The sequence below is a fragment of the Enhydra lutris genome, unplaced genomic scaffold (genome assembly GCF_002288905.1).
Source record: "Enhydra lutris kenyoni isolate GAN:26980312 unplaced genomic scaffold, ASM228890v2 scaffoldscaffold22, whole genome shotgun sequence".
NCBI lineage: Eukaryota > Metazoa > Chordata > Mammalia > Carnivora > Mustelidae > Enhydra > Enhydra lutris.
In genome coordinates, this window is record NW_019154106.1 from 7,509,926 (window position 1) to 7,648,094 (window position 138,169).

The following is a 138,169-nucleotide window of genomic DNA, read 5'->3' on the forward strand; positions in this document are numbered from 1 at the left end:
TCATGATCATGTAACCTTCCACACATGCGTGTGCACACACCTGTCCTGGGTACCTTTAGGAACTGACCCAGGTACCTCCTGCTGACTCACAAGGCTGCCCTTGGAAACCATCTGTTCCCTCTGCATCACTGGGGTGTGCCCACCCAGGTTGGTGTCTCCCAGCTGTGCACAGCTCAGGGATGGGCGTTGGGGTGAGCTCAGTGCTCCCACTGTCTGCCCCCAGGCTCCTAGGCACCCGTGCCCCAGCCCCCACTTTGCCGAGTCATTCCAACAGACCTTGGCCCCCAGCCCACCCAATTTCTCAGCCCCACACCTGACAACAGCCTCGTTGTATGTGCCTTGAGCTGCCGCCTCTTATGCCCAGCCCCCAGCATGCTTCTCTCCACGTGCACAGAGACCCACTCAGGGGGCCGCCATGTGTATGACATTCACTTCTAGTGGTGCCGCTATGGGACTCCCTCTGATCTTTAGACCTTGTCCCACCTTCCTAGGCAGGAAGAGGTGCCCAACAGAATTGGGGAGGGCCCAGGGAGCAAAATTTGAGTCCCAACTTTGCCACCTCCAAACTCTGTGACCTTGGGGGGTCCCTTTCCCTCTTTGAGTATGTTTCCCCATCTGCAAAAGGGGGCAGTGAGAAGCCCTGCTTTGATTGCTTCCCTCACTGGGCCTGGTGGAATCAAAGGAAACACGAGACATGTGGAGTTTTGCAAATTGCAAGATGCTGAGATGAGGAGATTTAAATGTAATCATTAACACAACACATTCAGGCTATACCAGGCACTGTCATGAAGTGCTTTACATATATTAACTCTTAATTTGGACAACGCCAGTCTTACTGTTATTTTACACGTAAGGAAACTGAGGCCCAGAGGGGCTAAGTAATTTGCCCAAAGTCACACAGCCTGTAGGGGTGGTATTTGAACCCAGGCTCCGGGGTGAGTGCCTCTGATCACTGCTTTGTTCCTGCCGGCTGCTAAGGTGAGGCCAGATGCCAACACACTCTAGGTCTCCCCAAAAAAGTCATCAGGGCTGGAAGGAGGGAGCGGAGGAGGGAGATCAGAACTGTTTGTGGCCCACCAAGCCTGCCTGCGGTTTTAGGGAGGAGAAGGGATCCTCCAAAAAACACATTGGGACTGAAAGGGACCTTAGGGCTCAAGTAGTGTGATGGCCCCTCCCATAGGATCCCAGGGCCCCCTCCTGAGCCGCTCTGAGCAATAGTCATTCTGCTCCGCTCGCACACCTCCACAGAAAGGGAACTCACCACCACCCCCCCGGAGGCAGCCTACTCCACTGTTGGAGGTTCTAAATTGCCAGCAAGCCTCTCTTTAGCTCGAGCCAAAATCTCCCTCCCCCTAACACGCACTTCTCCCACCTGTCCACGGGCTGCCTTCTGGGGCCACCAGAATGTGTGCAAACCCAGCTTTTCCTCCCTGGCGCCTGGGGGAGGCCCCTGCTGTCACACTCCCAGCTGGCATGAGAGGGAGCTGGCGTGAGGCGAAGAGAGCCAGAGGGAGGCTGGCATTCCCATGGCTGGAGGTGTGTGTGCGTGCGCACGCGTGCGTGTGGTATCGAGGTGGCCCGAGATGGGGTGGGTGGGTGTGGGGAGAAGGCCCCTGGCCAGGGGCTCTGCCAGAGTGAGCACGGACTCTCTGTCCTCCTGGAATTTGCCTCTATTCTCTCAGCTTGCCCTGATGGTCATGGGGAGATGGGGGGCGGGGAGGGAGCTGAGGCTTTTGGTCAGGCGGAAGGCCCACGTCTGGAACAGTGGGTACAGTGGGAAGCATCTAGAATGGAAGGCCAGGGACCTTCGTTTTAGTCTTGCTCAGCTGGGTGGCCCCGGGTGAGTCATTGCCCCTCTCTGGGACTCAGTTTCCACCTCAGAGAAAGCAAGAGGGTTGAACTCCAGGAGCTCTGAGTTCTGCAGTTCTCATTCCCGGGGGCAGGCTCAGTCTGGGTTTTCTGGAGAGGGTAATGGCCCCTGTGAAGTCCCCATCAGAGAAAGGGGGACTCCGAGCTCAACACTTCCTTCCCTGTGGCCTGTGGAGTGGACCAGGTGGCAGGAAGGCCATAGGCGTTGGAGACAGCCCACCCCTTACCTGCACTGGCACTTGGGCGAATGGATTTATCTTGCTAAGCTCTGGAAGCCTGGGGTGATGAGGTGGCCCATCAAACTCCCGAAACTGAGGGTGAGATGAGACAGTGTGTGTGGTTGTCCAGCCAGGCGCTGGGCGCAACTGGAGAGCCCAGAAGTTACAGCTCACGTGACACCGGCCTGGCCGTGGGAGATGAGAAGGCAGCTGTCAGCCTAGAAAGGCCTAGACAGAGTCTGTGGGAGGGGGCTCAGTGGGTGAGAGAGTAGGCCTCTCAGAGGAGCCTAGTCACCCCACACCCCCTGCCCCCACGGCTCCCCTCCCCACTGGCTCCAGGCTCCAGGGGCCATCTGTGGGTAGGAGGTGCGAGGAGGCTGACTGGGTGCAGAGTCCCAGGGAACATGGGAGAGGTCAGGTCCCCAGAGGAACAGTGGCCCCGGGCCAGCCGTGGCTGGCAGTGTGCACTGCGCTGACGTCAGTCAGCCGAGAGGATATCCCGAGGCTGCTCTGGCCTCTGTCCCTGCACGGACAGTAGGCATTGGAGAAGAAAAGTGGGTCTTGGGGAGCAGTGCCTGGATGGTGGAGGCAGGGGGCTCCCAGTGGGGGAGGGGCCGTTGCTCTGTACAACTCCAGGGGAACCATTTACTTGATGTAGTTGTGCAAGGAGATCTGAGGCCAGAGAGCCGTGTGCCAAGAGTAGAGGAAGGTTAGTGGGTCCTAGGCTTGCAGGAAACCCCTGCATCCTGGGAGGAAGGCGGGGTTGGAGGCTGGGTCAGCAGAAGCTTCATCCAGGGGAGGGGAGGGAGGGAGCAGCAGGTTTCCCAGGGAAGTGTGGGGTGGGGTGGGGTGGAAGGGACCCAAGTGTCCGCTTAGCATATCCTCCTTCTGGGACCATCTCTGTCTCCCGAGCCTGCAGCTGCCCCAAGGGTTTCTGGGTCCCTGCAGAGAGGACCCGGGGAGGACTGGGGCTTCCTCCTGGCCAGGCCGGCAGCCCCTGTGCCCGGCACTGAGCCAGCCTGGCCTGGGCTGTGGAGCTGTGGGCTGTGGGGAGAATGAGTAATGAGTTTTGAGGGGCCCTGGTTCCCAGACCCTGCCCTCACCCCTCCCTGGAGACACCGTCCAGGCCCAGTCTCTGCCCCGACAGCTGCCTCTCAGCACAGTACCCGCTCCCTACTCACACTCTCCCTCCACAGCCTGGCACACGCGCCCCGCGGAGTCATCCCCTCCCGGACTCTCATGCATTTTACCTCCCCTCACCCCCACTGGCCTCCAGGGACAGTCCTGCTGGCTCCTAGGACCCAGGTGTCTACCGCCCAGCCTCTGGGGGCCTCCTCACCAACCTCCACTCTATCAGTGCTCTGCCAGCCTCCCGAACAAGGAAGACCCAGCCCCCAGCCCCGGAGGCATTTTCAGTAAGAAGCCCTCTGCCAGCTCCCTGGAGGGTGGGGGATGTGAGTATGACAGAGGGACTGGGTTTCGGGGTGGGGCAGGGGAGCTAATCCCCTCCCTTTCCTGAGCTGAGGGGCGAGTGGACAGCAGCACGAAATCCTATTCCCTCTGCTAGTGGAAATCGATAGCTAATTAATTCCCTCCCAAAATGTGTCCAGAGGTGGGGGTGGGGGTTGGGAGAGAGGCAGAGAGAGGCTGGGCCAGTCAGAGACTGAGACCCCAGCACGGGGAGGGAGAGAGGAAGGACAAGTCACTTTTCTGGTCTTCTGGCCTGTGCCTCCGCTGGGGGTCTCCCTGCCCCCTCTGGAGAAGAGGGGGTTTGGCCTTTCCCTCCCCCAAGCCTGAGGGTCCCCTTCCCTGCCCTGGGCCAGGGTGGGGGAGCATGTGTGTGTGTGGGGGTAAGGGTGTCAATCAGCCTGGGAGCAGGTGCTGTATTTAATTTGATTGGCTAATTAGCCCGCGCATGTTAATTATCTCCATTACCCAATGAGGAGAGGCAGTGACAAAGCTATATATAGCCCGGACAGTGTTCACAGGGAGAGGGGCTGTCTGCCTGCTCTGTCCCCTGCTTGGGAAGGAGCAGCCCTTGGCGGGGGCAGTGAGGCAAGACACTTGAGTCCCCACTGATGCCGGTGGGTCTGGCTGGGGAGTGGTAGTGATGGGGGGGGGGCAACAGTCAGAAGAAGCCAGAAGGAAGGACCTGAGAACGGGGATTTGAGGGTCTCTTGGGGATGGCTCCCCAGACTCTCCCGCTGTTCTCCTAGGCTTTCTATGCCCCTTCTTCCTTTGGCAAACATGTCACTCCAACCATCCCTGCCCTCCTGTGACTCTCTCCTCACTCCTCTGCTATGGTTTTTTTAGGGGGCCCCTAGCTTTCTCCCATGGAGAAGGGAATTGCACCCACCCGAACTTCTGCCTTACCCCTCTTCTCTTGTTCGGGTTCCCGCTGCCCTGAGCTACACCCGAGGCTGCCCCACACTTTGTGTCCTTTGTGGGGAGACTGGAGTCTGACACATGAGGATCTAAGTCCCAGTTCTCTGCTGACCGAGCTGTGTGACCTTGGGCTAGTCTCTAGTCTTTCTATGAGGGCTTCCCCAGTGGTTAGTGGGAACAGCAGGGCTTCTGAGAGTGATTAGTAAAATGCCATTTGTAAAAAGGCCCGATATCCAGGGCCTTGACAAATGCTGTTAGGATTAATTTTCTCTACGGTCTCTTTCCTCTTCTCCCCATCAGGCCACCTTTCTCCTCCATTACTCTTCTGTCTCTGTCGCTCTTCCTGTGATTTCCACCCCTCAAACTTCAGCCTTTCCCTGTCTCTTCCTAAACTTTGGCCCTTCCCTGCTTCTCTCCCAGGCTTCTCCCCACCTCCTTCCCTTCCTCCCTCCCCAAAATAAAATCAATGCAATATTCAGGAGGGTTGTTGGATATAAATAATTACGACTCGGAGTTTAACGAGATGCAAATTCCCCTCCCCGGTGTGGGGTATAAATTGCTCTCTGACAGCCCGTTACAAGGGTAATCATTTCAGAAAGGCAATTTTATGTAAATAAGGCTGCCTGCCTCCTGGTGGCTCCCCCAGCCCTGAATGGGGAGGAGGTGGAACTGAGGGGTGAAGAGAACCTAGGTACAGGGCCGGGCCTGAGGCTGAGGACTGGGAACTGGAGGTTGAGTGTAACAGACGTTTAGGTTTTGGAAGGATCTGGGCTGGTGAGCAGTGGGGTTGGGGCCCAGGAAGAGGTGAGTGTTGTTTGGGGGCATTTGGAGACATGTGTCTTTGCATGGTTGGAGAGGGTTTGGGGCCTGGATGCCTGGGTCCTAGCTGGCTTCTCTCCCTTGCCCCCTTCTCAGCCAGGTTACCCAATGATCCCATTGACGAATTGGCATTTAATTGATCCCAATGAATTATTTAGCAACTTCATTATCCAGCATCAGGAGCTGATGAGAGAGCCCCGGACTGGCTGGCTGGTGGTGGGAGCGTCACCCAGGCGTTGGGTGTTTCAGAGAGAAAGGGGCGGGGCGGGGCGGGGGAGTGGTCGCCACCTGGTGGAGCGTCTCCAGGCCTCACCCACAGGAACTGGCCCTGGTCCTGACGGGAGGCGAGGGTGAAGGCGTCCGACTTGGGCTCCTACCGGACTACCCACCCGCCCACATCTCAAATTAATAATTACCTTAATGAGCGCCATAACTCTGCAAGGGCTGGGCCCCCAGTCCTACGGTCGTCGGTGGTGGTGTCTCTTGCTCTGGGACCCTCTCCGGGTAGGGCCGGCTCCTCGAGTCCTAAAGGGAAACAATTGGGTGCTTGCTGGTGTGATGGGGGAGTCAGCACCGATGATCCCCTCCTTAACCCTCTCCCCTCCTCCGAACCCCTCATTAACCCTTTCCTCTCTGTTTCCCCCCCGCAGGCATCCCTCCCCCATCCTTCGTTGGAGCCCGCAGCGGGGGAGGGGCGCCGCCGCCGCCACCGCCGCCCCGGGAAGCCGGTACCTGGGCCTCTGCGCCTCGCCCCGCGGCCGGGCCCATGGCACTGTGAGCCAGCGAGGGAGCCCCGCTCGGCGCGGGGGGCGCCCGGCCCCCTCCCCGCCCCATGCGCCCGCGGCTCTGAAGCCTGAGCGGGGCCGGGGGCCGGGCGGGGCCGGGGCCGCCGGAAGCATGGCGGCCGGGAGCCGGTGGCGGCCGCGGTCCCCGCGGTTGCTGCTGCTGCTGCTGTTGGTGCTGGCGGCGGGCGCCGGCGGCCTGGAGTTCGGCGGCGGCCCCGGGCAGTGGGCTCGCTACGCACGCTGGGCGGGCGCGGCGAGCAGCGGCGAGCTCAGCTTCAGCCTGCGCACCAACGCCACGCGCGCGCTGCTGCTCTACCTGGACGACGGTGGTGACTGCGACTTCCTGGAGCTGCTGCTGGTGGACGGGCGCCTGCGGCTACGCTTCACGCTCTCGTGCGCCGAGCCTGCCACGCTGCAGCTGGACACGCCAGTGGCCGACGACCGCTGGCACATGGTGCTGCTGACCCGCGATGCGCGCCGCACGGCGCTGGCGGTGGACGGCGAGGCCCGCGCGGCGGAGGTGCGCTCCAAGAGGCGTGAGATGCAGGTGGCCAGCGACCTGTTCGTGGGCGGCATCCCGCCCGACGTGCGCCTCTCGGCGCTCACGCTCAGCACCGTCAAGTACGAGCCGCCCTTCCGCGGCCTCCTGGCCAACCTGAAGCTGGGCGAGCGGCCCCCTGCGCTCCTGGGCAGCCAGGGCCTGCGCGGCGCTGCCGCCGACCCCCTGTGCGCGCCCGCGCGCAACCCCTGTGCCAACGGCGGCCTCTGCACGGTGCTGGCCCCTGGCGAGGTGGGCTGTGACTGCAGCCACACAGGCTTCGGCGGCAAGTTCTGCAGCGAAGGTGAGCCCGGGGGAGCCGCTGCTGGGCGCCTGGGCTCTGGAGCCAGGGCTTGCCGGCGCCGGGTCCCAGGGTCATTCATGGCCTGGAGGGTTGCCGGCGGCCAAGGACGTGTGAGAGCGCGCGCCAGCCAGCGGGGTCGCGAGGCGTGTCCTTGCGAGGGGTGGGGTGAGGACGCCCGTCCTGAGGAGAGGGGGCGCGTGGCTAGCCAGTGACCTGTGTGGACGTGGCCTGTGCAGGGCGGCCTGTGGGTAGTACTGTGCCGTCTGGTCCTGTAAGGGGCTGGCCGGAGCCCGAGGGTCCGAGCGCTTGAGGGTCTGTGGGTCGTGTGTGGGGGGGTGTGTGAGGGAGTGTGCCGACAGGATGGGTGCCGCCGGTCTTTTGTGGGCGGGGACTATGGGGCTGTGAGATCTACTGTGGGTGCAACCTGGAAGGCTAGGCGGTGTGCAGGTCGGGAGGGTGAGGGGTCTGCCCAGGGGGGTGGGGGGGGGGGGGGGGGGGGCGTGAAGGGCTGCGGGTGGGGCCGGTATGGGCGGGGCCTACGGAGGCGGGGGCGTGGCGGGCCCAGGCCAGCGGAACAGGTGCTGCCTGCTGGGGCCATCGGAGAATTTCTGAGAGTGAAGCCTGGGGAGTATGGCTGGTGAGGCAGGGGCCAGACGGGAGGAAGAGGACCTGGGCATGGGGAGGAGGGCACGCAGCGGGGGCAGGTGAGGGACAGCGGGGACGGCCAGGTTGTGCCCGGAAAGGGAAGTTTCAGGGAGGGATAGCCTCCACCAGCTCCCCGGCTTCGAGGGGAGGAGCTGAGTGAGATGAGGGGACAGGTCGTGGGGGTGGCGCCAGGCCTGGTCCCTGAGGGCTGTGGTTCAGGGGGACAGGGAAGGAGGACTTGAAGGCACCTGTTGTACCTTGGTCTGGTGGGGCGGTGGAGGAGATGTTCCCCATCAGTTTGGGGACTAGGATGGGCATCTCCTTTGACCCCGGTCCGTGGTGGCAGGCATGCTTTCCTCTGCCCCAGACCCCTAGAAGCTGTTGGCCACCTAGCCACTGTGTGTGTGTGTGTCTGCCCCCTCCCTGGAGAGGTAGAGACTTTTGGAGAATGTGTGTGTGTGTGTGTGTGTGTCCTCAAACTAGTGCGACAGTGGGACTGTTTTGGGGATGGGTGTCCTCCTGGCTGTCAGCATGTGCGCAGCCATGGGAGGAGCTGAGGCTGCCCGTGTGGCCCTGGGTTTGGGATGCGCTGTATTTTGACAGTGTATCCATGGTTGTGGTAGAGGAATCCTTAAGGAAAGTGTTTGGATTGCTTTTGTGGGGTTATTTGCATAAGGTTGTGGACTGTATCTTCAGGAACTGTGTGTATTAAGTTAACCTGACACCTTCTCACCTTTTCTCCAAGGAATGCAGGTGCTCTCTAAACTGTGAAAGTGTGTGTCTGTGTGTGTTCGGCTGCACACAGAGGCTGGGAGTCTGGCATTGTGTATTACGTGTGAATGGTCTGCTTGGCTAGAGTGGGGTTTACAGACAGGAGCTGTGGGGCCCAGGAGAGTAACCAGTATACAAGTGAGTACCCGCCTGCATGTATCTTAATGGGAGACCTCAGTAAGAGCCTGGAACTCCATAAGAAATCTTTCTTTCCATGACTTTGAATTTGATTCTCTGATCTCCATGACCTTTCCCCTCCAAGTCTTTCTAAGAAAACAGGATGAAGGGGTGCCTGGGTGGCTCAGTGGGTTAAGCCTCTGCCTTCAGCTCAGGTCATGATCTCAGGGTCCTGGGATCGAGCCCCGCATCCGGCTCTCTGCTCAGCAGGGAGCCTGCTTCCCTGTCTCTCTCTGCCTGCCTCTCTGCCTACTTGTGATCTCTTTCTGTCAAATAAATAAATAAAATCTTAAAACAAAACCAAACAAACCAGGATGAACCACCCATCTAACTTGACGGAAAGGGAATTTGAGCTATGGAGAGGTTGTAGTAGCCGGTCCTTGGGCTCACTGGCAGAATAGGGCCTGAGTGTATGAAAAATACAGCCAGAGGCGCATTGGTCAGTCAGACCCTTGTGTCCAGTCCCCAAAAGGATTTACTGGCCAGAGGCTCCCAGTGAGCCAAATAAGGTGTGTGCTTCTGAATACGGGTTGTGTGGTTGTGTGTCTGAGGTGTGTTGGGGTACCTGTGTGTGGGAGGGACAGTGTGTGTATCATATGTGTGTGCTGGGTGTGAATGAGATGAATGTTTGTGTTAACTGTGTTGGAGCTGGGAGAGACAGCTGCCTATTTGACCCATTGTGTATGTGCGCGCGCGTGTGTGTGTGATGAGAGTCATGAAGAAGAGGGAAAGGGGACATTAGGTGGGTGTCAGACAGCTGGTCAGGGCAGGGTTGTCTCTGAGTGTATGTGTGTGTGTGTGTGTTGGGAGCTCTTGAGGGAGGGGCGGCACTTTGTGATAAAGGGGCGGGGATATGCCTCTCCGTATTCCTTGTACCTAATACGGTACCAGGCACTTAGTGGGTGTTTGATAAAAAATTTGCAGGATGAATTAAGAGATATTAATAAGTATTGGGGAAAATAAAGGCTTGGGTGAGGCTGAATGGGTATCTGAAAATGCGTATTTTTCAGATATGTGCTGTGGGTGGGTGCGGGGTGGTAAACACTGACGGTGTCTGGAGGTGACAGGCACAGTGACGGCCCTGCTGATTTGCATCCCTCTCCCCACCCCATGACCTTATTCCCTCTCCTTATATTTGTTCCTATTTCCTGGGCAGCTTTTGTAATATCTTGTGCTCCTTACACTTCTGGTACATTCTCATCCAGCCGAGGAGGAGAGGAATGCAAACTCCCACCCTTGGGCTTGGGGGTTGAGGAGAAAGACTTTAAGGGGAACAGGCCTGGCTCCTCATCCCTGAGACAGAGCTGAGAGACCCAGAGTCCCCACATCTCCCTCTGAAGTTACTGTCATTTGGTGATTATCTTCTTTGAGGGAGGCTCAGCTTGTTTGACATTGTGGGCATTTAAAAATGTCAGTAATTCATAATACCCTTTCCAAATAGGAGTTATTTTTATATCTGTCCGTTGTGAAAAGGGACGACTCAAAGCTACTATGAATTCAGGAAAGCTTTTAGATGACTTTGATGTTATATTTGCCATTGTGGTTAATCAAAGATACATTAGAAAAAAGTTTTTTAGCCTTACAGGCAAGACATATCAATCTGCCTTCAGTATCTGGTGTGCATATGGATTTGTGGGTGCTCTGGAATCACCCCCCCAACCCAGGCCTTCCTGGGTCTGGGCCTACCCATTGACTGAGAACCTCCCTGTTAGGAAATGTGCTTCTTTTTTCCTCTGGGGCAGGGGGAGGGAGAGTTGTCTGGCCACAGGTGATTGAAGAGAGAGCCAAGTTCGAGCGACGACTGAGCGTGTGGACCCAGTGCTGATAATCTGTCAAAGCCAGGCTGAAGTGGCACCGGGCAGGGATTTGCATGGGAATTCCTCCCGTCCCTCCCACCCTCAAGTGGAATGGGGGCACAGGCATGTGGGATGGAGTGGCAGGGGTACACGTAACTTGGGAGAGAAGTGTGAAGCCAGGAGACAGGGAGGTAGATGCCCCTTTATTTATGTGTGTCTTTCTTATGGTGGTTGCTGACTGAATTCAGTAAGTAGTTATCAAGGCCTCCTTTGTGTGAGGCCTCGTGTTGAGGGCTAAGGGGGAGGGTCAGAAATGAATAAGATTCTGCTCTGGGTGGTGACTGTTTAATTGGGGAAGCCGATAAAAAAGCAGTCCAGTGCATGGGAAAGAGCATGGATTATGCAGCCCTGCCTGGGCCAGTGACCTTGGACTTTAGCTCTCTCTGCCCTGGTTTCCTTTTCTGGAAAATGGGGACCATAATAGTGTCTATCTTACAGAGTTATGGGAGCTAAATCAGCTAATTCATGTCAAGAGCTTAGAATAGTGTCTGGCACATAGAAAATGCTCAATAAACACCAGCAAAAGAACAAGGCACAAAATCGTGTGGTATCAGGATGCCTGGGCGGCTCAGTCGGTTAAGTGCCTGCCCTTAGCCTAGGTCACGGTCCCAGGGTCCTGGGATGGGGCCCCACGTTGGGCTCCTTGTTCAACGGGGAGCCTGCTTCTCCCTCTGCCCAATGTTTCCTCTGCTTGTGCTTGCTTCCCCCGTCCCTGACAAATTAATAAATAAAATCTTCAAAAAAAAAAAAATAGCGTGGTATACGCCCAAAGAGATACACCAAGACGGTGCAGCTCAGTGATCAAAGCACGGACTCCTGAGTGTCAGGTCTGCATTTCAACCTGACCTTCTGCCCTCACCAGGCTCAAGCCATCAGGTGAGTGCCTAACCTTCAGACGAATTTTTCCTTACCTGCAGATGGAGATGAGCAGGCTTGTCTCGCAGGTCTGTCGTGGGAATTGAATGAATGTCTGATATATAAAAAGTGGTGAGTAGATGGTAGTTACTATTACCAGCAGGGTGCTACCGGTGTTGCAAGGAAGGGGATAACTTTACAAGTTAGCGGGAATTGGTAATAAAAGGCATGCTTTTGAGGATTGACCTTGACCATGGATGAGTAAGCTTGGTTTGAGGGCGCCACTCCATGCACAGGCACTGGTAGGAGCAAAGGCATGGGAGGGAGGGACATGTACGGCCCGTCCGTAGAGGGGACTCCAAGAATATAAGGAAACAAGAGCGACCTAACACAGGAGAAGCAGGCTGAAGCCAGGTCTTGGAGTTTTGACTTAAATCATTCAATCAACATTTGTTGGATGCTGTGTCCCAAGTATTGGCAAATGCATCCACTAAGCCTCCACAGTTTTTTTTTTTTAATATTTTATTTATTTATTTGACAGACAGAGATCATAAGTAGGCAGAGAGGCAGAACGGGAGGAGGAGGAGGCAGGGTCCCCGCTGAGCAGAGAGCCTGATGAGGGGCTCAATCCCAGGACCCTGAGACCATGACCTGAGCCGAAGGCAGAGGCTTAACCTACTGAGCCACCCAGGCGCCCCAAGGGTCCACAGTTTTGAGCAGATAGATGAATAAAAGCTATATATCAGAAGCTGGGAGTCTACTGTAGAAGGATTATGGGTGGCAGAGTTATGCAGTGGAGAAGTCAGTTGGGAGACAGTTCAGGAGAGAGATCTGGGGCCCCCGCATTTTGCTGGGCTTGGGGAGTGGCGAGGAAGGGTGGTGGCCTTTGTGACAGCAGGAGGAGCACGTGCTTGGGAGCTGTTGCTGGGATGGAAGCTCTGGGACTCAGAGAGGAGGCAGAGGGGATGTGGTTTCAGGTTTGATTGGAAGGACGGTGGTGGCGGCGGGCTGGGCCGTGGCAGCGGAGGGGTGAAAGGAAAAGGGGGGGCGGTGGGAGGGGAGCAGCCTTGGGCCCCATATCGTGCACGTGTTGAATTGCGGTGTCCCTTGGTGTTCTTAGACAGAGACACCCAGGCTGTTGGAAAAGTGAGACCAGAGCTTTGCGTTGAAGGCGGGGCTGTGGATGGAGACCTGGGTGCCACGGGGGCGTGCGAGGAGAGAGAGAATATTTGTAGTTCTGGAATCAGAGGAGGTGGCCAAGGAGAAGGTGAGGAGACGTCATAGGAGCCCACAGGTGGAGAGGAGTGGCTGCAGACATTACGAAGGAGCAGTTAGAACAAAAAGAGACCAGATCACACAGTCAAGCCTGGGAGAGCCTGGGACCTCACAGCTAGTGAGCGTTTGCTGTGCCTTGAATGTTTTTTCTCATTTTATCCTCATGCCACTGCCTGGATCTGAACCCCAACGTGACTCAGGGGCCAGTTGTCCCCCACCGTTGTCCATGCTGCTTCCCAAAGCTCAGGCAATAGGTCAGCTGTGTCGCGCATTACTCGCGTGTGGGCTTTTTTTTTTTTTTGCATGTGGTTTATTGGGGGTCATCAGGGAAGGTGTTTCAACAGAAGCCAGTAACCATTCCCAGTTCTTCAGGTCACAGCTTTTCCCTCAAGTTGGGACGTGATGAGGGTGTTCCCGTGTCTGCCAGTAGCTGTCCCAGCGCCAAGAGAGTGCAGTGGAAATCGATCAGTAAAATCTCAGTCTTCCGGGGCCCTGGGGGAGAAACTCACCCTGGAAAGTGGAGGATTATCCCATTAAAATCCACAACTCACCAACACTGAAAGCATTTCAGACGGAAATCTTCCCGAGATATGTCGCACACCTCTCTGCCTCCCCGAGCATAATATTTGGAAAGTGATTTAACCTTTTCCGGATGACTCAGGATGTCGTGATTCCCCTTAGGTGTTGGACTGTCATACTGTGGTTCCTTCACTGAGGTTTGTCCCTGCCTGAAATGATGCCTGACTGCTGTATTTGGATAGTTCTTAGATTAGCTTTTCCCGAGTTTTTCCACCTCCGTCCTTAGGAAGGGTTGTCATGAGGTAGCCCACATCTCCTTGCATTCGTGAACTTGGAAATCAGCATTCCCAAGTGTGTTGGGGTTGTGGGTCACCACCGGTAAGTGGGTTCTGGGTAAGGTCTGAGAGGTTCTCCTACGAGGATATAATAGTTTTTTTTTTTTTTTCCTTCAAAGGGTTTATTTATTTATTTGACAGATAGAGATCACAGGTAGGCAGAGAGGCAGGCAGAGAGAGGGGAAGGGAATCAGGCTCCCTGCCGAGCAGAGAGCCCAATGCGGGGCTGGATCCCAGGACCCTGGGATCATGACCTGAGCCGAAGGCAGAGGCTTTAACCCACTGAGCCACCCAGGCGCCCCTATATAATAGTTTTTAATGCATCACCATCAGTGACGTTCATTGTGGCCGCTCAGAACTTTTTCTTTTCTTTTGTTCTGGTCTTTCTCACTGTCCTTGATAATGAGTCTAGTCTGCTGGAATCCCGAGTTCATGTTAGGCAAGACAATACCATCTCCGCCCACTGGTGGGGCGGATAAGACTTCTGTGTGTGAAAGTTGAGTAAATGAGGTCACGTATGTGGAACCACTATGTCAGCTGTTAATATCCGATGCCTGTGGGCCTGACAGTTTCTGCTGCGAGAGAGATGGCTCCGGGCTCAAGAGAGTGGTTCAGGGAGTGGCTGGCGTGAGAACCCAGAGATGAGACAGATACTCACAAGGAAAGCCTCAAATGGCGGAGTGGTTAAGAGCAAGGGGGGCCCGGGGTCTAATCTAAGTTTTCTACTTGCTGTGTGTGTCAGCTTGGGTAATTTACTTAATCACTTTGTTCTTCAATGTCCTGCTCTGTAACATGGAGGTTATGATGTCGATGCAAGGACACAATGAGCTGTATGGAAATCCTTTACAATGGGCCAGGCACTGTTCTAAATGATCCATAAAGGCGACTCTGATTATCAACCCTAGTGGTTAGAGAAGTCTGCAAGAAGGAGGTGGGACTTGGCTAGATATTGAACGAGGACTGAGTGAGATTTGTGGAGGTGGAAAGGTACGGGCAGGGCTTTCCCTCCAGGAAAACAGCCTAAACGCGAGGTCTAGGAGATGGGAGTTGGGTGTGTTGGGGTGCGTGTGAGGAGACCAAGATGGTTGTACTTTGGGGGAGATAAGATCAGAACTGTAGAGTCAGGTCAGCTTCTAAAAGTCTTGACTTCCAGCCAAGAATGTGGGTCATGGGAAGTTTTAAAGCCAGACAGATTTGGGTTCAGATTTTGACTCTTTCCCCTCACTGGCGTTGTGACACGGGACAAGTTTCTCCTGCTTTACGAGGCTCAGTTTCCCCGTCTCTGCGAGAGAGTGATGGCAGCATCCCTTGACAAGGCAGTAGTGGCGAGAGATGGGAACAGTGCATGGAAAGAGCCCGGCACCCTTGAAGTACTCAGTATGTAAGAAGTGTTTTTGATTATTCATTCAACAAACATAAGCATGCCTTTTTCTGAGCCAGGAACTGTGCAAGCAGCTGGAGGTAGAGATGAATGAGACATTGTCCTTGCTTTTGGATATCACACAGTCCAGCCAGGAAGCAGAGATGGAAACGCAATTCGCCTTGGAGATACAATAAAGTGAAATAATGATACAATGTACATATTGAGAGCAGGCACAGAGGAGGGGTGGTTAGCCCTGCCTGTGAGGCCAGTTGGGAACACAGAGGTATACTGACCTGGTCTTAAAACAAGAACTAGCTTTCTCAGGGAGCTAAGGGTGGGAGGAGTGGGACTAGGGAAGGGTCTTTCAAGCCAAGGGAACAGTATGTGCAGAAATGTGGGACATTAGGGAAACGGACAGCCATTGGGTGTGGCTAGAACCTGGATTGTCACAGGAAAGGAGTTTGGAGGGAGGCATGGGTGAATTTCCAATGGACTCGCTTGAGAAGATCAGACTGTATCCTGGAGGAGTGTCCTAGGAAGTCTTGAAAGGTTTTAAGCAGGGTTGTGACTTGGTTGGACCACTTTAGTGGTGTGTGGACTAAGAATTGCAGGGGAAAAAACTGGTGTGGGGGGAGATCATCGAAGAGGCTTATTAGTGTTCTGGGGAGAGGATCTGAGGAGGGTCTGGCTTTGGGGCCATGGTGGGGGAGGGATGGAAGGATGAAAAACATTTCTAGGAGTTTTGTTTAGTTTTTAGGGGTTTAGAAGGTGGAACTGACAGGACCTGGTGATTGGTATGAAAAAAAAGAACAAGGCTGATTTCTGGATGCCTACATTGACCAGGGAGAGCAGGTGGGAGGAGAGGGAAGGGTTAGGAGGTCCATCTTGGGCATGTTGGAGGTGAGAAGCCCAGGTAGAACTCTTCTGAAGACAGGTGGGGACATAGGTTGAGAACAGAGAAGAGGGCTTTGAGCCACTGAAAAGTTCCGAGTGTGTGTGCAGGTGCACATGTGCCTGTGTGTGTGTGTGTGTGTGTGTGTGTGCATGTGTGTTGATCACAGCAGTATTTCATCAGGTGTATCTGGCCCCTGGGCCAAGAGAGCCTAGTTGGGGATGGGCAGGGAGACCAACCAGCAGGAGGCTCTTGGAGGAAACCAGAGGGGAAGGGTGGGGCTAGGATGACCTAGGAGCACAGTGGTCAAAGTCAGAGGTGATTTTGTGCCGTTGGACAAGTTTCCTTCCCTGCCCCCAGGAAGTAGGTAACACCACCAATCTCCTGAGGTTGCTGGGAGGGTAATGCGTGAGCCCCCTGCTGAGGGCCGGTAGGGTGTCAGCCACTTGGCTAATTAGCGACATCTCGAGCTTGGCTGAGTGGGGGGCACCTCACGGGGGCTTGAGAAGCATTGGTTGAATGCAATGCCTTTGCCAAATGCAGGTGCAATGGGCCTTTGGTTGCAGGGGTGGAGAGAAGCGCGGCTTTCGTGGTGGACTTTGGGTGTCAGGGAGCTGTCCGAGTAATCGCTGCGCAGGCAGACAGGGACCCACAACTGGTACCCAGGGGAGAAGCCCAGTCTACAAACACAGGCTGGGGAGTCCTTAAGCCACGGAAGTGAGCTATCGCCAAGGAGGGCAGGGAGAAGGAAGGAGTGTGGAAGGCATAGGACCCAGCCTGGAAGGGTCTGTGATGGCAGGTGAATCAGCAGAAAGCAAAGAGCCTCACAGAAGGAGAGGTCAGTGAATCTCCAGGAGCTGTGTCCCGGAAGCTGGGAGAGGCAAGTCTCACGAAGCCCACAAACCTAGCTGGCTCGTTGCGTCTTCGTGGGTATAGCGCGGCCCACGTTTGTGGCAGGTGGGAATACTTTTTGAAAGACCAGCCATGTTGGATTTTCTAGAACATCACCCTGCCTCTTTGTTTGTACAGGTGCTGGAGAGATGATGGCGCTGACTGCCTGGGGCGTTTGCACAAAACGGGGCCAAAGAGGTCCGGACGTGGGGCTCCTCGTGAGAGCCCAGGGATTTTCCTGGGGGATCCTTTCTAGCCCGCATAGCAAACCCTGCCCTCAAAGCAATGCAATCCAGTTTATTTAAGAACACTGTGTAGACACAGTTTTGGGGGGGGTGCAGCTGGCCGGTGGAAGCAGTTCTGTGTGTATAACACGCGCAGATAGGTAAAGGCTTGTGCGAAATGCAGATAGACGGTGGACGGACAGACAGAAAGGGGACTGTGTTCATCGCGGAGTCCTCAGCCGGCGGAGGGAGAGCAGGGCGTGGTGGCGGTGTGCGCATCTAATATTAGCTCTTAGATCACCGTGTGGGTATTGATTCTGCATTCAGCCTCTGTGTGTGTATTAAGGAGGTGGGATAAGGTCTGATAAATGACAGTGTATGTGTTTCTGAGAGACCTAACCCCCTAAGAGCCACTGAACAAGTGACACAAAATGACGCCAGAGGCAGGTGACGGCGCACGCCTGCGGGAGTGAGTGTGCACCCTACAGCTGTGTGTGTGTGTCCCGTGGCCTGCAGGCCCATGTGCGCGTGCATCGTGTGCGTGTGTGCGTGTTTCTGCATCGGGTCTGTGCGTTTGTAGGCTGCGCTTTTTCTCTGCCACCTGTTGCTTCCTCCGAAGTCTCCTAGGAGGTGGGCGCGTGAGAAATGTTCAGGGAAGGGGGTGACCCCGCCTCACCCAGGGCAGACCAGAGCCCGGCCTTCTTGGGCTGTTGTCGCTTCTTCGAAGGAACTGTCTCCAACCTCTCTTGATCCACTGGGGTCAAGACCCAGGCCCAGGCAGAGCCCCTAGGTGAGGGCTGGCGACCCAGAGGCTGCAGTGGGACTTAGGGACGGGTCCAGTGTGGCCCACTGTGTTCTGATCACCTCCCCCAGCTGCTCGCCCCTAGAATCACAGAACTGCAGCCAGAGGGGCCTTGGAAGGATTCGAGTCCGCCCGCCTCATTTTTACAGAGGAGGGACAGGTGGCTCAGAGAGGTCCAGTGACTGGGATGGGATGGGAGTCACGCGGCACTTTGAGGCAGAACTGGGCTTTCTGACCTTCTGACTGTGTGTGGATGACTTTTCTCCCCTGGGGGTGGGGTGTTGTGGGGGGGTGGGTGGTGGCATCCGTGTGTGCAAAGGCTTCAAGTGTGGGTTGCGTGAGAGATGACACATGTCTCTGGATCGCTGAGCGCCTATGTGTGTCAGTGTGTCACCGAGTGTGAGTGTGTCTCGGGTAAGCCCTGTGTGAGCGTGTCCCCATCTGTCTCCGAGGCACCGTGGAATGAAGGGGAGGAGCGTGCTCGGGAGAGGCAAGCCTGCCTGCCTGCCACTCCAGGCTCTGCCTCCCGAGTATCTGTGTGACCTTGAGGGTCACTTCCCTGCCCTGGGCCTCAGTCTCCTGAAATGTAACATGAGATGTAGGGCCTCCTGGACTGAGTGACCCTGTGTGTGAGGCCTTGACTCAGATGGCCGCTCCGTGTCTGTCCCCTTTCAGCCTTGGTGGGGCTCAGGGACCTTGAACTCCTCACCCCCCCGGGGAGCCCTGTCCTTGGTACCCCCACTAACCAGCTGTCCTTTCTTCTCTCTCTCTGCCTTGCCCTTTCCTGAACCTCGCCGGCCTACAGAGGAGCACCCCATGGAAGGTGAGTAATGCTTTCTCGTCTTTGGGGCGGTGGTCAATCACCGCGGGGTCCTCTGTGAGGGGATGTCGTTGGCCCCTGGAGGGCTCCCTCTCCTGCCCATGTTTGGGGAACCCCTAGGGGAAGGATGTCTGGGGGTCCTCGGGCTGCCTCGGCCCTACTTCTCACCTGTTCCTTCTTTATTGGTTTGCTGGGGAGAACTGCCGGACAGAGAGCAGGCCTTTCCAAGGGCCAGTGTGCCGCCTGGCATGTCCTCTTTAGGAAGGAGATGGGAGCGAGGACGAAGGGATAGGGCTGGAGGAGCTTAAGTGCCCAGAGGGAGTGAGGAGACACTCTTGGCCAGCCCAGTGGGGGGAGTGTATGAGGGCCATGCAGCTGGGGTCTTGGGGCTGCTTGGGTGGGGTCCGCTCTGAGTCTGGAGGAGGCAGGCAGAGGGTGGGGGGCCGTGTCCCCGGGTGCGTGGGTGTAGGTGGGTAGCAGCTTCTCCGCTCTGACACCTGGGCTGGACGGCAGGGGTGGTCTGCTTCTTCTCTGGGCCCCGGCCGAGGGCCAGCACTAGGCCCGGAGGCTGCCCCTCTTTGGAGTCCCTCTGTCCATTCCTTCCCTGTCCTCTGTTTCGTCTGCCTTTCTTTTCTCTCTCTCGCTCTCTCTCTCTCTCTCTCTGGTTTCTGTCTTAACCTTTCTTTTCTCCAGGGCTCCATCTCTGGATCTCTTCCTCTGTCTCTGTCTTTCCCCAGGCTCTCTCTGGGCTCCTGTCAGTCTCTGAACTGTCCCCTCTTGCGTCGGTGTGCCCTGCTCCTTGTCCTCTTCTGGGGTGCACGGGAGACGGGAAGACTCGGTGGGCTGGTCAGGTGTGGAGGCTGGGTGGCAGGGGAGCTCACACAGCCACCAGGAAGAAGGCAGGCAGCAAGGTGGGCGGGAGGTGGGATCCGGTCCCCAAACCTGTCCCATGTTCTTTTCCTGGAGAAGCAGGAAGAGGGCGGGAGAGTGGGAGGGATACCGCGACTCTACGTAGGCCGGAAGCTCCCTGGGCCTGGGCCCTGGCAGGGGAAGGGTAGGAGGACAGCACTCAGGATGGGGGAGTCCCAGCTGGGAAAGAAGGGGAGGGCTTTTGGCCGGAGTGTGGGCTGGAATCTATTTTTCCTTGTGGAGTCCATGGTTTGGCTTGTCTCTTACTGATGTCTCTTTTCCCTGAGTGGCTTCGTTTCCCCTGGTCATGGCAGGCAGGCACCCACCTGTGTGTGTGTGTGTGTGTGTGTGTGTGTGTGTGTGTGTGTGTGTATGTGTGTGTGCGAGAGAGAGAGGGAGTGAGAGAGAGACTGTGTGTAGCTGTGTGCACATGTGCTCCTTGGGCTCGGCTGCCTGGTTGTGCCCGTGTGCCTTTGTGCACGTCTGTCCCTCTATGCTCTTGTGCTCGTGCCTGAGTGTGTGTGTAGGTGCGTGCACGCCTGTCCTCGTGCCTTCTGTGGCGTGGTCCGCATCTCTGTGTGTCTCTGTAGGCGTGTCTGCGTCTGTGTCTGCCTCTCTGTGTGTCAGTGTTTACCTCCGTGTGCGTGAGAGAGGGAGTCTGTGTGTCGTGTGGACGCAGCCGTCTGAGGGCTGGAGATAAGATTTAGGGCTGATGTGACTTTTACTTGCTCTTGATGTCATGTCTCCTCCGGAACAAAGGGAGAGATGGAAGGAGAGAGAGGGGACGGGAACGAGCCTGAAGGGGGAGGCTTGTGGGGAGGAAGACAGGGGCAGAGAGGTGGCAGGAAAGAGGGGGGTAAGTAGAGGCCGGAAGAAGAAGTGGAGGGAGGGACAGAGAGGAGAGAACTCAGGGAGGGGAAACAGCCAGGCCAAAGAAGAAAGCAGGAGGGCGCTGGAGAGAGGTGACTGAGCCAGGAGGGACAGGAGAGGGACCGTCAGTTCTTCTCCAAGCAAGCAGGATAGACAGGAACAAGAAGGGAAGCTGGGCTTGGGGACAAGTGGAGAATGAGCCCCTTTGGATGCCACTGACCCATTTCTTGGGGGCGGCATGCTGGCCTGCTGGTTTGGAAGAGGCAGTGTGTGTGTCTGCGTGTCAGTGTGTGTGTGTGTGTAACACACCCAGGGGGTGACGAATCTGTGTGTCTATCTGTGACGTGTCTGCTTGTGTGTCTCTCAATCTTGTTCCCCGTCGCCATCTTTCTTCTTGGGTCATCTTGGGCTTCTGGTACAAGGGCAGGGAGTGAGACTAGGGGTGATTTTGGGGGGCTGGGGTGGGCTGGGGCCTCCTCTGGGGCGCAGTGCTCTGGACTCGGCCGCTGAGATCTTAGAGACCTCTGTGCCGCCTTCACCCTCTTTCCCCGTCCCTCAATGCTGTGCCCTCATCCTGGCCTTCTCCCAGGAACCCAGCCAACCAGCTCCCCAGCCCCTGACAGCCCCTCCTCTGTCCTCCCCAGCCTCTGGTAACAGGGAGAGAAGACCCAGAAGCAGCCAGATAAAGTGTCCTAGGAAAGGGCCCTTGGTAATGCCATCCATCACTGCCGGCCTCTTCTCCAGGGGGTGGGAGGAGGGGCCAATGCCACAGGTGGACGTGGGGAGGGCTCACCCCGGCCTGCTGGGCACGAGGAAGGAGCGGAGATTTCAGGCCTGGGGGACGGGGGCGGGGACTGAGGAGACGGAGGCTTTGAGGGGGTGCACCCGCAGGCCAGGCTGGCTGGAGCCAGGGGGTAGACAGGGCAGGGAACAGGCCTCCCCTTCCCCAAGATGGCTGGTGCTGTCACGCCTGAGGGAGCTGAGCAGCTGGTTGCCGTGGCGACGGAGGGAAAGTGCCGCATGCTAATGAGGCTGCCTGGGAGCTGGGCAGTGGAAGGGTCTGCGAGGGGAGAGACTTGGCTCCGTCCCCACCCCACCCCACCCCACGCAGCGGCGCAGGCCTGCAGGGGGGACAGAGGGCCCGTCCTAGGGCCTCTAGCCCCTGCGCCTGGATTTCCAAGAATGGGAGGCCACAGGCAAGGCTATTTCTGCCTGGAAGAGTTGGGAGAAGGTTTAGGGCTCTGGGTCTGGCTCTTGGGTTTAGGGGGTTTGGAAGAAAATGCTGGGAGACCTTGGGGAAAGTTCGTGGGGGGCACTCAGAGCCAAGAATAAGACTCAGTCCAAATGCTTGGTCCTCCCCACTTTTGTGGCTAAAACCTTCGTCTTCCCAAGAGCTGTTCTCTTCTGATGCAGCCCTTTCGATGCAGGAGGGATGGTCCCCTCCCCCAGTTGGCCTGAGCTGCAGAGGTAGGGGGAGACCCATGCCTTTCCCCAGAGAGAGGAGAAGGGGGCGACGTGAACCTCTGCCCACATTTTCCACAGGGTCCAGGCCTTTGGCCCCTGGCCACTCCCTTCCTGGCCCCTGGAGATCTTTACCTTGATAATCCCACTCTGGCCTGACTTTTTGTCCCGAGGGCCACCCTCTCATTGCCAAAGCACTGGGATGGTTTCCAGGTATCCAAGGACTCTTCCTTCCCCGCCCTTTTGGCTAGAGACCTGGGATGCAGGGTCCCGGGAGAGGGAGGGCCTGGCTGGTCATGTCAAGGAAGCCTGGGGCTTCGGCTTCGCTGTGGACCTGGGGCTGCCAGCCTCAGTTCGGGGAGGGCTTTCCGTGGCTGGTGTCTTCCCAGGACTAGGGTGCTGGTCCACTTGGCCAGACTCTTTCCCACCTAAGGTTTAGGAAGTCCTGGGTCAGGGCTGATGAGGGTTTTCCAAGGGGCTGAGGTAACGGTGGAAAAAAGTCCCAGCCCATCTTGCCTTGAGTCTTGGAGCTAGGACTTCTGTTTTCCATTTTCAAAATTCAGCTTCTGGCTCATCTCAGGGAGGTCTGGGCCAGAGAAAGGGGGTCCATAGAGTAATTCTGACCTCTCAGAGAGCCAGACCTCCTGCCCACAGGCCTTGGCTGTCCCAGAGTGTGGGCCCCAGTCTCCTAGCTCTGCTTGTGGAAGGATCCAAGCTCAAGCCCTCTGCTCCAGCTTTTCCCATCCTCCGATCTGCTTCTGCTCTAACGTTGTCCTCCTGGGCCTCGCTTTCCTTGTAGAGTCCAGGAGCACAGCGATCAGTGTGGAGGTTGTTGGGGAGGTGGGCATCTGGGAGGACTGGGGCTGGACAGAAGCCTTTGCAAAGCCCACTTTGGTGGGAGAGTCCTTCTAGGCCCAGGCCCCACACGCCCCCCCTCCCCCTTCTGTGCCAGACTCACAGGGGTGAGGTCGTGGGGTGGAGGTAGGGTGGGGTTGGAGGTCGCCCCTGTCCACTTAATCCCGCGCTAACAGGACACTCTCTCTCTCTCCAGGTGGCTTTGATTTTTGTGTCGTGTCTTATTTTCTCTTCCATCCGAATCGTTTTTTCTCGTTGACTGTTTTTTTTTCTCTCCGCCTCCCGGAAGAAAAAAAAAAAGAAAAAAAGAAAAAGGAAAAAGCAGCCCTCCCAGCCTCATGCTTCTCCTCCTTTTCCTTTTTTTTTTCCGGCAAGAAGAAAAAAAAGAAACCAAATTCTCTCCCCCCTTGCAGTGACTCCCTGCCCCGACCCTTCCTCTGGTTCTGCCTGTACCCCCTCACCCCCTCTGGAGCCCCCTCTCTCACTCGCTTTCTGTCTCTCTCTGTCCCCCCCCTCATGCCCTCCACCCTGTTTCCGGCATCGGGGCCCCTCTCCTCAGCTTCCGGGGCTGGGGGCTTTCCCCTCGATGCCTGTCACAAGTTAAAAAGGGTTTTTAAATTGTGGCAGCAAGAGCTTTTTTCTCCCCTCTCTCTGGCTGATTTTGATGACTCGTGTTTTCTTTGTTTCTTTCCCCTTTTCTTTCTTTTTTCTCCTTTTTTTTTTTTTTTTCCTTTCTTTCTTTCTCCCCTTCCCCTTTCCAAGGTCCGGCTCACCTGACGTTAAACAGCGAAGGTATGGTTTGAAGTTCTGGTTTGGATTGGATTGGATTGGATTGCCCCCAACCTGCGACTGGATTTTCTGTTCCTCTCCCTGCCCCCCTCTCCCAGGCTCCACCTGTCCCACCACCTTCCTGCCTTTCCCGCCCTTCCCGCCCGCTGCCTCTGTCCTCTCTGTGTTCCGTGACTGGGGCGCTGGGGTGGGGGCGGGGCTGACCCCCGGCTGTGCTCTCCCCCCCCCCGCCCTCCCTGCCGCACTCCATCCGCCCTCATCTCACCTTGGTTTCTGACATCAAGAGATGTTAAAACTCCTGCCGCTGTCTCCAGTCACCCTTTTGCGTTTTCCTGGTACTGTATCTTCTTTTTCCCTCCTCATGATGGTGTTTTATTTCCTTCCACTCATTCTGATCATTCTTTCTTTTCTGTGGACCCAAGTACAAGGAGAAAAGCAGGGGCCTGAGGCAGAGGCTTCTAGGCAGCCTCGCTGCCCCCCCCCCCGCTGCTGCATGGTGTCCCCTCTGTCCACAGTGGCTGCGAAGCGGGGAGAGGCAGGGGGCTGGAGGTGTGGGACCCCCTCTTGGCACAGCTGTCCTGCCATCTGCCCTCACCAGCATCTCTTGACCCTGTTTGACAGAGGAGGACAGTCAGGCACAGAGGGATGTGGCGATTTGTTAGTGATTAGACGGCCTTTAGTTGGTGGTAACATTGGGGCTGCTTCTCTATTTTTAGCCTCCCCTCCCTACCAAGTCCCTACCATCTTTAAAAGCCCGGGGCATTGAGCAAACCTGACTCTGATCCCCGCCGCCCCCCCTCAGCGCTGAGCTCTCCAGGGTCTCCCGGTCCCTGATTCTTGAGCTCAGGTGTTCCAGACCCTTAATCATTGCTCCCCATGCCCAGGGGGATCCTCTGCCAGGGCTCCTCTCCCATAGAGGGGGGCTTTTTAGCCTGTAGGCAGGAGAGGCCTAGGGGACGAAGACTGGACTGTGGGGAGAGGCTCTGCTCTGGAATTTGGGATGGATTTAGGTCTGGGAAGGTAGGGGTCTGGGATTCTTGCAGGGATGCGAAATTTTGGCAAAAACGGTGGGACAAGGGGACATCCCGCGGGAGTAGTCGGGACCGGGGAGTTTCACTCACATCCTTCTTGCCTCTCATTGCCTGTTCTGGGTCTGTTGGTGTCCAGAGAGGGTGCACCTTGTCATAGATGAAGCCCAAAGGAACCAGTGCCCCGCTCCCCTGCCCCCCGCTCCTCTGTCCCCCTCCCCTGACAGGTCCACAACCCAGGTGGGATTCCAGCTTTGCTTGTGGGGATTTGGGGTTGAGATGGAATAAGGGCCCAGACACAGACTTTTAAACTCCATTCTCCAGCCCTCCCAATGGCTCTGGCAGTAGCTGTGGGGGTCCGAGAGCCAGGCGTTGAGTGCCCGAGTGCCTGGCAGGGTTGGGTGGGGAGCTCAAGCCAGCCTGGAACCCAGATGTGATAACATGTGTCTGCGGGGGCTTTGGAGAGGAGGCCTGGTGGTTTGATGGGCCGCGTGGGAGGAAGTGGGAAGTCAGCCCTGAGAAAGGCCTTCCCTACATACGTGATAAACTCCGGCCAGGCAGAGCCTCTCTTGGTGTGCCTAGCCCTGCAGAAGACCATGACAGCAACCATGGCCCTGGCCCTGGGAAGCCCCGTGATCTAATTGGCAAAGCAGGGGACAGAGGGGACATCAGGAACGCTCACCACTAAGTGAACCAGGTGTAGATGGAGAACCAGATTTGCCTCGAGGACAGGCCAAGAACATGAGAGGCCTTTGGTGCATGAATCAGGACGGTCTGGGAGGAGGGCGCCTGTGTCAGGCTTTTGGAGGAGTGAGAAGCATGAACTCCCGCCTAGCAGAGAAGGTTCCAGAAGAAGCAGAGTGGGGAGGCGAGTGAGCAGGCATCTGGAAGTGGAGGCTTAGGGTCCCGAGGGCTGGCCTGTGTGCATGTTCTTGGGAAGAAGGAGCTTCTGAACCATCAGGGCCCCTTCTCCTGCAGTCTCCCCAGCCCTGGGCCAAGGGCAGAAGTTGGTGGCTGTGATTCTCATGGGCTCTGCGGGCCTGTTGGATTTGTCATCTGGCCCTGAAGGTAGTGAGTCCCCAGAACAGCACCCCCTGCCCCACCTGTACCTCCAAGCAGGACCTTGACCCTGGAGAGGGCCTTCTGTCACCTCAAGGCTGGGGTGGGACTGGCTGGGTAGCCCCCTGTGCCTGATTCCCCAATTCTGCTTCTCCAGTAGGGTCCTTACTGTTCTCCGAGGGGGGGGCCGGGAGAGGAGGAGCCAGCGATGTGCACCAGCCAACGAAAGGTCAGTGACTCCACAGTCCCCAGAGAGCCCAGCCCCCTTGCAGGCTAACTGCACTTCTTGGGGGGACAGATGAGTCAGCAAAGGTGTATCCCTTTGTCCCCCCTCTGAGGTCCCTGGCGATGGCTGGGCCTGCGTCCCTGGGACCTGTCCTTGTGTGAAGGGCCACAAATCCCAGTTGTCCTAATGACCTTTTTCTAGAACACGCATGTCTTTTGGTGACAGATGTTCAAGCCCATCCCTAGAAAGTATCTGGGAAGTAGGGTAAAGAAGCAGGGCACCTCCCCCATTGAACCACCAAATTCTGGAAGCCTGCTAGATGCCAGCAGCCCAGGGGGATTCTGGTTAGGAGACGCGGCCTCTGTAGTATGTGTGTATCCCCTAAATGAGCCTTCACTTCCCTTTGTGGATGGCCTTGCCACCCTGGGCTTACAGATGCGAAACGTGACGCTTGCCCGAGCCCCTGCAGCCGGCTCGTGGCCTCTCAGTCCGTCTTGGGGCTGTCCAGGTTCTCAATGACTTTTTCTGCTCTGAGGCTGCCTCCCGTAAGAGGTCCTCTTTCCTAAGGAATTTGGGGTGGGGGCAGTCTAGCAGCCCACAAGGAGCTCGCTGGGTGCCAAGCCCCGGGCCTATCAGGTCCCGATCCTGGATCCGTCTGTGCTCCTTTGTATGCGCCGTGAGTGCTGTTGGCTTGGCTTTCTGCCCCCCCTGCCTTCTTCCCGACTATTCAGTATCTCTCTGATACTGAATCTTTTTGAAAAAGTGGCCGGGCCCTCCACCCCAGCGGTCTCCCCTGAACTCTGCAAGCAAATCCACACGCTGCTCGGTGCCTCCATTTTATCTTCCTTGTTTCCCCTGTTAGCCTCCCCTTCTCCCCAGACTGAGCCCCTGCCCACCCACCCCCAGGGCAGGGCTGGGGTGTTTTCACCTGTACACCCCCAAGGCTTCACACAGCTCCTAGCATGAGCTCCGTGACTTTATTTGAAATGGGTAAACGGTCTCTGTTCTCCAGGGGCTCATTGACATTCTAACAAGTAACTACAAAAAAGTGTAGTCCATGCAAAGTGTCTGAAAAGTGCAGACTTTGTCCAAGAGGAGTTAACGTATTCGTTCATCTAGAGAGAGGCACCATGCGTGCGCGCGCGCGTGCACACTCACACACACACAAAGTTACACATCAGTGCAAGCGTCATTTATTAGTGGAATAGGTCACAGTTTACGAAGCTTCATCCCAGCTGTTCTCCTTCTAGATGCCACAGCAGCCTGTGAGGCAGGCCGATGGTCAGCCCCTTTGCCCAGAGGAGGAAGCTGGGGCTTAGAGATTGGCCTCTTGGTCAAGGTCACCAAGCTGGTGGGAGAGCCAGCATGAGTGCCCAGGTCTTCTTTTTCACATCACACTTCCTCTCGAGGGAGCAGTATAAGAGGTTACTAGGCAGTAAGTGCCAAATGAGCAGAACAGACAGCTGTAGCGCTGGAGAGGAGGGAGGGGCGAAGGAGGGCTGGAGACCTTCCCAGAGGAGGGCCTCGAGCTGGGCCTGGAAGGGAGGCAGGTGCTCTGTCTCTCACGGCCCTTAGAACTCCAGGAGCCTAACGATGGGTCTCTAGCTGCCTTGTGTAGTGTAACTGGAGACACTTGTGGGGCTCCCCACTCCCTGACCATGGGAGGTGAACACAGATCAGCCCTGGTCCCTCTTCTGGAGCCAGGGTGGGGGTGGGACATCAGGAGCTGCCAATGTTTCTTCAAGGCCCCTGGGAGCTGTAGCCTCCCCCCACCCAGGGTCTGAGGGTGGTGGTGGGGAAGAGTACCCCCTGGCGCTTTGGGTCTGGCTCCTCCCAGGTCCAGTTTGCAGCCCCCTGAGCACCCTGGGCACCCTTACAGCCACAGAGACCCCCCGTCAATCCCTTAGGTGCTGCTGGCCTCCTCCCCATTCCGGGTCTGCTCTGTCCTTCCCGCCAACCTTGGGCTCTCTGGTTCACATTCGCTCACCTCCTTTCTCCCTCTTTTCCAATTCTTTCCCACTCTCTCTGGTGGCTCCAAGCCTCTGTCCATCTCTGGGCTTAATCGGAGAACACGGAGACTCCTCCGACTCCATGGCTGGCTTTGCCTCCTCTCCTAGGAGATCCGAGGCAGAGCCCAGAGGAATCGAGGAATGGCCTTGTTTCTTCGTTTCGCCTTGGCAGCCGTGGTCCAGCCCCGGGGCCTCCTCTCCGTTCTCTTTTGTTCTGCCCCCATCACTTCTTCACGTGATGGCTTTCTTCTTTCTTTCTGTTTGCTGTCCCTTTAATGATAGTTCCTTTGACTGCAGTGAAGGTGAGGGAACGGGAGGGGAGGGCTTCTGGGATGGACTGGTGCGTGTGGCAAACCCAAGGTCACACACATCCCCTTCTCCAGTCCTTGAGCCCCCTGGCTCTGCCCAGACTTGGGCAGCAGGCCTGGTTGCTATGGAAACACCCAGGCCCTGAGAAAGCCTTGGCTTCCATTCCCTAGAGGCCCCTGTCCCCCTTTCCTTGCTGGTCCCACTCCGTCCCCCTCACCTGTCCCCCCCTCGGCTTGCGGCTCGTCTTTAACCAGGCTGCTTTGCTCTGTCACCTCTTGCTGCGTCCTCGCTCTGAGCTGGCTCCATGTCCCTTCTGCCCCCTGTGGCCATCTCTCCCCCTCTCTGTGGTTCCCCTCTGCGTCGCCCTTCTTCCCCATGTCCCCTTCCTGTCTCTGCCTGGCTCTCCTTCATTTCCTGGCCCTTCTCGCTGGAGCCCGGAGGTAGGCAGAGCGGGGTTCCGACTGTCCCCGTGTTGCTCCTGCCCCCACCAGCTCCACGGCCCCGTGGCCTCAGGAAACCGGGCCTTGCCAGCTGCAACGAGCGCAGTGCCAGGCTCTGGGGCAGCAGCTGGTGCCTTGGCATCCGGAGGCAGTGAGGACGGAGTCTCCAGGCACTGCGCCCGGAGGGAGAGAAGCGGGGCTGTTGTGTGCGGGGGAGGGGCGACGGCGGAAAGCGCACCCGGGTCACGGCCGCTCCCACACGTGGTGCTGCTACTGTGGCCGGGCTCACAGGGGCGCAGGTGTCCTCTGAGGGCTGTTCGTGCGCCTGGCATTGTGCCCTGCTCCTTCCTGGGCCTGGCAGCCTGGGTTGAGGACCCTGCTCTCCATGAGGGCCTGAGGCCGGCCATCCCCACCCCAACCCATACTGGGAGGTGAGCCAGATGAGCTCTGCAGTGCCCAGTGTTGGCAGAAGCGAGTCCCTGTCTTCGTTCGGGTCCTCTGCTTTGCCCTGACTCCACCTCCCCTCCTCTTCCTCCTCCACAAGCTCTAGCTTGTGGCGGTGTGGGGCTGGGACCCTCAACATCTCTCCACACGGCTGTCGTCCTATCACTTGTCACCCACTTACAGATGCTACAAATCCCTAAGGTCTCCCAAGTGTTATTTTGCTTCTGCTTGAAAAGTGCCTTTGGAGGGAGCCCTGCGCAGGGTGCTTACACACGCACACATGCAAACGCACGCACATGTGCCCAAGACCCAGAACCATCTGCTGGCACTCAGGAGTCCTACCCCTGCCCTCTGGGGCCCCTCAGAGGCTCTCGGCCTAGGGCCCATCTGCACTGTCCTCTCAGGTTGGAGTGGCCAGGGGCTGGCCTGGTGGCCGGCCTGTGGTCACCTGTGTAAGCCCCACCTGGTGGCCCTCAGCGCCCTCGTGCCTATCGCCGTCACCTGCATTGTCCTCCCGTGTGTCTTCCCTCCGTCTTACCCCACCCCACCGTTCCCCAGCCTCCTCTTCTGCTCCCTGCTGCCCACCAGGCCTGCTGGGCCAATCCCCACCACGTGAGGCCCGAAACTGCCCCGGGCCCTGAGAATGACCATCAGCAGAGAAGAGGCAGGGGCGGGAGGAGGCGGGCTGCCATCAGGAGACCCTCAGCGCCCCAGTCTTAAGGGAGACGCTCCAGCATCCCTTGGTTCAGGGAAGTGGCCGAAGGAGGACTGGCTGGGGATGGGGATGGGTGCGGGGAGAGTGCAAACGTCTGCTTTGCCCAGGCTTGTGGCAGCTAAATTGTCAGCTGTCCGTGTGAGCGCCGCTTAGCAGCCTCCCGCTTTGGCCATGGACACAGGCGAAGGCGACTTCTGACAGTCAAAACGTCCGTGTCCAGAGGGAGGGTGGACGGGCGGAGGGTGGGGACGGAAGAGGGCCTGACACTTGCAGAGGGAGCTGCCGGGCTCCCTCTGGTGCCCAGGACCTGTGCCCCTGGCTGCTGGAGGGGCAGCGGCAGGTCCCGCTCAGCCTCTCCCGTTTCCCCACGCCGCGGCATCCAGGCAAGGAGGAGTTTGTGGCGACCTTCAAAGGCAACGAGTTCTTCTGCTACGACCTGTCGCACAACCCGATCCAGAGCAGCACCGACGAGATCACGCTGGCCTTCCGCACCCTGCAGCGCAACGGGCTGATGCTGCACACCGGCAAGTCGGCCGACTACGTCAACCTGTCCCTCAAGTCTGGGGCTGTCTGGCTGGTCATCAACCTGGGCTCAGGAGCCTTCGAGGCCCTCGTGGAACCCGTCAACGGCAAGTTCAACGACAACGCCTGGCACGACGTCCGGGTCACCCGAAACCTGCGCCAGGTAGGGGGAGCGAGAAGGAGGCGGGGGTGGGGGGGTGGCAGCTGTGCTGGGGTGGACCGGAGTGCAACGCAGGGGGGCGGCCTGCGTGGAGGGGCGTGGAGGGGCGTGGAGGGGGGTGGGGTGGGGTGGTAAGGCATCAAGGCCCCGCCCAAGAGGTGTGGTTCGGGAGAAGTTCCAGGCTTCTGGTGCGAGGGCAGCGGCGGGGGCGGCGGGCAGGTTGCGAGCCCAGGAAGGGGAGCGTAGAGGAGGCTGCAGAGCTGCCTGGGGTGGGGCCCGAGGGAAGGGGAGGGGCCTGGCTCTCAATGGTGTCCGATGCTAGGCTTTTAAGGGCCCCCAGGGTTAAAAAGTCAGGTGACCTGGCAGGAGAACAATTTCAGGGAGGGCGTAGAGCCTGGGTGGGTGGGCCCTGGGAGCCCGTGGAAAGGTTCTGGCCTGGTAGCTGTGGGTTCCCTGACTCTAGGGCAGAAGGGCACCGATGTAAGTGTGGGAACAGAGTGTGGCCTGCCCACTGGCGGGGCCTTTCCAGGGCAAGGCAGGGATGGGGTCTGGGCAGGGTAAAGGTGCGGCAGGTGTGAGGGAGAGCAGGACTGCTGGGCGTGCTTGGCCTCGCCTCTCCTCCAGGGCTGCACACTTATTTCTCCTTGTCCCTCCTGGGAAGGCCCAGCAGCCCGTGGTGGCCTTTCCGTGGTCTCCAGGCCCCTTGCAGGAACCCAGAGGAGACCCCGCAGGAAGGACCAGATTCTTCTCTGCAGCTGCTCCCAGATGGTCCGCCAGCAGGGGCAGCAGCTCTAGAGTCCTCCAGGTGGCCTCTGTGCCACTGACTTCTAAGGCCCAGGATGGCCACGGTGGGTCAGGCCATCTCTCTGGCCGGGCTTCTGCTTGACCCCCACTCCCCTCATCCTCCGTTTGCTTCCGGCCCTGGCAACTTCTTGCCTTAAGCAGCCTCCCATCCAGACCCCTCTTCCTCTGCCAGCGCAGCCACCGTGCCTCCAGCGACACCCGTCTATACCTCCTGACTCTTCTCTCTGTGCACTTGGGCAGAGGCCGGGGGCCCGGGCTTCTGCTGGTCCTCTTCTCTCAGACCCACCGCTTTCTCTCGCAGCGAGTGGCGGGGAAGCTCTTCCAGCTGTTTCCAGCAGGCTGAGGGCCACCAGGGACATGGACGTCTCTGTCCCAGGAGGTGCTTCACCGCTGCTGGGTTAGGCCTCCTCTTGCTAGGTATCGTCTCTGTCCTTCCTAGTTCCAACCTCGAGGCCACTCGCCTTCCGCCGCCTCTCCTGATGGTCCTCCCCATGCTCCTTCTCCCCGCTGTCTCCCGGACAGGATCCTCCACAGGCATGGGAATCCCGGCTGACCTCGTGCTCTTCCTACCTGTTCTTCGCCACCGCTGGGGGATGACCGCATGGGGGCTCCTCCTTTGGCATCTTCCCCCTTGCTGGGAGGTCTCTGTGACTAATCCTGGGGCTCTTTCTCCAGCCTGCTGCTCCCCGTGGCTGCGGGGCTCCTACCCATGTGCCTCTTCTTCATGCTCCCTGTGCTCTGAGGGGTACCAAGCTTGGGGGGACCCTCCTCAGGGCAGTGCCTTGTTTCATGTCACCTTGTTCTCTGACCCCGTTGGAGGGCGGTCTTATGTTGTCACTATTGTCTGAGCACACCTGAGTGTGTCCTGTGCATTTGTCCTACTCGTAGGTGCCATATGTGTGGCACCTGCAGGGTGGAAGGGGCGTTGCTTTAGTGCTTCTCGATGACTCTCCCTTCGAGGGACCAGGACTGTCACCTGGTACTGACCTCTGGGAACATGCTGCAAGCCCAGGGTCCCTATCCACATGTCGCTGGTCAACAAACACATCATGCATCCACGGTGGGTGCAGAGGGGAAAAAGGCAGTCTGTGCCCTGCCAGCCCTCTGGCTCCTGGGGACACAGGATGAATCTGTTGAAAGTGACAGAGCAAAGCTATGCCCATGCCAGGGAGCAGCAGGGACCTTAAAAGTTCTGGAAACTTGGAGTCACTGAGAGGAGGCTGGGGGAGGCGGGGGAGGCCTGGCCCCAGCAGCACCGAGCGGAGACAGTGACCCATGGTGGCCTCTTTTTGGGGCTCCCAGAGTTGGGGGTTCAAGCTGCTAACTGCTAGAAATCACTTCCCCGGCTTTTTCTCTTTCTTTTCTTCTTCTTCTTCTTCTTCTTCTTTTTTTTTTTAAGATTTATTTATTTTTTTTGAGAGTGAGAGAGCAAGCCTGGGTGGGAGGAGGGGCAGAGGGAGAAGGGGAGAGAGAATCTCAAGCAGATTCCCGGCTGAGCACGGAGCCCAACATGGGGCTTGATCTCAGGATCCTGAGATCATGACCTGAACTGAAATCAAGACTCGGACGCTTAACTGACTGAGGCCCCCAGGTGCCCCTTCCCCTGGTCTCTTTTATGACGAGTCCGAGCAGAGTCCGGTTGTGGTGACCCAAGCCCAGGCCTTCAGGGCCAAAGAAGGTGTCTGGTAAAGATCTGGATTGAGGTGTTCTTTAGGAAGGGTTTCTGGAAGGATCCACATGCTTACATTCGAGGTGCAGTCCCGTTTCGGTCATTGTGACGGTTCCTGAGTAGGTCAGCCTCGGGCTTGTGCTCTGGACTCACTGTCCCCACTGTCCCCACTCAAGACCCAGCCTATGGCCAAGTCCATCCTTACCAGGCCCTCCGAGTCCCTGCCTGTTTTCTCAGGGCTTCTCAGCCAAGATCCTGGGTCCTGTGAGGCTCTCAACCAAGGACAGTGTGTCCCCTCAGGCCCCCTGGGGAGACACTGCGGATGAGACACTGTGTTCCAGCCCGTCATCATGTTCCTTACGCGTGGTCAATATCTGTGTTAATTTCTTTTCTCTATTGGGGGGGGGGGAGTCTGCTCCTTGAGGGCTTAAAACCAGCAGCTAAAGTGCGTTTGTAGTTGTTTTCCAAGCGGTTTTCCTGGTTTGTCAGGCGCTCTACTGAGGCCGATTTTGGACACGAGGCCCCAGCAGATCTATTTCACATGCCCTGGGAACAACTCCTCTTCCCTTGCACAGTCAGAGGAAAGAGCACTTCTCCCTACACACCTTCAGAATTGTCTCAGGACCGTGTCCCTTCTTACAGTGTTTCTCAGAAGGCACTGGCAATCTCTTTTTTGTTTTGTATCTCGCCTAATTCTCACGAACCATCCTGTGCCGTGGGACATATTCCTGTTTTATCAATGAGCAAATCGAGACTCCGCAGGTTAGAGAACTTGCCCACTTATCCCCTCAGGAAGGGATAGGATTGGAAGTCTGACCTCGAAGCCGCACCCATTTCCCTACCTCCCTGGGAGAGCCCTGGTTGGTGTCCCTTGGAGGGAAATAAAAAGGCCCCCAGAACTCCTAATTTGTCTCGTGGATCTTCCATTCTTAGATGTTCTCGAGTCTTGTCTCTGCCCCAAGCTGCTCTAGCGTTAGAGCTACAGCCAGAGTTCAAGGTGGAGAGGGGGCTAAGTTGCCCCTGGATATAATGGCTGAGCCCCCGCCCCATGACTTGATGCCTTCCTCCTTCTTCACGCGCTGTCATTCTTGTGCTCTTGGACTCCAGGAGCCCTCTCTGTTCCTAGAGTGGGGAAGAACCTTTACCACTCATGTGCTAGTGGGAAGCCTTAGTATTCTGCATCCTGGCATTCTGGAAGGCACGGGCTGCTGTAGACCCCTCCTTGTGCTGTGTCCCGGGCCGCCAGGAATGGTTTCCAGTGCCCGCTCCACTCGACTTAATTTGGCCACAGTCGCCTTGGGTTTCGGGTTCCGGACCCACCCCTGCTTCAACTACTCCAAACTTGCTGTTTTTCAGAAGAAGCCGGGATGTCCTGACATTAGCGGCAGGCCCTGGCTTTGAACTCACCTCCCTTTCTTCTCAACCCTGTTTCTGAATTTGCCGTTCTACTCGTTAAAAATTCAAGTTGTCTCAGAAAGTTGAAAACTTTTTTTTTTCCTTATTTTAGTCTCCACAACCAGTTCTAGTTCAAAAAGAGTGATAATAGTTGGGTTTTTACCTCTGATCCCCACCCCACCCCTATGCCCTTTTTTCTCCTGTGTTGCTCGACCAGGCAGGGATATCAACAACTCTTACGTTTTGGGCGCCCTTGATTTCGCTGCCCTGAAACTAATTGTCCCTTGTCTGGACTGGTTGGTCTCTTCACTTTGCCACGGTCCCACCAGCTGACAGGACTAATCCTCGGACCCTGGGTTAGCCCCCCGCACTGGTCCCTGCACCTGCGGTTTGACCCCTGCCTTCCTGTTTTGTCAAGTGCTTCGGTATCACTAGGAATTGACACCCATTGTCTGGGACGTCTCCTGGTTGCTCAGTGTTGAATTCTGTTATTTTTCATTATACGAGGCCCTTATTAATTGTCTTTCTGAATTAGTCCCGGGCTCGCTGGTGATAATAATGCTGTAATGATCTGTCCCTAGAATACTTCTTCTTGAAATCACCCTCTCGGGTGTGCCTTTAGTCTTTAATGGACATCCAGCCAGAATGTCCCGCCATCTCTGATCCCCTCAGCGAAGCCACCTTTGTCCCTTTGATTTCTCCTCCACAAACACAAGGGTTATTTGGAAGGTGATGGTTGCCTCTGCCTTTGGCCTTGAGAAGAGAAAATAAACAAGAGCCACGTGGGGGCGGGGACTCTAGAGACTGGGTTAGAAGATGCTGGTTTATGGCTTAGGGAGGAGTAAGGGGTTTTAGAGGTGAATGGGCCTCTGTGTTCCTTTTTATGGTGCGGTGTGTGGGGGATATGGATTTCTGGTGCTGGCTGTGGGGAGTGGAGGCTCTGGGGTCTGTGGCGTGCATGGAAGGAGGCTGGGCTGCTGGGAAAGGCTTCCCAATTCCAGGGCTTGCAGGGGTGGCGGTGGAGGGGGGCGCGTTTCATTCTAGGACGGATAAGCTGCCCAGAGGAGCATAAGAGAATGAGGGTCGGGTGTTTGAAGAAACTGGGGAAGTTTCGGGGGAAAATGGGCTCTGGAAAGTCAAAATTAGGGAGGAAGGAGGGATCAGCCATGAGTGGGAGAGTGGGAGGAGAGGGAAGGGGTTTGGATGAGATATGTGGTGAATGTGAGCCCTCGGCCAGCCCTTGGAGGGCAAGGTTTCCTTTTCCCTGTTCGGGTGGCGACTCTCTCTCTCTTCTTTTCTCAAGGAAGGGAAACAATAAAAGAGGAGTTGCCCCTCCCTTCCATGACTCCCTGGATCGATTTGCCTCTCCTCCATGCCCAGGAAAAGCAGACCCCAATATCCCTTCCCATGCTCCTTGGGGAACCTCTTCCCTTCACCTCTAAATGAAATTGCCTCTCATTCTAGCCAGTCCCGTGACTCTCTGGGGGCATTGGCCACCCTTCTCCCAGCCTGACAGCCAGCTGGGCCACCACCAGCCAGTTAACCCATTAACTTGATATGGTCACTGGTCATCCAGGAGGCTGGTTCTCTAGAAGGCCATCTGGTTGACCAGTTAGCCAACAACTCATTGTCCATTCCCCGAGTCAATAGCCCATCCCTTTCTCGCATCCCTTGTCTCCCCCCTTCCTTCCCCCCAACTCCCTAACATTTCAGCTGAAAGGACTTACTAATACTGCATAAATGGGTCTGCTTCTTAACCCCCTGCCTTCCCTCTCTCACCCTCTGTTGGAAAACCCCGTTGCCAACTCTGTGTGTGTTACTAACACGCTTATAACCCAGGGGACCAAGGGATGGGCAGGGACAGGTGGGATGAGGTATGAGTGAAAAACCGAACTAACCTTTCTGTCTCATTGCGGAATGTCGGCCATCTTTAAGTCTTTGCTTTTCTGGTCCAGTTCTTTTGTTGTTTTCTTCTCTACTAACCAAGGTCTTTAACTGTTCCCCTTCTCTGCAGCTGGCTCTTCCGGGAGGGGTGTGGGGGGCAGAGGAATCCAGGGGAGGGGGTGGGAGGGGGGACTGGGAGAAGAAGGGATTTAATTTTTTGTGTTTTATTTCTCCCTCCCATTATAATTTAATTTTCTTGAAACGAAATGCTTCAGCTGAGCCTACGGTGGGAGGGTCTGAAAAACCAACCAAATACATATGGATATATATATTTTTCCTCTTTCCTTGAGTTTCACAGTTGGTCATTTTATTTTTCTTTTCTTTTCGTTCTGTTCTTTCGTTGTTGTCTTTGTTGTTGTTGTTGTTATTTTTTTTTTGACCGCCCCACCCCTCCCCCATATCTCCGGTGAAGCACGCAGGGATTGGACACGCTATGGTAAACAAACTGCATTATCTGGTAGATATCACTCTAATTGTCTTACCGTTTGGTTTGCCGTGGGTTTTTTTAGCTGTTCGATTCTCCCTCTTTTGTTTCCTTTCCCCGTTTGGTTTTGGTTGTTTTGCTCTTCCGATCGTTTTTTTGGCGTCCTGGACAATCTTCAGATTTTGCTTCTCTCTCTTTTAGTTTTTCCTCTTTCCCTTTTCTTTCTTTTTTTGGCCCAAACTCAAATCCAAAAGACAAGTGGAAACCAAGGAATTTGGCCTGTCTCTGCCTTAACCCTGACTCCTGAATTCAGATTCCTGGCCAGAGAGACCTGGGGGGCAGGCCCCATGTTCATCGGCTCTGGTTAGACCAGCCCCGATGCCAGGCTGCTGATTTCTATTGCTTTATTTTGTTCCTTTTCCCCCACACCCCTTCGCTCCTTCGTTTTTTCTCTTTGATTTAGTTTCTTTCTTGGTCTCCTGAAAATCCATGGAAAACACCATCCCATGACATGCTATGCTCTGCTCACTGTCAGCTCCCGGACAGACCCCCTCCAGTTGGGACCCGGGGGGGGCTGGGGCTGAGCCTCCTGTGGCAGCCAGCTGGGCAGGTTCCTAAGTGGGGGGTGGTGGGGATGGCCCCGGGAGATGCAGAGCGGCCTGGGACCAGCTCATGCTAGTTTGGGCGCAGTCCCATGCTGGCTGCCAGCGAAGAGGTGACATCCCCTCCCTCACGCCTCAGCCTTGAGGGTTCCTGGTTCCGCCCCCCCCCACATTTGCATGGCATGAATGGTCTTTTCCCCCCAGGAGGGATAGTGGCCAGTTCCCCCACCGCTCTGCTGTTCTGACTAACACTCTGTTTCACACTGTCTTCCTTCCCCCCTATCTCCCCCGACCTCCGTCCCCTGCCTGTCCCGCATGGCCTCGGCCGGAGAGGGGGGGTGGTTGCCTTCCCTGGTGAGGGGATGAGAGGAGGAGGAGCAGCAGAGGTGAAGTGGGGCTAGTTGTTGCCAAACCCCTCTGTTTGGGTTGGGCTCAGTCCCCGTGAGTGTCAGTGTGGGTGTGTGTGTCAGCGCAGCTGGTGTGTGTTGGTGTGTGGGTGCGACTGTGTGTAAATGTTGGTGTGACATTTAGGGGGTGTTAGTGGGAGACTGTGCTGTGTGTCTGTGGGCTTCTGCTGGTGACTCCACACGTATAAACGCTGGTGTGAGCTGGGGTCTGTGGGACGGGGTGGAGGTTTGAGCCTGGGAAGGGCTCTGGGTGGAGGCGGGCAGGAGCCGGCCCTCAGGTCTGGGGCCATGATGGGCCGGAACAGGGCAGGAGCAGAGGGCAAGGAGCTGGGACTGTCCCTTTGCTCCTCGCCTTGCCTCGGAGTGTGTGCCTGCCGGCTGTGCCGTGTGCCATCCCCTGGGATTCCCTCGTGCCCGCCCGTCCCGGCTCTGTGGCGGCAGGCTGTTAGTCATCACCTATTAATAATGCAGAGTGATTGAGCACCAGGCTGGGGACCCTGCAGATGGACGTGTCTGTTCCCGTGGGGCCTGCGCTGCTGGGGGCAGCTGCCTGGCCTTCCCAGCCTCCCTGATCTGCGAGGCTGCGTGGCTGGCCATGAGGAAAGCTTGCTAGCTGGGGCTCCCAGTCGTCTCCCTGACCTCCCCAGGGGCTCGAATTGTGAGGCTACGTCGGGCCTGTCCTGATGCTTACATGGGCTGTGTTTCCCTGCACCCACAGTCCCGTGCTGGCCCTGTCCTCTGCCCTGTCCCCAAGGCAGTGCCCACAGCCGCAGTCATCCCAGCCTTCCCGAGCCAGGATCTCATCTGGTCACTCCCAGGCATCCCAGTGTTGTGGCAGAACCAGGTGGTGGTCCCGGCGCCATCCCACCTACAGGCTCCGATCTCCAGCTGCTACTTCGAGAAGTTAGCCTCTGGCCAGGCCAGGACCTGGGCATTTGGAACTCTTTCTTTACGCAGCCTCACTGGACAGCCAACCTGTGACTTTGGGGACAGAAAGGAGGCAAGATAAACTCGTGTGGCGCACCCCAAACACCAGGGCAAAACCATCTGAGACTCGGGACTCCGTAGATCTTCCTTCCAGTCTCAGTTCCGTTAAAAATTGATCACATGGACTTGGGCCAAAGCTCAGTTTCCTCATCGACTGAACAGCTGATAGAATCCATTGCCTCCTTCCTGGGGTCAGCATGAAGATAAAGCAGGGTAATGGAAGCGAAAGTATCCATACTCTGTAAAGGAAATTATGGTTTTATTCATCTTTATGGCATATTAACTGATTATCTATCTCAGTGTTTCCAGGGTGAGGATGTTTTGTAAAGAAGTGATTCCCTTCCCATCGCAAACCCTGGAGAATACAGCATCTTTGGCCCTACGGGAGAGAACATTATTGTCCCTTCTTAGGAATCAGTCTCAAAATAACTTCAGGAGGCCCCAGAATGCCTCCGGAATTGGCCCCGGGCAGGAGGAGGAAAGGTGGAGGAACGTGGTTAAGTTGGTTAAGAGGCAAACGGCCTTGTCTGGGTTCAGCCTTGGCAAGGAACGTTCCTGCTAAATTCCAAGTTTTTAAAGTGCATGGTGTGAGCGCTACTGTTTGATGGTCAGGGCTGGTTGCCTCCTGGTGGCCTGAGGAGCCTCATAGACCCTTGAAAACCTGTCCCCGGGGATCAGCCTTTTCAAGGGGACTGGAGTCAGAGTATGGGGCCCCGAAAGAAATGGGGTTTACCCTGTTCTTACTCCCAGGCATCCCTCTGCCCCAGTTCTAGTTGGCTTTGAATTTATTTTTATATGGTCTCTTTTGTTGTTATCGGTGCGCTTCTCCTCGGGGCAGAGGGTGGATACAGGCCAAAGAGGCTAATCCATTGAGAGGTTTGGGTCAGGTGTGGTAAGGAGGATGGACGTTTCCTTGTAAAAATAATAATAGGTTTGTTTTTTTTTTTTTTTTTGCACACACACTGGGGTCTCTGATTCTTCTAAATAGTTCTCACATCCTGCATATCATTTAAACTTGGCAAATGCCTAGGTGGAGGCATCAGACAGAGACTGTTGTCAGTTAGCCAGTGGGGAAACTGAGGCCCAGAGACAGCGGTGGGGGCCATGTAGCAGTTCTGGAGGGCCGGGTGCCTTCCCTCCTATTATCTCATTCGATCCGTGTTGTCACCCTGAGAGAAGCACGAGTGGTGGAGGTCATTACACCCCCTTGGCAGATGAGAGGCACAGATTGTTGTGGAAAATGGGAAAGGCGGAAGAGGAGCTCGAGTTCTCTGAGCTGAAGTCTTGCCCCTCTCGTCCCAAATGTTATCAAGTCCAGATGTCAGCAGTTGCTGTAGGACTGTGACTGCTAACCGAGTCGATTTCCTGCGAGTCTTTTCAAACTGATTCTCTTTAGCTTCACCCTAACCCCAGACAATGGCTGAACTTGAGCAGGAAGCAGGCCTGCACGACCTCCCTCAGCCATCCTGTCTTTATGCCCGACTCCCACCCCACTTCGTCCTAAGGGGAGGCCTGGGCCTTCTTCCTAAACTAGTTTTTGTTTTTTTTTATTATTTATTTATTTATTTATTTATTTTTTAAAAGTAACTTTTTTTTTTTAAGGATTTTATTATTTATTTGTCAGAGAGAGAGGGAGAGAAAGCGAGCACAGGCAGACAGAAAGGCAGGCAGAGGCAGAGGGAGAAGCAGGCTCCCCGCCGAGCAAGGAGCCCGATGTGGGACTCGATCCCAGGACGCTAGGATCATGACCTGAGCCGAAGGCAGCTGCTTAACCAACTGAGCCACCCAGGCGTCCCTAGTTTTTGTTTTTTTTAAAGATCTTATTTATTTATTTGACAGACAGAGATCATAAGTAGGCAGAGAGACAGTCAGAGAGAGGGGGGAAGCAGGCTCCCCGCTGAGCAGAGATCCTGATGCGGGGCTTGATCCCAGGACCCTGAGATCATGACCTGAGCCTAAGGCAGAGGCTTAACCCACTGAGCCACCCAGGCTCCCTGCTAAACTAGTTCTTAACTATCTTTGGCTTCTAGATCCCTTTGGGAATTTGTTGACAACCATGGACAAATGAGACACTTTTGCATACAATGTCCTGGAAACCCATCTAGCCCCTCCATAAGTCAAAAACGTCTGCCCTCCATCCTATTCTCCCCTGAATAACTCCCCCTCCCAAGGAGGTTGGTGACCCTGTGATCCAAGCAGGCAGCTGGGGAAGGCTCTGGATGATGCCAGAGGGGCTATCCCTCTTCCTCAGCCTTTCTTCCCGGGTCAGGACAGGCATGGAGGGCGCCTGTGGGGACAGTTGTGGCCAGGACCTGGTTTCATATCCCACCAGCTTCCCTAAGAGCGACACACAGAGCTCAGAGCAGATGAGAGGTGGGCCCAGCAGGGAGGGTTGAGACCCCGCCTAGGTCAGTGGGTGCATAGCCACCCTCCGAGCTTCTGGAGCAAGGAGGGAGGCTGGACTCCCGGGTCTTCCATGCCTCACCCCTTCTTCCCTGGCTGCACATGGCTGTTCCAGGGCAGAGCCATGGCTGGTTCCCGCTGGCCTCCTCAGTTCTCACTTGGGGCCCTGCTGGTCCGCGTTGATGGGTTGGTGTGGGTTGGGCGGCGCGTCTGCTGTGTCTCGGGTGCTAGCCGTGGTGCTGATGACCGAAAGGAGGATGCTTGGAGATGAGCCGGTCAGGACTTCCGCCCACTGCCTTCAGCAGGATGTGGTGTGTGAGCTGGTGTGTCTGGGTCATTGATCAGTAGTGAATGGGTGGTGGCAGTGAGTGTCTGAGTCACCCCCTGGTGAGGAAGATCTGAGCCTCGTGTCCCTTCCCTTTCTTTCTCAACCCATAAATGTCTCTGTCCTAGCGGTGGCTCCTCTCTCCTCCTCCGTTGGAAGGAAGCTTCTCCTTCCTGCACCCACGGCTCCCTCGCCTCCATCTCTGCTCTTCCCCATCTCCCCTGGCCCCGCATGCCCTTTCACGTGCGGCTGCCTCTCTCTCTCCTCTCCTGCTGGGCCTGGCTCCCAACCCTGGCCCTCTAACCCGCATGTATCCCAGCTGCAGAGGCTGTTCTCTCGCACGGCCCCCCTGCCCTCCTCCCCCGCCAGCCCCACCCCTTCCAGAAGCTGCGTGGGGAGGGGGGGTTGGGGGGCAGGGGCATCGTGAACCCCTGGGGTGGAGGGGGATGGGGGAATTACTCCCCTGATTCCTGCTTTTACTAACGAACCCATCATTTTTGTGTCTGGACTTTGATTTGTCTGAGGGAACAGTTGGGTTTTACTAATCTCCGTCATCTCCCTCCTTGCCTTCCCCAGAGACTGTCCTCCATTCCCCCTACTCTTGGCTTCCTTTCCACCCAGTGCCCGTCTCCCCCTTTCTCCCTCTACTTCCTCCACCCCCAGGCTGACTCCCCTTCCTCTGTGCACCTCTGTATGTCACCCTTCTCCCACTACCCTCTCCCTCAGCCCCTGTTCTAAAAAATAGTTGTGAATTTGGGGGGACAGATAGGAAGGTGATGAAGGCATCCCTTTTCCAAAATGGTCACCAGATGGCCATGATTTGCATAAAGCCATAGAGGGCAAGGTCAGATTCATGCCCAGTGTGAAGGGGAATCCAGGAGGGTGTTCCCCACAGGTCAGGTCCTTCTAACTCTAGAATGGCAAAGGCAGGTGAGCTCTCTGCATGGACTGGGCCAAAGAGCCCACAGGATGAGGATAATGGCTGTAGCTGCTGGGGCTGGGGGGAGGGAGGACACAGCTGAGTGGCTCAGGGGAGCTGGAAGGCCGAGGAGGCCAGGAAGCCTCTTCCTGAGGACTTTGGGGGCCAGCAGGGGCCTCCCCCATACAGAATCAAGGGCACCTGGTTAGAACAGGCTCGGAGGAGGAAGGCTCTGTCCACTCAAGTCTCCTGAGGTGTTGGGCTTATAGATGGGATACAGGCAGGGAGAACCAGTGTTTCTCTGGGTCACGAGGTGACTTGACATTCACCTTTAATGATCAGGTTGTGTCTGTCCCCTGGATTGTGATGGGATTAACATGGTTATAGGGACATGTCAGGTCAGGTACCTGCCCTTCAGGAGCTGACTGTCTAGCTGAGGTGAACAGATACTACTCAGGAACTAATTAGTGGCCCATTTCCTGGTCTTGGTGTGGCATCAAGAGTGGAGGTGCAGGGTGGGACAGAGCTGAATTTGCCCTAGGGAGACCCCTTCACCAGCCACCCCTCCCTGTCCTATCCCACTCCTTCACCCCAATCCCCTTCTTCCCTTTCCGTAGCCCCCTTCTGCCTATCCTAATCTTGTCTGCATGTTTTTGTGACTAATACTTTGACCCTTCCCTCTTCTACCCCAATCCCTACTTCCCAGCCTTAGGTGGGTGGAGGGAAGAAGAAATAAACAATAATGACCAGCCCTCCCCTCAAAATAAGACTCAAAAGCTTTTGAACTGCCCCCTCCCACAAAGACCTCTGTCCTTGAACCTGGTCCCCCAGCACAAGGTTTGATGGTTCCCAGGAGGGAGCCCTTCAGCCCTCACTCTGCTTAGCTGTGCCCCCAACTCGCTGTGAATGAGGGGGACTCGAGGGCCCTGTGGGGGAAGTCCCCCTTGCCTCTTTCTACCTATGTTCTTTAGGAATCCCTAACATCCTCGTCCCACCCCCAATACAATGGAACCCTGGAGACCAGTCTTGGGAAAATGGCTGGTGGCATGCGCGTACGGGCCGATGTGGGCAGGGACACACAGAATGTGACTGGAAGACCCAAATCTCCAGACTGTGCCTAAAAAGAGGGTCCTGAAGCATGTTTGGGGACTGGGAAGCGGGGGTGAGCTGTGGTCTGTGGAAGCACAGTGTTGGCTTCACTGTGATCCAGCTTCCTGAACACTCCTGTAGGAGCCTGCCTCCTCTTCCCAGGTGACCATCCTGAGCCACAGCTCCTCTCCAGTGGGGCGCTCACGGTCCCAAAGCCCTGGATTCTTCCCCCATGTCTTGCTGGGTTTCTGGAGCCCTTGTAGGCTGCTCCTATGGCTAAACTTTTCAAGGCCAAGTGGGGATTTGTCTGGGGAGGGGTTAGACAGAGAGTTCCTTGCATCTGTCACTTCTCCCCAAGGTCACTTCTGCCTTCCCCAGGCCACTGCTGAGCCCCTGTCCTCTCCTTGGAACATTGGGTACTCCCCTCTCCTTTCCCATGTTGCTTTCTTAGCTGACTTTTCAGCCCAGGGTTAAGATATTATGAGGTTATCTCTGTTCCCCTCTTCCCTAACCTGGCCCTTAGTAATGACGGTGGTGTTAGTAGGGAAGACAAAAAGATAAGACGGCAGGCTAATGAATAGGTAAAGAGCTATACTCTCCTTGGGAGACAAGAGAGCCACCAGTATATGGAGGGACTGGGGAATAAAGAGACAGACTCAGGAAGAAGGCATGGACCAGTGGGAGCCCTTGAAGTTAGGGTGGTGGTGGTGGGAATCAGCCCTGAAGGCGTTATGCGTCCACCAGGAAGTTCCAATGCTCTCCAGTACTATCCCCGTGTTCTGGATGCCCTTGCTGTCTCCCAGTTTCCTGCTGGGCTAAGGTTTCAAGGACTCCTCGGTGTCCCAAAGTGACAGCTGCAGGTGAGGCAAAGCCACCAAGATCCAAGGAGAACTGGTGCTCTCTATGTCCTTTATGAAAAATGCTCTGAAATCACCCGAGGCTCCAGCAAGCACCTGAAGAGGCGGGAAGTGAGGATGCCATTTGCATCCCCACATAATGGGGCCTCGTCCTGCGGTCCCTACTCCTGTTTGGAGCCATTTCCAGGCCCTGCTTCTTGCTGTTCTTCATGGTGAGCTCTCCAAGTACCCTTCAGGCCTCTGCCTGCTGAGTTGGGGGCTGTGGGGCAGGCCTGAGCCCACCCTGAAACCATCAAATCTTGTGCTACCTCCTTTCCTGCCTTCCCCCTCTCCCCCCACTGTTCCTCTTCCAAGACAAGCAGACATAAAAATGGGGGTGTCCCCCTCCCCCACAGCCCCCCGGCCCCTCCCTTGCCCAGCCCGTGGCTTTTCCCAGGGAGTTGATGCCGGTTGTCTCCTTGTCTCTCTCCCTCCCTCCTTGGGCTGGGCAGGTGACCATCTCGGTGGACGGGATCCTGACCACCACAGGCTACACGCAGGAGGATTACACCATGCTGGGCTCGGATGACTTCTTCTACATTGGAGGCAGTCCCAACACGGCTGACCTGCCAGGCTCGCCCGTCAGCAACAACTTTATGGGCTGCCTCAAGGATGTGAGTAGGGCTCGGAAGGGGAAGGGTCTGGACTCAGCCAGGAAACCCTCTGGTCCCTGTCTTCAGTGTGATTTAGTCTGAGCTGGCCAGCTGCCTGCTTCCTCTGTTCTGTCCAAGGTGTGGGGAGACCTCCCCTCATCAAAACCTAAGCCTCATTGATTTTATCAAGAAGCTTCTCCTCTCTCATTTCCTTGAGCCCCCGTCCTCTCAAAGGACTCTCGAGGGCAGCAGTGGTGCAGAGGACGGAATGTTGGATGTGAAGCCTGAAGACCTGTGTTTGGTCTTGTCTCTCCCACCCGCTAGCTCTGTGACCTTGGCCGAGTCTGGCGGCCTGTGTAGTTCTTAGTTTCCTCATCTAAAAAGTGAGTAGTCAGTACCTACTTCTCAAGGTGGATGTGAGGGTGGACAAGAGTGTAAATGAAAATACTCTGTCAGTTGGGAGATGTCTGCTAGATGTGAGCCGTGATTGTCTTGTCATTACTAGGAATCCCAATTCAGCGGGTACTGAGGGCTGCCCTGCTCGGCTGGGCTGGAGGACGGAGCACAGACCATAAGTGGGGCAAGGAGGTGCTTGGTCAGAGCCTCTGTATGTGAAGTTCTAGAACAGAGGTCCAAGCCAATGATCCGGTGCAATGAGCAGCACCCCCCCCCCCCCACAATGGCAGGGTCCCATGGTGGCTGCGGCTGCTATGCCGGAGTGGCCAGCCCTGAGCGGCTTTTGCTTCCTCATCCCTGACCCTATCCCTCCCTGCAGGTGGTCTATAAGAATAATGACTTCAAGCTGGAACTGTCCCGCCTGGCGAAGGAAGGGGACCCCAAGATGAAGCTTCAGGGGGACCTGTCATTCCGCTGTGAGGATGTGGCTGCCCTCGACCCCGTGACCTTTGAGAGTCCTGAGGCTTTCGTGGCCCTGCCCCGCTGGAGTGCCAAACGCACCGGCTCCATCTCCCTCGACTTCCGCACCACTGAGCCCAATGGGCTGCTGCTTTTCAGCCAGGGCCGGAGGGCCGGGGCTGGGGCTGGCGGCCACAGCTCTGCCCAGCGGGCTGACTACTTCGCCATGGAGCTGTTGGATGGCTACCTCTACCTCCTGCTGGACATGGGCTCTGGGGGCATCAAGCTGCGGGCGTCTAGCCGCAAGGTCAACGATGGCGAGTGGTGCCACGTGGATTTCCAAAGGGATGGGCGCAAAGGTCAGATGGCCTGGGGGGTGGGGGGCCCTTTCCACCCTTCCCCTGCCTGACTTCTTTTCCAGACCCCTCCCACTCGCCTCCTGGCCTTTCCCTCACCCTTTCCAGACCCCTCCCACTCTCCCGGCCACTCCCCATCCTTTCCAAGCCCCTCCCACTGCTGTCCTTCCTCTCCTCCCATTCCGGTGGGTCTTGTCTTGGTGCATCACAGGGAAAAGGGTACTGTTTGGAGTCAGCAGAGCTGGGTTCATACCTCAGCTCTCCACTTACCGTGTGTGTGTCTTCAGGCCCTTACTCAGCCCCTTGAAGCCCCAGTTTCATTATCTGTAAAAGGAACCATTACACTGGGGTCCTTAAGAGGAGAAAATAAAAGAGTATCTATAAAAGCACAGTACCTAACACAGAGTAGAAATCCTATTCTCCTTTAAACAAACAAACAAAAATCTTCCCAACCATGCCTTCCTTCTAGCTAGGCCCATGCAACCTTCTTTTATTAACTCACTCACAAGTGCTTAGGGAGCACCTACTGTGTGCCAGGAGCTGTCCCAGGTGCTGGGATGGGAACTGTGGGGAATGAAACTGTCTTTGCTGTCATGGAGCTCAAGCTCTGGGGGCTTGGGGTACAAAGTAGCACCCAACACTCCTACCTGCTGAGGTTTCTAGCACCATAAAGCGGAGGGCAGAGTTGCTCAGGCCAGCGGGTGCTGTTTCTCGAAACTTCTGTTGCTTCCGACCACCCTTTCCTCTACTCTTCCCTTTTGGTCTTCTTTCCCACCCTCTTGCTTTCTGCCCAGTTCTCTCTTCACTCTTCTCCATCTTGTCATCCATGAGAGAAGGAGTTGATATAAAGGAGAATTGACACATTACCCAACGTAAGCACTTACCACATCAGCTAAGCTGATGTTACTGCACCAGGCCTTTGAGACTGGGTGGAGGGGCTTTTCCCCCCACACACAGGGAGGAAGGAGGCCCTATGGCTCCCGGAAACACCAGCCTCTCATGGCTGGCTGTTGCTTCCCTTCTCTTCCTCAGAGATGTCACCTTCCCCAGGCTTTACAGTATGTGGGTTCATCCCCTGGTTTTGTCTCTTTCTCTCTCTTTTTTTTTAAAGATTTTATTTATTTATTTGACACAGAGAGAGAGATCACAAGCAGGCAGGGAGGCAGGCAGAGAGAGGAGGAAGCAGTCTCTCCGCAGAGCAGAGAGCCCGATGCGGGGCTCGATCCCAGGACGCCGGGATCATGACCTGAGCCGAAGGCAGAGGCCTCAACCCACTGAGCCACCCAGGCGCCCCTGGTTTTGTCTCTTGATGGCACCCAGGCTTCTTCTCAGAGCTTGCTGCCTCTCAGGGTTTCCCCATAGTGACTTGTGACTCTCTAGGTTAGAAGTCTGCCCAGGCTTTGCGGAGAACCCCAGGGCCTTCTGCTCCTCTCTCCCTTCATGAGGTGGTCTCCTTAGCATCCCACAGAGCTCTAGAGCCCACACACCAGGACTGATGGGTCCTTGGGCCACTGTTTGACCAGCTCTGGCCATTTCTGATGTCCCATGTTCATTTGTGCACCTAAGCCCAGACTTGGGGCAGCCATCCCAACAAAACTCTCCTTGACCTTTTCCATGACTTTTTTTTTTTTTAATTGTGTTAAATTACACATAACATTACCATTTTAGCCATTTTTTAAAAGTGCACAGTTTGGTGGTATTAAGGAACTTAATGCTGTGGCACAACAATTACCACCATCCACCTCCAGAAAATTTTCATCTTCCCAAACTGAAACTCTGTCCCCACGAGACACTAACTCCCTGTTTCCCCTCCCCCGGCCCTGGCAGCCAAAATCCTTTCTCTTTCAATGAATTGACTACCCTGGGGACCTCCTGTAAATGGAATCATATAATGTCCGTTTTTGTCTGGCTCATTTCACTCAGTGTGATTTCAGCTTTATCCATGATGCAGCACATGTCTCAGCATTTCCTTCCTTTTCATGGCTGAATAGTATTCCATTGCATGTAAATACCACGACCTTTTGTTTGTCCTTTCACCTGCCGATAGACGCTTGGGTTGTTCCATTTCCGTGTTTTGGAGCAAGGATCTTGGAGCAAGGCCTGTACTCACTTTAGTTTCCTTTTGCTGACTCTCCATTATACATTCTTTTCCCAATTCTTCCTTTCCCTCCCTCTTCCTTCTCCCATTTGATTCATTTACTGAGAGTCTAGCTGGGTAGCGCCCATGGCCAGGAGGCCCAACAGCAGGTGGGTAGAGCGGGCCATCTGGGGATCTGCTATCAGCAGAGATGTGGGTGATCAGAGGGCCGTAACTAGGGACCTTCTGGGGGAGTGGGTTTTAGCAGGGAGACCCTGGAGCATCTGACACCTAGTCGGGGGAGACAAACTAGGGCCATGTTATTAAAACGGGATACAGGAGAGTGACTTCTCTGGTTCAATAAAGGTTTTGAGCAGAGGAGAACGTGCTCCAGATTAAGAATCCCAGCCATAGAGGAGGTCCTAATTCTGCTTCCTGAATTTGACACCCCGTATTCATGCTTCGATCTCCTGCTGCACCCCTCACCCTGTCCAGATCGCTGCCCGGTCGGCCTGATGTAGACCAAACCCTCCTTACCTCTCTTTAACTTCATGGACATATGCAGACTTTATTTTATTTTATTTATGAGAGAGAGAAAGTAAGCACACAAGTGGATGGGTTGGGGAGGTAGGAGGGAGGGGCAGAGGGAGAGGGAGAGGGAGAAGCAGACCCCCCGCTGAACAGAGAGCCCAGTGCACCCTCGACCCCAGGACCCTGGGATCATGACCTGAGCCGAAGGCAGACACTTAGCCAATTGAGCCCCCCAGGCACCCAAAGACTTTTTTTTTTTTTAAAGCATTCCTCTTGAGAAAAGACAGAGGAAGGAAAAAGTACAGAAAAAATATAGATAAATAGAGTAGTTTCTAATGTATAATCTTTTACTGCTTAAAGATTTCAGTGAAGGTTTTGGAGCTCCCACGTGATCCCAAATATTTTTTCTAAGATAACCAGCCTTTCCTTCCAAAGAAGCCGTACAACTCGGGAGCTCTGTGCCCAGTCACCCCTCTCCTGGCTATCATCCTGTGTCAGGCCCAGGGAGCGGGTCTGCCTGCCTCTCTCGTCCAGCCAGACAGGGGGTTGGGCCATGCAGGCTCTGGATGTCCGTCTGCCTCTGCTCCTGACCCTCCCTGGTGCTTTGGGCAGCTTCCCCAATCTCCTTAGGCCTCACATGCCGCTTTAGAACGGGATTGTAAAGGGCTCCTTTCCTTGAGACTCTGACATAAGAGAAGTGCTGAGCGTCTGACATGCGGTCATACAAGTTCAATAAGTGTTAGTAGGAAGAAAACACTTTGGAGTCAAAGCTTCCAGCCTCCATAGGTCTCTCTGCCTCTGGTTTCTGGTCTAAGGCACTGGCCAGGGCGATGGTCCAGGCCTTCGGGGGCATGTCCACCTCCTGTGCAGACCCCGAGGACTCACTCGGGTGCAGAGGGAGGTGTGTGGACAGAGGCTCCTCACACCGCAGCTTGGCTGGGGCTGGTTCACCTGAGTTCTTGAACTTGACATCTTTGTCTAGTGGTATCCACAGTAGCAAATAAGGCCAAGCTTCTGGCCCAGGGCTGCTGTAGAGCGTGGAGTGGAAGATCAGGGCTCCCTTTCTGGCCCGTGTTGACTCTCGATCCTGCCTTCGTCACTGAAGCCTGCTCTCCCTTGATCCCTAGGCTCCATCTCTGTGAACAGCCGCAGCACACCGTTCTTGGCTACCGGGGAGAGTGAGATTCTGGACCTGGAGAGCGAGCTGTACCTAGGCGGTCTCCCTGAGGGGGGGCGGGTAGACCTCCCTCTGCCCCCAGAGGTGTGGACAGCGGCGCTCCGGGCTGGCTACGTGGGCTGCGTGCGGGACCTCTTCATAGATGGGCGCAGCCGAGACCTCCGGGGCCTGGCCGAGGCTCAGGGGGCTGTGGGCATCGCCCCCTTCTGTTCCCGGGAGACGCTGAAGCAGTGCGCATCTGCCCCCTGTCGCAATGGGGGCACCTGTCGAGAGGGCTGGAACCGCTTCGTCTGTGACTGCATTGGGACCGGCTTTCTGGGGCGGGTCTGTGAGAGAGGTGAGGCCGGTTTCCATTCCGGGCGTCCCCCTGCCCATCCTTGGGCCCCTTCCTCCGCAGGGTGCCCCTCAGAGACCAGGCCCGGGTTTGTCATCCTTGTAACGATCCTCTCGGTCTTCTTTCTCCCTCCACTGGCTTTCCCCTGTCCCCCGATTCCCTCTTCTCCCACTTCCGGGGCAGAGGCCACGGTCCTGAGCTACGACGGCTCCATGTACATGAAGATCATGCTGCCCAACGCCATGCACACGGAGGCGGAGGACGTGTCCCTGCGCTTCATGTCCCAGCGGGCCTATGGGCTCATGATGGCCACCACCTCCAGGGAGTCCGCCGACACCCTGCGCCTTGAGCTGGATGGGGGCCAGATGAAGCTCACGGTCAACCTCGGTAACCACCCCGCCCTGTGCTCTGGTCTCTTCCCTGTCCCTGCCTCTGACCACACCCCCCTCTGTCTGGAGAAGCTGGTGGTGGCGCCACCAAGGGTGGGGAGTGGGGAGGGGCCAACCCTGGGTCAGTGCCCCCGAGAGCTTCATCCCCAGTGAGGATGCTCAGAGTAGGGGGTGCTGGTGTTTGGCAGCCCTGGGTATGGGGTACCCCCACTATGGCTGTGTCACCCACCCAAGTGTGTCTCGGTGTGACAGCCGTGCTCCAGGAATGCTCCTTTGGGTTTGACGGTGTCTGTCCTGTATCCATATGTGATGACGTAGCTCATTCTTGGTTTAGTCTTTCACTGGCTCATTCATTTGGGAAGGACTTGCAGATGCCTCTTGGGGCTAAGCCTGAGCTGAGCGCAGCTCACCTGGAGATGAGGAGGACCGGGCCCTGTACACAGCTACTCTCACCTGCTCTGCATTTAAAGAGCTGTGCCTGTCTGTGTGCACAGGTGCCCACGTGATGCGGGACGCCTCAGGACATATCTTCCCTTGTCTGCTTTCACGTTTGAGTTCCATAGCTGCCCTGTGAAGCCACAGGGTCACCTGCTGGGCTGTGCTTTGCCTGTTTTATAGATTGTAAAATTCACATGGCGACTCATCCAACATGGCAAAACCAGCATTTGTTGGGGAAGGAGCCCAGATTCAAACCCAGGCCATTTGCCCTAATGTACAGTGTTTTCCCATTGCCTCTAACAGACTGGGAGGTGGAGGGCAACGGGGACCCTTGCCATCTCTGCTCCTGCCCAGAGCAGGCTGAGGCCCCACATCACCGGGCCGTCCCCAAGTCGTCTGTGCAGGTGGGACTGTCAGGTCTGTTGGTACAGAAAGAAGACGGCAGGTGTACTCAGTCAGCTCGTATTTACGGGACACGTCGTAAGCACCAGTGTCTTCTGCCCTGGACTCCAACAGTAGCGAAGACGAGGATCTCACCTCGGTGGGGCTGTCCGTCAGGGGAACACTGGAAGGTGGAGGTCCTGAGCCATCCAGGCTGGGCTCGCTAAGCACATGCAAGTATAGGACCCAAGAGCCTGCCACAAAGGAAGATTCAGGCCACGAGGGTCACTCGTTGCATCCTGGGCAGGAAGAGAAGCAGGATTCTTCTGAGCAAATTAGGGTCCTCAACCGGAGAGAACACAGAGCTTTGAGCTTTTAAATCTCGATCTGGAGTTTCACCCTAACTTTGGTTGCCAGATCATTTGTGGGACAGGCTGTGGCCTTTTGGGGACCTGTTGCCTCATTAATAAATTTATACTATGTCTTTCCCATTCCCCTTTGGCCACTTGATCTTTGCCCTCCCAGGACGAAGATTTGCCAAGCAGGGTGGGGGCTGGAGGCAGGGAGGTGTGTAGGGCCAGGGCCAGAGCCACAGAGTTGGGGGGCCATAAGGGCTCCATGAAGCTCTGCTTTGGGCCATCATCATAGCCCACAAAGTGGGTGCTGGGTGTCAGGGCTGCAGGGCGAAAGTAGGAAGGGAGACACCCTTTGGCCAATGTCCCACAGTCTGTACGACATCCCTGGGCCATCTGAAATGGTCATAGGAGGGAGGCACCAGCCCAGGACCCCATGAGTGGCCCCGTGCTTCCTGGTCTGGGTATCCAGACCTGGTGTGACACACTCCATCATCCTGGCGGAGGGCGGGGGGTGTGTTCTCCGCACAGTAGCACATGGCTCTGTGAGCTGGGTAGTGATGCGGTAGGGAACATCTCTAGCCTCTAGCAGGGAAGGCAGATGCTTCTTCCTGACCTGGGCTATCTTAGGTGCTTGGGGAGGAAGCTTGGGTTCCTTTAGATTAGACAGAAGATGGTATCCTCAGCCAGGAAAATACTCTCTGGGGGTCCTTGGGACAGTTCTTTCTTAGGATCTCCCTTCTCCTTCCCATCAGCATGCTTTTCTGTCTGTGCCTCATAAGTACTAGAAGGCAGAGAACAAGGTGGCCGTCAGGATGCCAGCCAGCAAGACAGGCCTTCCACCTCTCGCCTGTCCCTTCCTCCCACCCCTGGCTGCCCCGAGCCCCATGCGGAGATGCCGTCTCTAATATGGCTCATGATAAGCCATGGCCAAATGCTTGGTGCAGACACATCTGTCCCCAATACCAAGGGACACATGTGCAGGGAGGCGGGTGGCTGCTCCATGGTCCTCCCCCAACTATCAGCCTCAGGCTCTGATGGGACGAACCCTGGTCCTGGGGCTGGGAGATCTGGGTTTCACACCTGGTCACTTTGCTGACCAAGTCATTCCCCTCTGCTGGCCTCTGGGTCATCTGTAAAATGAAGTTAAGGGTCCTCACTCTGTTAACCTGTGGCAGTTTTGAGACTCTGGTGGAAAACGGGAGTGAAGGCATTATACAGAGGCAGGACGTGTGTGGAGACTCACCCAGCCTTCTCGAAGGAAAATATGACCGGGATAGGGTCCTGAGCTTGAGCCAGGCCTGGGGGCTTGCTTCCACGTTGCATGGCCCCGTCTGGTTACCGCTCCCCCATTCTGCTTGTTACCCAGGGCCTGTGGGGCCACACACGCAGGGAGTACCACCAAGGCTCTGGTCCTGGGCTGGACTTACTGCTGGGGGCCAGAGAGAAGCCTGAGAAGTCTTGGTCTCTGGCCTCGAGGTTTCATCCTGTAGGGAAGGAAGGCAGGCAGAGGGGGGCAGCTCTGCAACCTGTTGGATGCTCAGTGGAATGTCGCAGACTTGGTGCTGTGTCCTAGAGAAGAAAGGGAGGCTGCTGGTGGTCACTTGGTGGGACAGCTGGGAGGAGGCCCTCCGTGCCAGCCTCAGGAGGTGGGGCGTTTGCTGGGCCAGAAAGGGCCAACCAGGAGCTGCTACCTCCTTCTGGGCAGAGGATTCTAGAAACACTAGACTGTGCCTCCTGTCCTCCTGTGCCTGCAGACAGTGAGCGGGGTGGTTGATTTCTGTTTCTAGAAAATGCTGGAGTCCCCTGGATTCTTTGCCCTGTTCCACTGTGACCTGTGTTCTTGGGTCCTTTTGCCCTAGATACTGCCTCTTGGGCCATTGCCCAGCCTGTCCTGTCCCTTGTTGCCCTCCACCAGGCATGCCCCTACAGACCCAGGGGTTCATGATGCTGACACGAAGGGCATATTGTCATCAGAGAATCTCCAGGCTGGAGATACCATTAGTGGTTATCTCCTCCGACCAGCACGCCCCGCCCCCCGCCCCTCCCCGCCCCGAAGTGTGAATTACCCACTAGTTCCTCCATCTCTGCTCACAGGCCCATGTCAGGGGCTCCCCACTTCCGACGCCACTCTAATCCCTGGGTCCTTCTTCCTTCTTGTCAACCGCCCCTTCTGAAATTCCCACTTGTGGACCTAGTTCTGCCCTCTCGGGCTGTACACAGTGAGTCTAACTCATTCTTGTCCTAAGCCAGGCTCGATACACAGGGTGCCTCATTCCCACGGGACGGGGCGGCTGCTGTCAGTGGTTCTCAGGCTCCTGCCATAGCCTGGGCTGCTGGGACTATTGCTCTGAACAAGGACTGCATGCTTCTGCTCTTCCATGTCACTTCTGAGATGAGCTTCTGGCCAGTGGGCTCCTGAGGCTCCTTGCATGGGAGTCTTGGACCACCATCTCCAATCTGTGCCATCTGTGGGGTCTGGGTGGGGCAGGGGATCAGGTGGGGCATAGGATGGGAAGCCTGGGTTCTTTACCCTGGTTTCCTTACCATGCAGGTGACCTTTCCCACCTGTTTCTTCACGCACGCATCCCCTCGTGCTGGTCGCTGTGTCCAGCCAGGACTTTGGTGGGTCTGCACAGACCTGTATTTCACTAGCTGAGTGCGGCTCACTAGCTAATGCTGCCTGAGCTGGGCTCCGGGCGGGTGTGTGCATGGAGGGCTGGTGCGCCCTCCCCCACCCGCCACCGTTCTGCCTGCCTCCGGGATGGCGCCGGCTCTTTCCCACAGTGCCCATTCCCACAGTGCCCATTCTCACGGGGTGTTCACTGTCCTCAAACGCCACTGGAGCGGGGCTTCCGAGGGTGGGGTCCTTGCAGGGGGTGGACCTGGAGCTGACACCTCTTCTCTGGACAGATGGACCCCCATTCCTGGCGCCGCCCTGCTGGGGAGGGGAAGAACTGAACTTTTCCCAGCAGGGTTTGGCCTGCCCTTCCTACCCCTTTTTTCTTTTTTGGACCCTTCATTGGTGAAGACTCTGCTGGCCCGAAGAGAGCCTCCGTGACCCAACTCCAGGCCTGGCACCCTCCCGCCCTCACCCTGACATTGTTCCCCTCCCTCTGTCTAGCTTCTCCTTCCCTTGGCTCCCCCTTCCTTCCTCTTTTCTCTCTGCACCCTCTCGACCTTCTTCCTCTCGCCGGGCCTCCAACTTCCCCCTGAATCTGCTCCTTGGCCTTCCTCTCCTTTCTCATCCCTCCCTTGGTGCCAGGCTGTGGCTCAGGGTCCCGGCTGCTCCCCCACTCTTCTGCCGCGGTTGACAACGCGTGTGGAGCTCAGCCGTACTGCCCGAGGGGCCCAGGCCCCCAGAGCCACAGGGGAATCTGTTCACCTCCACTGCAGGAACCTTCAGGGGCCCAAGGGATGCCAGATGCCCCCAGCTGCCTTTGTTTCCACGGTGGTGTTGGGGTGCGGGTAGAGTCTGCCCTGGGAGGAGCCATAGGATATCAGGCTGTTGTCTGAAACTGCCCCTTTGCTGAAAGACAAAGGCCTGCTCGCTGAAGCTCTCTTTCTTGTGCACAGGGAGGAAAGCTGAGGCTCAGAGAATAGAGATTAGGGCCCAGCTCCTCTGCCTCAGAGTGTAGGACTTTCTGCAGCCCTGAGGCTCTCCGGGTCAGATGGCATGGTTCAGGAATCCAGAGGGGCCTAAGCCCCAACTTTCTAGGACCCTAGTGTTTCATTCCCTCCAAAAGGCTGGCCGACTGACACGTCGGTAATGCGTGGGTAATGCGTCCCATCAGAGGCGGGTAGCGGGGGAGAGGTTGGTCCAAGGCCCTGGGGCCCTAGGCTGCAGTTCTGCATAGTGTGCTTTCTGGCCGTGTGGGGCCCGCTGACCCTGGAGTCACAGGATAGCAATGGTGGGGCTGGGGCAGGGGCAGATTTAGCCTACTGTGCCTGACTGTCCCTGACTTGCTTTGTGTCCTCGGTATCTCCATCTGTGAGGCCCTGGCCCCTCCCTAGGAGGACAGATCGAGGCTAGTTGCTCTCCAGGGTGAAAGATCCCTCCAGTCCCGTGGTAGCCTGGCATCCTCCACGTTAGGAAGGGTAGAAGGAAGGTTCCTGGAGGGGTGGTGCTGGCCCCCTGGGACTTTGGGAGGTGGATGGCCACGGGAAGGGAGCCCTGGGGCAGACCCCTCCATTTAGCTCAGAGCCCAGGGGGCATGGGGAGAGACATGTCACCACTTGGGCTCTGAGCAGGGAGTCGTCCCAGAGCAGGGGATGCAGGGATTCCGACCCACCCCAGCCGTCTCCCTCCCAGAGATGCGGAGATGTGGGGGGTTGGTCAAGCCTGCAGCCCCACTATGATCCCCTGTACGACTGGGATTCCCAAGGTGCCCATCTCCCTCAAACACGAGAGGCCTGGGCCCCTCTAAGGGGGACGCAAGCCCTCCTCCCACCACCCGACTGCCCTGCCTCCCAGCTCTAGGGAGGGTTGGAGCCCTCTTGGGGGCAGGAGGGACAGGGGTCCAACTGAGGAAGGGGAGAGGGCACCTGGGCACGCGTGGTCCCCAGAAAGTGGTCCCGGGGGGAACCCCCGCCCGCAGACACCCCTGCCTGTGAAGGATGTAAAAAAAAAAACAAAAAACAAAAAAACTTGTTCTGCCTTTTTGTCTCCCCTCCCCCTCTGCCCGCCCCATGGCCCCCCCAGACTGCCTGCGTGTCGGCTGCGCACCCAGTAAGTGGCTTCCCTCTTCTTCTGCAGAGCCCCCAGGGGCCTGAGATGCTGAACGCTGGGGATCTGGGGAGGGACGGAGGGGGGAGGAGAGCCTTCCTCACTAGCTTGTGTGGGGGTTGGGCCATGGGTGTGGGGAGGGGAGCAGGCATGAGGGTGGGGGCATGGCTGTGGAGGGCAGAACGGGTCCAATGACGATGAACCAGGAAGAGTTGGGGGAGGGCTCTGGGTCAGCATGTTCCCTAGGTCTGAGAAAAGGAAAGCCAGGAAACCTTATCATCTCAAGTCCTCAGGAGGGTGGGGCAAAGATTTGGTGGCACCTGTGGGAGGACGGCCCACCACCCTCTGGCCGGAAGAAGCCAGAGAGGAGCTGGGACATTCCACTGCATCTCCAGAGGTGGCCACAAGGGGGAGGGCGAGGCACGCCAGAAAGAAGATGGGATGGGGAGCAGGGTCCCGGCTTCAAGTTCAGCCCTCCACAGCTCCTGCGGCGGGTGGGGGCTGAGTTTCTGCCAAGTTTGGGGTGCACTCAGAGGGGACAGGGAGGCTCTTGCTGGGGTGAGATGGAGAGCAGGTGCGGACATTTCTGAGCATCCCACCGTCTCCAAGAGTGTTTCTGTGTGGTGTGCCCTGATGTCATGGGAGAGGGCACAGGAGCGCGGCAGATGCTGGCAGAGGGGCCACGGGTGCTCAGCGTGTCTGTGCGTGTGTTTGGTCCCTGTGCACGCATGTGTGGTTAACCCTGTCCCGCTGGCCTGTGCACTGGGGGGCCAGGGGCGATCTGGGCGTGCCGAACGGCGTAGCATCATTCTACAGAAAAATATATTTTGTCTTGGGATCGGATAATCCCAGTCTTGAATAAACGGTCATAATTCCCGAGAAACATTCCCCTCTCTGGCCACGTTGGCCACGTGTGTGGTCGCATGTCCAGGTGTGTGGAGTTAACCAGCTGTGTACAGGAGGGTCCCACGGGTCCCTCCGTGGATGGGGGAGCTGTGTGTCTGTGCGAAGGCTTCGCTGCCAGCAACGGAGCTGTGGGTGCAGACTCACATGGGGGCACGGTAATGCTGTGTATTTTTTGGAAATTATAGGTCTATGCCTATAGGCTGGGAATGTCACTGCTGGCTACACACCTTGACATTGAAGTTCCTTAGAAGACTTGGAAAGAAAATGTTGGTTATAGGTATGAGTGTCTGTGTACAGGGCCTTGGGGCACCAGTCTAGAGGCACCTTTCCCATCACACTCGATTCCAGTGACGTCCTCGGGAGTCGTCCAGAGCGGCAGTACCGTTATCTGGATTTAGGACTGGGTGTGTAACCACCGTGTAGTGTGTGTCCTTGTCCGTGTGGGTGCGTGGCACAGCTGAATGGAAGCCATAGGCTGTCTGTGTGCACCTGCGCGCACCTGTGTGTGCACGGGCGAGACTCTCTGTGCTCCATGCGACACAGGAAGCCCTACGCGGGCACGCAGGAGCACAGGGCTCACTCCCCCCTTGGTGCCGCAGGTAAAGGCCCCGAGACACTCTTCGCGGGCCACAAGCTCAATGACAACGAGTGGCACACAGTGAGGGTGGTACGGCGTGGCAAGAGCTTACAGCTGTCTGTGGACAACGTCACCGTCGAGGGTGAGTGCTCGGAGACCAGGGAGTGAAGCCATCCCTAGCCACCTGTGGATGGCTCTCTTTTCCGTGACAATGGCTTGGGCCTCCCTTCCTGGGGCAGTATTCTGGCAAGCTACTGCTGGCCTCTCTCCTCGAGGGGTGGCATATTAGGGTGGGGGGTTTCCTAGCAGGTGGCACGGGCCTGTGAGTGCTGGACCAGTGAGCCTCCCAGCTCCTCCAGGGCCCAGCTGCCAGCACCCCGCGCCCCGCCCCCCCCCGCCCACCGAAGTTCTTGTGTAGAGTGGAGACTCCTGGGGGACCTGAGGCCCAGCCCTGGAAATGCTCCCCCAGTCTGCCCGCCTCATCTCTGTCTCTGGTCCCGAGCAGGACAGATGGCAGGAGCCCATATGCGGCTGGAATTCCATAACATCGAGACGGGCATCATGACAGAGCGCCGCTTCATCTCTGTGGTGCCCTCCAACTTCATCGGGCACCTTAGCGGGCTGGTGTTCAACGGCCAGCCCTACATGGACCAGTGCAAGGACGGCGACATCACCTACTGCGAGCTCAACGCTCGCTTTGGCCTGCGGGCCATCGTGGCCGATCCCGTCACCTTTAAGAGCCGCAGCAGCTACCTGGCGCTCGCCACGCTCCAAGCCTATGCCTCCATGCACCTCTTCTTCCAGTTCAAGACCACTGCTCCCGACGGGCTTCTCCTGTTCAACTCGGGCAACGGCAATGACTTCATTGTCATCGAGCTGGTCAAGGGGTGAGGTGCTGGGCCCGCACGGCTGGTGAGGAAGGGCTCCCCTTCCCCTGCTGACCACGACCTGGCCCCCAGCTGCTGGCTGAGATATCCAGTCCCCTTGAACCGCAGCTCAAGGTTCAGGTCCCCAGCCACCGGCCGAGATGGAGAAGCAGCACCCCTTCTTCCACTCGGGTGACCCCAGTTACGGCCTCGCCGGGATTCTCCCAGTTATATCTGTTTTCTGTTCACTGTCTGGGCTCAGGCGGGGCCTTCCTACAGGCAGAAGGCAGGGCCTGGCCTCTGAGGCCTCTCTTGCCTGAGAGGACCCCACCCTACAGTAGCTCTGTCCTGCCCCCTGAGGGCCTTGCTGTCCCCACAAACCTGTCCCCCAACCAGCTTCTCTTCTGCACCTGTCATGGGAGTTGGCTGCTCCGTGGCCCTCTATCCCCACGTTCTCCCCATGATGGGAGTCCTCCTGCCATTGGGCTGGGTCCCTCCACTCTGGGGTTTCCCTCTCCATCCCTCCGTCCCCTGGTCCCTGGGACCCCTGTGAGCCACGGCTCCTCCTTACCCTGCCCTCGCAGCGCCGCCCCCGCCTTGACCCGGTGTCTCCTCCCCACCGTGGGACAGGTACGTCCACTACGTGTTTGACCTGGGGAATGGCCCGTCCTTGATGAAGGGGAACTCAGACAAACCAGTCAATGACAACCAGTGGCACAACGTGGTGGTGTCCAGGGACCCGGGCAATGTGCACACGCTCAAGATTGACTCCCGCACAGTCACGCAGCACTCCAATGGCGCCCGCAACCTCGATCTCAAAGGTGGGGCCTGGGGCCTGTGGAGAAGGCCTGGCCCTAACCCAGAACACCCCCTCCCCAACTCCCCTTGGTCGCAGTGAGCTCTCCGCCTGGGCCCTGGGCCCTGGGATCCTCTGTCCCCCTGCTGCCACCGCGGTTTCCGTCCTATTCCCATTCTCTGCTGGGTCTAGCCGGGCATTTCCTGTTCTGCTCTCCCGTGAAACTGATCTCAACACAGAAAGCCTGGCCGCAGGATGGGCCTCATGGGGACCTTGGGGGCCTTGCTCTAGAGCTGGGCCGCTGAAGGCCTCTTGGGCCTCCAAGCTGGAGAAGCTGGCCTTGGCTGTGGGCTGGAAAGAGGCTGGAAAGGGAATGGGGAACTTAGCGTCCTGGCAGGTGCCTTCCCTGGATGGGATGGGAGGGAACAGTTGATAAGGGGAAGAGGGAGTAGCCATGGCGGGGTGGGGGGGGCTTCCTGCCCGCTGCCTTGGTCGTATACACTGGGCATTGGCTAGGTGAGCTTGCGGGGGCTCTTCGGGACCCAGGCTGCCCTGGAGTCTCTGTGTCACACCAGGGTCACGCGTTCCCCAGGGGCCTCGCGTGTCTTCGGAATGGGTGCTTGAGGGCACAGGGAAGGAGGAGGAGCATAAAGCCCAGCCTGGGTGAAGGAACAGGAATGAAGCCAAGGCCTGCAGCTTCTCCAGAGCCCACTGGGGCAACGGAGGCGGCCTCCTCCACCAAGCAGCCCTCAGCCCCCTGGGGACCCTGCGTGTCGTGTCAGTGTGACTCAGACCATCTGGGCTGGGGGAGGTCCTCAGAGACCCTCTTGAATTCACCCCCCTCTGGGAGAGGAGGAAATGGGAGCTTCAGAAGCCGGGAGCAGGAGGCAGAGTTGGAGCTAGAAGCTTGGTCGGTGCCGGCAGTGCCGCCAATCCCCCCAGCTCCCAGAAGGGGGCAATGTGTCACAGATAATCCTCGGCCGGCAACCCCGAGGGGGCTCTGGGCTGGGCTGGCGTTGCTGGGAGCCAGTGGTGGAACTCAGGAACTCAGCGGCCAGGTGCTGCACGACTTCCAGGGAGCGAGGTGTGATGTGGCTGGGCAGTGGTGTGCGGGGTCAGGTGTCCCTGAGGAGAACTGCTTCCTGGAGTCGCACAGAGTCCCCAGACCCAGTCCTAGCTGTTGAGGAAAGGGGAGCTGGGTTGGAGCACCAGGAGGGGTGGGAACGGAGAGCTGGCTGGGAGAGGCCCCCAAAAGCTCTGGGAACGGGGAGAAGGGAGGGAGTAGGAGTGGGGCGGATAGGGCCTCACGGCTCTGAAAGGCCCTGATTACAGGCCGGAACTGGAATCAGATGTGTGGGAGAGAGCATGGAGCTGTTCTTCCAGCTGCTCCCCCCCCACCCCCCACCGCAAGCCCGCCCTGGGCATCTGGGCTTCTCTGGGAGGGGAGCAGACAGATGGCAAAGTGGAGAAGGAAGGAGGAAGAGGTGGGGGTGGGCTGTGGGATCTCTGTATGGAACTGAGCCTGGGAGGGGATGCCGCAGGCTGGGAGGACTGGCCAGCCAGATGCTGGGATCCTGGGAGGGGACCGGGGACCCGGATGCCGAGGATTTGACCCCGCTCCCTCTGCAGGGGAGTTGTACATCGGTGGTCTGAGCAAGAACATGTTCAGCAACCTGCCCAAGCTGGTGGCCTCCCGGGACGGCTTTCAGGGCTGCCTGGCCTCAGTGGACCTCAATGGACGCCTCCCAGACCTCATCGCCGACGCCCTGCACCGCATCGGGCAGGTGGAGAGGGGCTGTGACGGTGAGTGTAGGGAGGAGGAGAGAGGGGTGACTGCAGGCTGCAGGAGGGCCAAGCTGCAGGGGTGCATCTGGGTGGCCAAGTGCCCCCAGAGCTTTGGGGCAGGGGTGTAGGGGGTAAAGGGTCACTTGGCCTTCCCGTTGCCTCCCACCCTGTCCCCTGATCACAGTTCAAGGCCCAGCCTCGTAGTCCCTGAGCACCTGTCTGCCCCACATGCCCCTGGCAGGATTTGGCCCTTCCAGTCTGGCAGGGCTGAGAGCGGGACCTCCTGCCTAGCTCTGCACCTTCCACGCCTCCTGGGGAGGGAGGGGGCTCGGCTGAGTGGGGGGTGTTCCTTCCTCCCGCCTCTTCCAGGCCCCAGCACCACCTGCACCGAAGAGTCCTGTGCCAACCAGGGCGTCTGCCTGCAACAGTGGGACGGCTTCACCTGTGACTGCACCATGACTTCCTACGGAGGCCCTGTCTGCAATGACCGTGAGTGTCCAGGGGAGGGGGCGGTGGGGGGTGGTGGTGGTGGGGGGGCCATCCTGGCCTAGGCCCAGCCGTGGGGACTGAGTGGGAGGAGGGGGGGGTCTCCGAGAGCCATGCTGCCTGTTTCCTTCTTATCCCTTCCTGCCCTGAGAGCCCAAGGGGAGCTGCTGGCTGCTGTCCGCTCTTGGAGTCTTCTCTTTCGGGCCATGCAGGATTGCGACTGCTGGGTCTCTGGGGCAATCTGTTGACAGATGGCCTCTCTTCTCAGTCTGGTTGGACCCTGCTCCCTTCACCTATAACCAAAGGCGTCAGCCTCTGTTTCTCTCCCTGTGAGAAGTGGGTGATGGTCTCCTGTGTTTTATTTGTAGACCCCCCATCCAGGCTATGATGCAAGATGGGGGACAGGCGTTGACCTGCACCCCCTTTTTGCTGGTGCCCTCGGAAGTGCGCAGTGCAAGTCTTTTATTTCCTGCCCAGAGTGGGCCCACTCCCAAGGGGGCAAGCTCAGGAGGTTCCTGGGAGGTGAGGTCCAGCTGGTTTCCCTAGACCCGGCTGTGTGGGTCCTTCGCCCCCCCCCCCCATACCACGGAGAATCTCAGCTGCTGGTTGATCCTTGGAGCCACAAGGACACTCCTTCGTGTCCTTGTCTGGTTCTTCTCCTCCCCGTCTGGGCATCTGTCTGCCAACTTGCACGCTGTTTGAGGTCCCTCCCTGGAGAGGGTACGGTGGACAGCAGTCTCCACTCCCTCGTGGTTGGTGGCCAGCAGCTGGGGAGAGGTGGGGCAGGCAGTGGGGAGAGGTGACCTACCCGAGGGGGGCTGTGGAGTTTCTCTCAGATGATTGGGCTGGGGGCAGTGGCTGGGGAGAGGGCAGCCTTCTCGGGCATCACCTGGATGGTCTTCCTTGGGGTAGCCCTGTTGAGAGACCAGGGATGTGACGAGTCAGAGGCCCGTGGAAAGACACACACACACACATACACACACACACACACACACACACACCCCACGCAGCACCGGGCTTCTTCATTTTCCAAAGATGGAAACTGAAGCCTGGAGGGGTCGGTGGGTTTTTTGGGGGTAGTTAATAGTAGATCTGGGCTTAAAACTGGGGTCAGAGACTTTGCTTCTGTGCCAGGCCTTGGAGCCTTCGTCCTCTGGGCCTGAGTCCTGAGTTTCTTACAGGGTAAATCTGCCTGTTTCAGTGCTTGGGTCCTTGAGCAGGCCTTGGCTTTTTCCTTTTCCTCTGGAAATATGTCCAGCCCGTCTCCCTCAGTGTTGTCCTGGGCCCTCAGGCATGGCCCAGCCTGGAGAACCTCCACATCCCTCTCCTGTCTCCGGGATTCTCTCGTCTGACCTGCTGCTCTCTGTTCTTTCCAAAACCCCCAGATGATGGCCAGCTCAGGGACTCTCGGGCCCGGGCTTGGGGAACAAAGACAGGCCCGGGCCTCTTTCTACCCCACTCACTCGCTGTGCACAGGCATTCTGCAAATGGTGGTAATTTTGCTGCTTAATAGTAGCAGTGCCCACTGACTGTTTCGTGTTTGGCGGCTTACAAGGCCCTTTGAATTTGTTCCTCAGCGAAGGCAGCAGCACGGAGACCAACCGTCCCGTTTAACTGATGAGGACACCGAGGCCGTGTACCCTGAGTCCTAGGACACTGGGGGAAGGGTGCACCCAGACCTAGGCGCCCGTGCCTCTGTGAGCTCCTGCTGCTCTTTTAGGCCCGGGGGTGGTGGTGCTAAGAGTGGGCATCTCTTTCTTGCCTAGGGTGCAAGGGATCAAGGTCAAGAAATGCCGCTGCTCCTTGTCACTATGACACTCCCACGCGCTGGAGCCTTCTGGAAGCGGGCATAGTGATTGATGGGGGTTTAGGGAGTCACGCCATCTTTTAGCAAGGGTGGGAAGAGAGGCCGGAACAGCTTCTCCAGATCCCAGGCAGGTGGGAGGCAGGGGTAATCGGGACTGGGGAGCAGGGGACGTCTTGGGAAGAGTCACCATCCCCGAGCACTGGTCTGTGTGTCTGGCCTGAGCAGAGCCGTGCAGGTAAAAACAAGGTGGGTGCGGCCTGGCGGCTGGCGGGACTCTGACGCTGTTTCTCCAGATGCCAGTCCTGGGGGACCTTCCGAGAAGGGCAGGGCAGGAACCTGGGGGTGGGGGTCTCTGCCATTGCCTCCCGAACCATATTTCCTCTTCTCTGGGGCTGTGCCTCCCAAGTCTGCACGCTCGGCTGTCCTCATTCGTACTGCCTCTCTCTGGCTGATCTTGTCCAGGACCCACTGAGGCACAAGGCCAAGCAGCAACTGGCTGAGAGGCCTGCTCAGTTCACTCTGCCCCTGGGCGCCGAGAAAACCTGTACCTGGAGAAGGGAAGGAGGGTGGGCATGGCCAGGGTGTCCTCAGAGGGTTGGGGTTGTCTCGTGGGGGAGGGACTGGGAAGAGGAGAGGTATGATCTTCACTCAGGATAGCCCTTCCCAACTTGGCCTCAGTTTCTCCATCTGTGACATGGGATGTGAGGGACCTCCGTGTCCCCTTAAAGCTCACTCTGGGAAAGCCCATCTCTGCTGGGAGAGAGAGGAAAGCGGGGAGAGAACGAAAAAGAGAATATGAAGTGAGAGAGGAAGGGAAGAGAGAAGGAGGGACACTCGCTGCCATAAAGCTGGGGTTCGGGACCCAGGCAGTCCCATCAGGTCTGCTGGGGTTCTGTCTTCCAGAGCCTGCCCCTTGCAGGCAGGCTGTGAACTGAGTCTGCCCCTGTCTGTTTCTGGGCTCATCCTCTTGCTCTGTCCCTCTCTACAGCCTCTGTTGATCTCTCGCACACCTTTCTCTTTTGTACCCTCCGCTCCCCCTCACTCCCCAACGTCACCCCCTCCAACTCTCTCCACTTCCCACTCACTGATATTGATTGGCCTCTAGGCGGTTTCCCTTCCTCTTCTCTCACCGCCACCGGCTCCTCTCTCCCTCCCTCTGGGACCATACATTTTCTGCCTGCTCAGAGCTCTGTCAGTCTCTATTCCAGAGCCAGGGACATAAGAATGGGACTGAGAGGGCAGGAGGACAAGGCTTTGGGGGACCCCAGCCCTGCTTTGCAGGCTACCATCTCTCCTCCCTCCTGGAGCCCTGTAGCTCCTTGAAGCCTTCTTTTCTGAGGACCCCTTTCTTCACTTCTGAAGAACCTGGGGCCTAACTGGAGGGGAGGGGGGCCCTGTTGGCTCACCCAGTGGGGGAGGGGGTGCGCCAAAAGAGGAGCTGTCCCAGGTGCTGATTGCATTCGGCGGGGCGCGAAGCACTGTGCCGCTCCTGGTGACAGTTTTTGCTCCAAGATGGAATTCAGAATCAATAATCAGGAGCCAGCCCTCTCCTCCCTGGGTGCCCCCATTCTCTCTCCCCTTTCTCACATCACCTCCCCTTTCCTTTTACCCATTCTTCACCACCTCTCCTCCCCGCTCTACTACATTATTTCTTTGACTCCTTCCAGGTCCATCTCCGCCTCCCTCCCTTTTTCTTTCTCTACCTTCCGGCTCTCCAACTGCCACCCCCCCCGCACCCCCCATCCTTCCCAGAGCCTAGCCCAGCCCAGATTGATGTGAGTACAGAGGTCACATCCAGATGAAAGAAAGGGAGCCTCTCTGCACTTACCTCTTGACAAGTGCTTTCTAGAGGTCCCCAAAACTCTGGGGAGGGGGCTGATCCTAGTGGAGCGGCACCTAGATGAAGCGGCTCCCTCAGCTGAACATAAATGACCCACGAAGGGTTTTTTCCTACGTGAGACACTCAGTGGACAGGTGTCCTGGAAACTCCGTGGAGGGAGAGGTTGAGGCTGGGGGAGGGCCTGCAGGGGTAGTCCAGAGGAAGGATTGGGGGAGTCGTGCAGGGGGTAGGGGAACATCCTTTGGGGGAGGTGGTGAGAAGACTCCATGCATGTGTGACGTGTCTTACTCTTGAGTACCTCTGAGGCTCTGGGTCATTATTTTTGGAGGGTAAGATGAGAGGAGGTGTCTGTGTGTATGTCGGCTGTTCATCACTTGTGGCCAGACATGTATGTGTGGGCGCATGTGTGCCTCTGTGCATGTGTACACTCCGTGCCCCTCCCCTGCGCTGAGTGTGAGTCCGTGGGCCAGTGTCTATGAGCACATGTATGCATGTATGTGTCTGAGTCTATGTGTGCCTGCGCGCTCCCCGGTGCCTGTATGGGCACGTGGGTATCTCCATACCCGTCCACATCCTCGAGAGCACGTGTGTTCGGAGGGGTGCGTGCAGAGGTGGCCGTGGCCACATCACTGCGCGCTGGACCGGAGAGCACTATTGGGGTTCGTCCAGGTGCGGGGGAAGGGAAGGAGGAGGAAGAGAGCTGCCTCTCCTGCTAGTCTCGGTCCTCTTCAATTATTCAGCAGGGCCCCTTCTCAGGAGCGGGCGGGAGGGGAGCGCGCGCCCGGGCGCGGGGGAGGGGCGGGGCGCGCGCAGAGGAGAGGCGAGCGCCTAGCGGGCTAGCCAGGTGCCGTGCGGCGGAGCTGCCCAGCGCCGCCCGCAGATCGGGAGCCGCTCGGGTCCCTCTGCCCTGCCCCCTCCTCCTCCCGCGCTCCCTCTCCCCTCCCCTCTCCACTCCTCTCCTTTCCTCCCTCCCTGTCTCCCTCCTTCCCTCTCCCTTCCAGCCCTCAGCCTCTGCAGCAACACTCCGCTGCCTCCATCTCTCCGCCGGAATCTCGCAGGCTCGCGCCTTTCCTCCGCTCAGCCCCGCTCCCCTCCTCTCCTCTCCCCTCCTCTCCTGCCTTCATTTCCCCCTCACCCGGATTTGCTTCCCTCCTCCCTTCTCCCGCCCCCCACCCCACCTCGGCCGCTCCCTCCTTTCCCCCCGGCCTCCGTCGGGCGGCAGCGGCAGCAGCGGCGCGGCCGGCCCTCCTCTCCGTCGGTCTCCCGCTTCTCCCCTCCAGTCCCCCTCCCCCGGCTCGGTTTTTCCGCAGGATTTCCCCCGCTCTCCCATCTCTGCTTGGCCCCCGCGCCTCCCCTGCCTCTCCACCCGGCACCATGCCCCCTCCCCCGGGCGCTCCCCCGGGTTTCTGACGGCCCTCTGCGCCGCTCCGACCCCGCCGGGATGCGGGCAGACCCTTAGCTCCTCGAGATGGACCCAGGCGTCCTGGACCTTGGCGTTGCCGCTCCGCGGACCTCGGATTCCCCGGCGGGATCCAGTTGATTTCGTTGGCTCCGGACCGAGGCTTGGGCTCTGGTTTTCCTTCTCTTCACCCCCTACCCCCCCTCCCGGGGCTCGGAGCCGGAGGGGGGCTTCGCGGGGCTGCGCAGCCCCGCGTCCCCGCCCCCGGCCATGGGGCTGTGAGGCGGCCGCCCCCGGGCCGAAATGCCCCCCGGGGGGAGCGGGCCGGGGGGGTGCCCGCGCCGCCCCCCCGCCCTGGCCGGGCCCCTGACGCCGCCGCCGCCACCTCTGCTGCCGCTGCTGCCGCTGCTGCTGCTGCTGTTTCTGGGGGCGGCCGAGGGGGCCCGGGTCTCCTCCAGCCTCAGCACCACCCACCACGTCCACCACTTCCACAGCAAGCACGGCACCGTGCCCATCGCCATCAACCGCATGCCCTTCCTCACCCGCGGCGGGCACGGTAAGTGGCGCTGCCGTGGCCGGCCGGGCCCCCCCCCCCCCCCCCCTTCCCGGGCCTCCCTTGCGGGCGGCCCTGGCCCCGCGGGCCGCACCCCGGCTTGTGCGCGCCAAGCCCGGCCCCTCCGCTTTGCGGGCCCCGCGCTCCCTCACCTACCATCTCCGGCTCCCATGTCCTCAGCCCCACCCTTGCTCTCCATCGGCCCCTTCCTTCCTCGCCCTCCGCTCTGCCTCCATCACTCATTTCTTGCCTCACCTTCACCTCCTTCTTCCCATCTCGGGTTTGTCATCACCTTCCTGTTTCCGCTCCCGTCACCTCCCCATCTCTGTCCTTTCATCCTCTGTCCGGCTCTTCCCTACCTGGTCTCTCTTCCTCATGAAGGTAAGACATCTTACCTTCACCGCTGCCTCTCCCTACCTTCCCATGGCTGCTCCAACATCTCTGTACCCAGGTTCTTATCCGTGTCCCCCCATCTGTCCCATCTGTCATCTCTGCCTCTGACATGTCCCATCTCTTCCTCTTTCACCTCTCCATGCCCATCTCTGTTTCGCCTCTGTCCCTCCAGCAACCTTCCCTTCTCCCCCTACCCCACCACTGTCCTTCCATCACCTGCCAAACAGACAGCCCTCCACCACCGTCCCAGCCCTCTCCCAGTCTCCTGTCTCCTTCACAGGCCCCTTTGTCGCTGCCATACCTCCACCTCTGACCCCCAGCATCTCTCCCCTCTGCAGCTCCATTGCTTGGAGCTTACATTCCCCCATCCTGGGCTCCCCATCACCTTCCAACCCAGGCTCCCTGTAATCTCCCAGCCCATCTCCCCATCACCCCTCATCCCAGTCTCTCCCTCACCCCCATTCCAGTCTCCCTATCACCCCATCACCCCCACTCCGGGCTCCCCTTCACCTCCCCGCCTAGTCTCCCCATTGCCCCTCGTAGCTTTCCTCTATCACTTTCCACTGTTTCAACCCCTCATAACCTTCCATCTCAAAACCTACTTCATCCTCCCTCTCAGACCTCATCACCTTCCATTTCCAACCTCTATCACCTCTTGTTTCTGGCCTGGATCACCTCCCATCTCAGGCCCCTCATCCCTTCATAGCTTCAGCCCCAAGGTTCTCTGTATGCCATTTCTGACTCTGTACCTGTCGCCTTCCATCTCTGTCCTCCCTGGTCTCTGTGGCCTATCACTTCCCATCATAACACCCCACACCTTCTGTCTGTGCACTTTCCATCACTTCTGCATCCGGCCGTCTTTCCATGTCACCTTGTTTCCATGCCAGACCCCATCACTTCCCATCTCAGTCCCTGCACATTCCACCTCAGACCCCTGTCACCTCCCATCCCAGAGGCCCCATAACCTCCCATTTTAGTCTACTCATCATTTCCCTTCCCTGTACACTGCCATCACTTTCCATAGGGGACCCCCGTCACTTCCCATCTCTGTATGTCCTTCGCCTCCTAGACCTGCCCCCATCACCTCCCATCTCTATATCTCCTTTGCCTCCTAGACCTGCCCCCCTGTCACCTCCCATCTTGACTCCCATGGTGTCCTGACATCTCCAAGCTCCCATCACCTTTTATCTGGACTCTCCTGGGCTCTCATCACTGTGCTATCACCAGCTCTCACTCTGTACCCTTGTCTCCTCCCATTTCTGTGCTTCCTTCACTTCCCATTTCTGCGCATCCATCACCTCTAGTGTCTTTCTTTTTTCTTTTTTTTTTTTTTACTCCATTTTTGTTCCTCCCTCATTTTCCATGCTTAGATCTTCCTCACTTCCCAGCCATGCCTCTCTGGGCCTACAAGGTCTGTGCTCACGTCTGCCTCCCCAGTCCTGTTCCACATCTGTCCATGCTTGCCTCCCGACCTTTGCCCCCATGTCCCTTCCAATCGTCTCACCCCATTTCTACTCTCCTCTGCTCCCCTACTTTGTCTTAACTCGTTTTTCATGCCTCTATGCTGTCTTTTTCCCCTTCCCAAGTGTGACCCCTTCCCAGCCCCCTCTCCATTGCTTTCTTCTCTCTTCCCCAGCACAGTGTCCCTCCGTTCATCTCTGTCCCTGTCCCAGTGGGGGTCCTGTCTGTAGAGCACTCTCTCTTCTCTCTCTTCCTCCACGTCCCCAGCCCACACCTTCTCTGGCTCTTGACTCTCTTTTTTTCCCCATGAGCTCTCTGGCCCTCTGCCTCCTCTCTCCTCTTCATTGTCCCCTCTGGCTCCCCAGAGGCCCAGTGTTGCTCCCAAAGGGGCCCCAGAGGACATGGTTCTTCTGGGCACTGAGGTGAGGCATGGAGGGGTGAGATACAGAAGGGGAGGCAGGAATACTGGAGGAGAGTGTCTGGGGGGGCAGGGCCGGAGGTGAGAGAGGAAGGGACCAAGAGAGGAGCCCAGGGGAGGTGAGCAGATTGGAAGGAGGGAACTTCCTTGGCACTGAGTGGCACAGGGAGACTCAGTGAGGGAGCTCGAGTCAGGATGCAAAGAGCTGGGAGAACAGGAGAGAAAATGGAGGAGAGAGCATGGGAGGGTGTGTGTGTGTGTGTGGAATGTCGGTGTTGGGGTTGCCTCAGAGATGGCCACCCCCTTGCTGTGTGGAGAAGAAGAGCCCCACGAGGGCTAATGGCTGCCTAGTGCCACACGGCAACAGAGGAAGATGGCTGGAGGGCGCTGAAGGACAGGGATGGAAGGTGGTGGGAGCCTGAAGGGAGGAGCCCAGAAGGGTCAGGCAGGTGAGGGAGGGAAGAGGGTCAAAGGGCAGCTAGAAGAGGTCAGAGAACGCCACCTGTTACGGCTGGCCTCCACCTCCGCTGACCTTAGTCATGAGGAGAGGGGAAGTGACAGGCTTCTCTTGGGGCCCCAGGGTTGGCTAGAGGAAGAGGCCAGCTTGGGAGAGTTTTCTGGCAAGGGAGGGGAGATCCTTCCTCTCTGCCCCAACATCTCCCTAGCTTCCCCCAGTATGAGGGAGCCCCTCTTTCTGCACTCGCTTCTCCATGTCCCTTCTCTTGGCTTCTCCCTTTTGCCTTCCTTCCCTCCTTCTCTTCACTCTTTCCTCCATTTACTTTCCATCCCCCGATGCCTCCTGTTACATAACACCCCCACCGACCTGCCAGACACACCCATTGACAGCCCTGCACCTGATGTCAGTCTGGCCACGAGGAGGGGGGAGACTAGTACACCTGGCTCCTAAAAATGTCCCAAGGGGGTGACATTCTTCTGGTCCTTGACCCCAATTTTGGTTTTGGAGCCTTTCAGCCCCCTCGACCTTCATTTCTGCCTCATTTCTGAGTCAGTGGCTTCCAGGGTTCTGGGTTCATCACTCCAGCTTGCTTCTCAAGGGGGCTGGCATTGATCTTGATTCTGAAAATGGGTGTGTTAACTTGGGTTTCTGACTGGATGGTCATGGCCAAGGATGGGCACAGGAATTGAGGGGAGATTGCTCTGGGATTCTAGATCAAGTGAGCTGAGCCCAGGGCTGTGGATCCATGGGGGTCCCCCTGGGTTGTGGAGATCCATATACAGAGTCAGCATGGGCTATGGACACCCAGGACCATGGCTTTTCTGGATTGTACAGGAGTTTTTGCCTTTCATCCTTCTGGGTCTACCAGAAGGTTTTTGTCATGGCTTCTGATGCTGCGGGGAGGGTCTGCACGTGTAATTTCAACCACAGGGACATCACTTCATGGTGGGTTTTTTGTTTGTTTGTTTGTTTGTTTGTTTTTACATGGAATGAGTTTACTGTTTGGGTCTGTGTTAGCTAACCATTATTAACCATTATGGTGGTGTTCTCTAGAATGCAGGTGTGTGCGAACTCTATGGAACATTCTTGATCATTTAGTGTTTTACTGGGATCCATGAATTTTGGGGTCCAGGAGGCCCAGACGATGTTGGGTGTGGACAGAAGGTGCCAGCGCTGGGCTGTTGGTGGTGGGCACCAGGGCCCAGGGCACCTTGCTTGTGGCCAGAGGCTCTCTTGCCTTGGGCTTCAGGGTTGGGTGACCTCCCTCTTCTCCTCCCCCACTGCCAGGCACTATGTAGCTCACTAGCTACACGGGGAGGTCAAAGACAGTGGGTCTGGGCCATCCTGGAGTAACATTCTGGGCCTTGGCTTAAGCCCCTCTCCCAGAGCCCTTTCTGGAGCCTTTCAGAGGTTCTGGATGCCAGTGTGGTGTCCCAGGCTCCTGGCCCTCACGCCCCAGGGAGTCTGGTGGCCAGGGCCGTGGAGGCCAGCTTGCAGGGGGTGGGGTGGGGGGAGAGGGGCCCCCCCCCAGTCACAGGAGGGACCTGGGCCAGGGGCCCCACCCGCTGCCTGCCGGCTGCCCCCTCCCCCCACACCAGGCAGAAGTGCCCTGCTTGGGGGAGAAATGTCTCCCCAGGGTAATTACTGCTGCCCCAGTCCAATAAGCCATTCAACCTGGTTGGTGCCAGTCGTGTCCCTCCACCCGATTCCCCCACCGTGTGATCACCGCCCTTAGGCTTCACCAGGCCTGCCCCGAGTAATGAAGCGGCCGCGGTGTTAGAACAGCTGGGTAATAAACCCAGGGGGAAGCGGGGCTGAGCCGGGCCGGGCTGGGGACCGGGGTGGGGGGGTGCCCTTTGGCCTTGGGGGCGGGGACGGGTGCCGGTTTGAGGCCAGTCTTTGTGCGCTCTCGCCATGTTTGCCGGCTGCCTCGTGTCTCTGCTGCCTGCCTCCCCACGCCGGGGCTTTGTGTGCGGCTGGGTGTGTCGTCGCCGGTGTGCGGGTGTGGGGTCTGGGACGGGGCTGCTTGGGCGCTGGGTGGGGGCCTCTGTTCCCAGAGGCCTGGCTGCGGCCCCTCTGGGCTCAGGCAGGGTTGTCTCCGCGGTGAGGCGCTGCCTGGGTTCCTGGGGTGGGGAAGGGAGGAGAAAGGGTCTCCTTTCTCTTAGGCCTGGGAGGCTTGGGAGCAGGCCCCACGGACATGGGGTTTGGCGGGTCTGAGGGACCAAGCAGCCCAGTGAGCCCCTCCTGCGCCTGACCTAGGGGGCCCTGGGGCGGATAAGGTGAAGAGGCTGCGGCCTCTGTTCAGGGAGGCAGGGAGGGGGGCTTGGGGGGGGTGGTCCAGCCATCTCCCTTCCCCTGGCCCTCCCCATCCCCCAAATTTGGACTTGCAGCTTGTGAGTGGAGGGGGAAGGGAGGACCCTGGGTATTGCGGTTGCCATGGAAACAGCCGGTTTTCCAGAGTGCTGCAGTGTTGGGAGTGGAGAGGCTGTACCAGTGGAGTCCTACCCTGCTCCTGGCCGGCAGGCCCAGCCCCTTTTCCGGCAAGTCACCTGCCTGGGGGGTGGGTGTGCCTCACTGTGTACCCCACTTCCCGCCAGCTCTCCTTCCTAATCCTGCCCCCCCCCAAGAGCCTCCAGCCCCCCCACACCATAAAGGATACCGGGTCTGGGGGCAGGGGTGGAGCCAAGCTCCCCCTGTCCGGGGGTGGGGGGGGTACTCAGAGTGGTTCTTTCCTGCCTGCTGTGCTCTGCCCTGGGGCCCCGGGCCATCTCTCCTCTCTGGCCGGATCTCAGAAGATGGAGGGCACTGATGACAAGTGCTCTGGAGAACAGCTCCTGCTCCCCCCCACCCCCAGCCCCGAACCCCTGCGGGGCTCTCTGCCTCTCAGGGACCCAGGCAGCAGGCTTTTCTTCCTGCCTCAACTCCGTCCTGGGCCTGCCGGTGATACAGATGCCCCCTCCCTCCAAGGCCCTCGGAGTCTAGTCTCCTTCGGGGGCCCAGGAGCTTCCTCGGGTAGAGCCCCCTCATCCCTGATGGTCCCAACTGCAATGGGACTCCTAGTCCCTGTGGTGAGAGGCCCCCATGGTGCTGGAGAGGCCTGGCCTTAGCGTTAGCAGTGGGATGTCGTCTTGAGGGAGCAGGTTTGCCGGCCTCCGAAGTGTCTCAGGCCTCAGGCCTCAGGCCCTCCTTGGGCTTGGCCTCCCCAGCTCCCAGCTCCCTAACCCTAGGGCCTTCCATCCCACCCTCAGGCCCCACCTGCCTTTGTCTCCGGATAAATCCTCCCTCCGCTGAACCCCTCTCCCCCAAGAAGTGCTTGGAGAGGAGTCTTTAGTGGCTAATTATTTAATTAAGCATTTTATGAATCTCATCTGCTCCATTTATGTTCTAAAGAATGCAAGATTGTTCTCCTCCTTCTCTGAAGGCCCCAGAGTACTAGTCCTCTTGGCTTCCCAGACAAGGCTCCTTTCCTGGAAACTGGGTGACCAGCACCCAACCCCCACCCCAGCCACCCGTCTGCTCCTACCCCCCCACCCCACCCCCAGGGAGCCCAGTCAGCCGCAGGAGGGAACATGGCGACTAATGGGGTTTATTTTGGGGCTGAGATCGTTAGGGACCTCACACCCGCCCCCGGCAGCCGGATGGAGGAGACTGAGAGGGGGAGGGAGGGTGGGGTGGGGGAGGGCAGGGAGAGGGAGCCTTCATCTCTGGCTTCCATTCTCCCACTTTCTCTCACCTACACCCCTCTCCGTCCCTCTCTGTCCATCTGTCTCTCTGCCTCCTTCCTCCTCTGGCTGTCAGTCTCTATTCCATACCACCGCCCTCCCCCAGCCCCAATACCTGTCTCTTTGCTGGGTAAGGCTTCAGGCACCCCGTCTTTTGGGACCCTGAAGCCCCCTAATTGGGAGCAGAAGCAAGGAGTCCTGGGCAAACTGGGACCAGGATTTCCAGAGGGGCTTGGGAGGGAATGGGGGCAGGTGGTGGAAGGGTGCCAAGCTGTGGGGTGTGAGTCAGAGCTGAACACAGCCCCTGCGCCTCCCGCCATCGCCTGGGGCTCCTTTCGCCTTCGTGCTGGCCCAGCTTGGCCCTGCAGAAGGACACACCTCGGATCTGTCACCTCCGCCAGTGCTGGGAGATGTCGAGCTGGTAGAGCCCAGTCCCCCCACCCCCCAGGGCCTACCTGCCCTCCGTACACTTCTTGGTCCCTTTGCAGCCTCTCTCTGGGCTCTCTCTCCGTGTCACTCTCTAGCTTGCCTCCCTGTGTTGCTGTAATTAAAGCTAGAATTCTTGATGAGGCAGCTACATCTGTCTGCGCGCGTGCACCAGCTCTCACCGGGCACCCGCCCGCCAACTGTTCCTGAGGACTGCAGGGCCTGGCGGCTGGTGTGGGCATCACAGCCCTCGCCTGGTGGCCCTGTGCTCTGGTTGCAGCCCCGAAGACCTGCCAAATTCGCTCGCCTGAAGTCACATCTCCCTTTCTCCCTTCTCTCTGCAGCTGGGACCACATACATCTTTGGGAAGGGGGGAGCTCTCATCACCTACACGTGGCCCCCCAATGACCGGCCCAGCACGAGGATGGACCGCCTGGCCGTGGGCTTCAGCACGCACCAGCGCAGTGCGGTGCTGGTGCGGGTGGACAGTGCCTCCGGCCTTGGAGACTACCTGCAACTTCATATCGTAAGGATCCAGGGCCCTGGCCCCCGCCTGCCCCCCGTACCCCTGCCCCCACTCCTGGTCTTCGCACCCCAGATCTACTCGGTCCCCTCATGGTCATGGGATCAGCACCTCGAATCTTCCCTCATGTGTTCCCCAATTTCTGGAGGTCCCTCTGCGTGGCTCTGCCTCTGAGACCCACTCCCTTCCTGTCGTGCTTCCCCAGAACCCCCCTAGCTGGTTGGAAGCTCCCCAGCTCCCCAACCCCTGACTCCAGCTGTGTCTTCTGACCTTCCTGGACGCAGGGCCTCCTTGAGCCTTCTGGGCCATTCTCCTGCAGCCCATGAAGCGTCCCCACATGGTGACTGCTCTGGGCCACTGCCTGCTCACTTCTAGACCACCTGGGGCGGCCCACTGTGTCCTGCCCGGATTTTCACTCAGCTTCTTCATACTTCCGGGCCCCAGCCTGGTCCATGCCTGCTCCTGCACCTTCCTTGGAAATCCAGTGGCTGCCTGTGCTCTGCCCTTAACCTCTGCTCCCATGACATTTACCCTCCCGATGGCCCCTTTACCCCGCCTCCCTAATAACCTCTCTGGCCATGCTCACTCTTCTCTGACCTTTTCGCCCAGTGCCACATCCCCACCCGGAGCTCCTGTCCCACTTGGCTCTGCCCTTTGTTGCCCAGCTCCCCACCTCAACCTCTGCTGCTTTCCCGTGCTTCCTTCTGGGCCTCCCACCAAACCTGCCCCTATCTGCCCTACTCGCCTGGCTCCCCTACACTTCATACCCCCTTTCGCTCTACCTGCCATGCCCACCGTTCTTGCCATACCCCACACCCTCCGTATCCCTACCTGTCATACCCCCCCGCCCACCATACCCCCTCCCTGCCATAACCCCTACCCGCCATACACCCCCACCTGTCATATCCCCCAACCCCTCCATACCCCCTACCTGCCAAACCCCCTACCTGTCTTACCCCCCACCCACCATACCCCTACCCGCCATACCCCACTACCTATCATACCTCCTACCCACCATACACCCCCACTTGTCATATCCCTCAACCCTCCATACCCCTCTACCCGCCATGCTCCCTACCCACCATACACCCCCAACTGTTGTCCCCCCCCCCTCCCCCCTACCTGCCATACCCCCTTACCCAACATAACCCCATCAGCCATACTCCCCCTACCTGCCATACTTCCTTGCTTGGCATACCATACCCCGACCCCCCTTACCATATTCACGGCTCCTCTCAGTTTTCATCCTAACTCTGGCCTCCAGGCAGCTCCTTTTCTTCTTTGACCCTTTCCACATCCCTGGTCCTACCTCACACCCTTCCCAGTGGCCTCTGGCCTTGCTCTGATTCATTTCTATGCTTAGCCTCTCCCTTTTCTCCTTTCCATGGTCTTAACCCCTGGGCCTCTGAGCTCCATCTTCAATTCCACCTGTAAGCCCCCTGCTGCCTGCATCCCCCACGCTGACCCTGGCCAGGACCCTCCTGGGCCAGGGGGCCAAGCAGGGTGGCCAGGCTCTATGTGCTAGAAAGATCTGGGTGGGGGGGCCCTGGGCTTTAGGGGGAACGAGGAAGCATGTTTGGGCTCTTGCCCCTCCCCATCTGACTGGACCGCGGCAACCGGTCCCTCCGAGCACATCGGCTTGTCCAGGGTCCCCCTGCGCAGTCCTCCCCCAACACCAGGGAGCAAAGGAAGGAGGTGTGAGATGTCCCGTGGGCTGAGTGGAGCTGGAGTGGGAGTGACAGCCGCTGGGCGCTGGACGGGGGAAGCTAGGCAGAGCAGTGTGTAGGGAAGGGGTACAGAGGGGCGAGTCGCCTGGAAGGTTCATACCTGTGTGAACAGGACAGTGTCTCCGGTCGAATGTGAGAGACTGTGGCTGTGGACTATGTGTGGTGTGTGGGGCTGGGTGCATACTGATGGTATCAGGAGCGACAGTGAGACCTCGGGGGATGGTGGAAGACAGGCTCACCTCAGATCACGTGTGTCGCTGCTCGCATGCCTTCCCCGGGAGAGTGGTATTTGCTGTTACTCCGGTCTCCTGACCCTGTGGCAGGTGTGGCTGTGTCCATGGCCTTGTCAGTGAGTGAGGGCTGTGTTCTCTCACTGGCCGGGCGTGGCTTCGGAGCTGATGGCCTGGGTTTGAGTCTCAGCTCTGCCAATCTCTTGCTCTGTCCTCGCGCAGTCACCACCCCCCACCCCCGCCCTGAGCCTCAGCATCCTCATCTGCGGAGTGGTCCGGTAACCAGGATGGTGAAAGGACAAGAGGGAGTCTGGGAGGTTCCAGGGAGATTGTGTGTGTCAAGCCCTGGGGACATGGCCCAGCGACAGGAAGCACTCGGGGTCAGCCTGTGCCCGATCATCAGGGACTCCAGATCTGCCCGTGCTCTGGGTCTGCCTCACTGACCACACCTACGTGTCTTTGTGCCTGCGAGGTTAGGAGTTGGGGCTCCCCAGCACCGAGGAGACAGCATAGGGGCTCAAGGTGCAGGGAGAAGGGACCCCTCTTCTCCCCCAGCGGTTCCCCCAGGCCTCACCTGGCTCAATGTTATGGAGGAATGAGGGCTGATGCCTGGTGCTCCAGAGGGCAGGGGTGGGGCGCCCGGTGAGGGCAGGGGCCCTGGAGGAAGTGTGGGAGCCCTGGGAGAGCCTACCTCTGAGGGCGGTGCAGGGCCCAGACCGGGCTGAAGCCTCTGGGGGGCCGCCCCCAGCCCCTCCTCTCCTGGTGACACACCAGCTCCCACCGCCGCGTCATTAACAGCTCTCAGAGAGCGGGGAGGCGGCCGCAAAATAAGAGAAAAGCAATTTGACGTTTCTAATAAAGCGTCGCTCCACTTTGCCAAATTAATTTTGACTCCCATAATTATTTGCTGTAGGAGCGGCCGTGTTCTCCCCACCGCCGCCTAATGAGGTAATTGGGGAATTAGGAATTAATGACTTTAACAGAAGTGACAACTGACTTCACGTCGGGAGCAGCTCTGGGAGCTGCCTCTCCCCCGGAGCGTATGGCTCTGAGCTTGGCTGCCTCCTAGGAAACCCGGGTGTCCTGTCTTCCAGTTGCCCTGGCCAGGCCCCCCAGCACCCCAGCTCCCAGGTGGCCTCTGCTCCTTGACCACTGTCCCCGCCTGGCCTGAGCCTCACGGGGGAGAAACCCTCGGAGGTAGCCAAGGGGCTGCTGCTATTCTAGGCGATGTTAATGCTAAAAATAGTCTGGAGGAGCATCGGCTGTTTCCCTCCTGTGTGTGGGGAGCATGTGATCACCCCATCTCCCTGGGATGTTGTCAGTCTGTGGGTGGTGGGTGCGTGGGGCTTGTGAGTACTCTGTTAGGCGAGCCCAGCCTCAGTTTCCCTGCTTTACTGCACCTGAGGAGAGATGCTGTGTGCGTATATGACTGTGTATGTGTGTGTGTGTGTGTGTGTGTGTGTGTGTGTGTTTGGCTTTCCCAGGTTCTAGGAGGGGGAGGACTGGACCCACGATGGGGGAAGGGATCGGGTCTGGATCTCCAGGCGATCCATAGCTCCCTTGTGCCAGCTCTCTGCAAAACCCCAATCCCTGTGCCATCTGTGAGTCTCCCCATCCCGTCCTCAGTGCCACCAAGCTGCTTGGCTCAATGGGCCCTCCTGCCCAGGCTGGACTGGAGTAGTCTTTCAGGAAGAGCCGAGATGTGTGTGTGTGGATTCTCTGATGACCTGGGTCCTGTGACTGTGTGAGCTTTGGGGGGCCGAAGTGAGCCTGTATGGGTGTCTGTCCTGAGCAGGAGGAGGGGTGTGGGGGTACCCAGGAAGCTGAGTCAAATGCTGCTGGGAAGTGCAGGGGAATGGAATAGGGCCTCAACTTTAGGGCCTCCTGGGCCTTCCCCTGACTTCTTTAGAGGTCTCTGGTCTCTCAGGTGGGTTGGGCTCAGTAGCTGCTCAGATCATGCCCTGCCGTTTGAGTCAGTGTCTCCCTAGACTAGTGGGCAGGAGAGAGCGAGCACTGGCTTTGGAGTCAGGCCAACTGGGGTGCAAACCTGGGGTTCCTTTCCTTGTGATGTGGATTTGGGGTTGCTACTCAACCTCCCCGGACCTCAGTTTTCTCCTTGCTGAATTGGGAATGCCATAGCTTCCCGAGAGGGTCACTGTGGGGATGAAGAGAACGCGTGTGTATGGTCTCCTCAGAGGGCCTGGCACTTTTTAGGGGTTCAGTGAAGCACTCCCTCTCATACCGGTGCCACCAACAGAACTCTTCCGGGGCTGGATCCTGGGTGGCCTCCGCAGGGTTCCCCAGGCCCTGCCCTGTCCAGAGCATGGGATCCTAGGACCCAGGGGTTGCTGAGACTGACTCTTTGCTCCCCTCCTCCAGGCCTGGGTCTCTGACTTTCCTCTCCTTCCCCAACTCCCAGCCCCATTCTCTATCCCTACTCCCACAAGCCCACCTTTCCTTAGTAAGTCTACTGGGTTGACCTCCCTGATCTCTTTCCATACTCATCACTCCCCAAAATCCACAGTTCAGACCCCCGCCTCTGCTTCTGTGATTTCGCACTCAGGCCTGACCAACACGGGGCCTGATGAGCTGCCGGAAGCGTGTTGATGCGCTAGTACAGGGGCCCCTGGGGACCCACTCAGTGCCCAGCGGGCAAGGAAGGGGAGTCTCAAGGCTGGGGGTGGTGGGGAGCAGGGAGGCCAGACTTTCCTCAGGCACGGGGATGGCTTCCATGGACTTCTCTGTTGGTCGTGCCCTAGGGAAGCCCCCACCCTTAGCTCTCGTTGGCCCCCAGCTGGGTCCTGGTCACCTTGTCTGGGGCCTGGGCTCAGTGGCTCTTAGCACAGAATGGGTGCTCTGTGAACATCTGTGAATATTCTGAAGAAACAGAAAGGCAAGAGGCAGGTGCGGTTAGTGGGAGCGCTCCCACTCCAGGCTCTGCACCCCGCCATGGTCCCAGCCTCTCTGAATCTTGGGTCACTCCTTCGCCCACGAGTCAGGGAGAGGCAAGCCCGCCAACCTCTTTGGGCGGGTGAGAGAGTCAAAGCATGACTGGGAGATGTGCGTTGTAAAGCTATAAAGTGCCATAGATCTGGGCCAGTGCGGTCATAGGTGGAGTTCTAGAAAGAATGAATGGTTATTCCCTCCCCGTTGCTGACCTCTACCTCCTTGTCCCCAGGACCAGGGCACCGTGGGGGTGATCTTTAACGTGGGCACGGACGACATTACCATCGACGAGCCCAATGCCATCGTGAGCGACGGCAAATACCACGTGGTGCGCTTCACTCGAAGTGGCGGCAATGCCACCCTGCAGGTGGACAGCTGGCCGGTCAATGAGCGGTACCCGGCAGGTAGGCGGCGCCGGCGCGCGGAGGAGGCGCTGGGGGCGCGGCGGGGGCGGGGGCGGGGCGGGCAAGGCGGCCTCTGATAGGATCGCTGCCTGCACGCCCGGGAGCGATCTCCTGCGGGGCTAAGCGGGAGGTTTCTGGTCGTGCTGGGGCGAGGCCAGCCACGCCAAAGGCGAGGCTAATGGGGACCCCGGGTGGAGGCGTGGCTAAAGCGAAACCTCGGGATTCGCAAGGCAGAGCTAGACCGCGGTGGTGGGAGTCTGTGGGCTGGGAGGGAGAGGGCGGAGCTGAGCTGGGAAGGCTGCAAGGCCGGGGACCAGGTGGGGGTAGGGGAGAAGAGAAGAGGAAGAGGGGTAGAAGTAGGGAGAATCTGACACGATTGAGGAAAGGATGGGTTTAGAATTGAGGGACAGGCAGAAATGAGGAGGCAGATACAGAAACCAAAGAGAGAAGATCCATAAGTAACCCAAAATATATCTTGCCAAGGAGGCAGGGCTGATCCCAAGGACAGAATCAAGGAATGAACCAAGGTCTTTACAAAGAGCAAATCAAAGATCTGTATCAGGAGATACAGGAAGAGAAGTGACCACAGGGGCTCAGAGAAAAGGAACCCCAGGGTCTCAGGGCATAAGGGACACAGTGAAAGGGAGAGAATGTCAAGAGACAAGAGTGCAAGCTCATTCCACAGACCTTCACTGGGAGCCTCCTGGATGTCAGGCTCGGGGGACGCACAGGAGCAGGACACGGCCTCTGTTTGCAGGGGCTCGCAGTCTAGGAGGGGGGAGCATGAGCATGCAACCGGACCCCATTCTATAGTGTCACACAGTGTGATGGCTGTGGCGGCCCAGGACAAACCAAGGTCTGAAGAGTAAGAGGAAGGAGGGGATGAGGACATGGGAGAAATGAGGAGGCAGAGAAAGAGCCTCAGAGTGCGGGGGAGCCAGGGGAGAGGCGATGGAGAGATATGGGAACAGTCACTGGGAGCAGAAACGGAGGCAGCCCCAGAGTGATGCAGAGAGATATATGGAGACGTCGTGGCACAGACCCAGCCAGTGGGAGAAGAGGTGGCCAGAGCCTCAGGAGGAAGAGGAAGAGAGCCTGGTGCGGGAGACCGAGAGGGAGGGGAAGGGAGCCACCGCAGGGGAGAACTGCAGAAGTGCAGACTTGTGGAGGTATAATCTGGCTGAGCGACCGCATAGTCACACACGGGGGCACTGCATAGTCACACACGGGGGCGACTGAGGAGAAAGGAGCATCTGCAGGCTCAGTCCCTCTCCAAGGCCGAAGCGACAGCCGAGGCGGGGGCTGAGAGGCTGCCCCACGCTGGCTGAGAGGGGTGTGGGCAGAAGGACACGGAAAGGTGCAAGTGTACAGACCCTCATGGGCCCACTTACGCCAGCAGAAAGATGCCAGTGTCAATTCCCAGGGCCCCATTGTGCAGGTTTGTGCCCAGCCCTCTCTGGGATTAAAGAGAACCACATCCCCTCCACCCTCTGCCTAAGAAGTACAGAGGCTGATGGACATACAGGCCAACCACAGACACAAAAACAAGTGCAAAGACTTGTAAGGTCAGACTGACATAGGAGAAACGAGAGGCCGCCCGAGGGAGGCCAGCCTACACCCAGGTTCTGGGCCTGTGTGGGATCACTGAGGCACACCAACCCTCCCATGTGAAGTCTTGCAGGTGCCCAGGCAGGTACCATGCGATCATCAGTCTCTCTCTCTCTCAGCCACACACACACACGTGAGGGCAACTTTGGTGGCCGTGAGGACCCCCGCCTGGGCCAAACAAGGTTGTACTGGGAGGACATGAAGGCTTCACCACATCAAGCCATGATGTGGGTCCAGAGCACCTTCCCTTGGGGCCCAGCAGGCTAGAGGCCAGGGCTTGGAGCGTTTATGCCTGTCCTCCTCTGCTCAGGGACCCCTGGGTGGGGGTGGGGAGACTGCTGGGCGCCCCCTCAGCCGCCCAGCAGGGTAACCCAGTGCCGGCCTGGGTGCGGCCTGAGGGCAGGTGACCGACCAAAGCCGAGTGTCCTCCTGAGCTACACTGGCAGGCTGGGCTGGCAGAACGCTTCCACGCAGAGCTTGGGCCTCCAGACTTTTCCGGAGCACAGAGACTCAGCTCTTAGCCTCTGGACCTCCTACTGATAAGTCCGTGGCCTTGGACGGGTCGTCCAGCCTCTGAATCTGTCTCCACCTCTGAAAGAGAGGGATAACAGGCCCCTCCAAGTAATATCTGAGAATCCCACAAGATAACCCAAGGAAAGCCCTAGAGTGGCATGGCAGAGGGGAAGTGCTCAATGAGAAGAATTTTGGTTAGAATTGTTACGTGCTCCAATGAGGCAGGGACACACACAGGGACAGCTACACAGACACCTGCCTTCCTGAGTCTTTGGCTCTGCATATGTGCCCCCGACCCCTTGCCCTGCCAGACTCCCTTCTGGCCCGTCCACCTCTCCTGCAGTGTTTTCACTGGGGTCTCTCACTCCCACCCCCGGGCAGGGATGTCCTGTGCAACCTCCAGCAGAACAAAGAACGTTGCCAGTCACTCGCCAGCCTCCCCTGCTTGTTTGGGGCGTTCGGCGGGTCAGGGCCAGGCCTCTGTCTCTGCATCTCCAGTACCCAGCGCGAGGAACAGAGCAGGCACTCAAGAAATGTTGGTTGAGTGACCAAACGAGTGAACAGTCCATTTTTTACTGAAACAGTGGTGACCCGAATCTGTCAGGAAGGCAAGGTCTTGTTGCGTCAGAAGCACCTAGGGAGGCAGCAGCCGTGCACACACACGGACACGTCGTGTGCTTGCTCAGGGGGGATGTCCAGGGCAGGCCTGGGCCCTGGCTTCACTGGGGGCACGTGCAGCCGTGTGTTGCGAGAGGAACAGGAAAGCTGCCCCCCAACACGTTATTGAACACTGTACGTGGTTTCAATGGGAAGAGTGGCCAGATTCCCAAAGGAAATGATTTCCATTTCCACTGCAACAGCCCATAATCCACAGCCTGTGGGTGCGGGGAGGAGCACACCGAACTCCTAGGCACACTGATAAACCCCTTTCCGTGGTCTGTTTGTCACATACACACACACACACACACACACACACACACACGTACACACAGTATCTTTGCTTCCCATTTCCAGGGCCTGGACAATGGTGAGTGGAGAGAGGGACAGGCAGGGTGGAGAAGGAGTGAGGTTAGGAATTGTGGGGAGGAGCTTGAAGGAAAAAGACTAGTAAGTGACAGCATGTTGGGAGCTGGGCTGGGACCCCCAGTGCAGAGGCAAAAGTGGACCAGAGCAGCGCTGAGTCTGAAGGTCTTGGAATGGGGCTGAGATGGCGGAAGAGAGCCTCCAGACAGAGGTGCCGGGGGAGGGAGGCCCTGTGGGGAGGGAACCAGGGCAGGCTTAGAGGGGTGGAAGGGATGGCTACAGGAGAGGTGGAGAAGGGCAGAGGGGTGGGTGGCGTGGGAGGGCTGTGGGGTGACCTGTAGGGATGGCGGGCTGGTGGCAAGGCTGTGGTGGCGGGCCCTCTGGGGAGGGAGGAATCGGGGTAGAAGCTGGTGGGGTAGGGGTGCGGGGTGAGCTGGCAAAGAGGGCGCCGCAGGGAGCTGAGCTCAGAAGGGAAAGGGAACTGAGTGCCTGGAGAAGTGGTTGAAATGTCACTGTTAAGTATGAGGGCCGGGCCACCCCCTAAATGCCGCATAAACCCCACTTAACCCATCCCTCCCACTTCTAAACCACCCTCTAAACTCAGTAACCAGCTGGGCCACTGAGGCCCCCCACCCCCCAACTTAAACCCGCTAAATGCCCCTCCCTGCCCCCACTGCCCCACTCTGGGATGGGGACGGAAGGTGGGCACCACAGCCTGAACACAGATAAACCTGTTTAACCTCTGACCTTTGACCTTCCAGCGGCCTTTTCTTTTCAGTCCCCTTTCCTTTTCTTCTACATCCCCGTCTTTTTCTTTGGGTCACTCGTGCCCCTCGGGTGGGGCTGGCTCTGGACGGGAGCCTAGGGAGGGGACGGGAGGATGAGGGACCCAGTGCTGCTTCTCCCGCCTTGGGTGGACCTTCCCCCGCTTTCCGGTGGATGTTGCTGCTTTACTCTGAGTCTCCTGAGAAATGCGTAATTACTTTGCTAACTCCTTTGGACTTCGCCGCCTGAGAAACCTACTGTCTTTCTAAACTTTTCCAAGGAAACTTTGATAACGAGCGCCTGGCGATTGCTAGACAGAGAATCCCCTACCGGCTTGGTCGAGTAGTAGATGAGTGGCTGCTCGACAAAGGTAATTAACCAGAATTAATTAATTAATTAATTAACTTTAAAAACACTATCTTAAAGGTGCAGAGCTCTCTCTTTCCCCACCTTGCCTTCCCCATCGCCCGCCCCTTAGCGGAGGCCTGATTAGCCCCCCCCCCCCGGGTGCCCCCCCCCCCCCTCTTCTCTGGGTGCAGATCATCTGTGTCTTTAGAAGTAGAGGGGTGGTTTCAACAGGGCTAGGGTTTTGCTCAGAAGAGGGAGAGTCCTTGAGCTCTTTCCAAAGCCGGGATGGGTTATGGGTTAGGATAATCCGTGAGATTATGGAACTGAGCCCCTCCCCGCCTGCCCCCCTCATCCTGGAACCGCCTGGTAAAGCCAGCTGGTGTGTAGATCAGGAGCGGGGTTTGGTGAAGGGCTGGCTAGAGGGCCGCAGTGCACTGAGAAGCAGAAAGTGCTCATCCTAGGATCCCAAGAGAGGGTGGGAAGTCTTCCCCAGAGTCACCCTAGGAGGAAAGGCAAGTATGGGGGCCTCACATCTTACTGGAAAGACCCCCCCGCACCTGCCACCAAGGGAGTGGCTGTGGGACACTGTCTCTGGAATGGGCCCACCTGGGTCCAGAAGGCCTCTCAGAAGTAAACAGAGGTGGGGGAAGGGGGATTCTAGGAGGTAGGGGCAGGGGTGGCCATCCCCCAGGTCTTTCTGTGCCTGTTAGAGCTGATGAGGAAGACAGAACAGGCCCGCTGAGCAGCTACAGGGAATGGCAAGGCATTGCTGGGTGTGAGGGAGAAGGCCACTTGTCACCAAGGGAAGTTGGGGCCAAGGGCCAAGCCATCCCTTCCCTTCGGAGAGGGGGCGAGCTCTGTACCTCTAAGGCTAAACTCTAGGGGGGAGTAGAACTGTTAAACCCCCACCTAACCAGCTGATAACTGTGCTTTTAAATGTCGCCCAGCTAAACCCCCAAATGTCCCCTGCAGCCCCCCGCACAGCCAGCGGGGACTAAACACGCTGATAACCAGATGTGATAAATCCATAACAGGACAAAAAGTTAAAGGGACTGTAACAGACATCGCTAAAACCTACAGCCCCCAGCCGCACTGGGTTGCTCTCTCCAGCGGGGTGAACTTTAACCCTTTGAGGAGTTCATGGCGGGCGGGGCTGCGGCGGCCAAGTTCACAGACCTTTGTAGCTTCCTCTCCATTACCCACCTCCCACTCCCAGAATCAGAGAGGCCAAGGGAGCAGCTTGGGCTGAGGCTGGGACAACTTGTGACCCCAGGGAGACAGAGCTGGACAGGCCCCCGGGGGGCTTTCCGTTCAGGTGACGATGAACCCCAGAAGTTCCTCCCTAGCTGCGGGGCCATGTCCTCTCTTTAGACCTCTGTTTTCGCTTCTGGAAAGTGAAAGATGGGGCAAAATGCTCTGGTATTTCCCAGAGTGTGGAAGGAGGAACTCGCTTCCCCTATCTCAGGAGGGGTGAGCCCCCCAGCCCCTCAGCCTACCTCCTGGGGGCTGCTGGGAGAATGAGATGAGATGAGGAGCAGGAAGGTATTTAAGAGCAAGATCTGGGCCCTCTTGGAGGGATGATTTTACTGTCAGCTTCCGGCATGGGGTAGGTGCTCAATAAATATTTATCGAATGAGCCAACTTCCAGTTCCAAAACATGTCTGGAGCAGCCTAAGTCCCATGAGAGGCTTCCCAAGAAAGAGATTTGTGGTAAAATGAGCTTGGGAAATGCCGAATCCTGTTTCTTCCTCTCGAAGATACACATGGACGTTGGTTTAATAAAGGCTCTGAGAAGTCCTGCGAGAACAAAAGCTGTCGTTTGTGAAGCGTTCGCTTCCCAAACTCATTGGACCACCATGAGGCTTCTCTTCTTCATTGTCTCCTAACTCTTATGCCTGGGAATTATCTGTGGACGGTAGTCCTCGAGCCCCTCTCCGGGTCTAGTGTTCCGGCTGCTACTGACTAGGGCTCAGCATTTGTGGGTCCCGGCACCCCCATTTGTAAGATGTCGACGCTGGAGTAAGAGCTGGGCAGTGGGAGGGGGCCAGACAGCCCAGCAGAGTCCCCACCAGGGAGGGTCAGACAGATGGCTGGGTGGCCCCAGGGAACCCGTGTTTCTGAAGAGAGTTTGGGTTTCACAAGTTGGACGATCCTCAGCCCAGGTTTTGGGGGCAGGACGTACAGACACCTAACTCTAAACCAGATCTTTAAAGAGGCACTAACCAGAGGCTAACGAGGGCTAAGCCAGGTCTTAAACCCCCCAGTGCCCGCAGCTGAAGGTCCAGGGGAGCAGGGGGGGGCCGTGGAGTCATTCCTCTGTCCCCCTCCTCCCGAAATAAGCAACACCAAAACAAAAGTTAAATCTAAACTTAAAACACAATAAATCTCTTTTCTAAAAACCAAACCAAAGCAACAAACTCAGAGGGTTAAACCGACCCCCAGATTCACTAAAACCAAAAAGAACAGCCGAACCCCACCCGGGGGGGATGCTGAGGTGTCAGCTGCTGAGTGACGAGCGAGATTGGAGCTGGAGCGGGGATTTTTTTGGCTGTCAGCGAGCGAAGCAAGGTCCCTTTAACGTTTTCCATCTCTGTGCTTGCACATCCGGGCAGGGAGGAAGGCCTCTGCTCTCCAGGGCCTGGTCCCCCTCCTGGGCAGGGCAGCGGCTGGGCCTTGGAGGGGGGAGGAGAGAGGGGAGCCTGGCCGGAGGTCAGAGGGCTTGGTGTGGCTGGCAGGGCAGAGCGGGGTCTGCGTGGCTGCTCCCACCCTCACGCACGCCAGCCCTCCTCCTGCGCACCGTCCTCACCTCCGGCACGTCGGTGGGTGGCTGTCGCTCCCTCTGCTTTGACTGACCACTCAGCCCGGCAGTCTCCTTCTCTGTCTCTGCCTTTTTGTCTCCTCTGTCTGCTGCTTCTGAGGGCTTCATGGCTCCGGGCTGGACACTGGGCATGGGACGTGTGGGGAAGCAGGGGGAGAAGATGGGGATCAAATTGAGGGATGGGGAAGAACGGGGTTTGATGACCCTGGAGCAGGAGAGGAGAGGGGGATGGGAAGGTCAGAGGCATGAGCATGGCGGGGAGAGGGGGGAGCTGGGCTCCCTTTCCCAGCCCATGTGTGCCTTGGGGACCCTCCCCCTCCGGGGTCCCCACCTGGCTGGGCTGGGGGCTGTGGCTGACAAGGACTTTCCCTTTGGTGTCTGCCCCCTTCCTCGTTTTTCCAACCCCCACTCCTGCCCCTTGCTGGTTTCCCTCTCCATCCTCTTTCCCTCCCTTGGCTTCCCTCTGTTCTCCCCATCCCTCTCCAATCTCTCCCCGCTGCCTGCCCCTCCCCTGTCCATCGCCCCCACCAACTCCCCCCCGCCCAGGCCGCCAGCTGACCATCTTCAACAGCCAGGCTGCCATCAAGATCGGGGGCCGGGATCAGGGCCGCCCGTTCCAGGGCCAGGTGTCCGGCCTCTACTACAATGGGCTCAAGGTGCTGGCGCTGGCCGCCGAGAGCGACCCCAATGTGCGGACCGAAGGCCACCTGCGCCTGGTGGGGGAGGGGCCGTCCGTGCTGCTCAGCGCGGAGACCACGGCCACCACCCTGCTGGCCGACATGGCGACCACCATCATGGAGACCACCACCACCATGGCTACCACGACCACGCGCCGGGGCCGCTCCCCCACGCTGAGGGACAGCACCACCCAGGTGAGGGCCCTCGGGGCCACCAGCGAGGCCTCGTGAGGCTTTGGGTGGGGGCCGGGGCTGATGTCCGGTTCTAACTCTGGCGCCCAGGGGAGAGTCTGAGGGCTCTGGTGGGATCCTGGAGGCTGCCGTCTCCTCGTCATCATGGCAATGGTACAGGTGAGATGGGAAAGGCCTCCCTTCCCAAAGTGGCCTGGCGACCAGAGATGTTGTCTGTGGGAAGGTGGTCACTGTTTCTAGGGCCCAGGCCCAGTGTTAAGGGGGAGTTTGGTACTCCAGCTAGACCAGGAAAGACCGCCTAAGAGGGGAGAAGTCTGGGCTGGGGTGAGGGTGGGACGGCCCCCTCTGCCTGCCCACACCAGAGGCCAGGCCCAGTGGGGTGCGGGCAGGGAGCGAGTACAACTGGGATGGCGTTGCTCTGGCTGGGCACCTAGGAGTGAGCCCTGGAGGGCCCAGAGGCTCAGCTGGGGGTGACCACCGCTCTCTGGGGGCTGTCGGAGGCCCACAACAGTGTCCCCTGGATTGCTGGTGTCCTCGCAGTGGGACTCCAAGCCCACTGCCTTCTCATGTCCTCTCCTCGGGACCTGGAGCAGGTGTCCCCGCCGGCAGGGTGCCCTGTGCTGGTGTGTCGGAGGGGCTGTTGGTGCCAACGGTTTCCTAGTGCTTTACCCTCCGCGCTGCCCACCCCACCTGCTCAGGCGCTCTCTCCGGATCAGGACAAGCCCAAGTGATTTGAGTTTATCTTCTCTTGTACTCGGAGTGGGGTCGAACCTGGGGAATGAGGCTCTCACGGGGCAGGACAGGCCTGGCTTTCCGGGTGCCAAAAGCAAGCTAAGCATGCATGTGTGACTTACGGCGGCAACTCGGGGGCCCAGCTGAGTTTTCTGATCGTCACCATCAATGACTGTGGCCCCGGGAGGGTTTACTCAGTCACTCAGTCCCCCTCGCCCAAGCTACTTCTGTCCCTCATCACCCATGGCTGCTGACTCTGGAGAGAGCTCTGAGCTCCCAGGATGACGGAGAGGTCTGAGGGCAGCCTGGGGGGGCGGGTGTGTCAGTCCCCGCTCCACCACCAGCCTGTCTTCAGTGTCTATAAATGAGGGCCGGACTCCATGAACTCAAAGTCCCCTCCTCCCTGCCAGTCTGTGCTGTAGGGGGCCTAGCACTGGCTGACCGGCTTATGCAGGGGAAGAGAGAATGCTGGACCCCCGTCCCCTCTGCTTTCACTGCCAAGGAAAGCTAGAGTCTCCAAAGGCCAGGCCTTGTCTCAGGGAGCAAGGAGCCCTGGGGGAAAGCCATGATCTTACCCAAGGTTGGGCACCGACTGTGCCCAGTGCCCAGAGGCAAGAAGGGCGCCCCTGTCTCAGTGGGAGGTCACGGACTGACCATCCAGGTTGAAGAGGGGTTGGGGGCCTTCAGGGTCACAGCTGTGCTGGAGAAGCCCCCACAGGAGAGGCTGGGGCTGGTGGGGGGCAAGGATGCAGAAGGAAAACCAGTTTTCTGAAAATGGGATGGAGTTGAGGGGGTGGGGAGTGGAGAAAAGGCACCATTCGACCCTTTCACAGCTCTCCACCCCAGACTCCTCCCACCCTTGGCTTTTAGGAGCCCTCTCCCCGCTTCCTGCCCTCTCTTGGGCTCCATTCCTGCCTGGATTCCGGGTTTCCCTCCTTGGGTCTCTTCCCTAACACACCCTGAGCACACTGCCCTCCCCGCCCCCTTACATTCACTCATCTTAGGGATTCTCTTTCTTTGCAATCAGGAGGACAGAAAATGCTGACAAAGTCGACTCCCATTGCCATGGCAACCACAGCCCTAATTATTGTGTGCAGCCTGGTTCCGGGCTCTGGGAAGGGGGTTGGGAGAGAGATGATGGGTGGTGGGGTAGTGAGGTTGGAGCCATGAGCCACCCACTACCCCCTACCCCAGGTCCTCCTCTCCTTTTCTGCCTGCGCTGGCTTCCAGAGGCCCCCATGCCTCAACTCCCTGATGTCCTAGGTCCCCTTGCTCCAGCCCTGCACCCCCAGGTCCGGCATCCAGCGTCCAGCCTCCCAGCTTCCTAGAAATGAAAGACAGAGCACGTGCCATCCCACTGATCTCTAGGAGCTGTGGGAGCTGCTGCAGGGTGGGCGCTGGCCAGTCTTTATTTGCACGTGGGGAACGGGGGGCTCTCGGTCACCCAGCCAGCAATGGGAGAACTGGGCAACAGATCAGGGTGTCTGTGTCTTAGCCCAGGACCCGTCTCCTGTGTGGTGCCACACCTCCAGAGGTGGCTTTGGGGCCTACTGACCCACCCCCAAACCCTCTTCCCCACCCCTCCCTCCTGTTGCCCACAGAACACGGATGACCTCTTGGTGGCCTCTGCCGAGTGTCCAAGTGATGACGAGGACCTGGAAGAGTGTGAGCCCAGTACTGGTGAGTGCCTTTCCCCCCTCCCCTGCCCCGGGCCCAGGTGACGCTGATGGGAGGGGGGCGACTGTCCCTGCCACCTTGCCCGAGCCCAAGGGGCCTGCTGCCAGGCCTTACCTTTTCCTGATAGCTTCCTCTGCCTTCCTGCCATTCCCCTCCAGGTCCCTCAAATTGTCCCCCTGGCAAGGCAGTTTCTGGCTCTTCAGTGCCCCAGCCCTCTGAGGTAGTGAGGTCCTTAGCTTGGGATCCTGGGGTTTAGGGCCAAGGAATGCTGGGAAACAAAGAGGGAGACTTTTCCCTAGCAAGATGAGTAACTGCAGCTCCCATGAGTCTTTATCGGGTGGAGGGTGGAGGGGGAGGGTAGGTGGGAGAATGCAGGCCTAGGAACTACAAATCCCATCAGCTCTTGCGTCCAGAACTGCAACTCCCACCAGTCCCTGCGGCTTGATTTTTTCCCTGGGTCAGCAGTAGAGGAGATCTCCGCTGGATCCAGAACCCTCCTCTTTCCTGGTCTCAGGGAGGTGGCCAGACCAAGCTGGGGCCGTCTATCACGCAGCAGCTCTGTGCCCAGCAGTGTGTGGCTGGGAGGTGCCCTTGGCCAGATGTGTGGTCCCCTGGGGAGTTCGGGACCTGAGTTCTGGTCTAGATGTCTAGTGGAGCCGCTGCTGTTGCAGGAGAGCAGGGCCGGGAGGGAAGGCTTCCTGGGGGTGGCGTTCCAGGCCTCTGCTGGATCCTTTCAGTGGGAGAGAAGGGTGCGGCCCCAGAGAGAGACCCTATTGGCAAAGGAAGGGTGGGCCTCCAGCGCCGATGAGAAGGGTGGGGTGTGGAGTGACGCAGTGGGTGCAAGGTTGGGGGTGGCTGAGAGGACCCCGGGGGAGGGAGGGCCTGGGAAGCTGAGGTCCTGGTGCTTACAGCTGGCAACAGGGAGGAAGGAAGGACTGAATGTGGCCAGATTTCCCAGTGAAGAGTTATGGGACTTGGTGGTGGCCTGGATAAGCGTCATCCCTGGCTGGGGTTTCCAGAGACTTCTCCTGGTTCCCTTGCAATGCGTGGCACCTGGGCTGTTGCTACTGAAAGGCTGGAGGCTGGGCAGACTCCTGCGGGGTTGGGGGAGGTGACTGGGCAGGTGAGGTGGGCAGTGTGACCGGGGCAGTGTGAATCTGGCCTGGGGTGGGGGTGGGGGCGATCTGCCAGTCCCAGAGGAGACGCTCCAGCTGAGGATAGGCTGCAACCGTGGAAGGAGTGTGGGGAGAGCAAGAAAAACGGTGGAGCCCTGGGGTAGAGGCTCAGCTTCCAGAGACAAAGGGGAGAGACAGTTCTGGGCCACAGGGCCCCCGACCCTGTCAGCCAGGGCTGAAGACGGTTTTTTGGTGGTCCTGGGCCCTGAGGCACTTGGAGGAGCTGTAGGCTGCTGGGTTGGAAAGGCCTCCCCATCCACAACCAAGAGCTGGTGCTTTCTGGAACAGACGCCCTCCACCGTGGGGGGGCCCCTCTGCTGGGGGGCCATCTGGCTCCATCTCACTAGGCCATCTCAGCTCAGAGATGCACCCCTGACCCCCGTGCTCTGCCATTGCTCTGGGAGGCTCTGGGCATCTGGCAGCTTCCATATGGCCTTCCCCCCTTGACCCTGCTTTACTCCTTTGACTCGTCAGGACTGGGCTTTCCTGGACATGGAAGCAGTGCCTTGAGCCCAGGCCTTTGGAAAGTGGGTGTGATGAATGGCCCCATGAGAGCCCTGGGATAGGACTCTGGGAACAAAGGGCTGGCGGATCATGAGAGAAGGGCACTTGGCCCCATCCCATGTGTTTGCATGCATGTGCTCACTCTGGGGGGGGTGGGGTGGGAAGAGACTGTTCTCCCTGGACCCCATGGAGAAGAGTGTTGGGCCAGACTGCCACAGTGCAGGGACATGAAGCCCATCCTGGGCCGTACCAGAGCCACACGCTATCTACCAAAGTTCTAGCTTCCCAGCTGCGGTGCTGAGTGTGTGCACCGGGCCGAGCTCCCTTAGTGTGTGGGGACAAGGGAGTGAGCAGGAGCTGAAGTAGGCGGGTCAGCTGCCCTCCCCCAATCAAAGGGCGAAACCTATGAGGGGAGAATGGAGGGCGGAGGAGGAGTGAAGCTGGGGGATAGGGTTGCTGGGCAGCTGGGGCCCTGGCTTCAAAATGAGGGCGGAGTGCATGCCGAAGCCTCCAGAGGAAGCTGCCCGAAGCCCCCTGAAGCCCCCCGGTTCTCCCCGAGATGGGCACAGCACACGCCTGCGTTTCCATACTCGTGCCACTCTGAAATGCTTCCGCTTGGATTTTTATCTTGATAGGAGGCCAGGTGAGGACCAAGACGACTCCAGAGCCCCTCAGGCGGATTTAGACCATGTCATCCCCCTACTTAGAGGAAAAGGGGACTCCAGCCAGAGGCCCTCTTGTGCCCCCAGAGGAAAAAAGGAGGCTTTTTCCTCTAGCCCAAGGGCCAGGCCTCCTTGGGCTCCAAGGTCAGGGTTAGAGTTAAGGGCAGCCCGGCTGGAAACAGTGGCTAACCAGGGGCTCACCCAACGGACCCCAGGACATTGGCATGCTTCCCACCTGCCAGGTCCTCCTCCCTGCATCCAGATGTCAAGCCTGGGATCATCCCGACTTGCTTTCCATTCTTTCCCTTGACCTGGGCCCCTTCACAGACCTTGGGCCCCACTCCTCCTCCTCGCGGCTTGGTGAGATCATCCTGGAATATGGGTATTTCATGGGTATTTCACCCGAGGTTGGCAATCCAAGGATATTGTCTGGCCGACAGTGTTTAGATTGCTTGGAATGGGAGTGCCTTTAGTGCGGTCGTGCTCTGCATAGAGGGTCATGTCTTACCGTCTTAGCCCGCTGGACCCACACATCATGTTGTGGGCCGGGCCCCTGTAGGGATCAGAGTGCGCCCTGCCTCGGGGTGCATGGGAAGTGCACGTCCAGACTCAGATCCCCAGAGGCACACACTTCTATGCACACACAGAGGCACACACACACACAGCCATGCACACACATGTAGGGATCTCCCAGCAAAGTCACACCTGCCCACTCGCTCACCAGTGCCCACCTGCTCAGACCCACAGTGTGTCACACTTATGAGCGCTCGTCACACCAGGGTGTGCACCCGGGGTGTCTTCAGCCCGTGGAGGCACGCTCCCACACACACTCCAACCTGTTGAGGCGCAGACCAAACGTTTGGGATCCCATGCACATGCTCAGAAGCTCCCGCCTACGCCAGACCCTTGCGACGGGCATGTGTGTTCAGGGTGAGCTTGCCCACGCACATCCTCAGATGCCCAGAGATCCACACCTGTGGTCGGCACGCAGAGGCACACACGTGTGTACAGATCCCGCTGCGTAACACACGTGCTCCCACCACGTCCTCCGTGCGCACCCAGACTTACAGATGCTCACAGAGGGTTCCAAGGGGCCGTGTGCTTGTGTTCAGAGCAGGCATGTACAGGGCACCTGGACCCCCCGAGGTGTAGCCGCACACGTGCACGCACACGTGCACACACGTTCACATGAGTTCCGGGAGGCACACACCTGTGCCCAGGCTCTCAGGCGCGTGTGGCACAGCCCCACCCAAGTGTGCCCTCAGGCTCAGACCTGCAGCATCCTGCGAGTAAGTTCACAGGCACTCGGACGCACAGACACACCCTCAGAGGTATGTCGTGTCCCAGCACCTGTGCTTGTTCCCACAGAGGCACACCTGCCCCCCCTCCCATTGCCCCATGAGAGGGGACCCTCCGAGGCCCCCAAGCTCGGACCTGCAGAGGCTCATTCTTACGTTCATACCCTCGTATTCAGAGACACACGCACACACACACACACACACACACTCTCAGTCATGTCTACACCGGCCATGTGGGCCCGCACAGGTATTAACCCACTTACTTCTGTGCTCAGACATACACCCGAGCTGCACGGGGAAGGGTTTCCTATCCTCAGGCCCTCGGGCTGTGCAGACGTGCTCAGACCCAGCAAAATGCCCACCCCCGTGTGAGCACACACAGCTGTTCAGACCCGCAAGGGTGCACGCGGGCCCGTGTAGTCAGGTTTCCAGATGCGGGAGCAGCTCGTGCACTCACCCCACAGGTGCACATCGCTCCTGAGGCTTGGCCCCCAGGCACGCATAGATGAGACCCCCCGAGGCGTTCACGGGCTCAGGTCCACAGACACACAGACACGCTTGCTCAGACCCACACGCCGCTCAGAACCCAGGGGCACAAAGGCACTCCCCTTCCAGTGTTTCTTGAGGTGACACCGGTCGCGGTAATGGGTACAGCCTCCACCACCCTGTGATTTGTTACATAGAAGCGTGTGTGTCCTTCCCCTAAAGTCACAAACCAGTGTTCCCGGTGGGTGCGCCGCTCCTCGGCACGCGCTAACTCAGGGCCTCCTCGCCCTCCCCGGGTGACCTCCTCAGTTGGGGTGGAAGGTGACTGATGGGCGGGGTCCCAAAGGGGTGGGTCCTGTGGGTCAGGCCCGGGAGGGAGACCTATGTTACACCTGCTGCTTCTGCTCAGTCATGTGGCCGCAGCTCCGCGTCCAGGAAGTCCCCCAGGAAGGAAGCACAAACAGATTTGGGGACCAGATGGCAACTTATCTACCTGGTGTGGCCTTTGGGCCACCCATAATCCATGTCAATCTTCCTGACACCCTGAAGCCCCTCCCACTCAGGGCCGTCAAGGCAGAGGTAAGGGTATCTGGCAGGCGGTGGCCCATTGTCGGTTCCAGACTTGCTCCATATGTGGTCCGGGTCCCTGTGAACTAACAGGATAGCCAATCTCACTGTTCACACAGCTCCGCACACCCCGAATCCAGTGGGTGGGCCAGAGGCGGCCACCAGGGCCACTCTAATTCAAGAAAGGGAAGGATGGAAGAAGACACACAGAGGCTCTTGGTTTTAAGGAAACTAGTTGAGGAAATCCAGCCCTCCACCCCTGCAATGGGAAAGTTTCTTCCTTAAACTCAGCCTCTCCTGTCTCCAAAAAACGCCCTCTCCTTTGTTTGTGGCCCCAGTGCTGGCCTGTGTGAGGTTCTTCCCAGTTCTTACCCTCTGCGGCCATCTCTGAAGTGGCTGTTAGGAAAATGTCCTTCTTGGGGGCCCCATGGTGTTGACAGCCCACTTCCTGCTCCTGCATATTTGGGGACCCAAAGGCTCAAGCTGTTGAGATAACTGCCCTCAGCGTTCTTTCCTAGACATACTTGTCAAGCGCTTTGTTTCCTTGTTTCTCCGAATCTTTGCTTGTCTCTTAATTTAGACATGACTATTTTGAGGGCCTCGGAAACAGTAGGTGGGGAAGCCATGTCCTTAGTCTGATCTGTGGGGCACGGCCGAGCCCTCATTGTCCAGAGGGAGGTTTCGCTGGGTCATGTTCCCTCAAAGCCATTGCTGACCTCTCTTGTGATCTGCGCGTTGGAAGCAGAGGTTCTCTTGACACTTGGCCCTCCCCTCCCCTTCCTGGGCTCTCTCTGTTCCCTTCTCTGCTTGCAAACCTACCCACTCTTGCCCAACTTTGTCTTCTTGTGATATGTGGCTGAAAGCAGACAGTAAAAGCCGGCACTGGCACCCCGACTTTCTGGCTTGTTTCTTTGGTGCCTCAGCCTCAGCAGACACCTGGCCTTCCCTGTAGGTCATCACAAGCAGGGTTGGAACCGGCTGTCCTGCCACTGCTTTTCTGTAGTTTTGCATCTTTCCAGCCGTTTCCTTGGAGTGTTACCGTAAGGCCACCGGTTCTTGTGATGCATGTTTCTGGTTCAGTGTCTGTATTAGTTCAGGTAACATTTGTTTCTGGAACAGATGACCCCCAAATCTCAGTGGGTACCTCAAGGGAGGTTTCTCACTCAGGGGAAGCCCCACCAGGGTGCTCCTGGTCAGCCGGTGGCTTGGCCCCAAGGGGTGCTTTGGGAATCCAGACTCCTTCCATCTTATGGCTCCTCCTTGATATTCACCATGTGGTTTGCAAGGTTACCGGAAGGAGGAGAAAGAGCACGGCGGATCACACACAGGGGACTTCCGGTGGGCCAATATTGGCAGTGCCCCTGGCTCAGTCATGTGACCATACCTAGTTGCAAGGGATGCTGGGAAATGTAGTCTCAGTGGAGAAGGTGAAAATGAGTTTGGGAAAAGGGGCGCTCATGAAGCCCACCTCATATGCTCAGACCCGTGGTGGCATGCTCATATGTCCTCAGCAGCACAGGCGTGCATTCACATACCACACACACACACACACACACACACACAAGTTCTGACTCAGGTGCAGGCGGGTGGACACAAGCCCCATGAAAGGCTCACTTACATGCACACATCTGTTCTGATTCCCTAATGCCCAAGTCCGTGCATTTGGATCCATTGAGGCTTGTGTACACATGCACACAGGCTTAGAGATGTGTGCCCAGGTGCACAGAAATGGACTTTGATGGTGTATTCTTGCATGTAAACACACACACACACATACACACAAGACACAAGACAGAGCCCTGCCTGACCTTGGGTCCACCTTGATGTTTGCCGTGGCTATGCTGGGGTGTCCAAGTGGGGGTGAGGCTCCATCCTCCAGGCTACCGCACCCAGTGGCATAGGTGGTTGGTTCTGGGCTGGAACAGGTGAGTAAGGGCTGAGAGCTAGCCGGTGCTCTCTGTTCACCCAGCTGCTCGTCCTGGTCCCGGGAGCAGGGTGGTGTCCACCAGGAAGACAGAGTGCCTTATTCTGATTGTGCACAGAGAGACCGTGTGCCAAGCCAAGCCCCTGATGAGCCGTGGCCACACTGAGGGGCTCCCTTTTTAACCCACATGAAATGCCCTGAGGGCTACGGCTTTCTGGCCCTCCCAGCCCAGGGCAGGTACCAAGCGCTTGTGGGTGGGGCCTTGGCCTCAGTTCTCCATGCTGTGGGGGGGCCCATCCTGGTTGGGTGGGAATGGGGTTCTTGGGTAGGTTTCTAGTCAGGAGCCTCTGTGTCCTGAAGGCAGAAAGAGCTCAGTGGGCTGGTGCAGCAGCCCCTAGAGGTAGGGGAGCAGGGGGAGGAAGGGGTCCTCAGGAATGGCCGCTGGTCTCCTTGGCCAGATGGAATTCTCTAGCAAGTGAGACTGACATGTCCTGACATTCAACTTAAGAGTAGAGGAGGGGTGGGGTTTGTGATAAATGAGCCTGTGAGTTCTTCCAAGCGCTGCAGCCACCTGACGTGGGGTAGGGGACGAAGCGGCCTAGGCTCTTCATCAGACTCCCAGGGGCACCCCATCTCTGGGTGCACCCTTGGAGAGCTGAACCCGGTCCCAGGCACCCCTACAAGTCTTTGTGAGTCCGCTGCCTCCAATGCCCAGTGGCAAGGGTGGCCCGGGGAGCCCCTGGTTGGGCTTTCACAGTGAGGAGTCTCTGAGGGGCCTTCCCTTGCTCCAGACCCTCACCAGGGCAAGCTTGCCTGACCCCTCCTGGACCAGTGTATGACCCCCAGGAAAACCCAGTACCCTATATTTCATGTGACTTGCTGGCCACAGAGCCCAGATCGGCTGGAATGAACCTGGGGGAAGGAGAGAGTGTGGGGTCCTGGCAGCGCGCTATCTTGGGGACAGAGTGGGAGTGGTGAGGGGCAGTGATGGCAGCTGGTGTGGAGGACGTGGGTGAGCGCAGGACACCCTCAGGAGATGCTGTCAAAGCCGTGGACAGAGCAGGGCCTAGGGAAAGCTCCTAGAGAAACTAGGCACCTAGGGACAGGGCTAAGACCTGGATATGGAGGCCAGGACACAGCTGGGGTAGAAGGACAAGGGCGAGAGTCAATGTGACTAGGCCTGGGAGGGCTCTGGAGCTTGGGAGAGACTGCACAGGGAAAACCTGTGTGCCCCCAGGACCTAAAGAACCAGTGTGTTAGAGCAAATGGTTGCAGAGGGCTCAGGCGGGGCAGGAATTGTCTGTGGCTCAAGGCCTAAAGCCCTTCCCCCTGCCCCCCCAAGTCTATCTGGGGGTGAGAAAGAGAATGGAAAGACAAGATTTGTGCCCTGATTGGCCTGATCAGCCCCTCTAGGGCATGACGAGCCCCCTAGCATGGGACTCCTCCCTGGGCCCTAGCATCCTGGGCCCTAGGTATGGGCAGCCTGTTGAGGGGCACAAGCCTGCCCAGGACAAGCCTGATTCTGAAGTTTCCAGGAGCTGCTGGTGGCCCCATGGAAGATGGAAGGTAGAGATGGCTGTGGGGGAGGGCTGGGGCCATGGAGCAAGGCGCCTATCAGGTTGAACTCCACAGTGCCTGCTGTCTTAGGCCAGGAGAGAAAGGCCATTCAGAACCCAGTTGCTCTGGCCCATGAGAGGGGCTTCCACGCCATCTCTGGATACCAGGCACTGTGCTGGGTGCTAAGGAGATGGGCCTCAAGCCTTCCTGGAAGAGGAAGAGGAGGTATTTGGTTGGGCTTGAAGGATGAGTGAGATAACCACAGGGGCAAGGTGTTCTCTGAACAGAAGGCAAAGTTCAGGAAGACGGGAGGGGGTATGGTCCAGCAGGGAGGGGAACCCTGCCATCATTGGACACAGGCTGCCAACCTCCCCCCAGGAGCTGAAACTGAGTGTTATCCTTACCCAGGGACCAGGGTGCTGGGCCGTCCGTAGTGGGTCCAGAGCTCAGGAGGGGCCAGAGGGACAAATTACTCATCCATAGGCTGGAGGTCTGTGGGAGCCTGGCCTTGGCCTCACCCTGGGCCTGGAGCCCAATACTTTAATTTTATAGACGAGGAAGATGAGAAGAGTGAGAGAAGCTTGTCCACAGTCACACAGCGTGGCCTCCCAGATTAGCAACTGAGCTAAGAGTCAAGCGGGTTACTGCGGGCATGGGGAGGGTGAATCAGACCTTTCCAGGCTCCTTGAGAGACTCGGCCCTAGTGACCTTGGGAAGTCCTGCCCACCCCAGGCCTCCGCATCCTCCTCCATAAAAGACCGGTGTTGGACGGTCCCAGCTCCACAGGACCTGCTTGTCTGCTTTTGGCTCAGTTTCTCAGTGTGGCGGAGCCCCAGGAAGGCCAGGTGCCCTGGGGCTTCACAGTCTGGGGTGCAGGTGAGCCCTCGCCCAGGGGGAGAGTGGAGTCTGGTGGGAGGAGTGGCCTGAGGAGCTTGGCAAGCTACAAGTTCAATGGCAAGATCTTGGCTGTGGCTGGCTGGTGTGGCCAAGGACAGCACTGCCCGGTTGCTGGAGCTTGGGACATGAAGATCAGCAGTGTTTGAACAGCAAGCGCAGACACTGGCGGGCTTAGGGTGCAGGAGGAGGGATGGAAAGATATGGCAGTGGCACGTGGCTGGCTTGGCCGCAGTGGGGCCCTGGGACACTTCCAAAGGAGGGGGTTGGGGGTTGTGGAGTCATGAAAACCACACCCTGCAGAGACCAGGGTTAGGGCAGGGCTTGTGTGGAGGGAGAGCTAGAGAGTAAATCTTCAGCCCCAACCAGACCCAGAGGTGCCCCCTCTAAGAGGAGGAATACTTCCCCTCAGCTGCTTAGAGCCAGACTCCTGCTGGCTCTACCCCACACCAGTGGGTTGCAGTATTTGGGAAGGGGCAGTGGGCTGATGGGAGTTGTAGTTGTTGACCCAGGGGCTGATGGGAATTGTAGTCCTCATCCCTCCAAGAGCTAATGGGAGTTGTAGTTCCCACCCTTTAGGGCTGATGGGAATTGCAGTTTATGTCCAGGGTACCTCAGTTATAAGACCTAGGGAGAGAGGAGACCTAATCACCCCCCACAAACCTTCCCCACTAGTGTCCCCCGACCCCAACCCCTGCCCGGGGCCCTGTATTAGCAAGTGCTTCCTTCCCAGATGGCTGTGTATGTATTTTCTTTTCTTTTTTTGCTTTCTTCTTCTTTCCGTTGTTTTATTATTGTTTTAACAATAATAAGAGGGCCAGAGGCAGTCAAGCCCTGGTCAGGTCCTGGCGGCCCATGGGGGTTCTGGGGAGGGGGAGGGGGGAAGCCAGTGGGGGTCAGAGGTGGAGGGTGAAGAAAGAGAAAGTTGGGGAATTAGGGTTAGCTCAGGACTCATGTGTCCCAGTCCACTTCCCTCCCTCATTCCCACCCCCTCCCCACCTCCCTGCCTCTACATGGCTTCTCACCACCTTGCCCAAAGTCCTGTGGGACAGGACCCTTCTCCAGTGTGTCTGTCTCCTCCTTGCCCGCTCTTTCTCACGGACCTTGTCACCTCCCACCTTCAAGTTCTCATCTTCCCATGGCCAGCCAGCAGATAGCCTTCAAAGCTTCCCATGATCATCCCCTCTCAAGTCCTCTCACCCATGTAGCTGCCAGCCATGTACCTCTTCCCCCAGCCCTCCTTTCCACTGCTCTCCCCACCACACACACACGCTGACACCAAGTGGTGGTAACAGTTTCTCAATGCCAGCCTGCACTGTGAAGATTTTAGCTTTGTGTTTAATGAGGGGGAGAGGGCACAAGTGAGGGAGGAGAGAGAGTATTCAGGAGGAAGCAAGATGTCCAGGGAGAGAAGAGTGAGGGAGGGAGATACCAAACAGATAGACAGAAAACGTGGTACGGAAAAGTTGTTTTTTTCTTATTTTTTCCGGGAGAACCCGCTTACACAGCTCTGTTTGTAATTTTTTTCTTCATGCTAAAATCACACGGCCTATTTGTTGATGTAAGTTGCCTGAATTCCGTGGTATGCTATCTTCTTTTTTAAAAACGAAAGAAAAAAAAAAAAACAAAAGCAAAAAAAAAAGAGAAAAATCTAGAAAAAAAAAAACACCCTAAAAGATACTGTTGTTAGGTTTGTTTAAATGCTGCTCTTGTATCTGTTTTAAGCCTTAAACTGGTAGAGTTTTGTTTTTTTTTTTTCGTTTCTTTTCGATTTCCTTTTCCTTTCTGTTCCTTTTGGTTTCTTAAGACAAACAAAAGACCAAAAAACCCAGTGAGCCACAGAGCCCGTGCGTGGGGCGCCCAGGGCATTTGAGCCGCTGCCCGCTTAAAGCGCAGTGCTCCGGCCGGCTGGCGGGCGGGCGCGGCCCGCTCTAGTCTCCGCCAAAGCCAATTGGAACCGATTTGGGTGTGTGAGGCTGTTGTTTCTCTCTCGTGCCGGCCGCCTGTACCCCGGGCCCTCGCTGACACCCTGTTTTTTCTCTTCTCTCTCTTGTTCTAGGAGGAGAGTTAATATTGCCCATTATCACGGAGGACTCCTTAGATCCCCCTCCCGTGGCCACCCGGTCCCCCTTCGTGCCCCCACCCCCCACCTTCTATCCTTTCCTCACGGGCGTGGGCGCCACCCAAGACACCCTGCCCCCACCTGCGGCCCGCCGCCCGCCTGCCGGGGGCCCGTGCCAGGCCGAGCAGGACGACAGCGACTGCGAGGAGCCCATCGAGGCCTCCGGCTTTGCGTCCGGGGAGGTCTTTGACTCCAGCCTCCCCCCCACGGACGACGAGGACTTTTACACCACCTTCCCCCTGGTCACGGACCGCACCACCCTCCTCTCGCCCCGCAAACCCGCTCCCCGGCCCAACCTCAGGACAGATGGGGCCACGGGCGCCCCCGGGGTGCTGCTGGCCCCCTCCGCCCCCGCCCCTAACCTGCCTGCGGGCAAAATGAACCACCGAGACCCGTTGCAGCCCTTGCTGGAGAACCCCCCCCCTGGGGCCCGGGGCCCCCACGTCTTTCGAGCCGCGGAGGCCCCCTCCCCTGCGCCCCGGCGTGACCGCCGCCCCCGGCTTCCCCCGTTTGCCCACAGCCAACCCCACGGGGCCCGGGGAGCGCGGCCCGCCGGGCGCCGTGGAGGTGATCCGGGAGTCCAGCAGCACCACGGGCATGGTGGTGGGCATCGTGGCGGCAGCGGCGCTCTGCATCCTGATTCTGCTCTACGCCATGTACAAATACCGCAACCGCGACGAGGGCTCCTACCAGGTGGACCAGAGCCGGAACTACATCAGTAACTCGGCCCAGAGCAACGGGGCCGTGGTGAAAGAGAAGGCCCCGGTCGCCCCCAAGACACCCAGCAAGGCCAAGAAGAACAAAGACAAGGAGTACTACGTCTGAGCCCCGGCACCGCGCCCACTGCCAGCTGTGCCCCTCCCGGGAGGGCCCGGGAGAAGGGTGCAGCCCTCTCCCTGCTGGAGCTCTGGGGACCCGCTCCCCGGCTGCCTCAGACTTCTCTCACGAAGAGGAAACGCAAAAAAACAAACAAACAAAAAAACCAACAACAAAAAAAAAAAAAAAACAACAAGACAAAAAAAAAAAAAAAAGAAAGAAAGAAAAAAGAAAGGAAAGAAAAATGAAAAGAAAGAAAAAAAAATGAAAAGAAAGAAAGAAAAAAGAAAAAAATAGGAAAGGAAACCCCGTGCTCTTCCCCTTCCTCTGACGGTCCAGTGCGGCGGCGCTGTCCGTCCTGGAGCTGTCTGTCCCTCTCCGCTCTGCGCCCGGCCCGGGCAGGGCACGTGCTCACAGCCCTGGGTTGATTTATTTTTTTAAGGGGGGAGGGTAGTTTTATTTTGGTGGGGTTGGGCGGGAAGGAAGGCTGAGGGTTTTGTAAAGTGTCCACTACCCGTCTTGTTCATTTCCTCCATTTTTCTTCCTCCCTCTGTCCCTCCTGCCTTCCTTCTCTTCCCAAGCCCTCCGGCCCCCATCCCAGGCTTGCTGTGTCTCTCTGTCCCCACCCTCCCTCTCCACTTCTTTTTTTGTGTGTCTGGTTTCTCCCTTTCCTACCTTTGGGTTTCCAGAGTCGGTGGGAGAAGGGCGGGCGGGTGGGCCCAGTGGCCCAGCGGGAGGGGAGCAGGGGCGGGGCGGGGCAGTGGGGTGGCCCCCCCAAGCGCCCCGACTCTGCCCACCAGGAGGAGGCGCTGGCCTGGTGCCGCCCAGGGAAGGGGCTCGGGGCCTGGAAAGGCCTGTTCTGTTGTGTGCCGCCGGGCGACGTGCATTGATGGGGAAGCTGCTGGAGGAGCAGGGGTGGGGGGGCGGGAGGGAGGGGAAAGGCAAATGCAGATATATATTAAAGACAAATTATCTAGATACCGCGAGCAGCAGCCTGTGGCACCCGTTGGGCGCGGGCATCAGGGAAGAGAGAGAGCTGGGCGTTGCCCGCTGACTGTTGGGGTCACTTCTCTGCCCACGGGCTCCCTGCTCCCCCAGTTTTTTTTCTCTCTTTGTTAACAAATGTGTCTGAGTCTTGGAAAACACCCCAACCCCGGAAATGTGTGGGAAAAGAAAACAAAAACTTTCCAAATCCAATGGTCCTGTGCAGTTTTTTGGGGGATGGGTAATGTTGGGACATCGGTCCTGTCTCTGTTCTGGGGTTTGGGTACAAACTGGCCAGTGACAGCTGGTAAGTGGCCTCCAGAGTTTTGGGCTGAGCACGGTTTTGGGTTCCTGGGGGCGGCCTGTCTTTGTCTCACCCTCATGTCCCTCCTGGCCTGAGGATGGGGCTGCGGACCAGCTGGTGGGTGGCCTGGGACAGCCCACCCACCTGAGACCTCAGGACAAATCCCCAGAGGCAAGAGCGTCATGTTGCCCCCTAGTGGTTAAAGTGTGTCTATGCTGCTTGTGCGTGGGTCTTGCAAGAGCCCTGGGATTTCTAAAGCCCTTGGGGAAGCTGGTATTATTCCTGGGTGACAAGAGCTTCAGTGGCTGAGTCTGCATTGACCCCCCTGCCCAGTTCTGCCTAACTCCAGAGTCTCTGCTTTTTCTGCATCTCTAAGGATTTGGACCCTATCATCTGTAGCCCCCCCCCCACCTCCAGTCCGTGCTGGCTGACTATGGGTAGGTCCTGGGGCTCCAGAACCTCCCCCCCAGGTGTTTGCTCCTTCCTGGAGACACTAAACAGGGCCACGGTCCCAAACACGCTTCGAGGCCGGTCTGTATTTGCTAAGCTCGGTGGCAAGGAGTAGAAACTTATGGCGAGGGCTGTATGTACCTGAGGCCCTGGGCCTATGGGCATTCTCTGGGGAACAGAGTGTGGGAAGTCCTCATCTCCCACATGGCAGTGGTAGATGGCCACGCCACTGGACACATGAGCTGTGACTCAGCCCTGCTTCTGCCACTTGGGTCTCCCCCACTTTGTGCTGGGGGATCTTGCCTCCCTCTCCTGACTCTACTTTCTCGTGCCTTTGGCTTGCCATCACCCTTCACCCCTCAGATCTGCATCTCGAGCTTCCAACCACAGGTAGCTCTGACGCCGGCCAGTTCCTTCTTGCAGCTTCCAGCTCACAAGTCTGGCCCATGTTTAGGCGTGGATCCCTCTCAGGGTCCTTGGGCTTGATGTCCACAGGAGCTGGGGCAGCCACAGTGAGAGCTGTCCTGCAGCCACCCCCCAGGTGTGGATTTCCATAGACTTTGCCTCTCCTTGCCCTTCTGAACCAACCACCTGGGGGAGGCATGGGCTCTGCTCGCCCCCCGCTGCTCGCAGTCTTGGAACCTGAGGTCAGCTCTAACCCCCCCACTCCAAGGAAGCCAGAGGGAGGCCCTGACTCAGGGCAGTCTTGCCGGGACATCCTGTCCCTGTGCCAGGGACAATCTTGTGCCCGGGTCTTTGACGGCTGCTCTCTCTGACCAAGGGATGGAAACATCTCAGTTTCCTCTGCCCCATCACCGCTAGCCAAAGAAAACAAATAGAAACTGGCAGGAGTTCCATGGTGCCAAGAAGGGAACATTTTTTTCCAGAAATTTCTAGAATTGTCCTAAACAGTCTATCAGAGTAAGGGACCAGAAAGAGGGACAGTGCAGGAGTTGGAAGAACAGGTCCCAGTCCTGCTCACTGCCATGTGGCTGTAGGACTGGGTGTTTTCCTCTCTGTGTTGGGAGGCTAAGAGCTCCTGTCACTTGAGGGCTTGGTTGTAAGAGGAGAGATTTCTGGACTCTACCATGGACTCAGTTTATCCATCTGTGAGATATGGTCTCCTCAGTCTCAGCTCCTTCGTCTGGGCATCTGATGTTGAACTTAACACTGGGCCTGAGCTGAGCTTCTTGGGGTCTGGCTGGCCTGGCAGTGAACCCCAGGAGTGTGCAAACAGCATCTGGGGGTGACTGGAACTCCAGGAACCTCGCTTTTGGACACGTGGTACTTGCAAGGATATGTCAGGAGAGTCCACTTGGGGAGGATCAAGGACAGAGTTGGGGAGGAAGCTCCAAGTGGGGTCTAGCTGATGCCTTGACCTTGAAGACCACACAACCCCCCAGGGGAAGGAACACAAGCTCAGCCAGGGCTGGAACCCAGGCTGTACGTGTACAGCCCTCGCCATTCTGGGAGGACATCCCTTTCCTGGATCCCTTTCATATCTGGAGCCGAAGGAGCCTGCATTGCGCTCCCCACACCCCGTTTTGGGAGAGCTGCAGGCCTGGCTGGAGATAGGAGAATGGCCGGAGAGGGTCCTGAGCCACTGTCCTGTCCCCAGTGCCTGAGGCCTCTACTGCCATGGGGGTAATGAGCCTGTGGGGGTAGTTGATGGGTTCTTCCTTCCCACACCCAATTCCCATGGCTCTCCCATTGCAGGGTGCCACTGCTGCCTCTGTGCTCGGGAGCTACCTGTGGGAGCATCAAAAGAGAGGGTGTGGCCCAAGGCCTGCTTTTGTGTGATGGTGTCCAGCTGGAAAGCGGGCCTGTGACCACTGCCAGGAGAGTCCCCTCTCCCTTGGCAAGGCACCCACTCCACCATGGTGATGACACCCCCAGCTGCCCTGGAACCTCCCAGCTTCCGGGTCCTGTTGAGTTCAGTGAGGGGAGGACATGTTGGAAGCAGGTAGGTCCTGGGTTCTAGAAGACTGGGACCCCCTGGAAGGGCCGGGAGCAAGTCTGCTCTGAATGTGGGCAGAGGGGTAGCTCTGACCACTTGGTGAACCACAGAACACTCTAGGGGAGAGGGGGAGCCATCTCTCACCAGCCCTGTGTTCTCTCTTCTGGAAGCTTCTGGACACCAGGGGGCCCCAAGAATGCCGAGCAAGGCTAAGGAAGTAGCTGTCGCTCAGTTGGGCAGCAGGCAGACAGGACCAAAAGTTCCGGGCAGGCTGAGACAAACCTTCCTTTGGGCAGCTTTACAAACGTGATCCCCACTGCCCTTGTCCTGGGGTTCTGCACTGAGGGGCAGCCTGTGTTGGCTGAAAGACATGATCCCACTCTCTCTTCCCCTGAGAGGCCCCCGGGCTGCGGCGGAAAGACCAGGCCAGTGAGTGATCCTGTCTCCCAGGGGCAAGGAGCAGCTTTCTGTTTTTCTGCTCATCTGTGTGTACGAGCACAAGTGTTCCCATCGCTGGTTTGTGTGTGTGTGTGTGTGTGTGTGTGTGTGTGTGTGTGTGTACGTGTGTGTCAGGGCACAGCCCTTCGTGGAGCTGCCCAGAAACAGTGACCCAGGCAGAAGCAGAGGTCACCTGAGCACAGCTCTGGGGTGGTGGGGACCCCTATGAGTCGCAGATGGCTTCCGCCTGCACCCACGTTTGTGTTTGGGGAGCTCGGGCATCCACCCCCTTCCATCTGAGCCCTTGTCTGCGGTTTTCCTGTAAGGGGTGCCAGGGGACTCCATGGGGCCCTGGCTCATTCTGAGAGCGAGGTGTCAGCCTCAAGAGGTTTCACTGGTTGCCCGGTTGTACAGTCTGAGGCCAGGGGGGAAGGGGATGTCGTAGCCAGGGCTCTGGAGACCGGGGCTGGGCTCTTGACTCTCTGCTCCCAGCTGCAGGTCACAGGCAGTCACTTTCTCTGAGCCTTACTTTCCCATCTGTAAAATGGGCTGTCTTTCTTGAAGGGTTTGGGAAAAGATAAGATGATGCCTTGAGGTACCAGGGGGATGCCCAGCGCACAACAGGCCTGAAAGGGCTGATGCTCTGGCCTGGGAAAGGGCCAGCCCCTTGAGGAGCTCCCCACCATCCCCACCCCCGCCCGGAACCCACAGCTCATCCCTGGAGTCAGCTAGGGGCTGTCATTTGTTCCTTTATTCCCTCTTTTGTCTCCCTCGCACCAGTGGGCCTCCTGTCAGGCTCTGTGTGGGAGCTGAGGTCAAGGGGTAAGCGGGCCCCCCAGCCCTCTGGGAACGTTGAGGCTGGCCGGGTGGGACTCTGGTGCAGGGTTGCGACTGTGGGTAAGGGTTTCACTATGGCCTTGGGCTGGGCCCCCGGATGGAGGCCATTGCCATGGGTCTGGGAGGGACTCCGTCAGGTAGAGAAGGGGTGGGGAGGATTGGCTCTGTGGCTGCAGTGTGGAGAGGGGGGACCGGAGGCCAGAACTGTCTTTTGGAAACCACTGAGGATCTGAGACTTGTGCGGGGCTCTGGGACCAGTGTGAGGAACTGGGGAAGTTTTGACCTTGGGTGATGGTGCCCTCCGAGCTTGGAGGGGGAGCCGTGGGCAGCTGGGGGCCGTGAGCAGTGGGGAGGGGAGCGGGGGGTGACAGCTTCCCAGGGTCCCTGCTCCTTCTCGCAGTCACGAGGGAGAGTCCTGTGAGGGTGCACAGGGCAGCCGGCAGCCAGAAGCCATCCTCTTGGGCTTGCTCTGTTGAAGGTGGCTCCTCAGGCAGAGAGGGGCCGCCCCTAGGTCCTCTTCTAGAGATGGGGGCCTTTGCCGTCCTGCCTTCTCCAAAGGAGAGAAGTGCCCCTCCCCATGTCACTTTGCAGAATTCCCAGGAGGCTTAAAAGTGTGTGGATTTCAGGACAGTGTGTTCTGGAGCGCTGTGCGTCGCCTTCTTTACCGCCCTGTTCAGACACGAAAGACAAGAGGCTTTTGTCTCCTGGGTGCAGCGTGACCTCTGAGCCCTGCACTGTGGCCCTCCTGAGGACTGGGGCAGGACTCCTGCCCTGCTCTCCCCAGCCCAGGAAGGAGCTCCCTGAGAGCGTCCTGGGGAGGGGGTGGCGGTGACAACCCTGCCAGCCATCCAGGGGTTTCAGCGGGAGAGTCTGGGGCCTATGAGGCCACCCAACAATGCCCATCGCACACTTGGCCCTCCCCCTTCCGAAGGACTACACACGTCCTTCCCCTTGACCTCTTGTAAGGTGGAGCAGAGGGCGGGCCAGCTATCAGGGCCTCAGATGGCAGCATGAAGGACAGGAGACCGAGTCCACACTGTAAGCCAGGAGACCCAGCCTTTGGCCTCCCCCCTCCCACAGATGTACGATGTGACTGAGCCGGATTTCTGTGCCCTGGCTTCTCCCTCTGCCCAGGGGAGGGGCTGGGGGGCAGGGCTGCCCCATTCTGGGCTTCCCTGGGGGTACAAAGAAGGTGGCCCCGGGTGGAGTTCACTCACTGGTTCTGCACATCTTGAATGGTGTCGGGCAGCGGCAGGCTCTGGGTCTCCGGGAGCAGGAGAGCAGCCAGGCCGCTGAGCACGGGCACCCCGCCGTACACTAGCAGGGGCAGTGAGCGCCCGTGGATGGCCAGCAGCCGGACCAAAGGCCCCAGGATCGCTCCCCCACGGGCTGCCATCTGGCCCAGACCCACAGCGGTCATCCTGTCGTCGCAGACACACCAGTGAGGGCCCCCCCACCCCCTGTCCAGGGTGGCCCAGGGGTCCAGGCTGAGCTGGGACGCACCTGGGTGGCCCTGAGACCACGTGGAAGGGAGATGGCGGTGGGAATGGCCAAGGCTGGGGAAGGCTGTCCCCACCATGCCCTCCCAGCCCCGGGCGCCTCCTTACCTGAGGACGGTAGGGAAGAGCTCCCCGGTGTAGATGCTGATGCAAGTGAAAGCAGCCCCCACGCTCCCAAGCCCCAGCACGGCCAGGGCTGAACGCAGGGCCCCTATCTCTGCAGACAGAGATGGGCTTAAGCAAAGCTGGTGGCAGGGGCCCCGAGGTCAGATGGGGGCTCTCTCCAGCCCAGGCCCCTCTCCGACCTCCCAATGTCTGTGACTCAGCTCTACCTGGGTGTCCCCAGAGCATGTCCCGAGTGATCTCATGGCTACATTCACTGTCACCAAACCGCCACCCACCCTGACACCCGGACCCAGACCCCGGGAACACTCCTGGACCCCCTGCTCCCCACCTTCCCCTTGCATTCGGGCTCTGAGCCATCTCTCCCGGAGGCCCTGGCAGCCTCCTTCCTAACTGGGCCCCCGCTCTGGTCCAGTGCCCTCTGTTCCTGGCTCAGCGCCCCCAGGTCGGGAAGCCTCACGCCCCTGCCATGCTCACTGAGGGGCACGAGCGTGTTGGCCAAGATGCAGAGTCCTGACAGCACCAGGGACCCGGCCTGGGTGGGCCGGCGGCCCAGACGGTTCAGCAGCAGCAGGGTGACTATCTTGGCCGGGATGTCCACTACCCCGATGAGGACCTGGAGCAGGAAGATGTTGCTACCCAGAGCCTGCAGATCCAGGGCCAGGCCGAAGAAGGTGAAGCCAAAGGCGAACCTGCGGTGGGGGCCGGTCGCATCAGGCTTGGGGAGAGCTTCCCAACGGCTCGTGTGTTCCCAGACCCGTTTCCACCCTCCTCCTGCAGGCTCCGTGTAGCGGTGGGGTGGCCTCTGTAGACCACCTTTCCCTGGGCCTCTCTGTGAGGTTTGGCCAATGGGGAGCCCTGATGGGAGGCACAGGTGCACTGGCCAGGGAAGCCTGGGCGGCATATTCCCTCCTCCCTCCCTCTGGGTGCCACATCCTGTCCCGTCCATGCCTGTGGCTTCTGCTGAGTGTGTCTTTCCCCCGTGACCTCAGCGGTGCCAGTCCTTGCCGGGTGGCACTGGCTCTTGGGCTCTGATAATCCCCCTCCCTCCTCCCTGGCCCCTCCAGGCCGGGTGGGTGGGCACTCTCCTTCCCAGCTGGCTGGGTGGTTCAGTCCCCGCCCCCCAACTTGCTCCTGGAGCCTGACCACTAAAGGGGAGGTGGCCGTGCTGGCAGGACCGTGGGCTGACAGGGGAGTCATTAGAGGCCCCTTGACTGGATGCCAGCCAGAGCCCTGATTCCAGGGTCTCCAGTGGAAGTGTGGGGGGGTGCCAGGGACAGCCCGAGGCAGGCCAGAGGCAGAGGCTGTGGTGCCAGGCAGGGCGGGGTTGAAGGGGCGTCGGTCTACCAGCACAGAGTGGAGGCGCAGGTCCGCAGGCGCAGTCCAGGTGTGCAGAACAGGGCTCCCAGGCTGGGGGGGGCCTGGCCCGCACTCAGCTCCTCTTGCATGGCTGACAGCAAGACCTGCAGGGGTGGGGTGGGGGTGCCCTGTCAGCACTGGGAGCCCTGCGCCAGTCCTCCTCCCCCTGACCCTCCTCCTCGGAGCCTGTGCGGGGGCAGGGACAGGGTCTGAGGGTTGAGTTCACCTCGGTGGTCAGCGCATCTTCCACCTCCCTCTTCCCGTTGATGGCGGCCGCCCTCCGCAGCTCCCGCAGGCCCCGCTCTAGCCTGCCTGTGATGAGAAGCCATCGGGCAGACTCTGCCAGCCGCCTGCAGGGGGTCGGGGGGGTACATGGGAGGGGGCACTGCCTGTGGCTCCCAGGGCCACAGCCTCACTGCCCCTCTGTCTCCTTCCGTCCCCGGGGGTGGTATCACTGGTGCCCACAGGCCCCAGGCTCAGGGAGGCCACGCCATTTGACACTCTCCTCTCCCTATAGGCCCTTCCTGTCTTTTTCCTTCTCCCTCTCGGATTGTGGTGGGGAGGCCCTGTCCCCCCCTAACAACCCGGTGGCCTTTCCCTTGCCTCACCTGGTAACCGGGCCTGGAGGAACCCGTGTGCCGTAAGGACCCCCCGTGGTTACAGGCCAGCAGACCTGTGAGATTCCCCCCTGCCCCGCCAGGGTCCCCTCCTGTCCTGGGCCTCCCTGCTGTCACACACAGCCTTCTTGCTGGCTCCTCCCCCAGGGGCCCCTCCTTGCAAACAACTTCATGCCCAGCCAGGGGCTCAGGCCTGGGGCAGGGTCTTTGGTCCTGATGTCACCAGGCCCCTCCACCTACTCTGGACAGGCAGCCACCAATTCCTGTCACCCTCCAGTAAGCCTTGCACCTGACCCCTCCCCACTGCCCTTGCCTCACTTTTGACCCTGTTGCCCATGCCAGGACATTAGCGAACCCAACACATCCCAGCTCCCCCTCCTCACGCCAGGACCCAGCCTCTAACACTAACCTCACCCCTACAGCCCTCAACAGCAGTCCAGACTGCTTGTACCGGCCCAGCCCACTGAGTCCCCTGTCGTGCCCACCACGCTCCACTGGCTCCTGCCTCTGGGCCTCTGCTCAGGCAGCCCCCCCCCCCCAGGCAGGCCTCCCTTTCTCCCAGGGGCAGCAGCCAGGGGTGGGGCCACCTGCTCCAAGTGTACGTGGCCCTGAGGTCCTCCAGGGTTGGCAGAACCAGGGAGAGAAGGGGGACTCAAGCACACGTTAGAGTTAGAGTTGACAAGACCCAGTGACCTGCTGAACTTGAGGTGGGGGGACAGGGAGGGATGGGGAGGAGGTATCATGGTGCCCCTGACTCTGGGACCTGGTGGGTGGGGGCTGCTATCCCTGCTACAGAAGTCTTGGAACAGAGCCAGTGTGGGGGTGTGATGCCAAGACCCTGTCATAGAGATGTCACACAGCGGGTGGCAAACGGGAGGCTAGAGGCCAGGGAAGAAGCAGGACCCATGAAGGAATTCAGGGTCTGCAGCACGTGGAGGGAGTCAGAGCTGGGGGCCCCCAGTTGGGTGGCCTGGGAGAGAGCACTGGCACAGGAGCACCCCCCTCACCGTTGTAGGGGCCATGAGCCGTGCGAGGCCAGCATCAGACAGCCAGGAGGGTTGCCCTGGACTCCACATCATTGGCATTCGCCCTTCGCCCTCCGCCCTCCCGCCTCCACTCTGCTAGTACGGGGCTTAGCCCGCAGAAGGCCACCTGTCAGGCAGCACTATCTCCGAGCCAGAGCACCAGGTGTGGTTGTCTCCTGCTCTGGAGAGTGACTGTGAGTTAGGTGCTTGAGGCTCTGTTGTAAGACCTTTCGGCTCCATCCCGTTGGGCTTGGAGAGGTGTGTGAGTCAGCCCTCCTTCCAGTGCAGGAGCCCCGTCCTCCCCTGGGCTTCTGCTGGCCTTCCCTCTGCAGTGACCACAATGGCCATGCAACTAAGTTGCTGGGTGTGTAGGTGAATGAGCCAGGCTCAGCTCTGCCCTAAAGGGCATCCAACCATCCACCCATCCATCCACCCATCCATCCCCTCCACCCACCCATCCATTCACTAGTTTATCATCCATCCATCTATCTTTCTGTCTGTCTGTCTATCCATTCATCCATCCATCCATCCAGGAGGCCATCCAACAAATATTTACTCTGCACCTACACCTCTCAGGAGCTCAGCAAGAGCCATGCCGGGTTTATTTCAGGGCAGCGCAAGGGCTCCCTGACCGCTCACACACGAGAGCCCAGTGTGGGTGCTGGGAGTCCCCTCTGACCACTGGGTCTCCATCCCTGTTCTTTAGTAACAGGGTCGGTATGTAAGGCTGCCCGGGGCTGTGTGTGCGCATCTGCGCCCTGTATCTTTGCATCTTATCCCACACGTGCCAAGGCAAGCAGGGACTCAAGATGGAAAAGGGCCAAGAGGTGATGGGAAGGACCGGCCGGCAGAAGGATGAGTAGAGGAGGAGCAGGGAGGAGCAGGGAGGGGCAGGGAGGGGAGTGGCGCCACAGGCACTTGGGTGAGCATCGCCGGCCGGTGGCCGTCAGCGGAGCCAGGCCCCTGGGCCTCCCGTCTGGCTGTGCTCCCGGCCTCCTGCACCCCCAGCCCTCTGCTCGCGGGGTGGGGGGGGCAGGTCTCTGAGGAGGGGGGATGGCACCCACCAGGAGTACAGGAAGCAGAGGAAGAAGGGGGCGGAGACCACCAGCTGCAGCAGGGCCCAGTCCCGCACGCCGTAGGCCACGGCGCCCATCAGGAGATGGCCGAAGCTGAAGCCCAGGGCGTTCAGGGTCATCATCAAGGCTCGGGCGCGCGCCGACGTCCACTCCATCACTGCAAGAAGACCGCCAGGGTCAGCGGGGAGCCTGAGCCAGCCTTCCCTGCAGGGCCCGGGTCAGGGGACCTACGGAGCGTGCTGGTGTTCATCATGACGCCTGCCACGCCGAAGGCCGCCAGGAAGCGGAGCAGGCAGTACACGGGGAAGGTGGGTGCGAAGGCGGCGGCCGTGCCCGACACGGCCATCTGAAGGTAGTTCCAGGTCAGCACCAGCCTGCGCCCGAACCTGCGGGCACACAGACACACAGGTGGCTGGATCCGCGGCGCCCCATAACACTAGCCACGGGGCTCTGGACGCCCTTGGGTTTGCCTGTCAGGCATAGGCGGAAGGGACCTTAGTTATCCACCCACAGAAGGCTTGGCTGCACGGACAGAGTCCCCAAAGTCCAGGCAGCTCTAAGGCGTGCTGGGCACAGAGGAGCCCCCTGCCAGCGGGAGCAGCACAGGAAGGCAGGCTCGGGGCTCAGCGGATTTCAGCAGTGAATGCGGGATCAGACAGATGACCCTCTCCGACCCCAGAGACTTGGGGAAGCCATGGCCCAGAGTGAGTCTGAGGCTTGCCCAGCGCCAGAGCCAGGAGGTGTCAGGAGCGAGACCCATGCAGATGTCGTGGCTGGCAGCGGGGCTCTGTGGGAGCATGGGGGGCAGGGCGCGAGGAAAGGGGGGTTTGCCAGAGCCGGGGGCGCTCACCTGTCGGAGGTGTGGCCACACATGGCAGCTCCCACCAGGACTCCTGACAGGTAGATGGACTGGGCCATGGGCTTCAGGGCGTGGGAGTCACACACCAGGTCCCACTGGTGAGAGAGTGGGAGCTGAGCCCAGAAGGGAGGGGGCAGAGGCGCTGGGTGGGAAGCCCCGTGTGAGCTAGGTGGGGGAGGGTGGCCTGCGGACCTCTAGGGTGATAGGGCCAGGCTGTCACCCTGTTGTCCTCTGGTCCAGGGTCAAGCCCTCTCTAGACTCGTTTGCTCTCCCCTGCTGCACCCCCTCTGCAGGGCGACCCTGAGCTGGGGCCTTGTCCCCACTCTCCTGGGCTTCTCTGGTTCTACAAAGAGCCCCCTTCCCCTTGCTGGCTTGGGCTGCCCCTCCCTCTTGCCCAGATTTGACTGGACTCTAGGGGTCACCTGCCCCCTGACACAGGCGGTGGGGAGAGCTCCCTGAGTCACGGCTAATCAGGTCCGGCCCGGCTCTCGGCACCATCCACTCTTCCACAAGCCCAAGTCCCCTGCTGACTCCCCAGACTCCCCCTCTCCCGTAGGGCAGGAGATGTGCTGGAAGAGGGGCTGGAAGAGCACCTGTGGTGAGTGAGGACGTGGGTCCCTCCCAGGACTGGGCCATTCTGAGTCCAGTCAAATATGAGCTCTGACCTTGGCTTCTCAAGTGCCGGGACTCGGGGAAGGTGTCAGGAGAGGCTCTTACCTTGGCCACGATGGTGGAGGTGAAGGTGCTTTGGTCATAGACCCAGCCGTCCGCGCACGGCTCCATGGCAGCCTCGCTCCAGTTGGTGGCCGTGGCGTTGGGGTCCAGGAGTTGCCACTGTGGTTGGCGGAAGCGGCGACACTGGTGGGGTTCACGGTTGGGGCCCGGTGGGATAGAAATGGTCAGGAGGTCCTTGGGGCCCAGGGCCCCAGGGACATTGGCCTGGGCAGTGCTGTTGTCCAGGAGGGGCACCCAGCAGCGGTGGTTGGGCACGGCGGCCGAGAAGTTCTCCAGCATGTTCTGAGTGGTCAGCCACACGATGGGGACCACCAGAGCCACCATCTGGAGAACCTGGAACCTGCCTAGGCTACCCACTTGGTCTAGGAGCTCAGAAAATGCCATGGAGCCCACTCGGGGGGACCAGTGGAGTGCCCACCTCACAGAAGCTGGCCCAGGGCCAAGGAGCCGATGCAGGGGGATTGTTTCCCCCACAGCAGCACCTGCTTCATCAGCCAAGAAGTCTGGAGCATGGCAGAGGCCACCCCCGTCGCTGACTCTGGGTCAGGGCTCTTCGGAAGTCTGTCCAGCAACGGTCACTCGTGGTGGCTCTGACTGGGACCAGGAGCCATGAGGTGTGATCCTGAAGCCACCAGCATCCTTCCAGAGATGGAGCTGGCCCCAAACCTCCAGGAGAAGCTGGTTATAGGAAGCGGGGAACATGGAGTCTGAAAGCACCCAGACTGGAATTAAACTGTGACCAGGTGACATTTACGGAACAGGGGTCAGAAATCAGTCAAAGTTTAACCCAGCTCTGAGGGAGGCCCAGGGGCAGAGCACAGTGGTTCCTGCCTGGCGGGGAGGCCTGGCCAGGGGCACCTGGTCTCTGACAGGTGTAGGGGAGGCTTTGGCAGAGCTGCTGCCATCCCCCAGCATCCCTGCCGGCCTCACAGTGGGAACTATCCAGGCCTCATGCAGAGAGCTGCTGGCTGGGGACCTTACTGATCCTGGGACTGGTGTGAGCCAGGAGTGACATCTGTGGGCTGCGAGGACTTCAGCTTGTGTGTGTGTGTGTGGGGGGGGGTTCTGGGCCCAAGTCAGCCACCTGCACCCCTACCTCCCCCATGTGGCCCTGCCCTCCCCTGCCCTCTACCCTCCCCTCTGTTGTCTGCTGCCACTGATGGCCATGCTCCCTTTGCTGTCCCTCACTCTGAGCCCTCCATAGGGCTCTGTGGTGTCAGCAGATGTGTGTGCGTGATGTGTGGCAGCTGGAGGAGGGGCAAGGGAGCAATCATGGCGACCCAGCCATTTCTTCTCCTGTGCTTTGGGTATGAGGCCGCCTATTTCAGGAGTAACTCCCTTCCCACGGCTTTCTGTCTTGCCCACCCTCCCTCTGCCCATCCATACAGCACACCAGGTACAACCTCTTTGCCTTCCTGGCCTCTGTGCCCCAACTCCCCCCATCACTTCCCCAGTGTCCCCTGGGCCGGCTTAATGGGCTCCCATCCTTGCTCCTCTCCTTGCGGATGCTCCCAGCCTGGGATGCTAACCCTGGGCTCAGCTTTGGGCCACATCCTACAGACACTACAGGTGCCTCCTCCTCCAGAGGGCTCTGCTGGCTAATTCTTGCTGCCCTCCTGGGCTCTAAGTCAGGAGTGGAGCCCCATCTTTGCACTGGCCTGCACCCTTCTGTCACTGTCCGACTGGTCCCATTTCCAACCAGGTCCTGGAGGGCAGGGACACTTCCATAGGGTGTCTTTGGGATCAGCACGGATTTGGACAGCAGGTGCAGGCCTGCTGGTTTTAACAGCAACTTCTCTTTTTTTCCGGAGGATAAAATCAACGTACACACCTTCTGGAAATTTCAGAAAATATGGAAAGGTACAAAGAAAACAAAGATGAGTCCTAAACTCAGCAACCAGTTATCGCCACTGTTGACAGTTGGGAGTAAATACTTCAGGAGCCTGCTCTGGTCTTTGGCACATTCAGCTTCTTCATTCAGGGTTGCAAAACAAGCTCAACCTCTCCTCTTGTAAAACCCAAACAAAAAGCCTCTGATTTTAACTAGCGATTCTAACCTGTTCACATTTATTGGAATTACTGTCATGTGTGGACTTCTGGTATGTTTTCATCTTTGCCGTATTTTCCCTTTACATCTTGGTTTCCTTGTTCCTATTGTCTACTGAATCCACTGCATTTTCTTGCTCTATTTTTCTTCTGTCTTGGTTTGGCGATGGCACATGGCATTTCTGTTAGCCTTCTACGAGAGCATACCCTCCCAGGGCTATTTTATGCCCCCTCCTCTTCTGTCCTCTCTCAGAAGGTGTCCTTTCTCCTTATTTCACTAAGGAAATAGAATTCATCAGAAGTCAACAGTCTCATTCTCTGACCTGCCTCTGGGCACCCAATTCTGCCTTTTTTCCTGCCACCTTGATGGCCCATGTGCTTCCCTCCTCATGATCCCTTCACCGTGTGCCCTGTGGCCCACCTCTCCACCTGCTCCAGCCTCCTTGGCTTCTGTCTTCCCCTCCCTACTGGATAGTTCCCACCAATGTACACATATGCCAGTTTCTGGGGTGCCTGGCTGGCTCAGCTGGAAGAGCATTTGACTCTTGATTTTGGGGTCATGAGTTCGAGCCCCATGTTGGGGGTAAAGTTTACTTTAAAAAATAAATTAAATTAATTTTTTTAAAAAGCCCAAATATGTCATTTCCCCCCCAATCCTCAGGAAAGTCCCTTCCCTTTTTATGCCTCTCTTCGGCACCCACCTCTTTTCCTGTTATCATTTCTAGACAGTTCCACAAAAGAATTACCGGCCTTCGCCTCCAATCTCTTCCTATCTTTTTTTGGGATAGATTCCCATCGCGTTTTTGTCCGTGTCACACCCCAGTCCCCAGTGACCTCACTGTATTTGGTGACTTTTTCAGGGCTCCCCTTACTTGAGTCAGCACAGCTTCTGGCCCGTCTCCCTCTGGACGGTGCTTCCCAGGCCAACACCTTCTGAACCTGCTTCTGTCTCCTTCGCTGGTTCCTTGTCTTCCCTGCACAGTCCCAGTCCTTGGTCTTCTTCTCTATTGTTGGCACAATTCACATCTTCGAGGATCTCTCCTTGCAAGGTTCGGCTTTAATCCAACCGCCTAAGCTTGGGGGTCTGCTGGAAGAACTTTCTAGGCCTCAGGCAGAGCCGCTCCTGTGTGGGGGCACTGTGTCAGCAGGTGGGGGTCCTGGGAAAACTGGCGGAAGCTGGCAGAAGGGTGAGAATTCTTCTTTTTGCTCTTTTTAAAAATTTAAATTCAATGAATTAACAAATAATGTATTATTGGTTTCAGAGGTAGCGGTCAGTGACCCATCAGTTTTATGTAACACCCAGTGCTCATTACATCACGTGCCCTCCTTAATGCCTGTCACCCAGTCCCCCGTCCCCCCAACGTCTCCCTTCCAGCAACCCTCTGTTTGTCTCCTATGATTAAGAGTCTCTTATGGTTTGTCTCCTTCTCTGGTTTTGTCCTGTTTTATTTCTTCCTCTCTTCCCTTATGATCCTGTTTTGTTTCTTAAATTCCACATATGAGTGAGATCATGTAATAGCCTTTCTCTGACTGACTTGTTTTGCTTAGTATAACACCTTCTAGTTCTATCCACGTCATTGTAAATGGCAAGATTTCATTTTCTGATGACTGAGAAATATTCCATTGTCTACACATACAGACCACATCTTTATCCATTCATCTGTTGATGGACATCTGGACTCTTTCCATAGTTTGGCTATTGTGGACATTACTGTTATCGACATTGGGGTGCTGGTGCAAAGGGTGGGAAATCTTACCAGAGTCAGCTCTCCCAGATCTCTGTGGAGCCCTGTTGAAAAGGAAGGTACAATTTCACACTGTCCCTTCCTTCCCAAATCCACACTCTTGTGAATTCAGGTTCCAGTTGGCTGTCGATCTTTTCTCTCCCGTGGACAGCTATAGCCTCCTTGTCTCCGGTTTCGTGTCCTGAGAACTTGCTTGACTTCCTGTCTAGAAGGGGGTGCAAGTTATCAGTCCTTGCATATGCAGCCATCAGGTTGGGGTCCCCCAAATATGGCCAGACAGAAGCTTGGGTTGCACGCCATTTGCAGCTGGGGCTGTCCGGCCTGTTGCCAGCTCTCCGGGGATTAATCTCGGTCCTCTTTCTTTCGGCCGTCTTTGGGGGTGGCTCCGGATCTTGGGAGAGTCCTATCTTTTGCACTGACTCTGGGGACACCTCTTGCATCCCCGGAGTCCTTCGGTACTGCCTGGAGTCTTTTCTCTCTGTTCCCACTGCAACTTCACAAGATACTCGAAGGGATTAAACCGTAGCCGGTCAGAAGTTGATCACAGTGGAAGCTGATATTCAGAGCAGGGTAGGAAATTTTTTTTAAAGATTTTATTTATTTGACAGACAGAGATCACAAGTAGGCAGAGAGGCAGGCAGGGAAGTGAGGGAGCAGGCTCCCTGCTGAGCAGAGAGCCCGATGCAGGGCTCAATCCCAGGACCCTGAGATCATGACCTGATCCAAAGGCAGAGGCTTAACCCACTGAGCCACCCAGGCACCCCAAGGGATAGGAAATTTTTGAAAGAACTTCTTCCCTAAGCAAAAATGAAACTATGTAGCCAGAGAGAAAGAAGCCCTTCCAAAGACAGACAGTTCTAAATTTAGAGCACAGGAATTTTTGATTTCCGTCCCAGCTCAGGATCTTCTCCCTGATGAGAAGAAGCAAATCGAATATAATGTAGCTGGACGGGGGTGTGATCCCCTGGATATGGTGAGGACTGAAGGGCATTTTGAGTCCTGGACTGGTGAGCTCACCTAGGGAGCAACCTTTCCCCGCTTCTGTCTGAGGTCTGAGATGGAGCCCCTGGTCTCTAGTTTTTAGAGGTCCGGAAGAGGAGGAGCCTGCAAAAGCGAGTGGTTTCGATTACGATGGAGGGGGAAGAGAGGGACAAGGAGCACAGGGTGGGGCAGGTGGGCCGAAGACGGAGGGAAGATCACGTCGTAGAAAGGCGTCGCGTCCCCTGCCCAGAACCAACCTCTGAGAGCATCAGGTGTTCCCAGGAGCTCGCGTCCGGCCCCGAAAATGGGCACAGACACCGTGTTTGTCAACATGGGGTTTTTTTTGGGGACCTGGGGATGCACCGTGGACATCTTTCTGGTTGGATCGTGCAGCAGGGTTTTTTGTGATTCCTCCCAACCCCCGATGTCCTGTGGTGACAGCAGCTGCCTCTGGTCCCAGGCCAGGCAGGAGAAAGGGCAGGCAGGAGCACTTACTGTCAGTGACTCAGCAAATTCCCCAGGCAGCTAGCAGGGCCGGCGGAATCCAGGCAGGTGGCTGGAGGAGGCCGTGGCCAGAGCCAGCTGGGGTTGCTTCTGCCTCCAGGGTCCCCAGATCTCGGGCCACAGGGTGAAGGTGGCATTAGAGTCTCTGCTCTCCTTCCGCCATCCTGCCGCCCCGCCTTCCCTCATCTCCATGGGCTGGATTCTTTAAGACAGGATGACTATCCTGGACAGCACTCTGGGTCGGTCCCTTTGACGGTGTTAGCCGGCCTCCAGCTTGTCATCCCTGTGCAAAGCCTTCCATGACACCCCAGTGCTTCAGAGGCAAGACCAAGCGGCCTGGAGCCTCCTTCTGGCCCCCAGGGCACCCTCAGAGCCTTCACTGTGCTGCCTCTTTCCCAGGGCCTGCGCCCTGACCCCACAGAACACGGCTCGTTCCTAAAATGCCCCGAACGCTGTCTCCTCTTGTTTGCTCTTCCGTCCTGGGGACCACTGCCCCCAGGCCCACCCCACCCTCCCAGCTTCTCCCCTGCTGCCCCTGCTGTGGCTTTGACCTCTTCCCTCCGCCAGATAATGGCTCCATGCGTCCTAAGGGCTTAGTCCGAGTCTTGGTGCCCCGGACAGTGCCCAGAGCAGGACCCAGCGTGCAGACCAGGGGCCTGGGCACAGCGCGGCTTGACAAGCCTCTAGTTCCTCCTCTGTGGAAAGAGCATCACAGACCCCACTTCACAGGGTTGTTTCTGGGGTGAGAAGTCCTGGTTCTCACCTTCTCCAGACACCCCAACACCCACGTGCTGGTGCTTGGAGTTCTGGCATTTCTAGAACCTCTGAAGATCTGGTCTCCTAGTGGTTCCTGGTTCCGAACAGCTATTTTGGGCAGGTCTGAAAGTCTGGAACGTTCCTTTCCAGAAGAACACAGTGGCCCCACTGCTTCTCATCACTAAAAACTGTGCCCCACACGAGGCCACAGGCTCAACTCAGAATTCCCCTTGGGACAGCTGAGAGATAACCCAGTGTCTCGTGAAGACGGTGGTGAGGGGCTTGTACCTAACGGTCGTTGAGTCTTTATTCTGTGTTGAAGATGATTCTAAGTTCCCTCCCTGTATCAACTCATTTAATCCTTCCAACAGCCCTTCCAATGAGATATCCCATTCTTTTTTTTTTTTTTAAAGATTTTATTTATTTGACAGAGAGAGAGAGACGGTGAGAGAGGGAACACAAGCAGGGGGACTGGGAGAGGGAGAAGCAGGCTTCCCGCTGAGCTGGGAGCCTGATGTGGGGCTCGATCCCAGGACCCTGGGATCATGACCTGAGCTGAAGGCAAATGTTTGACCAACTGAGCCACCCAGGTGCCCCTAGATATCCCATTCTTACACCCATTTTTACTCATGTGGAAACTGAGGCTCAGAGTGGGTAACTCACGGCACATGGCTACTCTGTGGCAGAATCGGGCCTCCTGCTGGGTCAGCTGAGCTCCGGTAGCTACGGTTTTAACTTCTGAGCTTGGCTGAAGGCTGGTGGGTAGCAAAGGAGGATGCTGGGAAGCCACTGAAAGGGCTCATGGCAAGCTCACTGCCTCAGTGCCCCCGTCCCTCTCCCTGGGGTCCTGCTCCCTTCTGATTTGCAGCCCCTTCCTGCAGACCCTCTTTCCTTTGAGCCCCAGTGCCCTCATTTCCTAGCTCAACACCTCCCAAGAGGGAGCCCCAAGTCAGTCCCCGTCATAGCCTCCCGGTGCTGGGGCCAGAGATCCCTTTGCTTCTCCACTCTGCCAGCTTGGCCTCCTCTTGCACTGGACCAAATTTTAGCTCTACTTTAGTGTGGTCCAGAGACTCAGTAAGAGGTTTCCTCCAACAGAAACATGGCCTTCCCCAAGCCGACTTCCAGAGCCCCCCGAAGAATAGCCCATTTCCCCCCCCTCTTGCTGCACAGCACGGGGCCTGCCTCCTACCCAGCCCCAGGGGTCCCCGGGGCGCAGAAGCCTGGCCTCCTGTCCCTGGCACGGCTCCAGAGCCAACACTGGCATCTGCCACAGCAGGAGGCACTCTCCTCTGGCCTTGAGGCTGCTGACCCCCCCCCAGGGCAGATGTGACCACCTGCTATAGCCATCGTCCACGCTGGCACCGCTGGGCGGGGGGCAGCTGAGAGCGGGCAACTCGGAGCCATCCCAGGGAGGTGGCCGCACTGTGGCTTTAATTGGCCCCCTTGTGCGAGCTGCGGTAGCCATGACCGCAGCCCCCCCTGACCGCAGCCCCCGGCCCAGGTGCCTCCAGCCCGTTGAACAAAATCGCTTTAAATAGGTCAAGGAGAGTGCTGGGTAGCTTCCCTTTCATGTGCCCGGTGGCGCGGGCACGTCTGGCCTCCCTGCACCAAAGGGACTTCGCTCTCCTTGCTGCATCAAAAAGATATTTCATGTTAAAATTCAACGGAGAGATGTTAACCAGCCGTCGGAATAAGACTCGTCAGAGCATGGGCTGCTCCAACAGGCTGAACTTTGCCACGCTCTGTGCAGGGCTGGGCCCACTGCAGACGCTGGCTGGCACATTTTAACAAGGTCGGGTGCAAACACCTCCCCCCCCCCCCCCCCCCCCCGCCACCAGGCAGCAGAGCTTGTTGTCCAGAGAAGTGATTTTAGGCGGGTGTGAGGACAAGCTGGAGGTTTGGGGGGGAGGGGGAAGGCAAGACGGGGATTTTGGCAAAATCCCTCTCATTTCGCCTGGAAAGCACAGTGGCGGGATTTGGCCGGCAGTGTGCAAACACACTGTGAGATCGGGAGTTTTCTTTTCTGCTTCTGGGGATGAGAAGCACACAGCTGGCAATCAGAGCAGCTGGCGCCCGCCGGGTTTTTAACAAACCCATGAATTCTTCCGAAACGAGGGGCCATGTGGTCCGAGGGTTATGCACGAAGACTCTGGAGTCCGCCGCCTGGGTTTAAATCCCGGTTCCGCCCAAGCTTCGTGGCCTCGGGAAAGGAGTTTAACCTCTCCATGCCTCAGTTTCCTCCTCTGTAAAATGAAGGTGATGAGAGTTCTGATCTCATAAGGCTCCCGTGGGGACAGTGCGAGTGGGCACAGATCACCTCTAACAGCCCCCAAAGAGCAGCGAATGGCCGTTATTAATGCTGTCACCAACATCTTTAATTTTTCTGACAGTGAGGATGGGGGAGACACCTGGCTGCCCCAGGAAGCTACCTTGAGAAGGGTTCATGGGTGGCTGGGGTTGGCCCAGAGTCAGATCAAGCCTGGGTAGATGTTGTTTGAAGGACAGGCCTCGAAGGCCATCTACAGACTCAGGCTGCTGTAAATCTGGGTCAAACTGTGACTTCATCTTTCCGCACGCGGCTGGTATGTGCTTGGCCGTTTTAATGAGGAGCTCTTACTTCTGGAGGAACAGTGAGGGGACTGGACCTTGGGGCTCACTCCCCGTCCATGCTGTTTGAACAAAATGCAGGAGGGGCAGCGTTTTGGGGGGCAGCGGGCAGTGAAGTCGGGGCTTCCCAGCTTCTGGTTACTTCTTGTCCCTGCTGGAGTCTCTGTCTGCCACGTGGCTTGTGGCTCTCCCTGCATGTCTGTACTGCATCGCTCTGTATCCTAGAAACCCAAGGCCAGCTTCCAGCCTTTATACACTCATACTCGCACATGCGTGCCAGCGCGGACACACTCACGCGCGCCCACGGCTGGCCTCAGTCAGGCAGGTTTGAGGAGACAGAGGGCGCTTTGCCCCGTAGCCATGAGAACATCCAAGTCTGGCTGGAACTCAACAGTCTTGCCTCCTCCCTCCCTCCCCTCTCTCTCTCCTTGGCTTCCTCCCGCCCCAGAGGTCTGCTCCTTCTATCCCAGGACCCTCCTGTCCTCTTCTCTTCTTTGCTGTAGTTTCCCTGCAAGACCAGGTGTCCTCAGGGTCTTGCCTTCCCCCCTACGGCCCGGAGCAGGGGTGGGGGGTTCTTCATGGAGACAGTGTATCCCTGAGGGGCCGGTTCTCAGCTCCTGTGGATACCCCGCCTCCATGGGGTACCAGGCTCCGGCCCCCAGCCCAGGATCACCAGGCACTTTGGGGAGGGCTGACATTGCCTCAAATGCCATGAGCTAGGGGTGTAACCGCACCCCACTGGGTCTTAAGGCGAAGGGAGCTTACAACCTTCCCTGCCTGCTGACCTAAGGCCCTTGATCTGTAACGGAACCAGTCTACTTTCCTTGAGAGTCACATACTGCTGGGCTTGGGGAATCGGGGACCAAAACAAAACATTCCCAGGCCACAGAGGCCAGCCTGTCTGCTTGAAGCCGCCTTGGTGCTCTGGTTAGTCCAGCAGTCTTTTAGTGACGTGGTTTTGCTTTTTAAGGTCACACGTAGGACTTCACTGACCTCCCTCTGTGCATGTGTAGACGTGCCCCCCTTTGCAGAGAGAACAGAGTCATCTTGCACGACTAGCCCTGGGGGCACCGAGGGACCAGACCTTCTTGTGCCACCTCTGAGCACCAAGATGACTCTCGAGGTGGCATCACAGAGTCCTCACATAAGCAAAAAAAAGCCACAGACCCCTCCTCCCCCATACTCCCTTAGCTAATCAGCTAAACCCCTTTAAAAACCTCTGGGCCAGGCAGAAACCTCGTGTTGGTTTTGGGACAAGAATCCACCTTCTCAGGTGACCAGCTGCCTAAATGAAGCTCCTCTTCTTTGCCAGGCAAAACCTGTCTCTTCAACATTGGTCTCCCGAGCCACAGATGACAAAAGTCGGGCAGCCAGACTTGGGTTTTGGTGACAGGAGGAGGGGGTGCACTGGTGGTATGAGGCCCTGGGGCTGGGCACTGCCTCTGCCCATTTCTTCTGCTTCTCTCTTGGCTTCAGTCTTTTTTCTCCCCCCTTTTAAGAAAGATTTTATTGATTGATTTATTGATTGATCGATCGATTGATTTGAGAGCGAGAACGCACGTGAGGTGCGGGGAGGAGCAGAGGGGCAGAGGGACAAGGAGACCCGGTGCTGAGTACAGAGCCCGACGCGGGTCCCGATCCCATGACCCAGAGATCATGACCTGAGCCAAAAATCAAGAATCAGATGCTTAACGGACTGAGGCCCCCAGGTGTCCCTGTTTTAGCTTCAGTCCTGCTACAAATCCATTTCCTCCACACAGAGGAGAGCATGGCAGCCAGTGCCCCAACATGTCCGTCCTTGCTGCTCCACCCCTAGAAAAGGGCTGATTTTCTTTCTTCCTGTGCTTAGAAACAGGTTGGTGGTGTGGGGGGGGGGGGTCTGGTGGGCCAGTGAGGACACGTGCTGCTTCCTGGAGTCAGAGGACATGGAACCTTCTGGTGATGCCACGGGGAGGGGGACAGGCATGGGCAGGGAGCCTGATCTGACGTTGGTGCCTGGAGGTGGGGTGGGAAAGAGGATGTTTGTGGATTGGGGGGGGGGTTTCTGGAGCCTCTCGGCCACACTCGAAATCACCTTTAGGCTTCCAGCAGGTGGAGGCAGAGAATGGAGACGCAACTGAATGATGGGATGTTCTTTTTGGCCCCTTCATGCTCTCTTCTCTGCCATTCACTCTTCACTCATTCTTTTGTTCATCCCACCAACAATTATTTAGAAAATACCTTGAATCAGGCTCTGGAGCAGAGTTCTGGGGACACAGTGAGAACAGGACAGACGCATTCCCGCCAGCAGGTGCACCAACCACTAACTCTGTGAAGACAGATCCCAGAAGGGTGATGAAAGACATCAGGAGGGCTCGGGAGTAACAGGGAGGGGTGGGAAGGGCCCCTCAGCCAGCAGCAGGGATAGCCTCGCCCAGGAGAGACGAGCGCTCACACCTAGACTGGGAAGTGGCCGAGCATCGAGGGCCGAGCAGAACAGCAGGGAGCGGTGTGTGTGAGGTCCCTGCGGTGGGCAAGGACCTGTGAAGTTCATGGCGTGTCATGAGCCAAGTGAGCGAGGGGGAAGCTGGCAGGGGCTGAGACCAGGTCACGCAGGGTCCTGGGGGTCTCGTGAGAAGCCACAGAGGGTGGGGAGCCACTGGAGGGTTTCCTGTGGGCAGTGACAGAGAGAGAGACAGAAAGAGGACACAAGCAGGAGAACACGTGGTGGATGGTTGCTGTGTGTGGAGGGCCAGGGCGGCAGTGGGAGCTCCTGCGGTGTCCAGGGGAGAGGGGACAGTAGCTTGGGAGGTGGCCATGGTGAGAACAGACACGGATGGCCCAGATGTATGTTTCAGAGAGGAAGACAGTGAGACATGGTGACATGGGGTGAGAGAGGGAGGGTTCAAGGACATCTCCTGGGTGTCTGGCTTCCACATTGACTGGAGTTAGGGCCATCTTGGGTCTGGGCGAAAGTCAAGGCTTCACTGTGGGCCGTGTCGAGGTCCTGACGTCAGCAAAGCAGGGCAGGGTGTCTGCTGGGTCACAGCTGCTGTGAGAAGGGTTGCTATGACACAGATGACCCCAGTCGGGAAGTCTGGCTGGGGAGGCCTAGGAAAGTGAGCGGGGGGAGCCCGGGTGCCCGCTCCAGCCAGAGAGGCCTCGTGGGGCTCCTGGTGCAGCTGGAACACAAGAGAGGCTTGGCTGCTCCAGACACACGGGGTGTGGCCCAAACGCTGTGTTTTAAACAAGTGAGCCAACAGAATATTCTGGAGATTTCACATAAAAATTGTGGCCTCCTGGGTGGCTCAGTGGGTTAAGCCTCTGCCTTCGGCTCTGGTCCTGATCTCAGGGTCCTGGGATCGAGCCCCACATTGGGCTCTCTGCTCAGTGGGGAGCCTGTTTCCCGCCCCCCTCCTCTGCCTGCTGCTCTGCCTACAGAGCAGATCTCTCTGTGATCTCTTGTGATTGCTCTCTCTCTCTGTCAAATAAATAAATAAAATCTTAAAAAAAAATTGTGGCCTCTGACTTAAAAACCCTCGGGAGGTTTGGCAACCCTGGGCTCAAGCTTCAGGGCGACGCTGTCTGGGCCAGAGGGGCCCTGGGCCCCTGATGCTGAGCCTTGTCCTGCACTCCCCCCTGCCCCCTCGGCTCTCCCGATGTTTGAGTTTGCGAGCCTCACTCTCCAGTTTGGGGAAAAGACGTCACCCATCTGGTAAATCCCCACCAGGTGGCCATTCAGAAAACCTCAGGCTTCCTATCTTTCAAGTTCCGCTCCTGATTTTCAGCAAATCCAAGGGACTCCATCCAAATCACGCCCTCTGACCACTCCCACTGGGTGAAGCAGGTCATTTCTTGCCTAGACATAGGAGCTGCCTGATGGGGTTCCCCGCTCCCGACCCTGCAGCCAATCCCGGGTTCTCCAGACACCCCCACCCCCCTAACCTACCTACCCCTGTCCAGGACCTCCTTTCAGAATCTTGGTCTTAGCAAGTCAGCCCTCACTGAAGACCTTACAGGCTCCCTTCTCACCCAGAATCCAGTCGACACTTCCCACCACGGCCACCCACCCTGTGCCTTGTGTGACCACCGCGCCAGCCTGGCCCCTACACTCACGGCCCAGCGTGCGTGGCCTCAGGGCCTGGACTGGAGAGCTGTCTTCCCATAGATGCTCCGCTCCAGGCTGGCTTTCAAGCTTGATAAATGTGTCAGGGAGCCAAGTGCCACAGCCATCAATGGGAGGGATGTGTCGCGTAATATTGGTTGAAAGTCGTGACCAGTGGAAGGCTGTAGAATTCCATGCCGGCATTGCTACAGCAAAGTTCTGAGGGCTGGGTCAGGGGCAGGCACGTGGCCGGGAGACAGTTACGTCAGTGGGGGCCATGCGGGGGCTTCTGAGGACAAGTAAAGCCCCATTTCTCATACACAGGCATTTGATAATCATTTTTTAAAGATTTTATTCATTTATTTGACACAGAGAGAGGAGATCACAAGCAGGCAGAGGGTGAGCGGGGAAGCAGGCTCCCTGCTGAGCAGAGAGCCCAATGTGGGGCTCCTTCCCAGGACCCTGAGATCACGACCCAAGCCGAAGGCAGAGGCTTAACCAACAGAGCCACCCAGGAGTCCCTGATTAGTTTCCCTATTTAAGTATATAACTTAACGGTTTTTGACGTTTGTACACACCAGTGAAACCATCTTCATAATCGAGAAAATGAACGTATCCATCACCCCAAAGAGCCTCTGTCACCACTTTGAAATCCTCCTTTCCTCCCCTCCTCTTGTCTTGAGCAACCACAGATCTGCTTTCTGTGCCACAAACTGGTTTGCATTTCTAGCATTTTCTATGCATATATTTTATATGAATTATAATCCATCGCATAGATACACTAAGATCTGTTTATCCGCTCATCTGGTGATTGACATGAGGGTAGCTTCCAGCTTTTGGAAGCTGCAAATAGAGCTGCTGGGGCCATCCACGTGCAAGTCCTCATGGACACGGTTTTCCATTTCTTCTGGTAAATATTTAGAAGTGGAGCAGCTGGGTGATAGGGTTGGCATGTGGGTAACTTTCCAAGAAACTGCCACACTGTTTTCCAAAGTAGTTGTACCATTTTACATTCCCACAGTTGCCCCACAATCTTGCCAACGTTTGGTCTCTTAAACTTTTGCTCTTTTAGTGGATATGTGGTGGCATTTAAAAAAAATTATTTACTTATTTGACAGAGAGAGAGAGGCAGGAAGAGAACACAAGCAGGGGAAGCAGCAGGCGGAGGGAGAAGGAGAAACAGGCTTTCCACTGAGCAAGGAGCCCGGTGCAGCTCTCCATCCCAGGACCCCTGGGATCATACCCTGAGCCAAAGGCAGACCCTTAATGACTGAGCCACCCAGCCACCCTAACATTTTTGTAGATTTCTTAGGATTTTCTACAATTTTCTCAATTGCAGATCATAGATAGTTTTATGTCTTTCTTTCTTGTCTAGATGCCTTTTATTTATTTTTTCTTTCCTTATTGCACTGATTAGAACCAATATTGAATAGAAGTGGTGAGAGTGGACATCCTCGCTTCAGTCCTGATTTTGACAGGAAAGCATTTAGTCTTTCACCATTAAGTATGATGTTACCTGTAGCTTTTTTTCATAGACATCCTTTGTCAGGTTGAGGAAATTCACCAACTTTCCTAGTTTGCTGAATGTTGTTTATCAGAAACGGATGTTGAATTTTGTTAAATGCACTTTCTGTATCTAATGAGATGATCCCATGGTTTTTCCTCTATAGTTTTTTAATAATTTAGTTTGTTAATCTTGATTTTTGAATGTTTTTTTTAAAGATTTTTATTTATTTATTTGACAGAGAGAGATCACAAGTAGGCAGAGAGGCAGGCACAGAGAGAGGGGGGAAGCAGGCTCCCTGCCGAGCAGAGAGCCCAACGCAGGGCTTGATTCCAGGACCCTGAGATCAGGATCTGAGCAGAAGGCAGAGGCTTAAACCACCTGAGCCACCAAGGTGCCCCTTGATTTTTGAATGTTAAAGCAACTTTGCATTCCTGGGTTAAACTCCACTTGGTCATGATGCATTGCCCTTCTTAGCATAATGTTGCATTTAATTTTCTAAATGTTTGTTAAGAATTTCTGTGTCCATGTTTTAAAAGATACCGGTTTATCATTTCTTGTTATATCTTTTTCTGACTTTGGAATTAGGGTGATGCTGGCCTCAAAAAAATGAGCCAGAAGGTGTTCTCTCTTTTTCAATCTTCTGGAAGACTTTGAGGGTAATCGTTACTATCTTTTTGCTTAGTTGTTTGGCAGGATTCACCAGTGAAGTCATGTGGGCCTGGAATTTCCTCTATGGGAAGGTTTTAAACCACAACTTCAATTTCTTTCACAGAAATGGGGCCAATAATGTTATCTATTTTTCCTTAAGGAAGCTTTGCTAGTTCATATCCTTCAGGAAACTTGTTAATTTCATCTAAGTTGTCAAATTCGTTGGTAAAATGTTGCTCATAATATTTCCTTATCATTTTAATATCTGTAGGATTGGTAGTGATGCTTCTTCTTTACTCCTGATATTGATAATGTGTGCCTTTGTGTTTTTTTTCCCCTGAGCAATACATCTAGAGATTTATAAATTTTAATTGACTTCTCAAAAAACCAGCCTCAGGTTTCATTGATGTTCTTGATCATTTTCTATTTTTCTGACTTCTGTTTATTATTTCCTTTCTTCTACTTACTTCAGTTTAAATTACTTCTTCTTTTTCTAATTTCTAAAGGTGAAAGCTGAGATATTGGATTTGAGACTTTCTTCCCTTCTAATGTAATCACTTAATGAAATAAATTTCCCTTGAATCACTTCTCTAGTTTCATCCCACAAACTCTGATATGTCATTTTAAAAAAATTTTCATTCAATTCAAAATATTTTCTAATTACCTTTGTGATGGCTTCTTTTGGCCCCGGGGTTATTTAGAACTGTGTTGTTTAGTATGAAGGAGTTTCCCCAATACCTCTCTGCTACTGATTTCCAATTTCTCTCCACGACGATCCAAGAACATACTTTATATGACTTGAATTTTTAAAAACCTTTATTACAAGTGAAGTAAGGCTAGAGACCCACGGAAGCCTGTTGGTGGGGGAAGGTGTGGTCTTTATCATGAGCCCCCAGAGGTGTTAAGCAGATAGGGGATTTTATTTGAATTGTGTTTGATTGGCCTGCCATGCATTGGATTTGATGGAGGGAAATGGGGGTGCGTGGGATGGGAAGCCTACGGCTTGAGGCTTCTGAGTCATCCAAGGAGAGTGGGCAGGTGTCTAGAGGGTCTGGCTCTTCAGGGAAAGTTGTGGGAGTAACTCTGTGACACAGATGTGGGTGTCAGGCCTGGGGGGGCCGGGCTGGAGGTGAAGGTGAGGAGCCTGGTGTGTGGGAAGGAGCTCTGGACTGGGAGCCCGGCCGCCTGGCCAGGGCTCAGCCATGTGACTCCAAGCGTATCCCTCCACCTCTTTGAGCTTTACTTTTCTTACCTCTAAAGTAGGTGGTCAGCCTCCATGATCCCCCAGTTCTATCAACAAGGGCTGCTACCAGCACAGGGAGGAGGGTTTTTATGTGAATTAGGCAAAGGTGACCCCTTGAGTTAGACACCAAGGGTGCCCCTGTGAGGTAAGACCTCAAATGAAGGCCCAGTGTGATGTGTTCCCTTGACATGTAAGGGAAACCAGGAGGGTCTCAAACGGCTGAACCCCAGTCCTGCCCCACCTGCTCCTGTAGATACGGTCCCGTAGCAAACAGCACTTCTCATCAGGCAACCAGAGGCCATTCCTGTTATTCCTGAGGAGGGGGCCTCAGTCCCCTGTCAATGGGTGGGATTCCTCAGATACACCAGTCACATCCTCCCTCAGAAACCAGGGGTCACTCCGCAGGCTTTGTAATGCCTCTCATGGCCCCCGGTATTTCCCGCTGTTCCCACGGGCTGCAAAGGCAGCAGCTTCTACATGTTGGACTGTGGTCTGTGCTAAGATCTGTCAATCCTGTCACACACACACACACACACACACACACACACACACTCCCGCCCGGTAGGTTCTGTGATTATTTCCATTTTACAGATGAGGACTCTGCAAATGGTGGGGGAGGGGCTGGGACTCATGTCTGTCCAGATCTTTTCGTTTGTGTCCTAGGATCCCCTCTGGGAGCTCAGAGGTAAAAAATCTGCAGCTTCCTTCCAGTTCAGTGAAGCGAGTCTGGAGTTTTGAGTGAAGGTGTGAAGATGGGAGCCTGGCAGGGAGGGGACAGAACCCATCTTATCAACAGGCGGGACTCTGCAGAGCTGAGGTTGGGTGGGGAGGTGGGGGACAGAAGTGAGTGGGAAAGCAGCCCTCAGCCTCAATGCTGCCTCTCAGCCCGGCCGCCCGACCCCGGCCACGCCAGGCCCTCGGGTTTCTCCAAATTGCCTCCTTCCTCCACTGGAGAAGAGGTAATTCCCTTCGTGGGGATTTTCAGCCAAAGGGGCTCCGTGCAGGCAGAATTTCTAGAACCAGGTACTCTCTGTAACGACCACCTCTTGCCTCTTGCCCTTGGTTGCTGCCGATCTCCTAGAATAATCAAAAGACAGAGAGCGGTGTTGTGTGGTGAGATGGCTGGAGGGCTCGGAGGGAGGAACTGGCGGATGGAGTCTATGAGCATGTAAACTCCATGGGATTAGGGATGGATTTTCTGCCGTGTCCCCAAAGCTTAAGATAGTGCCTGGAAACACAGTAGGTGCTCAAAAAAGTGAAAGAGTAGGTTAAGTCCCATCTTCCCTGCTTCTGAGCTAAGCATCCTTGGGCAAGTTACGTGACCTCTCTGTGTCTTCATTTCCTTGGCCATGAAACTGACCCCAACAGCACTTTGTGGGGTTGTTGGGATTAAATGAGATGCTCTCCTGACGCAGGAAGGGCCCCCCTGAGTACCAGCTGTTGGTAGTACTATTTTTAAAAAGGTTTTATTTATTTATTTGAGAGAGGAAGAGAGAACGAGGAGGAGTAGAGGGGAGAGGGACGAGCAAACACCCCCTCGGGTGTGGAGGGCCCGATGCGGGGCTCACCAGGACCCTGAGATCATGACTGGTGGCCAAGTCAGGAGTGGGATGCTCAACCCCCAGCCATTAGCATGACCTTGGTTCCTGCTCAGCAGCCTGTTGCTGCCCCAGGATCACCTTCACCCAGGACACAACAGCCTGGGGCCTGCGCTGTGGGCCTGGCACTGTTCTCGGTGCTTTAATATAATAACTTTAACTCAAAAAGTGGTCTTTGAGCTTGGGTAGACATTTTGTTCCGTTTTGTTTTAAACCCATTTTACAAATGAGGAAGCAGAAGCATCGTGGTGATTCAGGCCACAAAATAAACTTGAGGAATGTTCCCTTGTTTCTGTTCTCTCAAAGGATGGCGTGAGGGTAGCAGAGTGTGTTCCAGAAACTGAGCTCTTGATCCGTCTGGTCCTGGGATTCCTTGAGGAAGACAGAACTAGGGCGGTCAGGGCTGGCTCCAGCCTCGTGGGTGAGTGAGGTAAGGGAGGTCAGTGCATGGCCGGGTGGGAGGGATTCAGTCCCAGACAGTCTGGCTGCAGAGCCTGGTTCGTAGCCTTTGCATTTCCCTGCCTCAGGGACGAGCGCTTTCTACCTGTGAGACCTTGAATTGTCCCTTCATCTCTCTGAGCCTCTGGTAAACAGGGTTGGAAATAGTCTCTTCCTGGCTGTGTTGTAGCAGTGATTACGTGGTTTCAGACGCAAACCTTGATGCCCATTGGGTCGCTGCCCCGAGGCACCGGGGATGCTGTCGGCTCTTGGCAAACTCAGGCTGCTGGTGTGATCTCGATGACAAGCCCAGCCCAGCTCCAGCCTCTTTGTCTAGCACGTCTCCTGGATCCTTGGGCTCTCCCATCCCATCCCCCACATCTGCAGCCCTGCCCAGCTACCTCCTGGAAGCCCAGCCCTACTCCCAGCGTGGCCAATCACTCACTGGTTCTCCAGGTCCTGGATGGTGTCAGGAAGTGGGAGTCCCCCGGTCTCTGGGAGGAAAAACAGGAGGATGAGGCTGGACATGATGGGGATGACACCGTAGGAGACGGGGGCCAGCAGGGGCACGGCCTGGCGAGTCATCCTGACTAGGGGGCCCATCACAGCCCCTAGACGACCTACCGACTGCAGGAAGCCGTCTGCTGTCATCCTGTGGGTGGAGGGGAGGGCCCAGACCTTCGTCACTGCTGCCACTTAAAAGGAGGCTTTACTGGGTGGGTGGAGAGGAGGGGGAGGCATTTGGCTATGCCAGGATGTGCCAGGGGAGGGAAAGCTGGGTTGAAGGAGCTATACTCCTCAGAGTCTCCTGACACTACCTCCTCCACGGAGCCCTCCTAGATTTTCCCACCCTCTGCTTCCGAGAACATCTAATCCAGAGTCCTTCACGGACTCTCAAGGACCCACCCCATTCTCCCTGGTCTGCTGTGCTGCTCCTGGATGCCCAGCCCCTCTCTGCCCTTCCCCTGCTGGCCTTTCCAGGGATGCCCTTTTCTCGTGCACCCCGGGGTCTGGCCGCCCCTCCCAGGTGCAGTGTGCCGCTCAGCCTACCGCAGTGTAGTTGGGTAGAGCTCGGACTTGTAGACACTGATGGAGGTTAAGCTTATGCCAAAGCATCCCTTTCCCAGCACGGCGAAGACCACACGCACGGTCTGCAAATCTGGGCAGAGGAAGATGGCGATGGTGGGGTCTGACCGCGGGGTCCCCAGTTAGCCCGGAGCGCCCCTGCCCTTGACTGTGCCCAGGTGCCCCACGGTGCTGACTTGGTGCCAGGCTGCCCAGGGTGGACAGGGATGCGGGTGCAGAATGACATCACGGTTGGGGGGCTGGAGGTGGGGGGGCTGGAGGTGGGGGGGCAGGGCCAGAACCCAGCCCAGTCTGGGGTGGGCGAGCCTGGGGCAGGCAAGGTTGGCTCTCGGAACTTCTCCCTCCAGTGTCCCCGGGGCAAGTCTCTTTGGGACATAGGTGTGGTTCTTCCATGAAGGAGAGGGTCATGACATGTCCTCCGCACTGCCCTTGGTCTGCTCGTGGGAACGCTGGTCCCGCTGGCTTTCGCGGGGACCCCCAGCTAGAAAGCCAAGCCCCGCCTTAGCTTTCCCTCCCACACATTGTAATGATGAGTCTCATGAACTGTCACACACCCGTCACGGCAAATTTTCCCCGAGCACTGCCTTGTTTGGGAGGTCGTCCCTCTGCCTCCCTCCCGGTTTCGCTCTCGGTCCAGAACTTGGGATCCCCACCCTTCCACCCGCTGCCCTGCTTTGTCATAAATGGAGAGACTAAGAGGGTTTTGGAGGCATTAGAGCTTCATTCAGAAAGAAAAGAGTAAGACAGGGGCCCAGGGGCCCTCACCAGCAATCTGCACACCCCAGCTTTCCAGGCTTGGTGTTCCTGCCTCACTTCAAGCAACCTAGAGCGCCCAGCAGCTTCCCCAGCCCCTCCTCCCACCTTGGGACCAGCCTCGGGCTTGAAGTCTGGTCCCAGCCCTGGACTGGTCACTGGCTATCTGAGAGACCTGAGGCACCCAGCTTCACCTCTCTGAACCTCGGTCGCCTTAGGGGAGTGGTAGGGAACCGATGAGGGGATTCGAAGCCTGAGGTGATATGGCAGGTGTAGGCTTGGGCACACCTTGCACACAGGGCTGTAGGGGTGCTGGTCTAGGCGGCAGGAGAGGGGAAGGACCCCAGGAGGCCAGTATACCAGGCTCTCAGCCGCTCAGTCCCCTCAGGCCGCCCACCCTGCCTCACCTTGTGGGACGAAGATGTTGGCCAGGATGGAGAGGCCAGCCATGGCCTGGAAGCTAGCCAGAGTCATGCGGTGACCCAGGAAGCTGAGCAGGAAAGTGGTGGTGGCCCGGCCCAGTAAGTCCACAGCTCCAAAGAGGACCTGGAGGAGGAAGATGTCACTCCCCAGGTTTTGCAGGTCGAGGACCAGCCCGTAGTAGGAGATCATTTGGGAGAAACTGCAGGGCAAAGCCAGAAATCAGATCCCTGCCACACAGACGAGAGGGCACACACCTGGGCTGTCCCCAGGGACACAGGCTGTCCTGAGCAGGTCACTACCGGACCCCAAAAAGCCTGTTGGATGTCAGACAGTCTCTCAAGAGTGGGACTGACCCAGGAGAGAAAGGGTAGGCTTCATTCATTCTGCCTTAGGCAGTCACCTCTCAGGCTCCCGGCCACCAGTCGGCCACCAGCCAGCGGGGACACATAACTCTCCAGGTTGATGAGGCTCTGTGGGTCAAGCCAAGCTTCAGGTCTGGCCCTAGCATTCTCTGGCTTTGCTTCCAGTCGCGGCCAGAACCATGACCTGGCCCAGCTCTAGTGGCCATGAACCTGGGTGAGTCTCTCTGCCCTTCCCTGGATACCAGTTTCTTTATCCTGAAAGATGGGTTCATTGTAGAATGAGGTGGGCTGTGTTGTCCCAAAAGAAAGATACTTTCCCAGCCTCTGGGAATGCTACCTCTTAGCTGGGGAGATCATCCCATGACATAGGCCAGAGGGATGGCTCAAAAGGATCACCCCAGCTCCTTGAGCCCTCCATGGGCATGTGGGGGGTGCTGCAGTGCCCGTTACCCCTGGGACAGCTCCCCTGCCCCGTTCGCTTGCTTCCCTCCCCTCAGCTCCCCTGCCCTGCCCTAGCCTCCCCATCCCATCCACAGGAAGGGATCCCAAGAGCCCTCTGCAATGAACTTCCTGCTTACTGACCTGCACCCCAAGTCTGCTGGCAGGAGGGTGAGCGGGGTGGAGGGGTAGAGAGTGGACACGGGACAGACTGCCCTGCCACAGACCCCCAGGCTCCCCAGTAGCAAGCTGAACCTAGAGTAGCGGGATTTCCGCAGTTTGGAGATTAAATCTGGGTCCAGTGATGGCCACGATGTGAAATTATTTGCTACCACTTTTCAAATCAGTCCCCAGCCCGGCTTCACGGACACTCCCTTTGGGCCACACCCCGGAGTGTAGCACTCAGCAAGACAGCAAAATACCTGCTGTAGACTAAAGCTGCAGTCCCGGGCCTTTCTCGAAGTTTGTGGAAGCCCCGTGGGGGAGGGGCTCAGCTCCGCTCAAAGCAGCTGACCCACCAAAGGGGTTAATGGTAGAAGCCGAGAAACCCACCAGGTTAGCAGCTTCCCAGCCTGTGATCTGAATAACAAAGGATGCAGAGGGGCTCCTGGGAGCGCTGAGGAAGCCTTGAAGGTTTTGAAAGAATGGCCCCCTCCACATTCCCGGCACCAAGCACTCCTTTCCATTTGTCAGAAAAAACGTAAGCCAGGGCAAAAAAAAAAAAAAAAAAAAAAAAAAGCATTTGATCCGTTCTCTAAGGTGTAGCAAATATTTGCCATTGGAATCCATATGGGGTTAAATCTAGCAGAAAATAAAACGTTTTCCTAATCTTTAGTTTCAAGATCCCGTCTTCATCAAACCTGACCCTCGCTTGTCGTATGTTCCCTGCAAGTCACTTGAACTGAATTTGTTTTATTAGGGGCCTTCTCCTGCTCCCAGGTGCCTGTGGGGGTGCCAAGAAGGGGCCTGCTGGGGAGTCCGTGCTCAATGTGGGATCTGGGGGGCTGCAGCGGGCAAGGAGGGGGCTCAGCCGAGGTTCAAATCCCTGTTCTGTCATTTTGGGCAAGTTACCTGACCGGCTGGGCCCTGCTGTCCCAGGGGCAGGGGGTGTAGAGGAACTTGGGTTCCCCAAGCTCTAGGGACATAGGCTCACCTCCAGCCTGGGCTTCACCGTGCCCCTGTCCCTGCCCTTCAACTGGCTTCCCAAAGGAGCCCCATCGCCCCTCCCCAGTGCTGGCTGGGACTCCTGCCCCCCGGGGGAGCTTCCTCTCCGGAACAGAAAGGTGTTTCCGGAGGCCCTGCAGGAGCTGTCCCCCATCCCAACCCTGGAAATGACCGAGGCTGTTTTTAAGCGACGAACTTGAGCAATGGAAGCCCCAGGAAAGTAGAAGGGCCAACAGCAAGACCACCCGGATGAAAGCAAACAGACCCATCGGGACCCACCTCAAAACAGCCACTCGCTGACCCGTTGGCCGCTCACAACTGGGCACCGTTAGCAAGAAAGGAACATTCCACTCGTCCCCTACCTCTTCCCCTCCCCCATAACTACAGTCCCTGCCCCTACTGCCTCCTGGCAGACAGTGTCTCCTCTGCTGTCCTGCCTGCCGCTCCCTTGCAGCGAATTCAAAAACTTCCATGTCTTTCATTCTGCCTTAGGTGACCACTTACGTGGCCCTGGCCGCCGGCCTCCACTAACCATCAGGCGGCCCCACGGATGCCACCAGCCTCCCCGCTCAGCCCCGGCCCTGGGAAGGATGACCAGGGTGCGTACCTCACCAGGAACATACTACAGCTTCTCCAGCGGAGCGTGGGCATGAGAAACAGGTCCAGCACCGACCTGCGGGCCTTCACAGAGGCCACCTCCTCCTCCATGCTGGCCGTGAGCACCTGCGGTGAGAACAGGACACAGTGGGGGGGGCGGGGGTCGTTGGCCCCACCCCGCCCCCACGCCAGGGAATGGTGGTGTCCAGGTGGGCAGAGTGATGGGAGGAGCCCAGCCTGGAAACTGGAAAGCCTGGGGGTGGGAGCAGGGACACGGAAACAGAAAGATCTCTCTCTGTGGGAGATCTTCTGCCTTTGGCTCAGGTCATGATCCCAGGGTCCTGGGATCTAGCCCCATATCAGGCTCTCTGCTCAGCAGGGAGCCTGCTTCCTGCTCTCTCTCTCTCTCTCTCTGCTGGCCTCTCAGCCTACTTGTGATCTCTGCCTGTCAAGTAAATTAAAAAAAAAAAAGAAAGAAAGAAAGAAAGATCTCTCTCTGGCCCCCCACTGCAGTTGGCCTCCCACCCTGGGCAGAGCTCCCTTCTGCAGACAGGGTCCCCCACCTCCGAGCCAGGGAGTCAGTCTTGTGTCCCAGCTCTGACTCTCTTAGCTGCGGGCTACGTGCTACTCTCG

The 138,169-nt window shown here is 57.6% G+C and overlaps 3 protein-coding genes across 6 annotated transcripts in view; 1 reads left to right on the plus strand and 2 right to left on the minus strand.

The window, feature by feature from the left end:
- Window positions 1-6,188: 6,188 nt before the first annotated feature.
- Window positions 6,189-102,516, plus strand: LOC111149787 (neurexin 2). The gene is given in 23 exon segments (XM_022507049.1): window positions 6,189-6,918; window positions 18,329-18,346; window positions 23,201-23,230; window positions 25,472-25,543; window positions 29,841-30,142; window positions 36,364-36,408; window positions 44,456-44,617; window positions 45,372-45,810; window positions 49,543-49,929; window positions 50,110-50,313; window positions 56,190-56,216; window positions 57,719-57,838; window positions 58,202-58,583; window positions 59,193-59,383; window positions 60,988-61,161; window positions 61,513-61,632; window positions 74,450-74,631; window positions 79,764-79,935; window positions 84,125-84,214; window positions 87,557-87,882; window positions 90,213-90,291; window positions 101,415-101,893; window positions 101,895-102,516. Coding segments are annotated over 23 exon segments (5,139 nt in total). The 3' UTR covers window positions 102,303-102,516.
- A 5,352-nt stretch (window positions 102,517-107,868) lies between these two features.
- Window positions 107,869-114,940, minus strand: LOC111150109 (solute carrier family 22 member 12). 3 transcript variants are annotated; one of them, XM_022507463.1, is made up of 10 exons: window positions 114,539-114,940; window positions 113,813-113,916; window positions 113,296-113,348; window positions 112,951-113,119; window positions 110,471-110,594; window positions 110,233-110,348; window positions 109,363-109,577; window positions 108,871-108,979; window positions 108,481-108,684; window positions 107,869-107,932 (listed from the first exon to the last, which is right to left on the minus strand). In XM_022507463.1, exons 1-10 carry the CDS (start codon window positions 114,938-114,940, stop codon window positions 107,869-107,871), a joined length of 1,560 nt encoding a protein of 519 aa, XP_022363171.1. The 3 variants fall into 3 exon arrangements, with proteins under 3 accessions (XP_022363171.1, XP_022363170.1, XP_022363172.1); XM_022507462.1 differs by having other exon boundaries at window positions 113,194-113,348; XM_022507464.1 differs by lacking the exons at window positions 112,951-113,119; window positions 113,296-113,348.
- A 16,275-nt stretch (window positions 114,941-131,215) lies between these two features.
- The window catches only part of LOC111150123 (solute carrier family 22 member 11), a 14,418-nt gene continuing 7,464 nt past the window's right edge, over window positions 131,216-138,169 (minus strand). The window contains exons 6-11 of one of the 2 annotated variants that reach the window (XM_022507493.1): window positions 137,547-137,662; window positions 136,328-136,453; window positions 134,960-135,174; window positions 133,764-133,872; window positions 133,159-133,365; window positions 131,216-131,754 (exon numbers count right to left, since the gene is read on the minus strand). In XM_022507493.1, coding sequence (XP_022363201.1) covers window positions 131,691-131,754; window positions 133,159-133,365; window positions 133,764-133,872; window positions 134,960-135,174; window positions 136,328-136,453; window positions 137,547-137,662 — 837 coding nt within the window. In that variant the 3' untranslated portion in view covers window positions 131,216-131,690. The remainder of the gene's footprint in view (window positions 131,755-133,158; window positions 133,366-133,763; window positions 133,873-134,959; window positions 135,175-136,327; window positions 136,454-137,546; window positions 137,663-138,169) is intronic. The other variant, XM_022507494.1, reaches the window with a different exon arrangement.

Coding starts and splice junctions, on each gene's coding strand:
- LOC111150109 (XM_022507462.1), bottom strand. CDS start 114,940: ATGGCATTTTCTGAGCTCCTAGACCAAGTGGGTAGCCTAGGCAGGTTC. Junction 110,349..110,470: donor AAGATGCGCTGACCACCGAG/GTGAACTCAACC, acceptor CCACCCCTGCAG/GTCTTGCTGTCAGCCATGCA. Junction 108,685..108,870: donor CTCTTCCCTACCGTCCTCAG/GTAAGGAGGCGC, acceptor CTGCGACGACAG/GATGACCGCTGTGGGTCTGG.